Below are 144179 nucleotides of genomic sequence, written 5' to 3' on the forward strand. Positions count from 1 at the left end.
TGGAACTGTGTGAAGTTAATGCTGGCGTACGCGGCCTGTTGTTACACTGGAACTGTGTGATGTTCATGCTGGCGAACGCGGCCCTGTTGTTACACTGGAACTGTGTGATGTTAAGGCTGGCGTAAGCGGCCCTGTTGTTACACTGGAACTGTGTGATGTTAATACTGGCGTACGCGGCCTGCTGTTACACTGGAGCTGTGTAAGGTTAATGCTGGCGAACGCGACCTAATGTTACACTGGAGTTGTGTGATGTTAAGGCTGGCGTACGCGGCCCTGTTGTTACACTGGAACTGTGTGATGTTAAGGCTGGCGTAAGCGGCCCTGTTGTTACACTGGAACTGTGTGATGTTAAGGCTGGCGTAAGCGGCCCTGTTGTTACACTGGAACTGTGTGATGTTAAGGCTGGCGTACGCGGCCCTGTTCTTACACTGGAACTGTGTGATGTTAAGGCTGGCGTACGCATCCTGTTGTTACACTGGAACATGTGAAGTCAATGATATCGTATGATCTAACTCTAGCTCCATTATCTACAATACAGTTGATTTCTTTTTAAAAACGTTGAAAACTCTACATCTTAAGACAATAGGGAACTCAGATAGATACTGGATATATGTACTATTCTCAAAAAAATATGGAAACTTTTGCCTTGTAATAAGGTGAAAACGTTGATATACATATGTATTATTTCCTAGTACATTTTGTATCAACTGGTACAGTACACATTTTTCTGTTCTCTGAAGAAATTGGATGTAACTTGTTGATTAATATTATGCTTTCGTTTCGACCAAAAATTCTTTCAATGAAATCTGATATTTTGAAACGGAACTGCCTACGAGTAGAGTTGCTTTACATTGTTCCACTTGTATCCTGATGATGACAATAGAGAGATCAAACAACTTCGGGTGATCTTTAGATGTCTTATATCTCTTTCCTAGTATTAGCTGATCATTACTTTCATCTGATTTATGGCCCTTTATTGTATTTAGGTGAAATTTGTTTTTTCAGGAATAGCTGATTACCTGAAATAAATTACATGTATATTCAACAAGAAAAAAAACACACAATTAAGTTATGTAATCAATAGCCTATGATATTTTGGGAAACTTGTATAAACTTTTATATCAGTGTAAAGGGACAAGTCTATTATTTACAATACTGTATAAGAAAAGTCTGTGTGGCGTCACTCGTGTCGTCAGTAGTTACTCAAAGTGGGATACCCGCGAAAACAGAAAAACAAAATGACACTTCAGTACCTGGTGTAGGCACCTCTTGCACGAATCCCTGCACGGATTCTTCTATGCATTGAATTCATGAGAAAATTAATTTCCCTGAAGAAAATGTTGTTTCATTCTTGTGTTAATGCTGCGATCAACTGGGCTCATTTAGTTGGGGTCTTTTGACGTTTCCTAATACGCCTGTCCAGCTCATTCCACAGATGCTCAATGGGAGACATGTCGGGGCTATATGGGGGCCATTCCAGAGGCTGCGGTCAATAATTGTCTTTCTGGAAAATAAGGTTATGATGTTTGAGAAGGGGAAGAACACCAGGACCACTAGGGTGGATTTTAATCCATGGGAGATGCCTCCCCAAATCATTACAGAAGCCCCACTGAATCTATTCCGTTCAACCACGCATACGTCGGCGAAACGCTCACCGCGTCTGCGATACACCATTTTTCTTCCGTCTGAGCGATACAGACATAATCTAGACTCGTCGGTGAACATCACACGCCTCCACCGACGTATCCCAAATATATTCGGGCAATGTCTGCGCATTCAGTCAAGACGTACTTGCTGAACTTGGAGTATCCGTTGAAATTATTCGTTTGAAAAAAATCCGGCTTGGCTTGATCACGTAGCGTGATTTGGACTATTCCATTATTTCCTTACAGCTAAGGAGTACTGCAGGGGGGAATGTTGTGCGTTTCTGTTTTTGTTGATAATATCAATCATTTAAGAACGATTTCCCAGAATCAGCAAGTCAAATTGGTTGGTTGATTGAAAATTGCAGTTATTGATGACGTGTCAGAAATGTGACTTACTGTGTAAGGAGATGCAAAATGTATCCCGTATTCATAGGACTGTTGGAATACTTATTGCATTAATTATGGCCGCAAATCACAATGAGGGCTTTGTTATACTGCAAACGTACGAATTTCGGCGTAATAAACAATCAGCGCATTACCTATATTCAAAAATTAAGCACAATAATAAATTTTGTACTTTCGCAATCAATGTTATAAAAAAGGGCACAGAAACAGATATTAGCGTGAAAAGTGCTAAAATGAGAATTACCGCTGTAAAACATGTAGGTAAACTTACAGTATGTACATGTACTGATACCAAACTTTAACTTACAACAGTCCTGCAGTAAACATTTTTATCCTGACTTTCACAGCTTTTATTATAATTACTTAATATGTTGCTCTTTTAATGTTATGGACTAGTTTGAGATGAAAGAAACTGTTATTGACAATAATTTGATTTTCATTTTCATATTTACAGTAAAATAATAATTATGAGGTAATCAATATGATATGGTACAAAATGTATACTTACGTCTCATTTATTCTGGAAAATCATTACTTTCGACGGAATAAACTGTTGTGGCGTCTGTTTTATCCCTTCTTTTCACAGGGTATCAATTTGGATACACGCACCTTGTTTGATACCGAAAGTAATATCTCATATTTACCATAATTACCGTTCTAATGGTAAAGACACGCGCTCTTTAACTCCAACCGACCCACGGAGTGGAAGTTCCTGATCACTCTTTGTCAAAATCAAACAAATATTTGGTTAATTGATACGCGGCAAACGAAATGTAAACCAATGAAATTTGGTACCATTTTGGGTAGCTTAACGTCATTAGTAAGTACCATTGACTTGCTAATGATTATCAAAGTACTGAAAGTACCGAGAGGCTAAACGTATTGAAAAATGTTCACAAATAACCGCAAAGCTATATTACTTTCCCCATACTCCTACACTTTGGAATTCAAAAATTACTTAAATAAGAGAACCAGAGGCTATTTTTCTTAATTTTAAGCGATTTTATATCTTCTTTAATTCTTATTTCAAATTTGACGACAATAATGTGAACAAATCAAAATAGGTAAAAAAAAACAAAAAAACAAAAAAAAACACAACCATATATTTATCGCCAACAAGCCAAATAATAAAGAGCTCTATGATGAAGTTGACTAAATAAAACCTTTGAAATACCCAAGATGTTGCAATTACTCTCCTATCAATATGAGGATTTAAACAAATCGAAAGGACTTTATACCTTCTTCTTTATTTTGAATATATTGCAAATAGTCCTTACTTATCATGATTATATTTGTACTTGAGGAAAGTAGATAAGGTGTACACAGCATTTCAGATAGATTAAAGTGTACCGTAAATTTGCGGGTATAGTGCGCACTCGGGTATAGTGCGCAGATACTTTTTTGGGGTCAGATTAAAAAAAAGTTTTCAACGGAAAGATTAATTGATTACTAGTTACCGCGATGAAACCGTTGTGGTTTGATCCATTGATAATTAGGAAACCTCAATCATCGTGACCCTAACATATTTAATTACCTTACGTAAACAAATTCACTCAGGTACCTGACTTAACAAGCATGAAAGGCTTGGCTAATTGGATAATTAACGGTTCTTAACGAGTAACAAACACATTGAGTATGAGGTAAGTAATTACATTAAATGTATTTACATGGCTATCTTCCTTGAGATTTCATGGTTAGAGTTTTCTTCCAGTAATTATGTCTATAAAGTTCTTTGAGATTAAACCAGACTTCCATATATATATACAAAATTTACAATATTTACGCTATAGCTACTACTATTTTTGATCTCCAATGCATTAGATAATGTCACCATGACACGCTAAATGATTAAATATGTTATGGAAATATTTCGTTCTAGTTAAATGATAATTATAAACATGAATATTTTGGACTTTTTTATACGCGCTTTGTTTGAAGGAATATTTTCATTTCAAGGAACTTTGATACACATTAACAATCCTTGAGAAATCAGCACAATCAACCTTCATCAAATAAAACTAAAAGACAAAAAATATAAGTTATAACAAAGTCAACATCATGATCAGTACAGTATTAAACATATATTATTCATAAATCATGAGCACCAAATGTACCTTGCCTACGAAGTGCAAACTTTTTATCTTCAAAAACTTGAAAACGTGTCATGGCGGTGGGTGTGAAAAACCTGAAAAAATTGTCATATCGGCGGGTGTGCGCGTGGGACGAACAGTCCAATTCGGTGACGTCTACTGACGTAAAGTGATGTTATATATTAAGACGATTTTGCCACAACGACAAGGATTAAAACAAAATTGATGTTCTGTTTGTAAGTTTTGTTTGTTTATATGTGCTGTTAGTTGATAATTCAAACCAAGCCCCCAGACTAGCTTATCAACTCGCACGTACAGTGTTCTGTACGCTTACGTCATGTCGAGAATTCCGTAAAATATATTGTTCAAAATTTATCAATAGTTCAACCACACTGTGCTTCTTTTTTTTTTAAATATATAGTAATCGTATTGTTATTTAAAAAAGTAAACTAATTTTGGATGCTTTTAAACTAGCGATTTGAAAGATCGCGGCATTATTTACGCAGAAAATTGCCGCTAGAGGGCTCTAACTCTTTTCGATATTTCAGCCAATGAGAAGGCCAGGATCGGTAAATTTTGTCTGAAAGGCCGTCGCAATAGGCTACGCGTACTGAGTACGTTTAGCCTAATAAAATCATCCTCGATAAACAATTATAGCTACGAAACTATAGCAACATGCCTAGCTCTTAAAAGTTTTCTCCCTGTTTCTGCAATGTAAAGTTCAAGCTATTAAGATTGTCTGAAAGGAATGTCTTTCACGCTCACTTTTTACAATGTAAAGTTCTAGCTATAAAGATTCTCCGACAGGAATGCTGGTTGGTTACAGGTTTATCGTCTCCCCGACTCCTTCCGTGTCCGGTTTTCGTCTCCCCTGTTGTATATATGTGTATAATTCCATGTAGGTGCGTTCCGTTTCATTTATGCTGAATGGAAATTGTATTGACCTACATGCGGGACCGGAAGTCTCGTTGTGGATATCTGGTTATTGTAATAAACGTGGTTCCTGTTACACGGTGGTCTGGTTTTGATATACATGATATGGTGTCAGAATGGAGACGCTAAAGCCGCCCCCACCACTCAGTTTTGAAGGCAACGTAGCGGAAAACTGGAGGAGATGGAAACAAAGGTTCCAATTTTACCTTGAGGCTACCGAGTCGGACAAAAAGTCGGAGAAGCTGCAGTGTGCGCTGTTGCTCCACGTGGTCGGCGAGGAGGGTGTTGAGGTATTCAACACTTTCACATTTCAAGAATCAGATGTAGATAAAATAGCTCCACTTGTGGTGTTAGCCATTACATTTTATGATACAGACTATACTTATAGTTAGGTCAATATTGCAGTATAGTGTTCTGATATAGACTATAGGACAGCCTCGTTTTAAGGGAGAGCTCGACGGCTGCCATGATGTAAACACCAGTGCTGAATAAATGTCCAGTGTTCCTGCAAAATACATGTCCTCCTCGTTGTAATCAATAACAGAACATGGTGTCAGAAGATGTTGAAAGTATCAAGGAACACATCGGTAGCTGGTCAGACTGTTGTCATGAGCGCTTATCCCATTTATGAGCTAGTTTTGTGATTGACCCGGCAGTCCACGTGCGTTGTTGTGAAGCCCTAACCAGTAACCCCTTCAGCATAAGGCCAGTATAGACACTATATCCACAAACGATGGCCACGTATAGAGTCCCTCCCCAGAGAACTTTAACTATACTAAGCCCGACGAATGGCCGAAATGGTTCCAACGTTTCGAGCGATTCAGAATAGCGTCGGAGCTGAACTGGAAGGAGGAATCCATACAAGTAAACACATAGATTTATGCGATGGGGAACGATGCTGAAGACATATTCAAATCGTTTCAACTGTCTCTTGAAGATGGGAAAAAGTACAAAGATGTGACAGACAAATTCAGGAATCATTTCGTAAAACGCAGAAATACTATTTTCGAGCGGGCAAAATTCAATCACCGTAAACAGAATGAGGGTGAATCCGCCGATAGCTTCATCACGTCGCTCTATAATTTGGTCGAATACTGTGAGTATGGCACGTTGAGAGATCAAATGATTCGTGATCGTATTGTCGTGGGGATACGAGACAGTCGTCTTTCAGAAAAGATGCAGTTAGACTCAGAACTAACGCTGGAAAAGGCTGTGTTACAAGTCAGACAGAAAACAACAGACAATTGTTCGAGATGAGGCTACTAGTAGTTCGACGAGTAATGTAGACGCGGTTACTAAGAAAAGGAATAAAAGTCACAGAGGTACAGAAAAGATTACTACCAAGAGAAATCAGCGGCGAAACACATCTCAGTCAAGCTCCTGTCCTAGGTGCGGGTTCAAGCCTAATCATAGCAGGGAAAAGTGCCCAGCGCGTGACGCGACATGTCGGAAATGCAGTAAGAAAGGTCACTTTGCGAAAAGGTGTAGATCTCAATTAGATGAACTGACCCAGGAGTTCCTAGGTACTATTGATGATGTAGGTGGAAACAAGCCGCGGCTTATTAAGCTATGTGTTAAGGGCACATCGGTGGAATTCAAATTAGATACTGGAGCCGACGTAACTGCTATTCCGATAAGCGTTTACAGGGAGATAGGCAGCCCTGTGTTACAGTCTTCGAAAAAGATCCTCCATGGCCCTGGACAGAACAAACTCTATACATTGGGGAGATTTGAATGTGTAGTCAGCACAGAGACAGGCAAGCAAGCCACCGTAGAAATTTTTGTGTTGAAATCCCTGAAAATACCTTTGTTGGGCAGACCGGCTATAAATGAACTGAGTTTATTGAAATTGGTCGCCGCCATACAGGGAATGGGCAATCCCGACCTAGTATCCAAGTATTCATCATTATTCACAGGACTTGGAAAGATTGAAGGAGAGTACGGAATCAAACTCCGCGAAGATGCTAAACCATACGCACTCTCTACTCCGCGTCGCGTACCACTACCCCTACTCGATAGAGTTAAGGAAGAATTGTCAAGAATGACCAAGCTAGGAGTCATTTCACCAATTGATGAGCCTACCGATTGGTGCTCTGGACTTGTAGTAGTCCCAAAGAAAAACAAGGTAAGACTTGTGTAGATCTCACACAGCTGAACAAGTCGGTATGTCGCGAAACAATACAACTTCCGAGTGTAGAGGATACGCTTCATCGACTAACCGGAGCGCGAGTTTTTTTCGAAACTCGATGCCAACTCTGGGTTCTGGCAAGTTCCTCTGAAAGAGTCCTCCAGACTCTTAACTACATTCATGACGCCGTTTGGGAGGTTCTGCTTCAACAGACTACCTTTCGGAATATTTAGCGCACCGGAACACTTCCAGAAGCGCATGACTAAGCTCCTGGAAGGGATAGATGGAGTAGTGTGCCAGATGGATGATGTACTGGTATTCGGTTCAAGTCAGGAAGAACACAACAGACGTTTAGAGCAAGTGCTTAGCAGAGTAGCTAAGGCAGGCTTAACCCTTAATCGCGACAAGTGTTAGTTCAACCAGTCGAGTATAACATTCGTGGGACACGTGATCGATGAGAACGGTATTAGACCGGACCCTAAAAAGGTTCAGGCAATAGTTGACTTTGAGGCACCTGAGAACATAAGTGGCGTACGCAGATTTCTTGGAATGGTCAACCAACTTGGCCGTTTCACTCCAAATCTAGCGGAGCTCTCAAAGCCAATTCGCGACCTGTTGCACAAGGAAAACTCATGGATATGGGAAGAACCTCAAGTAAAGGCTTTCGAAACCATCAAGAAGGAACTGGGTTCGACCTCAGTCTTAGCTTTGTATGATCCTAAGGCTAAAGCTAAAGTTTCATCAGATGCATCAGCCTATGGATTAGGAGCGGTTCTCCTACAGTCTGAAGATAATGGGGAAAACGAATCTTGGAAGCCAGTCGCGTATGCATCACGTGCTATGAGTTCTACGGAACAGCGCTACGCACAGGTGGAGAAAGAGTCGCTTGCAGTAACTTGGGCTACAGAGAAATTCGCAGACTTCCTCATAGGAAAGCATTTTCTCATTGAGACTGATCACAAGCCTCTTGTCTCACTATTAGGTGTGAAGGCAATCTGCGACCTACCTCCTAGGATACAAAGGTTTAGGATGAGATTGATGAGATTTGAGTATGATATTACCTACGTACCAGGAAAGCTTCTGTACACTGCAGACACATTGTCGCGGTCTCCTTTGCCCCTGTCACAGCCCCAAGACACAGAACTTCAGGAGGCAACAGAAACTTATGTTCACCTAATCATGGAGAGCTTGCCAGCGTCAGAACCGCGTTTAGCCGAAATTCGAGCTAAGATCGCCGAGGACACCGTGTGTAGTGTCATCATGAAGTACTGTCAGGAAGGCTGGCCAGCTTATGAGAAACCCGCAATCACAGTCTCTACAAGACCCTACTGGCAAGTGCGGGAGGATCTATCGGTATGTCACGGACTCCTGTTCAGAGGTAATCGACTGGTGATACCTACCGAGTTACGTGCCGAAAGCCTTCAACGATTACACGAAGGTCACCAAGGCATAGTTAAATGCCGCAAACGAGCAAAATCTTCAGTGTGGTGGCCAGGTCTGAGTCGTGAAATAGAGGACCTCGTAAAGAACTGTACCTCATGTGTAAAACATCGGAATGACCAAGCTGAACCCCTAAGACCGAGTAAGCACCCAGATAGGCCATGGCAGAAGGTTGGGTCAGATCTCTGTCAGCTTCGAAACACTAACTACCTAGTGGTCGTAGACTACTTTTCTCGATTCATTGAAGTTGCAAAACTGACGTCGACGACATCGCAGGCTGTTGTCGGACATTTGCAGTCCATTTTTGCACGCCATGGGATTCCGGAAATCCTCATTACTGATAATGGCCCTCAGTATGTCAGTTCGGTGTTTCAGAACTTTGCCAACGAATACGGTTTTAGGCACACAACGAGTAGCCCCCACTACCGCCAAGGTAATGGAGAGGCAGAAAGAGCGGTTCAAACATTGAAAAGACTCATTCAGAACTCGCCAGATCCGTACTTGGCTCTGTTAGCCTATCGCGCGACTCCATTACAAAATGGATATAGCCCATCTGAGTTACTGATGGGACGGAAATTGCGGACCACTCTTCCCGTAAACCCTTCAAGTCTTAACCCCCAATGGCCTTATCTTGAGGAAGTCAAACTGAAGGAGGAAGTGAACAAGGAAAACCAAAAAGAGAACTTTGACATTTCTCATCGTGCGGTGAGTCTCCCAAAACTAAGGCCTGGTGAGACTGTGTGGGTCAAAGGTCACATCGCCAATTGACAACAACGACAGGTCTTACTGGATTGCGACATCCTCCGGTAACATTCGTCGCAATAGACGTCAGCTTGTAAGTGCACCCAAACTGGAACCATCAGCACGTGAGCCGGAATCAGATGTGGATTCTCACGTGGAACCAAAAACCGTTGTTGAAAGAACCATCTCACCAACACCTACAAAGTGTGAACTCCAACTGATACTAATATTTTTAGCCATAGAACTAGGTCAGGAAGGTTATCGAAACCTCCACAGAAAATGAACTTGTAGTTCTTTTGCATGGTGTAGTGTTAGTTATATTTAGTTATAGTGATATCTAGTCAAGTAGTCTAGTCATGGACTTTTTTTTACACTATTTGAAATTTCAGTGTTCAAGTTAAGTAAGTGTTTGAACTTTGTTTCCGATTTCCTAGAAAGGGAGATGTGGTGTTAGCCATTACATTTTATGATACAGACTATACTTATAGTTAGGTCAATATTGCAGTATAGTGTTCTGATATAGACTATAGGACAGCCTCGTTTTAAGGGAGAGCTCGACGGCTGCCATGATGTAAACACCAGTGCTGAATAAATGTCCAGTGTTCCTGCAAAATACATGTCCTCCTCGTTGTAATCAATAACAGAACACCACTAATTGATAAATTTGAATCTCATTGCTCACCCTTGAAGAATATTACGTATGAGAGACACAAATTTCTCACGAGGTCACAAGGGCAGTCTGAAAGTATAGACCAATTTGTCACGGAGTTAAAACATCAGGCAAAGAAATGTGAGTGCGCTGCACTTCACGAGAGCCTAATTAAGGACAGAATTGTGGGAGGAATAGTGTCAGATACAGTAAGAGTTGGGCTTTTAAGGGAACCTGAACTTTCACTAGCTAAAGCAGTTGAAATTTGTCGTATTGCCGAGTCTACAAAAGCTCAGATGAAAGACTTGAACGAGACCGAAGCCACGATGAAAACAAAGTTAGTGTGGTAAAACAGAACAAGCCTGTTCATCCGTCAGGTAATACGAAGTCTAAATTCAAGCCCAGTCAGAAAAAATTTGGACAAAGACCAAACTCAGGTACTTCCCAGAAGACTGGTAAAGCCTGTGGAAGGTGTGGAATTGAACATGCCCCGAGACAGTGTCCTGCATATGGGAAAACATGCTATAAATGCGGAAATAAAAATCATTACAAATCTATGTGTAGAAATGGAAACCAGACTGTAAACCAATTATTTATTGGTGTTGTAAATCGTCATAGAAATCATGGTTGGGAAACAACAATAAATGTTAACAACTACATGATCAATTTGAAGTTGGACACCGGTGCAGAGGCAAATGTGTTACCTGAGAAAACATTCCGGAAATTGAAAGGAAATGTGAAACTACAACAAACAGATGCTAGGTTGTCAACATACAGTGGACAAAGTATTCCAGTAGTAGGAAAGTGTTTTCTGATGTGCAAAAACAGACACAGAGAAGCGTATGTGGAGTTTTTAGTCGTGAAACTCAACTCCATGCCAGTGTTGGGTCAACAAACATGTGAGGAATGGAACTTGGTGAAACAGGTCAAGGTCGATGTAGTCAAGTCCAACAAGCAGTCGAGTGTACTGGACAAATTTGATGCCTTATTCAGTGATAAACTGGGTTGTTTACACGGTGAGCATCATATTGAGATTGATTCAACTGTGAAACCTGTTGTACATGCTCCACGTCGTTTACCTGTAGCCTTGAGAGATAGAGTGCAGAAGGAACTTACTCGCATAGAAGATCTTCAAGTAATAACTAAGGTTGATGAGCCTACAGAATGGGTTAGCTCTATAGTTGTCGCAGAAAAACCTAATGGCAAGCTACGCATTTGTTTAGATCCCAAAGATCTAAATGTTGCTATAAGACGGAAACATTATCAGTTACCTACATCTGAGGAAGTTAGTAGCAAAATATTTCAGCAAGCTGGACGCAAGTAGTGGTTTCTGGCAAGTCAAGTTAGATGCTGAAAGTTCCAGGTTAACAACCTTTAACACACCGTTTGGTCGGTAATGTTTTCAGAGGCTACCATTTGGGATCAAAAGTGCATCCGAAGTTTTTCACAAGCGGATATGTAACATTCTTCAAGGTCTCCGAGGTGTCAAATCCATAATTGACGACATTCTTGTATGGGGAGAAACACTTAAGGAACACGAACAGAGGCTTGAGCAAGTATTGAACAAATTACAAGAATCAAATGTGACCCTGAATAAGGACAAATGTAAAATTGGGCTGACAGAGGTGGTGTATTTTGGGCACAAATATTCAGGAAATGGAATACAGCCTGACGAAGCAAAAGTAAAGGCGATTGTGGAAATGCTTACACCTGAAAACAAGAAAGAGTTACAGCGTTTCCTGGGGATGATAAACTATTTGGCAAAGTTTGTCAAGGACCTGTCAACAATTTCTGCACCGCTTCGTGCTCTATTGAAAAATGATGTGTTGTGGGTTTGGGAAGCGTGTCATGAGGAGTCATTTAATGCTCTCAAAGCATTAGTAACAAACACACCTATATTACAATATTTTGATGAGAAGAAGTCTGTCAAGCTGTCTGTAGATGCATCAAAGTATGGTTTAGGAGCTGTGTTATTACAGGATGAAAGACCAGTCGAGTATGCGTCAAAAACACTTAATGAAACCCAAAAAGGCTATGCACAGATAGAGAAAGAACTGCTGGCCATAGTATATGGATGTGAACGGTTCCATCAATATGTCTACGGTAGAGAGGTCTTAGTAGAGACTGATCATAAACCTCTTGTAACAGTGGTGAAAAAGGCGATAGGGGAGACAACTCCCAGACTTTAACGACTTCTCATGAGGTTACAGCGATACCAGATAAGAGTCATTTATAAACCAGGAAAGGAAATGCACGTAGCAGACCAGTTGTCAAGGTCACCTTTATCACACCAGGAGAGTGAGGATGTTACTGCGGATGTAGAGGCTCAGATTCATCTAGTGATGAACAGTCTACCTGTAACCACAACCAAAATGGACGAGTTTCAAAGGGAAACACTCAAGGACCCAACCCTGCAAGAATTAAGTATTATTATACAAGAAGGATGGCCAGATGACAAGCATCAAGTACCAGAGAGTGTACAGCCTTATTTCAATGACTTAACTTTAAGTAATCACATCCTATTCAAAGGTGATCGTATTGTTGTTCCTACAACCGTGAGGAAGGCAATGCTGAAGGTCATACATGAAGGTCATTTTGGCATGACGTCGTGTAAAACCCGTGCACGTGAAGCATTATACTGGCCAGGGATAAGTGGTCAGATTGAGGATTTTGTATCCAAGTGTGACATTTGTTGTACTTTTCGAAATGCAAATACATGGGAACCACTGAAATCTCACGACATACCTACAGGGCCATGGGAAAAGGTAGGGACAGACTTGTTCCAATTCGAAGGACATAGTTATTTGCTGATAGTTGACTACCATTCTAAGTTTGTGGAGATGTCGATACTGAAGGACACTCGCTCAACAACGGTGATTAATCACATGAAGTCTTTATTTGCACGTTGCGGCATTCCAACCGAGGTCATTTCGGATAATGGTCCGCAATATAGTGGGAGAGAATTCAAGCAATTCAGCCAAGAATGGAAGTTCAAACATGTCACCAGTAGCCCATATCATCCACAAAGCAATGGTATGGCAGAGAGATTTGTACAAACAGTTAAAAACATGCTTCAAAAAGCTGTAAAGGATGGAAAGGATCCATATTTGGCATTGTTGGAGTTCAGAAATACACCAGGAGAAACAGGCTCATCACCAGCTCAACTGTAGATGGGACGTCGTTTAAGGTCTTTACTCCCGATGTCGTCAAAGCTGTTGAAGCCATCAACTCGCAATATCAAGGCACATAAAAGGGTGAAAAATCAACAAAGACAACAAAAGGTGTATTATGATAGAAAATCAAAAACACTTCAGCCATTTAAGAAAGGTGACAATGTGAAGTACAAAAACAAAGGAATGTATCAGTGGGAAACAGCCAGAGTAATTGGTATAAAGGGTGATCGTTCGTATGAGATACAGACACCCCGAGGAATTGTTCTAAGGCGCAACCGGGTCCATTTATCTCCATCAATGTCCTCTGAGGGTTTTACATTTGAGGAAATTGGAGATGACGAGTTCGTAAAGATTCCTGATGATTCACAATCAACCTCAGACAGCCATGATGAGGATTATGTTAAATCAGACACAGGATCCGAGGAGGATGATGATGAGTTTGTTGAGCCAGAGCTCGACTCCGAACCAACTAGTGCCAGAAAGATTCCGAAATTATGTGATGAACTTTCTCAAATCAAAAAAAAAAAAAAAAAATATGAACTTGGCTCTGATTATATATATTTATATGTTACAAAGCTTATGAACTTGGCAAAGTGAACATATAATTCCATCAATCATAGTGTATGAAATTGACTTGGATATTCACATATAGGATAAGGGTAATTGATTTGAGGAATGATATATAAAAGTATCAAATCAAGAGTGTTGAGCTTGGATGATAATCTTCTTTTATTAAAAGGGGAGATGTTGTATATATGTGTATAATTCCATGTAGGTGCGTTCCGTTTCATTTATGCTGAATGGAATTTGTATTGACCTACATGCGGGACCGGAAGTCTCGTTGTGGATATCAGGTTATTGTAATGAACGTGGTTCCTGTTACACGGTGGTCTGGTTTTTATATACATGATATATATGAAGGTCGTCAATGTTCTGGTGACGTGAGAGGACATCTGTATCCTCACCATAAGGATGGAACCTTACTTACTTTAGAAGACGGCTCTTGGGCCTAATAATGCCTTATACCAACTCTAGCAGCTGAAACATGTCTCGAAGCTGAATCGGGGGGTCTACCTAGATTTGATTTATGTTGGGGTAATTTTAAAGTCTGTCAAATACCTTAAATATAATTGTTTAGCCTAACACTATCCCCAAACCCCTGAACCGGCGTTATCACGTCTACTCTTTATCGTAAAGCCACAGATGGATCTTTAGCGAGCGGGTATGTTGTTGTTGTTGTTGGAAGTTTTTCGTCTCCGCGGGTATGTTTTTTTTTTTTTTTGAGCTTAACGTCCTTGTTCCGGTTATAACTGAGCCTAGGACACTCTCTGGCGGGTATGTCTTTCGCGCTCCCTTTTATACCTTTCTCCCCAGAACAAATTATCCCTCTCAGCCAATCAAATCTCTTCTGAAATCAATTCTCAAAAAAAGCTCTTTTTCCTCACACATTACAAAACCAGTATTTCAATACAGTTGTGGTAAAGCACAACGCACCAAAAACATTGTGCGTACAAATGCACCTCGACAAAGCCTCGGATTTAGATAATCAAGAATCTCCTCCTCAAGTAGAGATTTCTCAGTCCTACCCTCCAGCTAGGGAAAGATCCTAATAATCTTACCTTTACCGGAAGTGTGGATATTTCTCTCCGGTGTGATAGAAAAGTAATATCTATACTAAGCGTCTCGTAGAAATGACAAACGATATTCGTCATATTACTCATTAAATAGTCCGATATGGAAAGGGCAGTATAGTTCCTATGATAATTACTATCACAGTGAATTGGTAACATTTTTTGTATAAGTAGACTTACATATAATACTTAAATACTAACTATATTCCTATATATAATTGACATACAAATGCTTTTATAATGCTCACTTTACACTGCTTTCAAATCGACAACTTACTTCCGGTTTACAAGCAGTTTAACATCGCTGGATATATAAAGCAATTAAACACGTTCTTGGTGGCGGTCGAGTCCAAGTTAAAAATCTAGTTATCCCGCGCCAGTAGGTTTCTATTTAATTTCATTATTTACTTATTTAGCAGTTTCCCAGATAATTCAATGGCAATTACAATGAGAATTTGACACAGCACAAAGCAGACTCTCGTAGTCGACACAATTGTCAATTATATGACCTACTTGTATGTCCATTACAATTAGGTTTCCTGTCTCTATTCCTCATCCGACTACCCAGACCATAAATAAGAAAGTTTTAGTCTCCATTCGTGGTCCGACTGGGCTACCGAGACCATAAATAAGAAATGAAGAAAACAGGTTTTTGGATTTTGCTTTCAGAAACACTGTGATACAAGTAATTATGCCCGGGTTTCGGAATGTATCAAAAATTAACAGTTATGGCATGCTTGCAGTGTGCGTTTGGATTGACTAGCTAGCTTTCACAATGTAACTGAGTGTCGTCATCATTTAGGGATTGTCAGGTTAGTTCCCGATGACGTGAAATAATAATAATAATCTTCTGATCAGTTCATTCTATGGATAACAGTGTAAGAACAACTCCAACAAAGAAATTAAAAAAAATATTTGTTTAATAAAAGATAACAAAGCTCCTCTTTCCTCATTTTAGATACAATATCACTCTTACACTCTCAAATACTATTCAACCCATCCTCCGCACTTCATTCAAATACTTTTTAATTATTTCAATCATGAAAACCTCAATCTTAAGTCTCTATGATTTCATTTCCTGGCAGAGCTCACGACTGCGATCAGCTTCTTTCATAGACAGAATATCTTTTGTTTACTGTTTGTTTGGTTTTCTTTTTCATGGGATCTACATAATGTTTCCACAGATAATCTTTTAAGGGTTTAATTTTTTATAATTTATGCCTGTACCATCACATCTTATTGAGTGGACACCCATATCAATCAAAGTTATTCACAAAGTCAACCTCCATGTTTTCTTGGACTAGTTTCAGTTGGTCATGTTTTCCATACATTATCATTTTAAGTATTTTACATATTATCTGGTCAGGAATGTACATCTATATACATATGTATACATTTACAGAGAGACTTTTCAAGTGTTCAGGAAAGCATCTACTCCAACTTTCATTTATTTATGTCAAACTTACATTCTCCACGAGAAAAATAATAACTAATGCAGATAAAGCACAATATGTTTGAGCTCACCTATTGATGACATGTTTCATATGAATACAAAATTACCACTTTTTGTAAATTTAATTTTGTTATGAAAAAATATGGTTCAGCATATTGCTAACGATTCATTTTAATGCTTGAGCTATTTCATGATTTATGCCCATTGAAGATTGTGATTAGTACTGCTTGAAATAAGTTGACTTTATACGACTTGCTCCTAAAATTAACAAACAAATTTACTCCTTTTGGGAGTAAGAAATATTTAAGATATGGTTCAGCATACTGATAATTGATTTTAATTTTTTAACTTTTTAATTGTCAACTGCCAATTGAAATTAGTTATCTAGTTCTAAACGAACTGAAAAATACAAAAACCTAAAACATATGACTTGCTTCCAAAATTAACAAACAAAAATTTACCCTTTTGGACACCAGAAAATGGTTCGGCATAATGACAATAAGTCATACTTATTCATAAACTATTTCGTACTCAACAACCAACTGACATTTGTGATCCAGTAATGCTTGAACACATAGGCTAAAAAAATCAACATATTAAGGTGCAGTACAGCTTATACTTGGTTGACTTCTTTAGCACCCTTTTCTTCAAATAGTGGAGGTATAAAGTACAGGATTCATACATGTACAAAACCTAAAATCAAATCTCTCGGACACAAGCTAATAATCAATAAAACATTACAACACATGAACGCTTTTTGTTGTAATTCCACATGAAATGATTTAAATTGACAAGAAAGGAGAGTAAGACTAAGTCATACAAGTTAAAAAACAACAAATTGAATTGCATTGTGCAACCCCTGATGTAATAAAATCTATAAAAGGATTTTACATCAGAACCTTGCTGTAGCGATGAATGGTACAGATCCTACATGGAATTAAAATAAATTTACTTTAAAGTTTTCTGGTATCTTTTCATCCCGTTACATCTTTACAGAAATGCTTTAGGAAACAAAAGATACCACAAGAATCTTGATGACCATTGTTTAATCTTTATTTGTTCTTTAAATGTTGGAAATTTTCACTTCTTTCCACTTTTTTATCTTAATTATACCAAATTCCTCTACAGAAATAGGAATAATAATCTGCCAATGCCAAGCAAAAGATGGTTATATGTCAGTATTTTGTCTTTCTGATCAGTCCCAAAATCAAAAGTGCACAATGGACCAAGGGAACCTACAACCTTCATATAAAATTTGAGAAAGATCCATCCAGTACTTCTCAAGAAATTGCTATAACATAATTTCTTTGTCAAAATTCAAGCTAGCTGCATGTCAGCCATTCTGTTTTTACTAGCATCATCAAAATTGAAATTGCACAACTAGGGATCAAGGAAACCTGCATATGAAATTTGCAACAGATCCATTCAGTACCTATGGAGAAAATTCTATAATAACATCTCAATGTCAAAATCCAAGATTGCCAGCTATTTTATTTTTCTGATCAGTCCCAAAAGCAAATGGCACAACTAAGGACCAAGGGGTCCCTACATATGAAATTTAAAAAAAAATCCACCCAGTACTTCAGAATCGGACCAGATACAAGACCATTCTTTATAATATATCAACCAATCAACCACAAATTATACTAACATTCAATGTTTTAAAACTTGAAGTAAAGTCCAACAATGTTTTAAAATTAAATCCCAAATTAATTATCTAATAACTGCAGGCATTAATGAGTATATAACCACACCTTAACTGTCATTCTGTCATTTTCAGAAATTCTCACTAGTTACCTGTAACTCATCAAACTCATTTATGGGGCACAAGGACATCATGAGTTTAATTTGTGATGTCATTGCCAAATTAACATCATAATAACAAGTGAAGATATCACATTGATAAGTATATTCATTACATTGACTAGGACATACTTGTTCAGACACTTACTCCCTCACCCATCCTCCCCTGATGGGAGCTCAGCCATCTGTCTATCTGGCTGAGCTTTTTCATTTAATAGGAAGGTTAAAGGTAACAGTCCATATGATGGATGGAACAAAAGTGGTGATTAATGAAGTTGTTTTAAGGTTTTGGAGATATATTCTGGAAAAATTAGAATCAATGAATTTTACTATTTGTTTTCCTGATAACCAAAAGAAAGACCGAGACTGAAAATGCCTCTATAGCAGAAGGAACTTCCTGCACTAGACCACTGGACTCAGGTGTAGGAAATTTTGTTGAATTATTTGAAAAGGTCTTGCAGATTGAATACAGAGACGACAGAATCCAGTTTTATATCCCCATTAACCTTATAACTAAATCAATTTTATACTACTGTCATCAGAATAATGGTTGCCATGCTCCAGCTAATCTGTGAGAAAAGATGGCAGTTTTACAATTCTGGTAAATCATCATCCTCATCCACCTCCATCCTTTCATCACCTACTGATGCAGACATATTCCCATTTTTCTCATCAACTGTTACTGTTTTGATTTTTGTTTTGATTTTTTTATGTTTTTCCCCCTCTGATGGTGGATTCTCCTCCTCGGACTGAGTGTCTTCTTCCTCGGATTCAGAAGCCTGATCAGTCTGACTAGCATCCACAGTCTCAATCTTCACTTCAGATAGAGACTTCCTAAAATTACCAGGACACTCAAAGAGAGTTCTCTGTAAAATGAGAAGGTAAATGATGAAATATACCACACTTCTGATTATGATAAAGCAATATCTGATCTTATTTCCTGAGACTCCAAATCTACAGGTCTCACTTTATAAACAATAAGATAATGAAAGGATGTAGAATTATGCTTTAATATCAGAAATTCACCTGTTTGCTGCCAGTACTGAGGAGTACCAAAGTCCACTTGCTTGTTATTCTTATCATCATGTCTTTTATCTGAAACATGAAATAAACAAAACAGCTATATTTGGTAATAAAAGATATAAGTCTTCAACATGTATCAATGCCTTTATAATTTCTTAATATAAAAGTATTCTACATCAGTTTACTGTCTTTATGAATGTAGGTAATGTTGATATTGGAATGTACTTGCATGTCTTAACATGCCTTGATGTTTCTGAGATTCTGCAGCACACACGGAAACTAGTTCCCCCTTCTTGGTATTTGAGCTATACAACATAAATTGCCCCCAGAAAATGCATATTAAGGAAAGCTATTATCATTATGAATTTTTTTCTTTGGATATGTAAGTATATATAGAATATGATTTGCTATCACCACAATAACTAAGAATTTATATGTGACCTTTCAATGACCACAATGTCATTTTCAATTCTTCAGATGAATAACCAGTGTGAAGCTTATTGACAATGCAGTGCAGAGATGGTGGTGAATCAACAGGCCAAAACCAGTTGACAGAAAATGAAACATCTAACGAAAATTTCTTAATAGTTGTCATACAAGAACTTCTGTTAAAATTTTTTTTATGTTTTTTCATGAACATAGGAAATTCATAACTGTTAATGATAAGTCTGTTTGTTAATAATACTTACGCGAGTCTTGTCTAACATCCTCACATTGTCTCTCACTTCCCCAGTCAGTTTTTTCATCTGCTCTGTAATATACTCCAAATCTTCCTACAAAAAAACAAGAGTATCAGTGAAACTGATGTATATTTCCCAAAAACAACTTCAATTTAATGTTTTTGTATCATCAATTTATCCACAAATTTTTATTATTCTAATTTGCTTCACACATGAGACTTTAACAAAGGGGTATAAGTATGTAATAGAAGGGCTGAGTGCCCCAAAATTTGCACACTGCAAATCCCCCTAGCATGACCCATGTATACACCAAGTTTCAGGATCCTTGCTTTACAATGGGCAATTATGCTCCAGACACAAAATATAAACAAGGGCAGTAACTCTGTAATTTAGGGGGTTTGCGGGCCGAAACATTGGTACACTAAACATCGTCTTTGCATGATCAATGTATACACTATAATTTCATTATCCCAGTTTAAATGCAAGCAATCTAAATTTGTGCTCTAAACACAAAATTTAACAAAGGGCAATAACTCTGTAATTGAGGCCTTGAATTTGTTACATTGAACATCCTTTCAGTATGACCAATGTATTCACCAAGTTGCATTATCTTAGTTTAACACAAGCAAAGTTATGCTCCAGACACCAAATTGTAACAAAAGGCAATTACTCTGTAATTGAGCGGTCTTGGGCCGTTCCAATTTGGTACATTGTACATTGCCTTAATATGACCAATGCATTCGCAAAATTTCATGATCCTTGCTTAACTGTTTAAAATTTATGCTCCAGACATGAAAGGACAGAAGGGAAGATGGACAAAGTGGTAATTATATGCTCCTACAAATATTTTCCAGGAGCATAATAAAAACATTGCAGTTAAACTTTCTCCCCGATTCTCTGTTTTATGATTCATCCTGTATGTATATCATTTTAGTCATTTCATATCACTAGATGTATCTTTTGTGGTTTGCACTTAAGTGAATGCAGATATGCTCTTCATATTTTGTATTTCACCAAATTTTCAAGAAAGGAGAGAGCTGACTTTGACTTACTTGCATACAATGTGTGATGTACACATAGCAAACATTTTCAGCGATATACATTCTAAATTTGAAGAGGGAGCGACATAAGACAACAGCACATCATCAAACTAAATCATTTAAAGGGAGAGAACAAAAAATACTTAAATTACATACAGGATGACAGAACTGAAGGAAAACTAATTAAATGTTTCATTTCTTTTAGGAATTATTATTGCTCGGGACAGAATTTAAAACAAATAAAAATAAAATAACCTTCTCTGCAGACTTGATTAGTCCATTTCCAATGCACAGGTCCAACAGACTAACAGAGCTTGCCAACATATAGATGTCCTCATCAGCTAGCCCTTGTAATCGTGGCAGAACATTGTGAACTCGATTCAGCTACATCAACAAACAAGTGCAAATAAAGGTTAGATGACAAGTTCTTGTCTTTGATTTAAATGTTTGAAGCCTACCTTCTGTGATGATAATTTAAGTAAAGGGAGATCACTTGGAATAACAGTAGTCTTAGTCGAGTATTAGGAATAAAAAAAAATAAACCCTCACCTTTACTAATTAAGAGTTTTGTAACTCAATCTTAATAGTACAAATTCAAAAAGCTTTAATTTAGTATTAAAAACAAATGGGATTCCACTTTAGTAGGTTCATGACAAAACCAATTCATGTGTTCAAGAAACAGATTACAATACTGCTGCCTGAAAAAGAAGTAATTTCTGGATAACATCTGAAGGATTCACTCTTTTCAACTTAGGCTTTCACTAGTACAAGTTCACTGTATTTATGTTCATAATATTTTTTTTCTTTAATCAAAACCTCCAGAAAAGGCTCTCCATTATCCCCTGATTATTTCAGCAAAAATGTCCAAATCTCTCATTTTTTAATTTTGGGTGCTGCATCTCAGTGTTGTAAGAGATTAAACCCTTTCTTTAAAATAAATGTATTTCCTGGTTCCAAATTTTTTTTTCATATCCTGTAGGGTTTTAAAATGTTCAACTTGTACACTATATCTCCATTTTAGACATTGAGCTCCTGCCTCTCTGTCTTCTGAGGGATCATATTTCATACATGTGGTTATATGAACTCCCCTTCCAATAATTCTCTATATCAAATAAAAAATCTATTCATTTTCTGGAATAGCGTTCAAAGTGTTCGTAGATGGACAAATGCTGTAAACTTGTTAATTTTCACTGACAATTAACAAACCAGGTTGAGATAATGTACCCTAATCCTTGTTAGTTTGTATAAGATTTTGTAATGCATCTTTTATCAGTAACTCAATGACATACCTGGAAATGCAGGACAACATCATCAGAAATTTTCTGATCTGGATAGAAAAGTTGGTGTATCATCAAGAAACTGACACGCCTCTGAAGGAAATTTCCCTTTGTGGTAGGGGGAAGTAACTGAGCCAAGTAAACCTTGTTATGGTGATGTTCTGTCAAGGTAGACAACTCTCGACACAATATCAGCGACTGTAGTAAATGTAATAAGTTTAATACAGTGTATTTTATACAAAGTCAACAGAAAACATCTAAAACGTATATTTGAAGATTATGTTCCAAGAAATAATAATCACAAACATTTATTTATTACTAAAATTATCCTTCAACTAAGTATATAAACTTATAATTATATGAATGTTGACTTTACTTGAGTTACTATAAATGCTTGCAGCATATACTGATCATTGTTACCTGAGAGGTCCAGTCAGCTTCTGTGTACAACTTCATCAGTGAGGCCAGCACAACTTCAAACTCATGAGTCAACATGTAGCTTGAACACAAATTATACAATCATGTACAATATTCTGAAAAATGTAGCCCAAGGTCTTTACTAAATCTTCAATAATTAAGAAAAATCAGACCTTTACCTATGGCTTAATCTGACACAAAATAATGAAAACTTGGAAGTTTTATTTTGCTTTTATTGATAATTTGTGCTTTCTGATTAAGTGGGCTATCTGACAAAATGTTTCCAAAACTGTTAAAACTGCAGGCTACACAAAATCTTGTCAGATGTGAGAAAGGCAATGAAAAAGCTGATTTAACTAGCAAACACAGAATATTCAAAACTGTTCTGGAATGAAACAAGTTTATCATAACCAACCAAAAGTGCATCAAGCCTACACCCAGCCATCAAAATCAAACTTCAACTTGTCACTATCAAAGAGTCCTAGCTGTTCCCTATCGAGTCTTGCATCTCTGCTAAAGGTATGTCATCATCACTTTATTGATCATCGATCTCTCAATGATTAAGACTGTTCATGTGTCAAGGTAATAGTATCAACCAGAGCTGTCAATTTCAAGGTAAACAATGCACTGGGGGATTCCTCAGGTAGTAGTATTAAGAAAAATATTTAAATTGAGAGTTTCTTGAAATAACCATCACCCATAACTGTAAAAATGAGTTGGTTGCAATAGAATATGTTCTTCACCTCTTTTCTTTTAATACACTACATATCATATGCTCTCATAATTTGATAGTGAAACATTTGCATAATTAAGTACTTACTTGTTCAGAGATTTGTCAAGAGCTGCCTTACAAAGCATGACTATCATTTGTGTAACCTGCCTGTCAGTATACTTAGGCCTGAAAAATATTCAGAAGTCATGTGATAAATTGGAGGATGAACTTTATGCACCTGGTGAACTTTATCTAATTAATTCTCAACAGAAATAACATTAATACACAAGCCACAAAGAATGCATTAGCATTTTACTCAGCAAAAATATTGTGCCCTTCCACAGAATCTGAACTGGCTAGGTTTAAAAGGCACATCCAGAGAAGCAATTTGTAAGAAACTGACACAGGTTTGAAATGAATGTATAATCTCAATAAACCATTTTCACTATAATTCAAAATAATCTATCGTAAAGCTTATAGCTATGTACTGATTTCAATTAAACCATTTGACTACCTGATTTGGAATGCCATGGCAAGAGAGCTAAGGACAAGACGGAAATTTTCACGGTTGTATTTGCCAGCTGGTGGAATCTCATTATTCTGCTGAAAAAGGGATTTTCTGAAAAAGAAAATCCATAAATAAAAACTGTGACATTTGGTAATTATACTACAAAAGCTGGTTTTCTGAATGATAATGAGCAGATATCAACTTTTTCATGATTTGGCATGGAGGACCAAGACTTAAATCTATCAATATGAATATTATCTATCTGGTGTGGAGCCTAAAGAATTGAATTACTAGTATCTGTGTGATGATGAACCTTAAGAATATCTTATCTACCCAGCCTCAAGAATTTACTATTAATATCTATCTAATGAGTAGCTAGAAAATGCAGTCAACATTGTTGTCTACCAGGTGTGGAGCCTCAAAAAAGTTACTATCATTATCTGTCTTAAGTAGCAAGAGAATGCAGTCACCTTTGCTATCTACCAGGTGTGGAGCCTCAAGAATTTACTATCAATATCTGTCTGAATTGAAGCCTAGAGAATGTAGTCACAATCACTAGCTATCTGGTACCATAAGGAGCCTCAAGAATAAGTAATCATCAATATCTATCACTGATAGCTCTGATAATTTGAGTCCTGATATTTTCAGTGTCAATCCTACTTGAAGTCTAAGATCTGAATAGTCAGCATTAACATTTCTACCTCTTCAAAGGGTACATACTTCACATCATCATTAAGTTCTAACATCAAATTGGGCTGTGTTAAGTCTATCCTTGTGTTCATGTAAAAATGTTTCAAAATTATTTTTATGAATGTTTAAGAAATAAGTTTACTATCTAGCAGCAACTTCAAAATCAAATGTAAATTCTTACCGGAGAGATTCTGTATTTGGCACCAAGGACTTTGGAAGTAATTCATTTGGATCTGCACCTAATCAAAGAAAAAACAATTAAGAAATAAATAAAGGAGATTTATACCATTACTCCAGCATGTCTTTGATGGTAAGTAAATCAAACCTGATTTTATTCCATTGGTTTTTTGAGAGAAGTTCCCAAGTTTACAAATATTTGTATGATGAAGCATGGTAAGAGAAAAGACAAAGCAAATGTTTATGGAATTCTTCCCATACTTATAGTCTGATCCTGGGAGACAAGATTTATATATTTCTTACCATAGTTACAGAGTATAGATAATATGTCTGATCCTGGGAGACGAGATTGATGTATTCCTTACTGTAGTTACAGAGTATAGATAATATGTCTGATCCTGGGAGACGAGATTGATGTATTTCTTACCGTAGTTACAGAGTATAGATAATATGTCTGATCCTGGGAGACGAGATTGATGTATTCCTTACCATAGTTACAGAGAAAAGATAATATATCTGATCCTGGGAGACAACACTGATGTATTTCTTACCATAGTTACAGAGAACAGATAATATGTCTGATCCTGGGAGACAACACTGATGTATTTCTTACCGTAGTTACAGAGTATAGATAATATGTATGATCCTGGGAGACGAGATTGATTTATTTCTTACCTTAGTTACAGAGTATAGATAATATGTCTGATCCTGGGAGAAGAGATTGATGTATTTCTTACTGTAGTTACAGAGTATAGATAATATATCTGATCCTGGGAGACGAGATTGATGTATTCCTTACCATAGTTACAGAGAAAAGATAATATATCTGATCCTGGGAGACAACACTGATGTATTTCTTACCATAGTTACAGAGAACAGATAATATGTCTGATCCTGGGAGACAACACTGATGTATTTCTTACCGTAGTTACAGAGTATAGATAATATGTATGATCCTGGGAGACGAGATTGATGTATTTCTTACCGTAGTTACAGAGTATAGATAATATGTCTGATCCTGGGAGACGAGATTGATGTATTTCTTACCGTAGTTACAGAGTATAGATAATATGTCTGATCCTGGGAGACGAGATTGATGTATTTCTTACTGTAGTTACAGAGTATAGATAATATATCTGATCCTGGGAGACGAGATTGATGTATTCCTTACCATAGTTACAGAGAAAAGATAATATATCTGATCCTGGGAGACAACACTGATGTATTTCTTACCATAGTTACAGAGAACAGATAATATGTCTGATCCTGGGAGACAACACTGATGTATTTCTTACCGTAGTTACAGAGTATAGATAATATGTATGATCCTGGGAGACAGGATTTATAATAAATGACTTTATTTTATTTTTTTATTTAAGAGTCGATAACACTTTGAGTACAAGACTCTTCTAACAAGTGGTCCACAGTAAAATGTACAATATATACAACATTAAGATTACAGCATCACATATGATATAAAAATCACAAATATCACAGTAAACTAGCATAATCATGAAGGACTAAGATGTACATCAATAAAACAAATGTAATGATAAAGGCACATAGTGAAGAGGTATATAAAAAGGTTATAGAGTGACTAATAATATAATAAAAGGATTAAATTAGCGAGGTTTTGTAAGGGATACAGGACTGATAATTAAAACAATTAATTGGCAACATTCATAAAGGTACCATATTATCTTAGGGCTAAAATAAGACTGACATAAAAATGTGGATCTAGGTTGGTAAATTGGAGATGAATTTTTTACAATGAAATTTAAAAGTTGGTAAGGTTCCTCATTGTTTGATATTTTCTGGAAGCTGATTCCACAAAGTTGGTCCATAATATAGGAAGGAATTTCTAAACTTTTCAGTTTTGTGTTTAGGTATGATATAGTTAGTTACCAGCAGTAGATGCCCTAGTTTGTCTACTGTGTACACTGGACACAAACACATTACAGTCCAAGTAGTTTGGACAGTTTGTTAGCTAACTGGGGTACTTTATACATTAGTATACATTCATTGTAGTTCACTCTTTTGCTAAAAGGTAACCATTTGAGTTTGGTGAATAGTTCATTGCCTGATACAGAGTAGTCTGCATCCATAATTATACGTAAAACTCTTTTCTGTAATCTCTCTAGTTTTTTAATATATGTCTGAGAACAATGTCCCCAAATATTTGATTCTTGATGAAACAGGTAAAACTTTTTAATTCTGCATAACTGATATATTTTGAAACTGACCTTTTTGATGACATCCTGGACATGTTTGTTCCAAGTAAGGGTATCATCAATACACACACCTAGGAGTTTTTCATGTTTAACATTTTCCAACGTAAGATCACCAGAATCAGTACATTCAATACATAATTCCTTTGAATTTTTTTTTTTTTTCTGTTTACTGCCTACAAGCATAACTTTGGTTTTGTCTGTATTTATCACCATTTTGTTTGTTTTACACCAGTTTATATATTTCCAATTTATATATTTCTTACTGTAGTTACAGAGTACAGATAATATGTCTGATCCTGGGAGACAAGATTTATGTACTTCCTACCGCAGTTACAGAGAGTAGATAATATGTCTGATCCTGGGAGACAAGACTGATGTATTTCTTACCATAGTTACAGAGTATAGATAATATGTCTGTCACTGCAGGAGACCAGGTATGTTTAGCTTTACAGCTGAAATGCTGACAAGAGTAAAGGTGCTCCTGGATAGTTTTATAGCAGCAATTTATCAGTAGGTGACTTGGATGCACCGACACTATAAACAGAAATAAAATAACATAAAAGGTACATTTTTATTGAAAGTTGGGGCCATGTCACTTCATCATCATGCTTTCCAGATTTATGTACTTTAAACTGACCACCTCCCCATGGGCTTGACAATCATCTGATGACCTAACTTAAAAGACATATCAAATATCAATGTACTTTTATTTAACACTAAGTATTCAGTAGTGATATTTTTCTTCCTTTTTTCTTTGGACAATAAATAACACTGATACCATAAATTCCATGGATGAAATTTATGAAGTTCAAAATGTCAAAATCCTGTGGTCAGTGGGTCATCTCAAAGCAAAAGATCAAACTCAGGGAGTGTTGTATATCTCAGTATTGGGAACATTGGAAAGCTGGCTGTATATGATCACTTACTTATAAATAACAGCCACCGCAGCACAGCATCTTGGCAGGAGATGGCATCAAAACACATCAGCATGATGTCTGATGTCAGGAGAGTTACATAGTTAGCTGTAAACAGAAGAGATAGGAATGTTAACAAATTCTAAATATATCACTGCATTTCATTAGTCAATTAGTATTATAATAACTATATACTGTGCAAAATTCTCATTTGCATATAAGCCTTAGATCCACATGACATGAACTCAACTCGTGAGAGTATAATGATGAATCATAATTGACTGTCGCTAATTTCAACCTACAAAATGAAGAATGTATAATGTTTAAAACATTTCAAGAACTCTTGAGAGCTTTTAGCTTTTGTCAGAGTATGTTTTGTTGCTGAAATGTACATCATCTTAAAATTTAAAAAAAAAAAAAAAAGACAAAAAGTTTTGATTTGATTTAAAATATATGTCCCTCTTATGATAATATTTTCCAAGTCAGAACTCCTCCTATCATCATCACAGTACTTTGATTATATGTGAAATATTTTGTGTATGTAAACTGGTACCTGGTTGAACAGTTATGAGATGTTTATCAATGTAGGTAGTTCCTGGGACAAAGCCACATGCTTGTAGGGAGACGTCAGCATTGAACAGGCACTGGTACTTGTTACCAAGGAAGATATTCTCACCTGGGTGTACCTCACTCATTTTGCTCTTATAAATCTGGAACTGTCACAGAGTTGCTGGCATCAGCTGAATGATCTTTTACAACTAATTGTAGTTTAATCATCATTTTAACTTTGTTTTACTACTGCATGAAAGAAAAAGTTTGTCGCACCTGTTTCACATGTGAAAGGAAGAGAAAAATAAAAGGTAAGCTGCAGTTTAATGCTGAAGGTGAGAGCCATGTTTTGTGTATGTTTCTGGGAGAATTAAGACTATGAGTGCTTTTCAGCAATGACAAACAAAACAGTTGAATGTTTCCTCACAATACAATTTTTAACTAAATAAAACATATGTTTTTAAAATACTGCAATGCTCTTATAATGTTCATTTCAATATTTACTACTGAATTTTTTCTCAAAGTCATCAAACACCAGCTAATGCAAATGGGCATGTACATAACATTAATTACACATCATATGAAAATCAAACATTTTGTGTAACACATAGCCAGGTTTTCAAAGAGTAACATTCAAAAGTAACAGCTAAATTTGCTAGCTATAAAATTAATCAGTTCTTAGATATTAAATGAAAATATTGACAATACTTACTTCCTTAAGTTTGAGTTCATGTTCAGGTAACAGATCTTCTAAAAGGAAATAAATGCAAAATGAATATTCAAAACATGAAATCTTCAAAATAATTGACATATTTAAAGCATATCACAGGGAAACATAATTATAGAGATCTGACAATGTTGAAAATGGTTTCTTATCAATTAAAAGACTAGGAAAAGATCACCGGGGGGGGGGTTTTGTTTGTTTGTATTTTGCAATGAACAGTCGATGCATCAAAGTTTTTGTCCAGTCCTGAATTCTATTATATATTATCACTAACTTGACCCTTTATGAAATGGAGTTTTATAACTCAAACTTTGTGATGTATCAAAGTTTTTTCATGGACAGCAAGCTACAAGTTACAGTGCAACAAAGAGTGCTACCTGACGATGGATTACAATAGCCCGCTATCATCAGCTCTGTGTTACGAGGTTAATCAATGACTGGTCACTGATTAATATTTAATTGCTTACTTACAAGCCATGATATTTAATCAAACAAAATTGGACGCAATGCCATGTTCACTGCCGCCATTGGGGTAATTTACTTAGATCTAATTTACGGAATTTTGAAAACAATCAGAGGAAATTCTATCACTTGTATGATGATTTCACTCATTCCCGAAGTGTCACTTTTCAGTTATAAGCATAAAAGCATGAGAAACATGGTGATTTATCTGTCAATCAAGCATTCTCCGACTGATTCCAACTAGCTGTTGTCAGAACATTGGCAAACACTCTCGTTATTTCTACGATATATGGAAGATGTGTTATGTTAATGGTGTTGTTTCTGGACCGATTACATTATGGTATTAATTTGCTCTCTTTTAAATTCATTGGTGTCTATAACGTGTATGTATCGCTCTTGAAATCTTTAATGCTGCATGTCGTTTCATTTAAAATTGATCCATAAAATATATATACTGTGTGGCAGGAAGGCAGGAAAGTAAACGTAAGCATGCATTGTCTATTTCTCATTGATTTAAAGTTATGCATTTTTTTTCATGGATGAAAATGTTTTGTTTTGAGGTAAAAATATATCTTTTCCATTGGACTTGTGTTTTGGTATTTGTTGTGTTAGTTCAGATAGAAATATCAAATCAATTTTATAAAGCCATGAACATGAAATGTCAATATAACCCACCACGAATGATTTAAAGTCTCGATATAAATTTTTTTATAGTCCCTTAATTTTTGAAACAGCAAAGTATGACTGCATACCTTTTAATAGACTTACCATCAACAACTGCTTCTTCAGAAACCTCCAAAGTATCTTTCACAAAACCACCTTTCCTAAGTCCTTCCTAGTAAATATATAAGCAGACATATTCAATCTTCTCATTGTGAAATATCTAGAAATTCTGTCTTTGTACATCTTCCAACTGTTACACTATCTACTAGCGAAATATTACACATTTAAGGTATGCTACACCACACACAGCTATCCATTATAAGACATGTGATTATTGATGATTCTATCTCATTTTGATCAAAATCATGTGTGCATTGTACAAGTGAATGCTTGGTACATGTCATCTGAACAATATATAAAGACTAGTTTGTATCTATTTTAATCTCGACATTTTTTTCACAACATCTTTCCAGACATGTTTGTATCAACATCTATCCAAACCTGTTTCTATCAACATCTATTCACGCCTGTTTGTATCAACACTAGACCTATGGGTATCAACATTTATCTTTTTTTTCTCCATATTTTCCAAGTAAAATTCGAAATGCAATTGTCATATATAAACATCTTTACTAAGCATACCTCCAGTACTGCATGCATGTCTTCACACTGTCTTTCTTCTGATGTCTGAAATGTCAATATCACAAATCAAATAATTTCAGTAACTGAAATTTAACAGCAATGATCATATGATCTGTGATAGTTTATAGTTCTTCAGTTACCTCCCTTCACCTGTAAAACCCCAAATTGATCATAAACAACATCAAACTAATGGCTGGAGATCTTGAATAAGGTCTAAATGTTCTGTGTGAATTTTTTTTGTTTGCATTGGTGATGTGACTCTAACCTTACATATCATTGCCAGTTGAAAAATCCACATGTAAATAGAGTGGGTGTATCAGCAAGCCGGCACTCTGGTTTCTACTAGCGTTCCAGACCAATAAATGACACTTTTACCTTATCAATGGCTTCAGCTAATAGGACATCCAGTGAGAAGCCTGAGTTGAATGAAGACAAAGGAGCCAGCGAGATCTGTGGCCTGCAGGATGGTGTCGGTGATTCTGTCTTTGACTGACATAAAAACAACACAATAGCATTGAAAAATATATTCTTTTACAATATTGAAAAGTATTGTGATTTAACTGTGGGTACACTGGCATCAATAGTTAAGTGAATGGGAAAGTGGAACCTGACATGCCTCAGAACTTCTACTTGTCCATCGAAAATCATATGGTTTCTGTTGCAGTTTGCAAAAGAGAAAATTAGTGTCCAGTGAATCCCTATAATATTTCAAATATTGAGTTACATCCATTACATGGCCATACATTGTATCTATACATAATCAACATGAACCACCTATCAGTGGAAGTTCTGGTGTACATTCTGAAATGTTTACTGCAATTGTTATACAATATTCAGGAAGGTTACTTCCAATATCAGTTGCTCTAATAAGGTGTGATGGCTGCACTCAGTATAATTCCTGTTTACACATTTCCTATGAGACTTATGTTTAACTTTTAAATTAATAAAGGATTGAAATTTGAGTAAACCTAAATAATTTTTGTTGCAGAGCTGCAGTTAGGTATAGAACATATATATCACATTGAGATGTTACTGAAGTATCTGGTCAGTGAAGTCATGGTCTTATTCAGCAGCTGTAACATGCATTGAAGTGGAACAGACTTATTTAATTTACAATCTGTGTTCACTTACCTGAACACAAAAAAATTGATGATGAGGAAACTGGAAAAGCCAATGGGTCAATGTCACACCAAGATGTACAACCAAGGTTGCAATACTTATAACACAAGGATGCTATTTCAGATGTAACTTCTTTATTAACTATTAATACCTTTTAACTTCAAAACTCAAATCAAGCTGACCTTAACAACAGCCCACAATATGTTGATGGGGGACTGGTCAATAAATAAGCATTCTTAAGGTCTCTGTGGTGAATAGAATATCATTCATGAAACAAAATTAGTATTGTGGTAAAACTTACAGAATTAATACCCTTGGTTGGCGTGGAAGGAATTGGTCTGGAGCTGAAAACAAGCAAAAGAAAATTAACTAATCTTACAGAAATAACATTAATAAGGCATCTCAGATAACATTTAGACCGTTTTTATTGGAAATAATTACCAACTCCTAGTTTTCCACCAAAAATCAGCAACTACAAAAAAAATATCTTACTTACAACAAGTTGAGTTTTTACATTGAACATTTCTGAGGACAGAATCCAGTAACAACAGGTCACTGAATATAGTCACGTTAGACAGATTAATAGAATCTTTAACACCTTTGGAAGCGAGAAAGGTGGATCTCAACCCACAGGGGAAAGACGATTAAGTTAACAAACATGAGGCTTGCCGAGTGTTTTTCAACTTAATAATCTTTTCCCGAAAGTTCAGATCACCATATCTCATCAACAAGTGGGTGAATGATTATTTTTCTCTTACCCTGCTGGCTTCATCGTTAAGCTATTACTCTGAGGTCAAATCATTTTCTTAAATTTCCCAACCCCTTTCAACACTAGGGTGAGGCATGTGACAAAGTAATCTCACACCGATAAAGAGCATGTGCTTACCTGTCCAGGGTAAAATGAATAATACATCTTATCTCTCTTTTTACTTTCTTCATAAAACAATAATTCTTGTTGTACTAATACAACTAAAATGAGAAAATATTTCACCCTGCTTTTTTCAATCAGTAAAGATGATTTATATAAAATCAATCATTCCACCTCTCTGTGAAAAATATAATTTTTGAAGAGGTTAAAGCACAATTACAAATTTAATGTATATATATTATTTCTATTCAATTAAATGATTGAAAAAAATAAGACTGTGTTTTGATCTGATCAGTAAAAGTTTAAATTTGTTTGATATTTCAATGGAATAGCTATGTAAAGCATTTAATTGTACCTGTATGATTGTACTGTGAATATAACTAAGTTTAAAAAACATCCTGCAGACGGTCTCTCTTCAACATTAAGCATTCTCCATATACAAAATGTAACTCATTTTCGCTTCAGATATGTCTGACAATTCATGACTGATATTTGAATGAAATGTTGAAAGACATACCTTGTCCGACTGATATTTGAATGAAATGTTGAAATATGTACCTTGCCTCGACTGATATTTGAATTTAATGTTGAAATACATACCTTGCCTCTGTTAATGAGGTCAGGAAAAATGGAGTCTCCAATTCATCATCAGAGTCTTCTTCATCTATGTCAACATCACTACCTCCTTTGGGAAGATAGAGTGAGAATTCTTTAACAGTAAAACTATTTGATGTCCTATATGTCTCCTTGTCTACCATACTTTGTGACAGGCTAGTAAACTTATCAGTAACTGCATATGCTACCTTTCCCACAAATCCCCATGTGGTAGACAAACTGCATACAAAATCAGACTATAATTCATACATTTTTAAGGTAAACAATATGTTTTCAACAATGTGAATATCAGTTAGTTCTATATATTATTCAATATGACCTTCTTTCTACTTCCAAAGTTGACTATACATCTGATATCTGCTATAACAGGGCAAATATTTATGATAGAGAAAGATATCAGGTTTATATACATTTCAGGTACTATATGTATATGTAAGCAAAGGTGTCTAGATCAGTTTGATACTGTTTATATATGTACATCTGATTACCTTATAATTGGACCTGCTTATTTTAAATGATTTTAGACAGACCGAAGATTTATAATAACAAGGCAACACTGATCTCCGAAAGATCCTTGACAAAATATTTTGACTTGTTTGTATACGAGAACAATGATACACTTTAAAATGAATAAAAGAAAACTTGTATTTTTTCTTGAACATAATCCATTAAAATATGTCATGGGGAATTTAACAATATTTTCAAAAATATGTATGTATCATTAACTGAAAGGGATGATAATAAAATGCATGACTTTTTGCTTTTTTCTAATTTCTAACAAAAAAATTACCAGCAGTCAGTATATTTATACACACTACACATATACAAATGCCTTTAATTCCTAGAAGTTTCTGAAAAATCATAATATTGCAAAATGGTCATAACTGAGGATTTCTATCACCAAATAACCAATATATATACTATTAATGGAAAGCATGGTAATAATATTTACATAATGTATTTACAGATATCAAATATGAACTTTGAAATAATTTTTACTATATTTTTCCTTGAAAATCCAAGAGATTAATGGATAGTGGTTTATGTCCATGTGGTTTTTTTTTATCATTTTCAAATATTAAGTGGACTTTTCCAGTATAGCAAGCAAGATAATACATAATAACATGTTAACCAAGACACAATGAAATGTGAAATGGATTAAAGTTATGCATGCTAAATGTAACACAAGCATGTCAACTTGACACAGTTTATGAAATGAAATGTTAATTCTCTATATCATAAACAGACAAATTTACATTTATTGAAAGTAGGCTGGAATCCCCAGTATACCACTGACAGACAGCTGAATAACAATATATGTATGTATGATGAATATGGAAAATAACTGCTTAGTCTTACATTTTATGACCTTTGAGAAATATTTTTTTTCAGAACTCATCTCATCTCTTTGACCACAAACAGGATTAGGAGATGATCATCCCAGACAGACAACACATTTTGTAAGGCTGCTTTTATGTAAGCAGTTAAATGACTGGACTGACTGAACTTACAACACCATGCATAGATATGTATTTGAGGGGTCCAGTCCTACCTAAGGAAATGATATGATATTAAGTTCAGATTAAGATGAAACAGATTTTATCTTTAGTAACAGTGATTTTGACAATTGACCTTTCAACCCCAAAAGCTATCCCAAGCAAGCATTCCCAAAAGAGAGCAATAGCTTCATTTTAATTTGTTTTAAAAACTTGTACACATGTTAATGTCTGGAAATAATGATCTGCACCAACTTTCTTTTACCAGTAATAGTGATTTTAACATTTGACATTTTGACCCCCAAAACAATCCTGAACATGCTCATTCAATAAGAAAGCAGACTATTAAACCTTAATCAAAGCATACAAATGTTCCATTACAAAACAATCGAATTCATCTCATAGCTTTATGTATATGAGTATCTAATCAATTTAACAAATTACTTCATTATTCAAATAACTCATCAGCAGAAAGTTTTCAATTCAGAACACTGACAATAATAACTTTTAAGAATCTTCCACAATGACACGATTTTCATATCAAAGACAATTGCACTGTTCTCATAAAATTGGCCGATAACAGTTCACTTTTTACGTAAACTGACCATAACAACTGATTGTGATGTATAAATTTACAGGACCTAACAGGAGTTTCTATTCTACATAAGCTTTTCGAAGCAAGTGTGAAAGGTATTTTTCATTTCAACAAGACTCTGGTGAGCTTTATGGATAGTAATGTCAACCATCAAATAATTAGATCCTTATGGCTGTTTTTCCTTCTATCAGAGAAATTTGTTCATATGCTGTATTGACATCAAAATTACATTTTGTATTGATTAGTTACATTAAGAAACCTTAAACAATTGAAAACTAGAAGTGTTATCATGTGTAAAATATTGCTTTTTCCAAAATTCAAAGAGGGCACTGGTTGCCATTTTGATTATGAATCTCAAAATGAGTGCAGGTGGCTATCTTAAATGAAATGGTTTGAAGAGGATCCTTCTTGTAGCTCTCCAGGAATAGCAATAACAAACTTTGAATATAATAATCTTAACTGCACCTAGCAGTCACCTTAAATATTCATAGAAAACTCAAAAAATGTTAAGCACAACAAGAACCAATACCAAAGATGTCCATAACATTTTAAGTAGATCTATTAAAGTTCATCAGACAATGTGGTAACAGACTTTAAATGTCAAATTCAATATGAAATGCAGTAGTCATCTTGAAAAGCTTATGAAGCTCATAATGTGATATGGCAATTTCTTTAGTCAAATGAATCTTGCATGAAACTGAAATGATGAACAATTTTGTTCACATATGTTACTGAAAATATGCTTTACCATATAATTGTTAGAGTTTGCTCCAGATCTAAAACCTCTATTGACCTGCAATATATTGGACAAGTTTTAAACATAATTAAATTACCATCTCCTGATGTCTAAAATAGTAGTTTTACATGAATTTCTGTAACCTGATGCCCAAAGGGCCTGTATTACTCACCTGTTCTGCAGCTTTACAGAGATGATTTAGATTGGAAGAAAAGAATAATCTAATATGTAACTTTTAAGTTCATCTCAAACACCCTACCCCGTCTTTACAGTATATATGTTGTAGTTGGAAAAAAATTTGGAAGTCTTCAATATATTTGATCCCTATGACCTTAAAAATAGGTCAAGTTTTAAAAAACAAATTTAACTCATTCTCACCAATGTATGGCCTATTGATTATGAGAAGAAGAATGTTACTTGCCCATTATTGTGGCACTGGGTCTCTTGGTTAGCAGACAAATTGTTTAAAGGAGAAAAGGTAAAGGGCAGGCAAGCTTAAGATATCAACTACATGGATATATGTACTGAATGATACAGAGATCATTTGATGAAGTTTGATTTATGGAAAAAGATGTTCTTTTTTCTGAATCTTAAGTAAGTAGAGCAAAGCAGCAAATTGCACATGTCACTGTAAACCAGAAGTAAAAGTCATCAGTTTTATAACATATTCTCTAAATAAAAATTCAACACATGTATGGTGGTGCTGTTACAATTCCCAACACATTTGCTAGCTGCTTAAATACCATTCTGGTTAGTAATGCTATAAGCAGCACTGATTGGAGTGATAATGCAATTCAAATTGTTTTGAAAAATCTTTTCTAACAAAGAATATTTAGAGTGCAATTACTGTTTCAAATTTTATGTTATATAAATGAAAGAAATTTTAATTGTTTAATTCATTCTAAACATAATTGTATAAATAACACGTTTGTAAACACTAACAGCACTCTGTACCTACCAATATAAATGTCATCATCCTTCCACCTGCCTGTAGCACTATCCATCCTGCTGTACCTTGCCTTACTTCTGCCTCCATCTCGGTGCTCTTCATTTGATCGAAGAATTGAACTAGAGTCCATGTCCTTTGACCTTTGCTGACCTGCCTCTTTTCTCTCACCATGGTAAGAAGAATCATCTTTTGATCGTTGTCTGTGCCTATGACTATTAGATTTATCTCTCTTTGACCTATGTTGATGTCTGTGAATGTGTTGTATGTGATTACCAGAATCACTATCAAAATTACTTTCGTTATTCTTTTCTCCTGCCACTTTCCTATAATCATTCTTATGTGATGTATGGGATCTTTTGTCTTTATAATGACTGTCTGATTCCCTAGAATGTGATCTTGCCCTTCCTGTATCAGAAGAATGTGTGCTTCCCCCACTTGTACTCCTGTTTCGGTCCTTAACTTTATCATGGTCTCTACTGCTACCTCTCACCTGGCTGGAATCTGAGGAATGTCGACCCCGTCTAGGAGATTCCCTTTCACTTGAGTACTGTCTCTTTGGTGATTGATTATATTCCTCTTTGCTATAACTGCTCATTCGATATACATTAGATGGTTTCACAGATAAGGCTGATTTATGATTGTGTCCCTTCTGATCACAAACACTATGAAGACTTTCCTCCACGGGTTTTGTAGGCATGGGTGATTGGGTATCTTTGTCATTGTGAAGCATACAGCCTTGACCTTTATCTTTTGGTTTCATCGACAAAAAGCCTTTCTGAAGCTGTTGTGATGAATTCATTTTGTTGTGCTGCTTCTTATTTTCTGTGTGTGATTTAATCAGCAATTTGGATTGTGAAGAACATTCTTTATTTCCTTGAATATTTTTACTTGGAAAAACTTCATCTGCTTTGTTTATGTTGCCTTTAATCTCAGACACATCAGATGAAAATTGCTGTGGAGAAATATTGGTACATATGCTTTGAGTAATTTTTGCAGAAGAACTTTCTTCAAACATTGCTGACCTCGATTTGTTGTGAGAATGAGTATTGTCATGAGTATCTGTCGCACAACACACAGAGCTGAATTTTGATTTGTTCTCTTTTTGTTCCTTAGGGGCGTCCTCTAATGACCTATCATTACAATCTTCATCATTGCCACTTGGACATCCAGAAACTTTCATTTCTAATTCCACTCTATCAGTTTTTGTAGGATTCTCCACGATTTGAATCTTTTGTGCATTATCAGACTTTTGTTCTGTCGTAGTATATCCATGCATGCTCCTTTGATGTCTGCTCACATCTGTGTTTTGTTCAATTGTCTTGTAATATAACTCCTTTACATTTCTATTCCTTGTGGAGATGTCGGGATCTTGTTCCATCATGGGAGGCTTCACTTTTTGATCTATTCTCTGTAAACTTTCAGAATTTTGACTTGACTTAAGCTCATCAAAAGATTTTGATCTATCAACTTGAGCACATTTTTGGTCAGGATAGTTGTTAAGTGTACAGCTAGAATCCAAACTTCCTCTCTTTGCTCCTGACTTACCAAAATTAGATGAATCACAGCATGGAGAGCTATTCAGATTATGAATTTTAGAATACTGATCACCTCTGTAGGATCTACCACTACCATATGAGAATTGGTCTTGGTTCCTTCCCTGTGGTGAAACTGTACTCTCCGAGTCTCTTGACCTTCTGTATCCCTCTATCCTCTGTTTTGAACCTATTTGAAATTCCTCAATACTACTTCTGTGTTGCTTTGTTCTATCCCTATCCAAGCACTTATTCTGTGAGTAATAATTCTCCTGTCTACTCCGTGGTGAATTATACTGCGATGATCCATATTGTCTTCGTTTATCATGATCCCGAGGAAATCTGTTGGGACTATTATACTGTCTTCTTTCACCAGGTTGGTTCTTTTCCCTGTAGGTTAACCCAGTGTTTTGGGAACAAGTCACGCTCTCTGTCATTTTTTCACCTTTGTCAACTGATTGTTGTTCCTGTGTGAAGGACATTTTATTTTCTGTATATTTTTTACCAGTCTCCATTCCTCTTGAAGTCACTTGCTGTTCTCTACAGTACAGTGGCTGTTTGTCATCTCTTGCTATCCTTTCTCTTCTGCTAGAATCCTTGTCTGGTGTTTGCCATGCATCTCTATCACATATTTCCCTATTTCCTTCCATGCTATCAGACATATCTGAATGTCTTCCGTCTCTCCATTTTCCTTCTTGTCCCTCTCTAGCTGCTGGTGTTCTGATCTTACTTCCCTTTAAGCTGTCTCCTATGTCTGAAGTACTGTACTTATGAATAGTGTCTTGATCTCCATTTCCACCAACACATGTTTTATTATCTGCATTGGAATATTCTGATACCAGTTCACTTCCTACAGATGTGTTTATACTTGAATTTCCTGTATGAACCTTAACTGTACCTGATTGTATATCTTGGGATTCTCCACTACCTGTAAAATAATCACTAGATGACCAGGTTTTTCCTGTCCCTTGTGGTTTTGGGGTCTCTTTACCTCTTTTCTGCAGGGGTACCCCAAAAAACTGTTTTCTATCCTTCATTGCTGGAGACAGAGGCTTATTCTTCTCTGCAACTGATGGACGTATCAAGAGACATTGTGCATCTTTTGATTGCTGAGGTGAACCTTTAAAACAATTGTACATATAAGATAAAACAATGAAGAATAAAGCTTTTATTGTTTGACAGTCTATCAACAACTTTGATCATATCATTTAGAGATGGAGATGAATACCAAACTGCTACACAAACAAAATTTGTAGATATATTGAAAAGAAATATCTTAGGATTGAATGGAGTTAAAAACTTATATACACTTGTGAGTTACAATGAGACACTGACCAAACAACCTTTGGTTTTACTAATGATAGCATGATAACTGTACACCTAGTACAAGTTTGACCCAAACGAACAATGAAAGCCTTACATGCCTTTAAATGCAATTAAAATGTCTGGTATAAGTCCTGCATACATAAAACACTGAAATAGTTCACACATAAAAAGAAGAAGAAAACAATATGCCCCACATGGTAAACCATTCATGAAGATAACGCAAACAGGAGGGCTAGGAAATTCAATGGAAAGACACTTTTGCAATACATTGAAGATGCAAGTGAACAAATATGGTATCATCGAGTGAAGGGTCATTAAGAATGCATTTGCTGAATAGGAAAGCATGAAGACTATGGGACGTACTTGTCAAATAATGGAAAGTGACATGCAACTAAAGCAAGTCCACCAAATCAAATGGGGAACTTCAATTAAAAGTTCTATATACCATGTTTCTTTCTGTTATTTTCTTCATTAAAGTCTTGTAACTCTGGATCTGGCAAATATTGACAGATTTTGACAAACATTGAACTCCTTTGAGATCTCACTGATATAATGCAATCCCAAAATATGGTTCAAGTCTTACTGTCTAGCATTAAAAATTAGTTAACTGATGGAAACAAAGAAATCACCAATGTTTTAAAGCTCTGTAACTATGACAAATCTTTACAGATTTGACCAATATTGAACTAATCTGAGATCTAATTGAGGGAAAACAGTATACCAAATTTGGTTAAAATCTTGCTAAAAAACCTTAAACTTATTTGATGGAAACAAAAAAAAATGATCTTCAACTTTTAATTAGGCCAGTAAGTCTGGTAAATATTGATGGATTTTGACTAGTATCAAGCTCAACTCAGATCATATTCACATAAAGCAAAGTTCCAAATTTGGTTAAAATAGAACCAGTAAAAAATCTGACAGTTGATGGCAAGGAAGAAAATATCTACAGAGTATCAAACAGAGCACTGCAAGGCAGAACAATAAACACATGTCCCATGCTGAAAAAATAAGTGGACATGATGATAATAAGTCAAAACAAAGGGGAAAAAGTGCTACATGTTTTCATGATAAATTACACTTTACAAGAGACCGATAAACAGAAAAAATCTGACAAACTGAAGCAAGTGTGCAATCAATGATATCTGAAAGGTACATTATCAATTTCAATATACACTGTATTAGCTACTTGCTAGTTTAATTATGAAAGCCAGGATTTAATCCTCAAATTTGAGAAATGGTAATTCATATTTTGTTTTTTCTTATTTTTTTAAAAAATCAAATGATTTGGTGCTTTATGGGCTATGCAATGTAACTTTTTGGCCTATTCACAAGAAAATATGATGAGATGATTTGAATTACTTAATATTATCATAGGCCAAATCACTATAGATTTATTGTACAGACCCTAACAAGATACCTGTACATCAGAAATTTGTTTTTTCTGAGCCTACACATCAAATCTAAGAAATACTCTTCTTATAATAGCGATAACAAAATTCAAGATGGGCACAACTAGGAACTAAGGGGGACAACTGAATTTTGAGAAATATCCCTCAAGTACCTCCTCAGAAATAGTGACAACAAGTATTGTTTATGGAGGGATGCTGAAAACCACAGACATTTAAGGGTGATTTGAATAGTCTTTCATTTGATAACAGTGGGCTGAAATTGGACACCTGCAGAATCAATAGTTTTCTTCTGTCTTCTAATATGCCATTGGGCAACACAGGTTCAGGACATATTTGATTTTTTTTTGGACCATGTGATCCAAACAATCAGAATTGAAATGGCTGAAATTGTGTTTCAAATAAATTTGCAAGAAATTCCATATTTTAATGGGATGAATGTCAAAGAGCAACAGTAGTAACTCAGTCGGTAAAATCACCTTTCTCAGCACCAGATATTCTTCTGGGTGTGGCAGACATTATCTGATAACTCTAAATCAATTCAAAATTATAAAAAATAAGTAACATTAATTACCAACCGATTCAGACTGGAAGTCATTTTGGTTTACTGGTGACAGTGTTTTGTGTACATGTGTTATCATAAATGACGCAGAATTTTACATATCCATACTGTTGATCAAGAGATAAAGGTTTCCTTTCAGTAAGTTTTCATTAAACTTTTGTTGTGTATAGTTCAGCAAAAACCAATTGTCTCATTGTTCATAAGGTGATAGTTTTTAATATATATATAAAGGCAACAATAAACAAGAGTGCCATGGACACAATATACGCTGCCACAAAATATAAAGATCAAGAATAACCGTAAAATTGCCACTTCCAGCACATCCACCTATTGTAGTAGCGACGTTGAGCAAGTTTCGTGAAAATCTGATCATTAGTTTAGGAGGAGTTACATTCACAAGGCTCCACTATGAGCAAGTAGATACAAAGTTGAAAATGGCATAAATCTTACAAAAATCAACGAACCAATAAATCACCCCTTCATGCAGATCTACCTATTGTATTAGTGACATTGAGCAAGTTTCATGAAAATTTGATGATCATTTTAGGAGGAGTTGCGTTCACAAGAAATGGACGTACGGATGGACGTATGGACGGAGAAGATGACGCCAATATACGACCGCCTCCGGCAGCTTTAAAAAAATCAGTAAGTTTATACTTATATAAATTGATGGTGAAATAGAAATCCAATTTAGTTAATAAGAAAATTAGCAATGGACTCTTCTAACTTACAATAGCAAATGCATGGCCATGAATCAATTGTTCTTTCTAATCAAAACTAGATTGCTGGTACAATTTCATTTATCAGGATTAAACCAACAAAGGAAATACTTTTTCAAGAAATTTCCCAGACCATGTAGGTTTAGCCCCTCTTCTCTAGATTAAGGCCAAGTTAAAATTAGTAAGGTTTGGGACAAACTTTATTTTACAAGCAATGACAAGTCAGTAAGTGCACAGGCATGCATGTTAATGGTAGACTATGAAGCAGGAGAGAAAAAGAATATGAGGTACATGCATATTCAAATCTGAAAATAATTTTCAAAAATGCATTAAGCAGGCAATGAATAAGGATCTAGGTATAGGGCTCTATATTGTGCATCAAGTTCTACTGCATTTAGATCCACATCTTGCTTCTCTAATACTTTTGTTTGATTTTCTCTGGGTCATGAAAAAGTCAGGTGATGGCGAAAAGCATATGGAAGTGGCAAGCAAAGCAAAAAATTGACATCTATGTAAATTTTACCTGTGTTTCTTTCATTATCTTGCAACATGCATGTTTCACCATCCAGACTAACAAGTTCCATACAATGTTGTACATTTTCTACAGCTGACTGATCTGTTTTGGTTGTTCGACCAGTGATTCCACCCACCTGCTCAGTACTTGGAGACTGAATCTTACATTCTTGATTTTCATTGCTAGAGGGACTGTATTCAGTCTGTACGTTACATACTGGTGTTTTGCAGAAAACTTTCTGATTGACATTTGTGGGTCCAATTTCCTCCTTATCACAAACCATATGGCTAGAACTGCTCTTATTGTCACCCTCCATTTCGAGACATGACAGTTTGGATTTCATTTCCTGCGAACTTTTCTGAAGTGATTGATCATTTGGCAATAGCTTTTCAGAAGCTGTATTGACAAGAGTTGTAGTAAAATCTTTTATATTGTCCTGATCCAAGGTACTAGATTTTTCAGTTTCCTTGTTGTCATGTTCAGTTGAGTGATCACTGCAGTTTTCAAGTTTTGAATGGACTTGAGTCTTTTGATTGGAGGAATAGTGCATCATATTAGATCTCTGCACATTTTCTGGCACATATCTTTGATTCAAATAACTCATTTTTATCATTTTATTCTTCTTTCTATATCTCTGAGGTGATATGTGCTTCTGAAACAATGTGGTCTGGTCATTGTAAGGTGTAAAGTTTCTTCCACAGCTTTGATCATGGTTGAAATTTTGAGAAGATGAACAGTAGTACTTCTGTTTAAAGTGAGACAAATTTGGCTGCATTATTTCCCTTGTTACACCATCATTAGCGAAGTCTTGTCTTTCAAAATGTTGATGATGATCAGCTGAATTATGCCTTTCTCTTTGTAACTCCCACTCATTGGGGTACGGTCTTCCTCTTGGATAATTAAACTCAGGAGAGCATCGTTCTTCTTCGAAACAATAAGACTGACCACTGAAAGCTCTTCTTTGCCTGTCTATAAGCCAGTTTACTTGATTTGAAGCTGTAGTTCCTTGAAAATATGGATGCCCAAATTGGCAAGGATAGCTTCCACTTCTTTGGTACTCACTCTGCCTCATGTACTGTCTATCATTCTGTTGAGTTTGATTATCTGACAATTGCCTTTGACAATTGAAGTTATTATATTCCCCTTGAAAACCTTGCCTACCTTGATTAGCATTTCCATACATATCTGTATACTTGTTCGAGTCATTTCCATATCTTGGGTTATTTTGCTGAGAAAACCAACTGTCATTTCTGTATCGTCCCATATCTCTACCTACATGGCTGTTATTACCGAATCCTTGCTGCTGTGATTGCCTTGATCCTATATCCCTGATAAAGTTCTGGTTGAAAGGATACATTCCTGGATCATGGATGTACTGAGCATATATTGGGAAATTTGTATAAACTTTGAAAAGAAAATGTCAATACGTCTAAAACATATTCACAAAAATTGCTCTTTGTTCCAGTGAATAACGGAATAGAAAATTATAAAAAACAAATCACCAACAGTTAATCCAAAGTGACAATACACAGGGTACAACAGAATAAAGAAGTGATCATAAAAATGTGACCAAGTCAAATTGTCCAGCAAATAGGTATATAATATATAGTTACACAAAAAATGTATATGATGGCATCTACAACCAACTTAAGACAGTCCACGTACAACATCTCCACAATAGCAAAGCAGAAGCACAGATAACTACCATCTAGGCGACGAGCCAATGAGTGGACAGTTTACATACCATTGACATCTCCTTGAGGAACACGACCTGGTGGGTGTCTGTCTGCTGAAATATATACACATTATCTTTCACACATTTATTAACTACACATATATATCTACTTTTTACTGTCCTTAAATCATTAGTTAAGCATGACCCTATGTCTGCAACATCATCAAAACATCAAAATTAGTTATGATCAGCCATAGAATCCTGAGAGTCAAATCAAAATAAAAAGAATCCAAATAGAATAATTAGAAAAGTATTTACTTAAGAACATGCCAAGCAATTATCATATTCAAAATAGTATAACTCATAAGTGATTAAATTTTGGTACTTAAGACCAATCAGTAATGAAGTATGTAATATGAGTATTTTAGAATATATCTAGATGCATATTGCTTAGGACCAACAACGCTTAAACAATTTTGATCAAAATGTTGAACCTTCCTTTTATCTGTACCTTTTCTTTCAAACTGAAGCAGATATGCCACTTTTCAGTTGGAAAACTGGATGCAATGATCAATAAAATATAATTGACAAACTAATGTCACAAAAGTTTTGATAAAAAAAAAAAATCATATCATTTATCACTGAATGTTTTTCAACGTACTTTTTTTTTTTTGTTAATTTTACCAATCAAATGCTAATTTTATGAAAGACTGAAATGATTTTTGTAGTAAATTTTTGTGGGATTATTTTAGGCGAGTCAAAAACACCAATTCAGTGTAATTATAGAAGCTCTTTCTGAATTAAGACATAATGCAACACAAACAAAGCATGTTGTATTCCTAAGCCATACTGGTCAGTGGTGACTGATCAAGTTCCATAAATTCTTGCCTAAACCTATAACTTGTCAGTGACCAGTTACTCAATTTTCAGAAGTATTGTATTGTATTATTTATTCACTTTAAGCCTTACGGCTCATAAGTATACAGAGTACATATATAACATTCTTGTACAGCATATACGCATTTAGTTTAAATACAGTTAATTAATATTGATGTACAAGATATACAAATTAATGGAAGATGGGATGCTGAGAATACAACATATTAATATAATGGATCGACAGAAGACAAAGACAAAGTTGCATTATCTGAGCGTTACATAAGCTTGGGCATAAAGCTTATCATAACAGTTACAAAGTGGTGTAGTCAGGAGATAGACGCCAACAGTAAATATAACGAATATAAACCTAGAGATAGAAACAGTAGTAATTTAATGGTAGAATCTAGACCTAGCTAAAAAACTTAATTGCAAAAACTTCCCTAAATTACACAGCTCTTTTCTATTTTTTACAGAAAGCAATTGAATTAACTTATAAGACGATGGACGGTTCCAGTAATATTTCTTTATAAATTTTTTGCGATTATCTACATACTGTGGACAGACCAAAACAAAATGGAATTCGTCCTCTACCTGATTTTGATCACAATGACGGCAAAGCCGATTTGCCCTCGGAATATTATGATACCGTCCCTCTTCTACGGATAACTGGTGCAATGAGAGCCGTAATTTAGAGATGAGTTTAAGATACACATTGGAGATAGACTTTGTCAAATAAAATTGCAATGTAAAACTGTCGATCAGAAACTTATACAGGTAACATTTTGATGACTGGTCAACAAATTCATTCCTTGCCTGAATAAAATTATCAGTCAAGCGCTATCTTAAGACTCTGCAAAAATAACTTTTCATTATCAACATGATGTGTTAACCATGCATTTCCAAAACCGGAAGAGAATATCAGATTTTTAACTTGACAACGCCAATTACATTTTCTATGATTACATTCATTCATTTCTTCATAAATTGATTTAAGAACACAATTATCGCAATTAATAAGTTTTAGCCAGTATTTGATTATACAACATTTTCTGATAATATGTAAAGGCAAGCGACCTAACTCTGAATAAGCTATAAAAGATGGAGTACTCTTTTTTATATTCAAAATTCTTTTTAAAAAATCAATATGTATTTTTTCTACTACATCTGCAGAATTATAGCCCCATGTTTCACAACCATAATTAAGAACAGAGGAAACATATACATCAAAAACATTTAGTTTAGATACTACATTAAGGGACAAATTGTTGCAAATTCTTAGTACATTAAACATACATTTACGACCTTGTTCAGCAATTGTAATTTGAGTTTTAGTAAACTTACCATTAAAGTTGAGCAATACTCCAAGATAATTAAATTTATCAACAATTTCTATTTCAATGCCACTAAAATAAAACTTTTCACCAATACGTAACCTCCCACCATTTCGAAATATAACAATTTTTGTTTTCTCCAAATTAACTGTCAATTGACATTTGTTACTGTACTGTTCTAAAGAATCAAGTAAATTTTGTAAACCAGTAGCAGACTCTGAAAACAAAACAGTGTCATCTGCATACCGTATTTATTCCAATTGTAGGCCTAGTTTGCATAACAAAATAAAAAAACACAGCGGTATAAAAGCCAGTCTGTTTCTTAATAAATCCCACATACCTGATAACAATGTCTGGGACAAAACGAAATTACGACACTGCTTTCAAGCTTAAAGTAACCACCTTCGCAGTGGAGAAGGGTAAACATGCCGCCGCAAAAGTGTTTCGTGTTGACAGAAAACGAGTGCGGGACTGGTGTCAAAACAAAGAAAAATTAAAAAATCTTTCTAAAACATCTAAACGCTGTAAAGGAGGTGGGAGGCATGTCAGATATGAAGATATTGACAAAAATCTTATGAGATGGCTACAGGACAGACGGAAGGCCAGAATACGAGTGACTTGGAAAGCATTGCGTTTTGAGGCCCTGCGTATGCATAAGGCAAATGGTAGTCAATCGTTCAAAGCCTCATATGGATGGTTTTCTAAATTCAAAAACAGACATAACATTTCGTTCAGGCGATCTACGCATGTGGCACAACATGAAGTTTCATTAATTGATGATCGTATTGACAGTTTTTTTAATTTCGTGTTAAGAATGCGTCGGCTACGAGAATACCCCGATAGCCATATCGCTAACATGGACGAAACCCCGGTGTGGTTTGACATGCCAGGAAAATCGACATTGGCAATAAAGGGGGAAAAGGAGGTCAGAGTTTACAGTACTGGCCACGAAAAACAAAAAATAACGGTGACACTGGCATTCGTCCCCTTCCGAAAGATGACATACCAAGTGGTATTGTGGTATACATGTGCGGGGCCGGACAAAAATCCTGGGCAAACGAGGAAAGTATAAAATTTTGGTTAAAAAAACTCTGGGGTGTGAATAATACAGCTAGGCAGTTATTAGTATGGGATGCTTTCCGTGGTCATCTTACTGAAGATGTAAAAAACTGGTTCGTCAAAAATATAATTCAGACATCTGTGTTATACCCGGAGGATGTACATGTAAACTACAGCCAGCTGATGTGTAATGGAATAAACCCTTCAAACAGAAACTTGGAGAGTTGTATGACGAATGGTGTTTCAGTATCCCCATTGAGAAAACCAAAGCAGGGAATCGTAAAGCCCCATCTAAAGCTGTAATGTTGTCTTGGGTCAAGACAGCATGGGATAGCATTAGCCCGGACACAATCAGAAGATCGTTCAAAAAATGCGGTATCACAAATTCGCTGGACGGTAGTGAGGTTCATATTTTCCAGCATGATTCTGACGATGAGGAATTCCAGGGGTTTAGTGAAAAGGATGTCCAAGCTGCAGTTGACGTTTTGCAAAATTTAATGGGTGATGTGAACGCGCCTTCCACAAATAGAACTGAGTGAAAGCGAAACTGGCGAAAGTGAAAGTGAAAGTGAAGACAGTAGTTCGTACGGCAGTCCCGGCTGTTTGGCCTGCAGTATATTGAAATGAACCGTGGATTAAATTGATATTACTTGTGTACATGTCGTGACAGTGTAATTTTCTTGTGCTGAAATTCATTTGTTCATGTTCATGGATACCAGGAATTTAAAATTTATTAAAAGGTAAGCTTTGTAACCCGACTCCTGAGTTGTTGAAATTTACTGAGAAAACAGGTGGGGGGCGTTTATTAGAGACGGGGCGTTTAATAGAATAAATACGGTACATTAATAGAAATAAAGAAACGTCTCTTAAGAATAAAACCTCACACAAGGAATTAATAAGTTCATTTTCGAAATCATTCACATACATTGAGTACAAAAAGGGAGATAACCCCTCACCCTGCATTAAGCCTTGTGAGCATTAAAAAAAATCGGACAATTCAGACTTATACCTTACACAGGACTTAGGACCACTATATAATGATTGAATAATGTTCAATAGCTTACCTCTAATACCACTATTAAAAAGTTTCAAAAATAATTTGTTTCTGTTTACGCTATCAAAGGCCTTACGATAATCGAAAAAACAGCAATAAAGTTTCTGGTTATTAGACAACATTTTCTGAATTATACCATGTAAAGCAAAAATAGCATCGTTAGTACCAAAACCAGGTTTAAACCCGAACTGGGAGTCGGAGACGACGTTATACTCATTAGACCATTCTAGTAGCCTATTATTTAAAACACAAGTAAACAATTTAGATAGACAACTTACGAAAGTAATTCCTCGGTAATTGTTTGTGTCATTGGGGTCACCTTTTTTGAACAGAGGGAAAATGATACCCCTAGACCAGACAGAGGGAAAAATCCCCATATCAAAAATAACATTAAAAAGCTTTGAAAGAACAGGAGCAAATATATCCTGATGCTTGATGAAAAATTCATTAAGAATATCATCAATTCCAGGCGAAGTATTATCTTACCTATAATGTACACTTTTGTGTTCTGATCTTCCTGATTTTCTTTTCAGATTTAAAATGCAATATATATAGAAAGCTGTACAGAGAAAAAAATGCTACTTACATGTTGGTGATGGCATTGACTTCAAAAACTTTGTGATAGGCTGCAGCCTACAAAAGAAATCATTCTGAACTTTATAACCATTTAGTTCATCATAATGTGATTTTTAGTAGGCTTCTAAAGGTTGTTTTTTACTGTCAGATCTTCCAAATCTTACAGTTACAATATCTGATAAACAAATTAAATTCAATATCATCATGATTTATTCTTACAACTTTACTTTCTGCACATGTAATTAACAAAGTTTCAAAATATTAACATGACAATAGGTCTTCAATGAAAATATGAAGGTATATATCAGGAGTTTTCTTAAAACACACGTTGCCCAAGCCCTGTGTTTAATTTCATAATTGAATGGTATTATCAAGTTTAACAATAACAATGACCATATAGCTCATACCGTAATTTTGGAAATTGTAAAACTTGCACATAAATTACCTAAAGCTAGATTTAATCACTTAACACATTCAACGACAGCACCATATACCTATATAACAGTTGTGTAATATTAGCATACTGGGGCAACGGCAAATCTGACTACACAGGCTGTTTTTGCTATATACTGATGTACCAAGAGTCAAATCTGACTCCACATACAGTATATACTGTATATAGGACAAATGTAAACAAATCAGCTATACATGTACATATACCTGGGTGTGATGATTATGTCCACAGTGAAAAAAAAATGGACAACAAATATATGCATAGAGTGAGTTGGTGAAATGAAAGATTTTGTAAAACAACTTAATTCTCAGTGAGAGGATTGAAGTTCGTCATTGCAGTTTTTGGTACTTTTATCCCCATCTTCTGACGGTGCAATAGGATATTTCCTGCTTTCAATATTTCACTTGCTTCCTACATAATTCACATTCATTGCATGTTATTTTGCTGCACAGAGATATATTTGCATCAAGCTAAAAGTGCATCTGTAGCCCGAATCTCCATCAAAGGGATGCTTATCTACAGACAAAACAATGAGTGATAGACATCATATTGGATTCACCACTGAATCACCACTGTAGTTTGCGGCTATATAAGGAGATGTGAACACCAAATAAAAAAGCAATGATTCAATTTCTTCTAAAAATTGCCCTATTAAGTAGACAAACAATATTTATTTCCTTGACTTACCTGATACATCATCTATTTTTTCAATAAACATGCATGAAAAATGTGACCAGACCTCTCCTGTTTCGTCAGATTAAGGCAACATAAACAAGTCTACCTGTATATATGTAGCCTAGCTTGCCGGTGTTCCAATACCCGATATCTACATTAGCCATATTTTCACACGTGAATATCTTTGGTTTCATTTTTATATGATGACAAGTAATTTCAGGCAACCAATACTACTCAGTAGAGAGATGGACTCTTTTATTCAGAGTGTATGAAGTTTCAAAAGTCGACTGTTGTACAAAGTAGATTTTACTTTTCTAAATTAGAGAGTGTCAGACGTCGTCTTGTCAAAATGAGTTTTATTTATAAGACTCTGGTTATTTTCAATATCCATCTCATACATAACACTACAACCCGGAGTCATGAGGCTGTTCGGGTAGAAGGAAAATCTGGACAGACGATTTCCGGAATGTAATCACAAACCATACGTTAGACCAAAACATTATCTGGTAATGTGAAGATGAAAGGGGAAGCATTTCGGCATGGTAATTGTTTAGGTAACAAACCCTTTTCCTGCCTTTCTTTTGTTCATATTGTAGGCCAGTAGAACGGTAATTAGTCATTTCTAGTAAACTTGTAATATGACATTTTCACAGCAGGAAACAGACAATGCCGAGGCCAATTCATGATCAGTCGTCTGCTTTAATAAATCATTGTCACTTCAATGCTTAAATTAACTAGAGTTGCCTCCCTTGTACCACTTACTGAACGTGTTAATTTCAATGTAATTCCATTTACTCGCAAAGACCAATATTTTGATCGTCATTAATTAAAATGCTCTTACGGAAAAGCAAATTATACTAATTGTACTCAGAAAATATGTGTATATGCAAATGCTTTTAATGGTGATTAATACAGCGTAATTTAGTATATTGTGTTATTCGTCACCAGAAGTATACGTAGGAATCCATGTAAATAATTCTAAAGAAATTACTCAGTGTCTCCATTTCAATTCAATATTTTTTGTTTATGTGGTTGTGAATGAGTGAGTGTGTTTATGTGTTTTAACACAATTTCATAAACAGGAGAATGAATAGCTACCTCTTCTGGTTATGATATGTTATTTGAAATACTTCACTCGTATGCAGCTATTGAGGACATACCGAGTCGCGTGGCGCGGATTTCTCGCTCCAGGTGAACGATATTTTTACTATAGATTACATAGTGGCATTTCAGAAAAATATTAATATATCGTTTCGTAGATAAAAATTACAAATGTATGCCTCTGATTTGTAAAATTACTCTGATTTGTAAAATTAACATTTCTTCTTTACAAATATATACTTTTATAATGTTTAGATGAAAATTAATTGTGTCATTTTTTAGTTGAAAGATGTATACACATGAATCTCCTTCACAGTCTTACCAAATTTTTAACAAAATGATTATTTTGGCTATAAAGTATAGTAAATTTCCCATTAATTGATATAAATTTGACAAACTGTAATTAGAAATTAGTTGTGTCAATTTTAGGTCCCATCGCTATACAGGTAAACATGACATCAATGAACGTGTATCGCCGAGTCATTAAGACGGACTGTTGCTTATATATACTAAACAGTTATATTGTTTTCTGATCAAAGTACATTTTATATCTTCAAAGTAAACGATTTCATACGTAATAAAGGAAATGAATAATAAAATATAACGACATTTCCACATAACAGCAAATTTATAACCAAAACCGTACGTGATTATCAATGATCACTTGAGTTTATCTTAATGTCTCGGTTGTTTTTTTCTTCATTTATTTATCTATAAGTTTATCACTCGATAGATTCCGTTCGTACATAAATATACAATGCAATTTCAAAGGCACGTGTACAGTATATGGCTGACAAGTGTACGATGCAGACATGATTATAATAAAGACATTCGTTCTTGATTACGTTTTATCTGGGTTACGAATGTTTCATATACGTTCGGGATATTTAACGAGACGTCCATATCATACAATAATCGATATTAGACCTATTCGATTAGATTTTCAGGAAAAAACGTGTACGGAAGTGATTACGTACAAGTCACGGCTAATGTTTTGTTGTCGGTTTGTTTGTTTGTTTGTTTTTTTTCAATTATTTCTCAGTCAATAAAAATGTTTCTTTAATGAATTTGTATAAGCAGTTCAATTAATTCGATATTTTCTCTGTACCCTGTATTTGAAGTGGATAGAAGCATGGTCACAGTAGATTATTTGTTTAAAATGCTGTTGTTAACCAATTTCTTCAGTTGTTAATCTTCAAATTTTAATTGCTACAGTAATAATCAATTGTTCTGTTGAAATGTATCTGAATGTGTTTTATTTGTTTAACCAAATCCAAATCAGATGATATCTTCGTATATTGACTATCTAGACATATACAAACAGTATATTCACATTTCTACTGCTGAACATGCTCTGATGATATTTTTGTGAATGTTTTTTCCCCTATATATCGAAGTTATTGGTCAAATTGTAAACTTGTACAATATTGGCTTGTTTCCTTACACATATATGACTAAACGTAGCCGAATTGACTACAGTACGTTATTACCTTGTGTTACTTTTGGTCTATAATATGTTTGCAATCTCGCCACATTATTTTCGGAATGTGTTTTTGTGTACATTTCGTACACCACATACGCCAGTACTAGCACGCTCCACACCGGTCATCTGTCTGATGAAGGTGACGTGTAGTCATCGAGACGTCACTCTCAAATCTTCTAGCCTCCGTGTTGTAAGAACTTCTATTCTATTGATGTTACCGATCCGAAGAAAATGTTCCGAAATTGATTAACATTTAAGTGACTGCACAAAAGATTTTAGAATTTGAGGAAGTATAGTCGAATAATGGATCAAACTCTCGTCGTAAGGCTAAAGTGTTAGCTCGAAGAGGCGACTGAGAAAAATAAAAAACAAAATGGAGAATATATATGTCAAATATTCGCTGTTTTGCGTCCTCGCAACAGTCAGGTTCATCTGAAGACACGGTCTGAAAACAACTTCCCATCATCAGCAGGTAATACCACACTATTGAATTAGCAATACGTATCCTGTATATAAGTATTTAGTAGTTTAAAATTAGTTTTCGTGTTAGTCATTCGGTGCTACTTCACACAAGTTTCATTTGTGTAAAAAATGTCACAAAGATATTTTCTTTTTTGTTTTGTTTTATTAATATCATCAAACTTCATAAAATGCGGACGGACAAACTTATTTCTACATGACAGGATGATGATGTACAATAAGAATCATGGAACCACCCTAAAGTTCTGTTCTGTTTAGGTCCTTTCCAACAGTTTAAGAATGGTAGGCAGATGATGACCTCGTCACAGTGTACAAACATATAATCATCATATAAAATAAGAGACATAATGTATTTGTATGTAACCGTTGATCAGAACAGCACATAAAACGTGTACGACATGGAACTTTTTTCACATAAAAGGCGGTCCTAATTCTTTGAGAACATTGTCATTGATATATGTATTAAGAAGATTACATGTTTTTAAATATAGTCAAACTATCGGTATGACGTCACGTTCTGTCAAACACCCATTTAGCAATCTGTGCTTTTATTTGGTCCTTCAATTGTTTTGCAAAGCAGATTGCGATAACCTGGAAGCAACAAAACAAACATGAAAACATTATAACATAAAGTGTTTAGTCAGACGAATTAGGGGAAGGCGTAGGTGAATCACAAACAGCCAAATAACATCATAACTCGGACACGGGTGCGATCCCTGTTGATATCTGAAATAGTAATGCTTTGCTACTACACAGTCGAACTTTTTACCTTCTGCATCTATTCAACATCAAGATGAAATTTAATCTCTCAGTCAGGGATTCAAAATTTGTGAACAGGGACTACGCACAGAACGACAGCACTATAAGGTGCTTATGTATATTATACAAGGACGTGCAATGTCCCTATTCTTTCACCAAAGTAGAAAGAAAGCGAGCTGCTTGATAAAAAGAAAAACCCGGTAAAAATACACTGGACAATCTAATATATTTTCTGATAAAATAAGCTACCGAACTTATACTGTAGCATATACCAGACTATTCAGTATCAGCAACATTATCCCGTTCATTACCTACAACACAATTAACAAGGACACTTTCTAATCAGCTGTTTGGTAAACTGTTGATGATTACAAGTCTCTCCTACTGAGAAATACATTTTCTTGAGCAATGTAGAATCTCAAAGTTGTTACCTCGATTCTAAGTTGGGGAACGTGACATTACTAAGACTGACCTAGCTAGCGTGGTCAGTATCGTGGATGAAATATAAGATTCTTACACTTCTGGTATACTCAGTCTTATTTTCCTAGTAATTTGTCATATAAATATTTCGTAGATTCATATGTTGTTTTCCTTTTATTAACTTTGATGTTGAATTACGTATTTTGTTAACAAGTCTGTATTCCATGACTAGGTAGATCCATCTTTCCCATTGTTAGTTTTACCTGAGGTATGAATATGCCTAGTGTACTGCCCCCAACGATCAGAGAGTTCCGCTCTATCCATATTCCCAATTTGTATAGACAACCCTCTGGGTGGATCACCGTCTCGGCCTCCGCTGTCTATAACAAACGTAAAATCACGTAAAGACAAATATGGAAAAGCATATCATATCAGATATATATCTTAACATGTCATGATACTAATACATATAGATATATCAGATTTAAATATACTGTATGCAAGGGAGTTTAAACTGGGAATATTTGAGGTTTTTTTAAACGGCAAATTTTAAGAACATTAAGGATAGCATCCCGCGATGAACGTGTGAACTTACCGTCCTTTCTAGAGCACCATTACCACAAAGGATGTTGATCTTGTCCCCCTGGAGTAATAAATGTTTGTAACGTAATGACACTTGACAGGAAAACAAGCAACGAACACACCTGCTTACTATTAACGTGACACGCACGAGACACAATATACACTGATATTGTCCCAGATTTGCATTTTGTATCAAACATAGTCTGTACTGTATATAAGTGTTTTTACATAGAATTATAGTAACTAGGTACCTTTAGTAGGACCCAAAGAAATGAATGTATGTTACATTGTATATGTTTGGATGCCAGTTTTGCATCGATATTTTACACCATAATTTATCAATACATACATTTTAAATATGTAAACTTTATATTTGTCCTGCAAGTTAACTGACAATCCTTTATACGTCACCACTGCATTCCATACATACTGGGTTTAAGATACAGCATGAAAACGGCACTGAACACCTCTCGTGGCTAGGATTAACGACGGAACAGTTAAAGTAAATATTCTCATTCCAATCCTGGTACCCGGTTGGTGTATTACTCACACCACAGCAGTCCATCTGTAAATCACATGTTAACTGATAGGATTTGGATAGGTTTTCCATGTAATCAAGAACATATACATGTATTTTAGCATGGACTGAAGAGATATTCAAATCCGTGATTTCACCTTTGATACTTTACAACGGTAAACGATCTACACAGGATTTGCATTATTTGTATTGTACAACACTTTCATTTAGACTGTATTTCGAACTCGGAACCTTTTGGTTACAATTACCGAGTTTCAAATGAACACGTGTAAACAAGCTAAAGTTCCGAATGAAATACATTGAAATTACAGTTACGATGAACAGGCTAAGACAGCTATACACTTCTGTTGGAGTGTTAAAGTAACATTGTTGTGTTTTTTCCGATTTACGAGTATAATCATTACATAAAATTGGTCACACTACCAGTTCTTGTATTCCGTCAATGAGATCTTGCATATCCGGATCATCTCGGTATTTTACTATAGCATCCCGTAATGTGTCTTCCGGTACGATATTGAGTTTGTCGAGTGTTTCCGGTGAGAAATAGAAGACGAAGACGAAGACCACAAGAGCTACTTCCACCAACAACAGTAAGCTGACAAGGGTATGATACTGAAACATTGGATACATGGGTACATGTAGCTGTTAAAACATAACAAAACAGAAGAAAAGTCCTTATACCACAACCAATAGAAGATCGGAGTGTGATGTTTCCGTTTTATATCTCATTTCCTTCCTTTATATCACAAGTTGTACCATTCACGCTCAGTTTCTAATGAAAATATAAGTTAGGCGCGCGTAAGACTACACTCGAGTGGTCACCAGCACTTGACCCTTGATGACGACTGTATTTACAATTGATCTAAATGTGTGTGGTTTATATGGTGTAATATCGAAGTCTATCTAGACCATTTGATACTGAAAATGATTATAGTTTGAATATGTTTGTTTCGTTCCCTAGAGTTGTTAACGAGTATTTACTTAACGTGTCCTAGTGACCGGCCTACTGCAATGTGTAATCTCGCCACGGACTTTGGTATAAGTCCACGATCTCACTATTTTGAACGAAATTAAACAAGAAAATTGTTACATGATATGTTATAGAACTACATAACTTGTGGAATAAAATTGACTTGCTATTAATATATTTTTGAAATGCATTATAATATGATATGAATCCAGAAGAATAATTTTTTTCTGTACTTGCCAAAGCAAAATAAAACTATATACATGAGGAAAAACGTGTTATTAACATAGAGTGAATACCAATTCAACTGTCTTACTATGGTGAGAAGGATGACATTTTCCCTGAGTGAGCCAAAGCAGCCAAAAAAGGAGACCAAGCACGTGACGGCACCTCCCACACACATGACCATAATGGAAGGATCAAACAAGAAGTCCACTAAATGTACGACAACCTTGCCCTTCAGTATCTGTATCCATATCCCGATTCCCAGAGATACACCGGCTGTCAACTGAAACAAAGATTAGGCATGCATAAAATTTGATTAACCACGTCAACTACACAGTTACCTATATATAGATGTACGTTTCTTGGTTACCATGCCGACTACACAGTTACCTATATATAGGTGTACGTTTCTTGGTTACCATGTCGACTACACAGTTACCTATATATAGGTGTACGTTTCTAGGTCACCATGCCGACTACACAGTTACCTATATATAGATGTACGTTTCTTGGTTACCATGCCGACTACACAGTTACCTATATATAGGTGTACGTTTCTAGGTCACCATGCCGACTACACAGTTACCTATATATAGGTGTACGTTTCTAGGTCACCATGTCGACTACACAGTTACCTATATATAGATGTACGTTTCTGGGTCACCATGTCGACTACACAGTTACCTATATATAGATGTACGTTTCTAGGTCACCATGCCGACTACACAGTTACCTATATATAGATGTACGTTTCTAGGTCACCATGCCGACTACACAGTTACCTATATATAGATGTACGTTTCTAGGTCACCATGCCGACTACACAGTTACCTATATATAGATGTACGTTTCTTGGTTACCATGCCGACTACACAGTTACCTATATATAGGTGTAGGTTTCTTGGTTACCATGTCGACTACACAGTTACCTATATATAGGTGTACGTTTCTTGGTTACCATGCCGACTACACAGTTACCTATATATAGATGTACGTTTCTAGGTCACCATGCCGACTACACAGTTACCTATATATAGATGTACGTTTCTGGGTCACCATGCCCTTGGCCGCTGAAAGGCCGAAATTCTGTAATAGTTGACATACAAACTGTTAAATAAATAAATGAATAAATAAACCCAGTTTTGTATCCAGTATGGTCGCCATCTTGAAATAAAACACACATTAAACTTCTCTAGTTTCACTGGAGCAATTGTTGAAATGTGGAGAAATTGAAACGATGACTTTTCTTTACTCTTCCAGAATTCAGAGCTGCTTTATAGAGAATACATGATCAGTGTCAATGTCACTGTCGAATACAGCAAAACTATACGGAAGGCGTATTCCGACAATGGCAGTGCCAGTTGTAAGATGAAATGATTTAATAACTGTACGTACTAATACTCTTATATTCTATATAAGTGTATATAGTGAGATAACCTTTATGGTCCTGGCATCCCATGTTATTCCCGTAATGCTTGAAAGGATATTCTGTAAGTTAGAATACTAGTTCACTTCCTGTTATGCAGAAAATGTCATCAGCCAGCTGTCCAATGCTGATCGCGAGTTTGTAAATATTCGTTTGCCCCGAAACCTTGGGATAGATTGGTTAGAAACAAGAAAATTGATTAGCCATTCTTGATTAATGTTTTGTTACGGTTTCCAAGGGTTACCTAAGATTAATAGTACTTAGCTAAAGATTTTCCATTGAGAAATAGTATAGCAGTTAAAGGAAATCCGACTCATTTCCAAAAAATCGAGACACGACCACTGGAAGATGTATTTTTACAATGAATTCTCTGATGCCCGCTAGTTTGGTTTATATCTTGTTCTCATTTGATAACGTAACATTATCTACATGGATCGACAAATATTGTATGGCGAGTGCTGTCGGTGAAGCAGAAGACGCTTACTCTTCCGGAACATTTGGTTTTATTCAGGAAGCTCCGTTTAAATTTTTCTTTTGTCCATAATTTGTCATTGTTTTTAGACTTTAAGGTTGGAGTATGATTATATCCATATGTTTGGTATTTTGATGTTGGTTTTTTACACTAGCGTGGGCGTGGTTAAGAGGGAACATTTTTGTTCCAAATAAACAATGTATTACGTAAGTTTTACATTATATATACCTTTATTTGGATTTACATATAACTATCGTTTTAGCAGTGTTACGTAATTTTCGTGCACAAAAAAAGTATCTGATATTGATAATGTAGCTTTTGTTTAGCATATACAATTCCACAGGTAAGTTGTTACAGAATGTCTATATATAAATTGGAGAATATGAATTACAATATCTATTTTACAACCGGACATGTACCTATGATCCAGAATCTGTAAATCAAATATGTTTATGGCATCGGAAATTGAGAAAAACCAGAGCTGCAGCTATTTGTAATGAACAGGTATATCCCGTAAGATTATCATTCGTGGTTTACCTGTACGGTCTACATTTTTGTATACACGTAATACAAAACACAACCACAGCTAGGCAGATCTAAAAGTCCCCGTCCAACTTACGTCATTTTGTGCCGGAGTTTTATGTATTACGGTATCGGTATTGGTAGGACGCTGGTTCATGGACAGTTTCTCCTACTGGGAATTTTTCTCATCTTGATCCATATTTTGTTAATCCTTTATTTCACTGTCACTTTACTTTTCTTTGTAACAATCACCAGTCATCTAACTTGTTGGCCAATGGTTATTTTGTAAATAATTTGTTTTACGATAGTCGTGGTCTTTCTGTGTCCCCATTACCGGACATAACATCTGTTGGCGGATTTATACCTGTTGTTGACCTCTCTCCATTCCGCCAAGTGTCTATTAGATCAGAAAATCTGGCTAGTTTGTCTGTTGACGGTGTTTCTCAGAAACCAAAATAGGAAATATATAAATTTATTGGTTTCATCCGAACGAAACCATGTATTTGTCCTTTTATTTACATTACAATTGACCTTTTGACCTCGGAACCTGTGGATGATTTGCCTTTGTTCATGGTAACAACCGGATGACACCAATGCTGTCACTGTACAAATGTTTCTATAAGTGAGGTTTACAGAGAGAGAATAGGGGACCATACTTTGTTGAGAGTCCCCTTGGTGGAAGGTAGGGCTTGGTCGACGAGGTCTTATAGGATAACTTACCCTTCGTTTCAGCTTGACAACCGACAGAAGCCAAGAATTACGCGCGAATGGTGACTGGGAAGAGAAGGAGACGATAAGCTACAGGGCATCATGAAATATGTTCCGAAGGTTCATTCTCACTTAGCCAACATTCTGAAATTTACCTGTACTACATGGCCAACATGTCAAATTACACCTGAGTGATTTTCAGCTATAGTCTGTTCCTACTTTCCTTGACAGAAAATATAAAAAAGGACTAGTTGATTATGATTTATAAAATAAAGATTTAAATCAATTTATGTAGGAAATCGTATTTAAGTCTTAAATGTTTGCGGCAATTACTTAATATACACGTACTAAAATCTACATGCATTATGTAATATATTCTAAAATCTTTATCTCAAGAGTTTAAATTGTGATATCAATAAGAAATGTATTTACAAGTGTTTTAATCAATACTTTTTTTTTTCAAAATGACAGATTAAGAACTGAAAACGCAAAAAAATCTATTCCGTGCTACCAGTAATTCTAAAATATATAATATCCTATTAGATGTTGTTGTGTCTTCTGTTAATCACTTACATAATTGATAAAATTGTTACATACAATTAGATGCTGTTAACATTGATTGCTTAAATGTTGTTTTATCATTTGATAGTCCGTTCGTGAAATAATGGTAATTGTGTACCTAAATGTTTACCTAATATACCAGGGTTGTTGTACCTTATATTAATTAAAACATGGATGTGATGACAGAAGACATCAAAGCTTGGATGGGTTTTACCATTTCTTCTTGGCTTGGGTGGGTTGAAATTCAAATAAAACATATCAAAGGTCTTGCGCTAATTTTCATATTTTCAAATCGTTCATATTGAATGATGGCTAATGCACAGGTTAACATCAACTTCATAGAAAATGGAAAGGGTGGATACTGTCTTCTTCATGCAGGCTACAAGTTTTCCGTCAGGACCAGACGCAATGACAGAGTTTATTGGAGATGTGTACAGAGACCGTGCCCGGCCACTAGCTTCGTGGAACCACTATGACAACGATGGCCCACGGACAACAAATCATGTTGGGGGGTGGCACAGCAAAGTCAACAAGCTCTGTCAGCATGCCCACCCGAACATCTTTGCGGTTGTTCAGCTTCTGAAGAAAATTCAGACTATCGATGAAGCAAAGATGATCCAACTTTCGACCGGAGGTAAACCAAGACCAAAGAAGAGGAAATACCGCCACATAGACTCTCGTCTTAGTCAACTAAAGAACCAATACAGAAATGGACAAATTGATGTGCTTGGTTATGCTAATGCTGCTTCCCATCGACTGCATTAACAGTAAAATAGTGAAATAAACTGCATGTGTTTCATCAAAAAAGAAATATCAGTTATGAAAAATTCTGCTGTGAAAAAAAAACATTGTTGTACCGAATTGAATAAATTCATTTCCTTTTGTATGGGAACACCTTTTATAAGCTTTTACCATTGAATTACTAATAGGTGATTCTAATTCATGATATATTCAAAAGGACGTTTGAAATCAAGCTACTTTATGTGTCTATATATGTCTATATACATAAATAATTGAAATAGTTGAAAAATAGTAGCTATATGTGTTCATTCTGATATTCTTGTGTTTTTCTATGATTCCATAATTGAAAAATAGTAGATATGTTTCTTATATATAGGGTATATAAGTAAGTTAATACTGTAAATGCAATTAATGTGAAATAAATATACATGTAATTCTTAAATAGTAAGAAGTTTGATGAAACAGTCTATAGCCTTACCTGTAATTATCTCCTATTGTTCTACCTTTCACACCTACTCTCACCTGGCCAGCAAAATACCGGCTCATTCCCCGAACACCAACTCTGCCAACTTGAAAGGAGGGTGTTTATAAAGGGAATCCTTTGATGTTAAAGTTATAGCCTGTTTCAACTAAGAATGTCAACTTGTCCTTGTAAATAGGATACGTACATATCAATAAGGAAATAGGTTTTTTTTTTTGTTTTTTGTTTCACATATATAAATGTAACACATTTTTGTAGTTTATGAAGTATTACAAAATAGTTATTAATTATTAGTATTTAAAATTGTTATTTATTATTTTAATGATTATCATATAAGATTATATTTAATTGATAAATAAAATTTAGTATGTCACAATGATACACTGATGTCTGTTATTAAATTGTATTTGTATTACATATATATAATGTTGAAACATTATCCACATCTTAGCATTAAATAAATTTTTATCTAATATAAATAGTAAACCCCTAAATGAAGCTGAATTAGCACTATGTATGACAATACATTATCCATTTATCTAGATATTATGTCCTTTTACAACCTGTGATAATCAAGTAATCCATAAGTCCAGAAAACACAAAACACTCTATCCAAGATGCAGAAGCTCGGATGCTGAATCGGCATAGGTCATCAGGTCGATTGTCCCAGTCTGGTAACGGTCTTTCAAGGTGGCCAGGCGTCTGTCAATGTTGGCGTATTTCTTCTTCCGGGGTTGAATGGTGCCTCCTGCGTCTCTCTGAATCCGGCTGATGTCGTTCATGTTCTGTATGTCCTTAAACGTCTGGATGATGGTGTAGATGTTGGGGTGGGCATGCAGTACCTTCTTCAGTTTTCCGTGCCAAGCTTCCAGATGGTTGGTAGTCCGGGGTCCCTCGGTTGAGAAGTGGTTCCAGGTGGTACGATCTCCCTCTATCCATTGTGTGCAGCTACCTCAAAATCGACGAAGGCTGTAGTGGGTCGGAATGGAATGTCGAAGTGTGCCATGTGATCCTGGAGAAGGATGAAGAAACGGCTGTAGATTGCATGGCTCTTTCTGGGAAGTAATGCGTATACGACTGGTGTCATGGTGCCTTCATTCTGTACATGGACGCTGTAAATCTGATGAAACATTGTTGGACAGTTGTAGAAAGTTCCGTCACAGAAGAAGGTGTCAGATGCTGCAAGTTCGGCCAGGTTCTCCGACGAAGCGAATGCGATCATCCTGTTGTTCTGTTCACCGTCGTCAAAGAGGAGAAATGGTTCGCCTTTAGATGCTTCTGTCCATCTTCCATCCAAGGTGATGTCGGCCAAAGTCTTTGGTAGTGGAGGAGTCTGCTTGCGGTGAGCACGGTAAAGAGACGATTTCGCTGTGTAGAATGTTGGTAGTCGCTGGACCACGGCCTTGGAAGTGTCATCCCAGTCGAGTTGATTGAGCTCTTCCTCAAAGATGGACGGAATAGGCTGGACCGATTATACGCATTTGTTGGTGATCTGGTTCATGATCTGTTTGGCTACAACACTGGCTGGGTCTGAGGCGTGGGTGTGTGGATTTCTTCCGAAATTAGCTGGTATGTTGTCGATTGTCGAGAGTGATGCTGAGCAGCCTGAGGTCGAACATCTCCAGAATGTCCTGCTGCCGTTCTTTCGAATCTGTCTGAAGATGAATCCATTATGTGAAAGGTTCTGTCCGCCTCTTCTGTTGGTGATGAACTTAACGTTGATCTGAGCATTAGCCATACTGTCCTTGTATCAAACAACAAAGATAATAATATCACTCAAATTAAACACAATTTACATAAAAACTGAGAGAAAATACAAGATTAACTAATTTACACAAAAACTGAGAGAAAATACAAGATTAACTAATATTTGACAAAAGTTACAATTTACACAAAAACTGAGAGAAAATACTAGATTAACTAATGTTTGACAGAAATTACAATTTACACAAAAACTGAGAGAAAATACAAGATTAACTAATATATATATGACAAAAGTTATGATTTGACAATATATATCTGTGACAAAAGTACAGTAATAAATCAAGCAATGATTGAGATATTGATCTTTCAAAGTGCAGATTGAAATATGATAATTTCCCAAAATGAACTTGGCTTTTATACATTTCCCATTGAATAGCCTGGGATTTAAACAGATTTAACACAGATATTTGATTCCTTTATTTTACAGTTATTAACAGTTTTCAGTTTTCTGAACAGTTATCAGAATCAGAACTTAATCATCTGATTTACCTGTTTTCTGAACAGTTATCAGAATTTACCAGTGCAAGTTACCTGTACTACAATTCTAAAACAGCCTATGATCCACTATCATCACAGTTGACCTCCTATGTAAACATGTTGCCATATACAGAGTTGGTGTTCGGGGAAGACCCCAAAATACCTTACCTGTATACCCCAAAAATCAAAATGTTGGCTAAGTGAGAAGACACCATTCCGAACTTCCGAGGCTTGCTAGATTGGATGGGAAGGAAGTTATTCCTACAGATTTTATGTCCAGCTATTACAGTATTGCCCTCGATCGTCATTTATCCTCTGAGAGGGATATTGAATTAAAATCCAGTGTGTTGTTGCATAAGTTCGAAACCGTCAACTTATATTTCACAGAATTTTTCAGGAAATTAGTAGTTTCCGGTCATTTATTCAGAATTGGGTGCGAATATTGAGCTGAAATTTGCTACATATTTGAACTCACAGTTAGCATATTTCTAAACTTAAGCCGTTAGTCTCGTCAACTAACATCTTACACAATTCGGAAAGTCAGGAGGTAAAGGCCAGTAACACTAAAATGGAATTGGATTTTATATGAAATCTTTATAGACTGTTACGTTAACATGTGTCTTCTATGCCTTAATGCATAAGAACATATACATGTACGTTGATATTGGTAATTACATAGTAACACATCAGAGACACACTTACAATAAATCTATTGTCCTTACCATAGCGTATCACGTGTAATCACGTTTACCATGTCATATGGACAGTAACAATAATATGACACGGCCGTTATTTATGAAGGTTGTCCAATAACATCTGTCCTTACTTAGATGATTAACGTCCATGGTATGTTTTAACGGCGATATCATTCTGATCAGCCAGCTAAACGTGTATCTATAGATAATCGACGGATACGTCTAAACGTCAAGAATATATTTGAGAATTCTAGATTTTTTCACCTTTTTGAGCGCAGATTTTAATCATTTTCATAAATGATACTATTTAACACTACAACGTTATTTCTACTATGAAAGCTATACAACACATCGCGTATACTGCTACTCACCCACACAAAGTCTACAACACGTGGAATTAGTACCGGACAATGTACGTGACCAGTAGACTTTTAAACCGTGCATGTGTTTACTGCGATATTAGCATTTCCTTTTTACATATATGTTGTCACATTCACTGCGTGAGTTCCGGAACGACGACAATGTTATATATGGAAACAAGGGGAAACTGATTGGCACATGCCCAGGCAAACCAGTGTTCATTTGATTGGTAATAGAGAGAAAGTTTACTGGCTTAGAATAATGTATACTTACAAAAAGAATTAAGTTTGTGAAGAAGAGAATATACTTGACACAGTTGTTGACCTCTGACCTGTCTAGGTAGCTGTCCCTTCGTCTAGGTCTGGTTTCAGACTCCTGTCCTCCATCCTCCATGTTGTTTTTCTGTCACGGCTCCAGCCTCTAGGGACTTACCTGTGTGATGTACAGGTAAGATCCGCACAGGTGTAATTACTGGCATTGCTAAGTATACGAGTTAAGGACTACTATAAAGATATAATATATTTATGCTATAGCGTGTTAATTAATTCCGCGAACAAAGACGTATTCAGGTATCACGATGTATATAAAGCATCATTAATTCAATTTCATTGTTTTATCGAAATGTCAGGCCATGAGAGATCGGCGAACTGTACTGGTGAGATATTAATAAAAAATCGTGCACTAAATTGCCACGTGATCAAGATAAATGTCTTTCTTCATTTACACCGTACAAAAAATAATTTACACATCACATATCTTTATCATTTACACTGTATTCCATTTTTGCTGCAGACAAAGTCAAGGGGACCCCTCTTTCAACACGACACTAATTAGATAAGCTACGTGTAATTAGCAAGGTACTGACTCAGCTGTCGATGGTTCGGAGTGAGATTTTTTCGGGTTTGATTTTATTTCAAGTAATAGAAAAATGAAATTCGAATGAAAAAATCAAACAATTGGTTTTGTAAAATTCCGAATTATACTATTAAATTTAAATCACAAATCTGTGGGAGCTGGATACAAGCACATCCGTGTGTGTCTAACCATTCACCAGTTTCAACCATACTTACAGGTCGGATTGAATTTTACCTCTATTGAAATCGGATTATTTAATTCATTCTATGGTATGGCATGTTGTGATGAGGTTTGTCTACATGTGCTCTCCATATCAATACCTACTCGTCTGTAATCGATCTAATGATGAACGAAACTATCATGACATGTCACTCTCGGTCGGGCTGTAGTATATAGATAATAATGTAGCAGGTTCTTCTTGTGGGAAAAGTTGTCGTAAGTAGGTTTTCTTCTCACAATATACAGACTACGTAAAGCGGTACCTTATAACTATTTGATGTTCGTTGTAAAATTGTCTTTATTTAACAGTGATCTGAATTTCCAGAATCTTCAATTGTAGATCTACTTCCCCTCATTTTTTATTCTGATGTATGGATATTTGTTGACATGATACACGTGACTCGTCATCATGTTTACTTTCGTTTTTGGGGTATGACTCACGTTATCGTACAACGGTTCGCTTGGCCCACAACACAAGCGGGTCGGTGTGGCCAGTACTTAGGTCTTAAATGTATACAGTTTCTGTCACTCAGCTGACGGAACATACCTCTTTAGTTTAATCGGTTCACGAAAGTCTTGATGCTGTAGACAAAATTAAAATGTTTCTGACCCGGGGGGGGGGGGGGGGGGTTGGTTAAGATATGTATCATCACAAAAAGTTTAACCACATGTAGTGTAAATCTCATCAGAGACGTATATATGTGTTATATATGTCTCTGATCTCATAACATATAAAATAGGACTGGTAAAGATTACGTGTAACTATCTAATGAATGTAATTTATAAATAGCCAAGGAAATCTCCAGTTTTCAGTCATTTTTAGGGGAATCCCCTTTTTGTGTTGTCCGTGGTATCTTATCACAAAACACATACACATAGGTAAGTGAATTGATTACAGCATGTAAACGAACAGTCAGTACAGATCGGAAACTAGCTGCACTTGGTTATCAAGTGAGAAGGTATGTATGTGTACATATTTATATCGATGTACTCCAGTATATACCTAGCTAGGGCTATACATTTCTACCTATATGATTTGACATTTTTCCAAAAACCATTGCCATGATTATGATTTATTCGCACACATTTGTTGTTATATCGTTTTTGCATGTGAATTCAGCGTCCTTATACCAGCAGGATAATAAACATTAATTTGACGTTAGGGTCTGAGGTTCTACCCCTCATCTTCATCTGTTTAGTAATATACAGATGGAAATGAGGGGTAGAACCTCATACCCTAACGTCAAATTAAAGCCTCTACCTTCCTTCCTTTCTCTATTACCTTTTCGCCTCATCTTCTTACATCGACTCCCTACATGTACCTCCCTACTTTTACCTCTCCATCCCACTGCCCATCCTCATTTCCCATTCTCGGCTCATGAAATTACCTCCTTACCACCACTTTCCACCCTAACATTCCCACCTCTGTCCCTACATGTACCTCCCTACTCCTACTCCCCACCTCAGCTCCTTACATTGCCTCCCCAGCCCTTTTCCCATCCTCATCTCATAGCCACAGCTCCTAGCATTACCTCCTCATCCCACTTTCAATCCTCATTACTCATCTCTACATGATCCCCCATACTCTATTCCCCACCGTCATTTCCCCACCTGAGATCCTTACATAACCTCCTCACTACCACTTTCCATCCCCACCTTCTAACTTGTGCCCCTACACGTATCTTTCCACCCTCATTTCCCCACCTCAGCTCCATACATTACCTCACCACCCCACTTTCCACCCTCATTTCCCAACCCCAGCTCCATAATTACCTCCCCACTCCGTTTTCCACCATCATCTCCCCACCTCAGGTCCTCACATTACCTCCCCATCCCACTTTCCACCCTCATTTCCCAACCCCAGCTCCATACATTACCTCCCCACCCCGTTTTCCACCCTCATCTCCCCACCTCAGCTGCTCCATACATTACCTTACCACTCCACTTTTCAGCCTCATTTTCCCACCTCAGCTGCTCCATACATTACCTACCCATCCCACTTTCCACCCTTATTTCTCCATCTCAGCTCCATACATTACCTCCCAACCAAACTTTCAACCCTCATTTCCCCACCTCAGCTGCATCATACGTTACCTACCCATCCCACTTTCCACCCTCATTTCTCAATCGCAGCCCCATACATTACCTCCCAACCAAACTTTCCAGCCTCATTTCCCCACCTCAGCCCCATACATTACCTCACCACCCCACTTTCCACCCTCATTTCCCGATCTCAGCTCCATACATTACCTCCCCACCCCACTTTCAAACCTCCCCTCACCTCCACAGCTCTTTATATTACCAACCCACCCGACTTTCCACCCTCATCTCCCCACCTCAGCTGCTCCATACATTACTTCCCCATCCCACTTTCCATCCTCATTTCCCCACCACAGCTACTTAAATTACCTCACCACTAATATTTTCACTCTCATCTCCCCACCCTACTTTCCAACATCCCCTCACCTCCACAGCTCTTTACATTGCATACCCACCCAACTTTCAACCATTATCTTCCCATCACAGCTCTTTACATAACCTACCCACCCCACTTTCCATCCTCATTTCCCCAACTCAGCTCCATACATTACCTCACCACCCCACTTTCCAACCTCCCCTCACCTCCACAGCTCTTTACATTACCAACCCACCCCATTTTCCACCATTACTTTCCCACCACAGCCCTTTACATTACCTACCCACCCCATTTTCCACCCTCATTTCCCCACCTCAGCTCCATACATTACCTCACCACCCCACTTTCCACCCTCATTTCCCCACCTCAGCCCCATACATGACCTCCCAACCCAACTTTCCACCCTCATTTCCCGATCTCAGCTCCATACATTACCTTCTCTACCCCACTTTCCACCCTCATTTCCCCACCTCAGCTGCTCCATACATTACCTACCCATCCCATTTTCCACCCTTATTTCTCCTTCTCAGCTCCATACATTACTTCCCAACCCAACTTCCCACCCTCATTTCCCCACCTCAGCTGCATCATACATTACCTACCCATCCCACTTTCCACCCTCATTTCTCAATCGCAGCCCCATACATTACCTCCCAACCAAACTTTCCACCCTCATTTCCCCACCTCAGCTGCATCATATATTACCTACCCATCCCATTTTCCACCCTCATTTCTCAATCGCAGCCCCATACATTACCTCCCAACCAAACTTTCCACCCTCATTTCCCCTCCTCAGCTGCATTATACATTACCTTACCACCCCATTTTCCACCCTCATTTCCCCACCTCAGCTCCATACATTACCTTACCACCCCACTTTCCACCCTCATTTCCCGATCTCAGCTCCATACATTATCTTCTCTACCCTACTTTCCACCCTCATTTCTCAATCTCAGCCCCATACATTACCTCCCAACCAAACTTTCCACCCTCATTTCCCTACCTCAGCTGCATCATATATTACCTACCCATCCCATTTTCCACCCTCATTTCTCAATCGCAGCCCCATACATTACCTCCCAACCAAACTTTCCACCCTCATTTCCCCTCCTCAGCTGCATTATACATTACCTTACCACCCCATTTTCCACCCTCGTTTCCCCACCTCAGCTCCATACATTACCTTACCACCCCACTTTCCACCCTCATTTCCCGATCTCAGCTCCATACATTATCTTCTCTACCCTACTTTCCACCCTCATTTCTCAATCTCAGCCCCATACATTACCTCCCAACCCAACTTTCCACCCTCATTTTCCCACCTCAGCTGCATCATACATTACCTTACCACCCCATTTTCCACCCTCATTCCCCTACCTCAGCTGCTCCATACAATACCTTACCACCCCACTTTCCACCCTCATTTCCCAACCTAAGCTCCATACATTACCACCCCACTTTCAACCCTCATTTTTCCATCTCAGCTCCATACATTACCTCCCCACCCCACTTTCCAACCAGCATTTCTCCATCTCAGCTCCATACATTACCTCCCCACCCCACTTTCCAACCATCATTTTTCCATCTCAGCTCCATACATTACCTCCCCATCCCATTTTCCATCCTCATTTCCCCACCACAGCTACTTAAATTACCTCACCACCAATATTTTCACTTTCATCTCCCCACCCCACTTTCCAACCTCCCCTCACCTCCACAGCTCTTTGCATTACCTACCCACCCCACTTTCAACGATTATCTTCCCATCACAGCCCTTTACATAACCTACCCACCCCACTTTCCATCCTCATTTCCCCAACTCAGCTCCATACATTACCTCACCACCCCACTTTCCAACCTCCCCTCACCTCCACAGCTCTTTATATTACCAACCCACCCCATTTCCCACCATTACCTTCTCACCACAGCCCTTTACATTACCTACCCACCCCACTTTCCATAATTATCTTCCCATCACAGCTCTTTACATTACCTATCCACCCCACTTTCCACCCTCTTTTCCCCCATCACAACTCTTTGCATTACCTATCCACCCCACTTTCCACCCTCTTTTCCCCCATCACAACTCTTTACATTATCTCAAAACCCGTTGTCAACCTACCTTAATGTACCTCATTTCAATTTTATCTCCCGACCTCTTTTAACCATATAGATTGAGATAGTTTTCATGCAGCCAAGTAAAATTTGTATAACCTTCATGTTCTATGTTCTTATATTACCACAAGGCTGTCATTTTTTGGTAAATGTTATGAGTGATGATCGATATCGTCAAGCTTACGACAAATGTTAATGTTCGGGCGATAATTATTATATTCGCTTTATCGTCACATGGATTTATTTATTTATCTATTTATTTATTTATCTTTTTTTTTCATTTATTCATTTATCTTTTTATTCATTTATCTATATATCTGGACATTTCTTTATCCAGATCTTATTTATTACTTGATCGTAAACTTGTTTTGTAGTTAAGCGGAAGGAAGGGAGATAACTCCTATGAAATACTGTTATTTTATTGTATCATTGAAGTTATACGTATATCTTATATATTGTTACATATTCAGATTTTGTTTATTTCGCGTAACTCTCACCAACTGTTAAGTCTGGGAAATATTAAGAAGATGACTTATTTTCGAATAATCACATTTGTTCCCATTATATATGCTACAGCAATAGATCTCTTTAAACGTGGCCATTTCTATATTGCATCGTGTACCAATTTTTGGTCATTCCAACCGTCTAATTCTGCTTTCCGGGTGGTAAACGAATTTCATTTCTACAACCATTGAGGAATTTTGATAAGTATTTTACTGATATTGTGTAGTGAACATATATTTTGTTAATGCTTATATTTGGCAAATATGTGTGACAGATTACATTACATACTGTTATAAACTTACCATTTATTTCCTTTCTTAAAGATGGCGTTTTTAGACAACACGAGGATCCGAATGTTTGAAAAAAACCTACCAGAGTTTACCAAGAAAGTTGACCCCATCGAACTCTTGCCTTATCTTAATTGTCTGACTCAGTCAAGTAAGGTAAGATCACCTCACACGTTTTGTTACAAATTTCACCCGTCGTTTCACACGAGACATCCATGTACGATTACATTATTAAGCTCGCAAAACCATATTGGTCGCTTTGCACGATTACATAAGTAAGCTCGCAAGATCATGATAGTCGCCTTGTGCGATTACATAAGTAAGCTTGCAAGATCATAGTGGTCGCCTTGTACGATTGCATTAGTAGTCTTTTACGGTCACATTAGTCACTTTCGCGTTCATATTATTTATTTTGTATTTTCTAGTCACTTTTCAAATCGCATTAGGCACTTTACACAATCCGATTACTCACCTCAGACTCACATTTATCCTGCAACTGGTGCTGTCACCGTCGGAATGGACCTGTCACAAATATGTTGTTCGACAGTGACTGAGACACCGACTATGTAATCTCTATTTACCGATCATATTAGTTTGATCGCATCACTCACATCAGTTCATAAAATCAATCGCCTCTTGTGATCTCATTAGTCGCCTCGTGCGATCAGATCACGTGTATGATCTCATTAGTCGCCTCGTGCGATCAGATCACGTGTATGATCTCATTTGTCGCCTCGTGCAATCATATCACTTGTATGATCTCATTAGTCGCCTCGTGCAATCATATCACTTGTATGATCTCATTAGTCGCCGTGTACGATCATATTGGTCCTCGCGGACGGTCATGTTTTATAAAATAATGAACAATCATTCAGTTTGACCAATCAAATTTGTATATACATGTAAGATATTCTAGTGAGATGAGATAAACATTAAGGTGAGACATATGATGTGGTTTTACAGGAAGAAATAGAAAACAGACAGCGACAATACAACAAGAGTCAGGCCGCTATGAAAATGTATGATCATTTGATACGAATGGATAATTGGTGGCCACAGCTCTTGGACGCACTACGCCAAACCAACCAACACTACCTTGCGGACACACTGCAAGGTAGGTTGTTGTCAGTTTGCCACTGAGATAGGGCGTCAGATTGTATTTAGCGTCGATACGAATGTAATTTTTGTGATAAATAGCATGGAATCAGTATCTGTCACTCATGTTGTATTTGTCACGCATGTTGTATTTGTCACTTGATCTGTGTCCACATTGACAATAAACATAACCTGATAACTGTTCAGTAATTATATCTAATTTTCAGATATTGCCTTTGAATGTTTCCCTGATTTTTCCCCTATTTGTTTTTTAACTGGAACAGCTCGCTGTAAATCATTATAAGTGATTTAAGCAAAGCCATAATGTGTGTTATTTGAGGCGATGCACAAATCATTGACGTCACCAAGACCAACACGACTCCAAAATGACGTCAGATTATTGTCTTGTGATTTAAAATGATCAAGACACGCATACATCTAATGGGAGAAATATATACAATGTAAATGTAATTGAGTAAGATCCATATCACGTAATGGGTTTTTAACTGTTGACAGGACGTTATACAACATGAAACCAAATCAAACCCGAGTCCATATGTTTGATCTTGGTGGCCGTCATTAATCTTGCTGTGTGTTTGAAGTATTTTATGTTACTCGTACTCGTGTTCTACTTACCAATTAACCATTCGCTTTCACAAAATCCAGAAATGGACGAAGTCATCAGACCGCCAGTCACAGATATTCAGTCGAAGTTTTCGGCAGTTAGTAATCACAGGAAGTTACCCCCCGACAGTCCTCACCGAAAGTTGTCGGCTGCCCGGCTTAAGGTCTACAGCGGCGAAACTAGATATAAGGACCTACCGGCCCATGTGTCGTCCATATTGAAAATAATGGACAGCCAGGATGTTGACAATAACTGGGAGGCCATGGCTGCAAAATTTAGTAAGATTTGGCTCATGATATTTACTTTACGCCACAGACATCTTTATATTCGTTTCATTGATGTAACCTTCAAATTGAATAAATACCTTCAAACGCTTATAGAAACTCATATTTCATTTCTTCAAATTATTTGTTTCTGTTTGATGAAATAACCATGTAATCTGCACGTTTTGTGTTACAGATTATACTATTGAGGAGGTAACCCGCTTGAAATGTAATGGCAACGAAACATCATGCACAAAGAAACTGCTGGAGGACTGGAGTCAACGGGAGGACGCTACTCTCCACAATCTTCTTATCGCTTTACATGAACTCGAAAGGTTTGACCTTTTGGAACGAGTACAAAAAGTGACTGGCTACAGCTTGGCCCAGATGAAGGCAAGGCTCGAGTGTGATTTCCACGGACCTGTTGCGCTCTTGTCTACAGAAAGTATGTTCAACAAAAAGGATACAGTCATTCATGCGAAAGAATGCATGTTGCGAACTAATAGAAAACGTGACTGCTGCATAACTACAAGTCAGTCAAACACTTTGACCAATGGCCATGATAAACAGACTGGACAATCAAACGAGGTTGTTTTGCCGCCAATACGGCAAGGACCAGACAACGTCAAACTGCCCTCTGAATGTTCGATGTCTTATGACAGAGTGGGTAATGTAGACAACATACCGCAATCAGTACCACGGAGAAGACGACAAAGTGGGGACGGTCTTGATCCCACAGAGACATTTGGGGATTGTTGCGCAAGTGGAAACAACAAGAACAATAAATCCAACGGCGCACACGGGCTTAATATTAATTCCTTGTCACACCAGAAAACAGTGAAAGACAAAGTCATTGACAAATTGCCGTTCGTTGGAATATCTGTTTTGGGCCTAGGAGCTGCCATGGCCTTAGTAAAACTGAGATAAAATTTCATACATCAACTGAACGGTTTATGTTGTTGCAAATTCGTCCTTTCTTATTTTTGGTGTGATGAAGTGATTTGAGAGAACCGTAGGATACGTGGAAGTTATATCGACGAGTTAACTCATATGGTTCGATGTTTCAAACAAACATGTACAACATGCACATGTGGTTAACCTATAGATACCGCTGTTTCATCACTACGGCTACTGTTCGTCGCACATTATATACTTTTTTTATACCGTCATATATTTTCTCATTCCTGATTTCTGATATACACTGAGCGAATGTATCGATAGAAACGGCGGTGTATTAGCTTGCTCACTGCACAGTGATCACTGTTCACTGCCCTGTGTGGATAAGGAAACTATTTGTTTCCTTTTCAGTGAGTAGTTGATTTACCTGATTTCTTAGAACATCGATAAAGTAGTTTTTGGGTACGATGGAAGGGAGGAATGGGGGATGAGATCATGTGGTGCCGAATATTGCTAAAATAGACATCTTTGTATAAATATTTCAGCCAGAACATGTTGTTCTTAATTCGCCTAATTCAGCAACCTTTGATGTCGACAGTTAGCATATTGTGTTTGGACAAAACCAGCGTTGAAGTAGGGGGCGCTTTATCATTAAGTACCCAAGTTACCTTCTTAGGCTGCCATGGTTACGATTTTAAACAGACCGCTATTGGATGGGTCCAATTTGTGGCGGAATAGCCGTCTCGTCTCGTCTTATCCGCTGGCCCATGGCCTCAAAAGGAAACATTTACCAAACGCTTATTACATTAGCAATCGTGCCGATGAACATGTTTTAATGCGTCAGATGTCCACAATAAGTTAATCAATTTACATTAGACCATTTGGCTTTGAGAAGGGATGCGATTGGGTGGATAGAACTTTGGAGGAAGGAGTGGATGAGTGTCGGTATCCTGTCCTCTTTCCATGTATTGACCAATTCCGTTTACAGGCCAATACTTTGTTGTCAGTAAAGACATTTGGAAGTCAGGGAAACATGGTGGTCCTCTCGTGAAATTCTCTTCGTAGTTTGTGTGGACTTGGTGGTGTCGGCTAGGTATGATTGGCCTCGGGTAGAGATGGATGATCCTGAAGCTGTGCAGCAGCTGCTTATTGGGTGTAATGCCAGGATCCGAGCTAACGACAAGAAATTTTGCAATCCCTGCTGAAGCAATCATCTCCATAGCTTTTCGAATATGCGATGCTTCGCCGCGTAAAGTAGAAATATCACATGGTCTCCGATAATTTATTGAGGATTGCACAAAATACAACTGCAGGCAATCAGCACGATTGGGCGTGATTGAGATGGGACAACAATTATATTTGGAGATACAAGAGTTGTGACAGTCTGACATTTGTCATGCAGCATGTTTGTGAGAATATTCTGTACCATGATCGTTGTAGAATTGAAGGGAAAGTTTTGAAAAAAATCCCTTATGTTGGATAATCTGCAGACGTTCCTGTTAAGACATGACCTTTAAAGGTTAATGTGCTTGGTGACATTTCCGTTAAAAGTTATCTTTTCGTGTCTTTGGAGAAAGGATCGCTGCAGCTACACGTTGATGTGGCAATATCCGGTGAGACGTATGTACATGAGTTCCAAAGGGAGGTTTGGGCTGCGCTGTTCTGATAGGTAGTCCTCCTGTCATTGTGTTGTCTTTCCGTTAACTCATATCCTCTACTGACAGTGGTCCAGACACGCTAAACCGAAGTGACTGAAGGTTGCGTTTTTGAATAAGACATATTTTGCCTGGTTAAGACGATTAGGAATGTTGTGAATGTGTAATGTTAAGCTGGGTTTCGTACCCTGTGATATCAGGGAAAAGGTGTTGTTTACAAATAAAATGGTTGAAATAACTGTTTTTGCGTAACAGTAACCTTTAATATCTCAATCTATAAAATTGTAGTACTAATAGGTACAAATGATTCTGATTGGCAGTAACTATAAGGAACACATCGTGCAAGAAAACCGTCAATCGTCGACAAATTTGTTACAAAATGATTACAAAAAATGTATGAAAATGGACGTTTTAGTTTTTCTATTGATTCCGTTATTATATATATTGAAGCAGAAGACGCCTACTCTTTCGGAACACCTGGTCTTATTCCCAGTGTATTTTCAGGAGTCTCCGTGTAATCTTTCTTTCATTTATAATCATATTTGGATTATGATTATGTTGACAATTTTGTAAGTTCTTCTGTGGTCTACATTGTGCCGTTTTATTACCTAATCTGAACATGTGCGCTCACATGTTAAAAACGTAAAGAACTTGGCTGCAAGTGACAGCAACAGAATCTGAAAACACTTTTAACAAAGAGAAAAATCTTTAGAAAATAAAGATTCCATCGTAAGCAAATATCAATGTGTAATAAAATAATTAGACATCTGTGATGCTGATATTAGCATGATTTAAGCTAGGATTAAAACAAATGTTTGAATTTCAAGATACTATTTATATACAAACTGTTTTATATCAGATATATGAAATATATATTCTGTCATTCTTGTGAAATATATGTGATGGTAAACGGGAAACCATTTTGTGTCCTCTATTTATAAAAGAGACGTAGTTCTTTAATCGAAAGGTCATTTTACGAACTTGGAAAACTATGTGCCATCAATGTTTAAAGGGATTTCTGTGTATAGTAGTAAATGGATAAAAATATTTCAAATGAACAGTTATAAGTACAACTATAACAAAACATGTAATATGAAACACTCGTCCTTGAATTGCAGCACATGTGTGGATATGCACCCATTCTCATATACAAAACTTTTTAAAAATGAATACGTACTCATGAACATTCCATAATGATATAACATCGATAGCACAGAGCATGGTTACAAAAAGGTGAAGGCCGTGGCAACGTCACTGAAGCATAACTTTACACGTACAACACCGTAAGAGCGTATACCGTTTAATAGAATCAGATTAAACTTGCGCTTTTTATATGTGTATGTATATCAAGTAAAGGTATTTAAAATCATAAACTAATGTGTAACAATGACATACTTGTATTTTTATTCATTTGCACCAGCGCAATAGTTATCGCTTGTTTTTTTTCCTTTTGCGTTTCAGCAGCCATGCGCATAAAAAGTGAACAAAACACAAGAGATTTACGGTTAACAGTGAGAGGCTGGACTTGCGGTTTGTTCCTTTCTGAAAATATGACGAATCCAACTGCTTTCTGGCATTGACAAAGGCATTTATGAGCCCACAGAACCTTTGAAGTTTGGCTACCTGATTCTGGACGAAAATTCTTTCACCTGTGTAACCGCAGGGATTAATGTTCGATCGAAAATTACGAGTGGGCACGTTAACACAGACGCGTGTACGACTGACCAATCACACTCATTTGGACCGGAAGCCGAAAATTTTAACAGGATTCAAGGTGACGCCTGAATGTTCGGCACCAAAAAGGAAATTTTTTCCGTAGAAATTAGAAGAGAAAAAATCATGACAGAAAAAACATTCGACTCATCCAATGTATTCGATTCAAGCACGTTTGATACAAGTAGGTTGCACTTGGCGCGTGGTTTAAATGTGAACCAATCAACTGCTTAGCGCAGCAACAAAGTATCTATTTTACGATTAGTTTTATGTCTGTTATGATATTAACTTTTGTAAATTCCACGTCTCAACGTCTTCAGTTCTATTATTATATAATCGTAAATTGAGACTTGGACCTTGGGAAGGTGTAATTGATATGTCTGGTTCAGATTAATGTCTGTTAAAGATGGCTGCAACAAATGATACCTTATCACCTGTCTGACAATGATGCTTTAACGAAAGAAATAATTTGTCTTACGCGGACACCTCTTACTATGTAAATATCGTACATGTAGGAAGACTTTTGTAGATATCGATCTCAAGATAATGAACCGTCTTCAAATAAACAAGTAGACGCGCGGGGTAAACATAATTTAATGGCCCCTACACACTATCTACTATCGTATTGTTGATTCATTACATATATAAGCATATTAGTAGCGTCAAACTTTTCTTTGCCCGAAAATAAATTTATTTTCCTCATTATATATACTATATATTATCTAATACATTACATCTGAAATGAATATAACTTAATGTATTAGAAATCTGTATCCGCATTAATATACGAAATATTAATATATCTTTGTCATCATAATACCATATGTCTTCTCCAATCGATGAGAGTGAAATATATGTGCTGTCTTATTGGAATATGTTACATGTGATATAAATACTATAGATAAATAAATTATTATTACAGTATTTAAAATGAAGATATTCTTCAAAACATCCTTCAGTTCTAGTTATACTAAGGTAGACAACATTATCTCCACCTAGACGATTTCATTTCTTTGGAAATATGGAGTCGGAAACAAACACAGACACCGGTGATGGACGCTTCCCTATAACAGTGGATTCTGGAAACGTATATGTCAAAGTAAATGGCAAGGAAGAAAACTATGTCAATGGTAAATCGTTTGACATTGGTGAGAACGAGAAGTCTGTCATCATTGAAGCAGAGAAAAGGACTTTGATCTACAGAGTTAGCGAAAATCCACCCATTCATCTCAGTTTTTTATTTGCACTACAGGTAAATATATTGACAATGGCTATAAGATGCATTTAAATAGCGTGTATGGGAGATAGGACTTTCAACACTCAAATACTAGTCATTTACTTTGTTTTGTCTCATGTTTCATATTGCAATTCGTTTTACCATATATATTCTTTCATTTAATGCTCAATATCCAGTACACATTGTACATTACTTATATAAATGACCGACATTTAAAGCAACTATCATTTACAATATTACGAAACTATTATAAGATTATCAAAACATTTCATAAATAGTAACATCGTGAATGAATTTCTTTTTTCTTCCCATTTCGTAATAAAGAAAGGTATCAAAGTTATTGTTATGATGGGTTATTTTGATGTGACGATGAAAAGGTTGTAAGGTGAATACAACGAACAAGGTTAATTATATGTATCACCGACGCAATCATGCTGTTGATGTAACACGATGTTGATTATTCAGGCAGTCTACAACAAACACACAAGAGTAACTATGTTGTACTAATGACACCCTCTATTTCATTTTCTTTCAATAATGCTCGGAAACAAACTTCACATCTAACTGCAGAAAAGTTTTCTAAATGTGACAAACATGTAATGATCAAATCATATCTTTAGATTAAAAATTTCAATCATTATCAAAATCATATGTTTGTATTAAGATGTTTTACGAATTTCTACCAATACATTGTATTTATGACCTCAGCATAACTGACAAGTCATAGAAGGACGAAACAGTTCACTTCATTGTTTGGCATTTCTGTGTTGAACTCTAAATTTGTATTAAAGGTGTTATTCACTTGCCTGGTTTTGTACAGTCTTCATCATATTGCCACAATTTATGCACAGTGACCTATTTTTTTTACAGCAAAGTATGGTCTCCATTCCAGCATGTCTCTTCACTGTGGCACTAATAGCAGAGTTAACGTGTGCAAGGGATATAGAATACTTTAAAGCGCAGATGCTCTCAACAACAGTTTTCCTGGCTGGAATATGTACACTATTTCAGTGTACTTTAGGGGTTAGGTAACATCATTTAAATATTGCTTTTTCCTATCGTCAATACGAAAGGAATTATGGACCTATTTGGCTTTTTGACATGGATACACGAAAATCTTCATCAATAATAAAAAAAACCCACCAAAAATATTCGTTTACAAAGCAATTCCATTTAATGTTTCAAATTTCTGCTGCAGTTCTAAATTACATCTTTATATAAATATCCCTAATGTAGATATCATTAATGCGTCTACATTTTGCACTTACGTTATATGTTAAACGATGCAAAGAAAGACGTAGAGTACAGCAGATAATTTGAATAATTTTGTCTCTTCAGTTGCCTTTTACGACATAAATCGTTCATTGTCAAGTCTCCTCCTCTTCTACTTCTTTTTCTTCTTTTTCTTCTCTTTATTATTATTATGTCAAGTTAACCTATATTTAACATTAACATATCACTATACTTTCAATGCCACTATTTTTCAATACTGGATCCTGTGATACAGTACTGTGATATAGTATTGTGATGAAACAAGCAAAAACATCAAAACAAAGTGTTTAGAAAAAATATGTTATATGATTTGTTATAAACCAGTTTCATAATAAATATTAGAAACATAGAAAAAGGAAATTGAAAAATAAATGAAAAAATGACCCGACTGAGCTTTCAAGCTTCAGCCATAACCAAGAGGGTATTGCAGTTCCATTATTTAATACTGTACAGCTAGGGCACCTTTAGTTATCGACTATTTGCTGTATAGTACATTAATCAGATAACCTATAAATAATCCGATTGTGGCTTGCTACTCAAGGAAAATGTAGTAGATAAGGCTCTGTTATTAAAGTAGTGAACAATACAGATAAATGCCTCCGAATCTTTCAAACTATTTGTTAGCAAAATACCGGACATTGAGCAGACATCAAGGAATATTGGAATTCAAAGCGTGTATTTCGTCAAATAAATCGTGTACAATGTCCACGTGTGGTCACGATGTTTTTTGTGGAAATACATAGTTTGATTGATGTCAAAGATTTTAAAGATTCAATGTATTTATAGGAAAATCGCCTGGACTAATGGTTCGTTTTTTAAGTGACAATTCTCTTAACCGGTGAAACATGAAATTGGCACTCTCTTACCTATCCCGATAAATTAATGTATCTACCTTCTATTCCACTTATAATGTCTGTCAGGTTACTTATTGCTTAGCTATAATAAACAAGGATATCATTACAAATCATTGCTATGGTGTGATGACGTGAACTGGTTTATCTTTATTGAACTTCAGATTACCTGTCTACCAAGGACCAATGTCGCAGTATGTCCTACCACTCATGGCGCTCAAGTCACTTCCGGATTGGCAGTGTCCAAATTTTCATATATACAACCAGGGTATGATATGTGCGAAGCAAACACTTGTAACCGAGGAAACAACAGTCAAGAAAAATAGCACATAAGAAGTCAAATATATAACTAAGTCATTATTTGCCATTTGCCGTGGAAATTTTGTAAATTTGCATTTCTTTTTTCTTTGTTATAACACAGACCGAAAATAAAGTATTTAGAAAGTCATCACTGTTAACAATCAATTGATTTTTAAAAGGATGTTTTATTTTATTTTATTTTTTTTGTCCACAGAACAGTTAAATGTCTGTACAACGTTTGCATTTTAGGCAACATTTACAACGGCACTCTTGACAATACATCTGTGTTGAATACAACAACTGGAAGTTTCGACGTTTCTTACGAGGAGATGTACGTTATGCCAAAACTACGTTTAGTATGTACATTGAATTTCTTAATCAGTGTTTGAGAAGAATATCATATGATAAACAATGTCTGATCTGTCTAAGACTATTCTATGTGTGCATATCATTATTCTTTATCAAAATTTCTAAAACAATGCCCCAAAAGTCGTTGTCATGGCGGAATATTCTAGACTGTTTTAATTGCAGTTCAGGGATTTACTTGTTTTCATTGTATCTTTTTACAGTTGTAAATTGTAATTTTTTTAACTTCTTACGCACATCGTGCAGCATACATCTTGAGCACACTATTACAGTATCTATCGCACAACTGTGAGATAGGGTAGCACATTTTATGCGGTTTAGTAAAAATGGTTGGTTAATAATAATGATCTCCTCGAGAAATTTTCTATTTCTTTGTGCGACATCAAGCTAGACGTGTTTGATGCTTGTTAGTTTGCCTGTTTATTCTGTTGTTGCATACATTGTTCACAGAGCGCGACATTACTTACTTGGATTGACCAAGGTTTACATGGCGAGTGTCGTCGAATAAGCAGAAGACCCTTACTCTTCCATATTATGATACTTTACTTTCTAGCGGGATGCATCAAAATCTGATGCATCTTTATTTCCAGTGAGGTTTTTATTCTGGCGGAATGTAACAACATTTGAATGATTCTTTAGTTGGAGGGATGTGTCCACATGATGTTACTTCTTCACTTTCATGGAAAACTGTGTCCTAGCAGGATGTATCTACAAAGTAATAATTCATTCTTTAGTTCCATGAGATCCAAATCAGATATATCTAAATAACAAAATTTTCTGTAGAAGGTTGATCCAAAAAAGATGCATATACGTGATGAAGATTCTTTAGTTCCATTGAAGTTTTATTCTATCAGGATGTATATATATATATATGGGAAGTATCATCTTGGTTATATTTTTCAGATCCAGAGAAGTTTGATCCTAGCAGGCTATATCCAAATGATAACTCTTTATTTCTCGGGAAGTTTGATCCTCGCAGGGTGTATCCACATGATGACTCTTTAGTTCCAGGGAAGTTTGATCCTGGCAGAGTGTATCCACATGATGACTCTTTAGTTCCATGGAAGTTTGATTATGGCAGGGTGTTTCCACGTGATGACTCTTTAGTTCCAGGGAAGTTTGACCCTGGCGGGGTATATCATTATGATGACTCTTTAGTTCCAGGGAAGTTTGATCCTGGCAGGGTGTTTCCACATGATGACTCTTTAGTTGCAGGGAAGTTTGACCCTGGCGGGGTATATCATTATGATGACTCTTTAATTCCAGGGAAGTTTGATCCTGGCAGGGTGTTTCCACATGATGACTCTTTATTTACAGGGAAGTTTGACCCTGGCGGGGTATATCCTTATGATGACTCTTTAGTTGCAGGGAAGTTTGATCCTGGCAGAGTGTTTCCACATGATGACTCTTTAGTTCCATGGAAGTTTGATTATGGCAGGGTGTTTCCACGTGATGACTCTTTAGTTGCAGGGAAGTTTGACCCTGGCAGGGTGTATCCACATGATGATAGGACTGACAGGTGTGCTGGGGTACCTGATGCGTTTTGTTGGTCCGATAACTGTTGTACCTACTCTTCTCCTGATCAGTGTTGAGTACGCAGAGATACTAGTCAGCTTCTGCGAGTCATCCTGGCTGGTAACGATTATGTAAGTAGTTATTTTTAAACAGTTTTGTCATTGGTCATAGAAACAATCAATGAAATGACAGTTATAGATATCAGAAATTTTATTTTCTAGGACATTTTGTCCATGTTTAATGCTTTCGATGTACTTGAATGGCAAGAAAATGCCGATACCTATTTGGAGGTTTGGAAAAGGATTTGAAATCATTCGCTACCCCCTGCATCAAGTACTTTCGGTAAGTATTTACATAGATTATAGAGTTTGGTATCTGCTATTAAATCGGGTTTAGCCAAGCCTAACGTATTCAGTACCTGAAACCCCACTCCTAAATCAAGCAATTCGTCTTTTTTATTTTTATAATATTTTTTTTTTTTTTTTTTGTAATATATTTGTAATTTTTGGTGTCTCGATAAAGGGATTGATTGCCACCAATTTAGACAATTAATTTGTCCATATTGATTTATTGCAAATATGTGCGTCATTGATCATATTTCATATTTTGATAAAAATGTATCATATAAATATGTAATAAATAAGATATCCTATATTCTATACCAGATATCTAATTCAGTATATAAAATTTCATATTTCGAAAATGACAATAAGATATCGCATGTGTATTTATGTTATCTCAGTAATACAATGTCTTGACTTCTATATTGATTATCTGTACCATTAAAGATTCTGATTGGTATAACTATCGGCTGGACGGTAGCTGCTATACTGACCGTCACCAATTACCTAAGTGCTGATGTAAAAAGTGAGCAGTTCTTCTCTCGGACAGACACGCGCATGCACGTAATCTCCTCAGCACCATGGTTGTATGTTCCATATCCAGGTATATCGCAACAATGTCAATATCATCGATTGAGCTTTATAAAAAAAGGTTGTATACATTTTGTTTCACTTCGTGTAGAAAGAGCACAATAATCTAAATATTAAAGAAAAATCAATAAGCTTGTTCAAAAATATGGCATTGCAAAACTGAAAGTAAAACGTTGGAATGTTATTAAATGCAACATTCTTATATAGTGATGATTTAAAACAACAAAGTTCTATACCAATAAAGGTTCACAGCTTTTTAGCAAGCTTTTATGGATTTCATTTTAGGTCAGTTTGGTCCATCTTCCTTTAGTGGTGGAGTTTTCATATCATTTATGGTACCTACTATAGTGTCTATAATTGATTCAATTGCTGACTATTACGCATGCGCAAGAACTGTTAAGGCACCATCCCCTCCTGTGCACGCTATCAACAGAGGTGTGGCTATGGAAGGCATGTTTAGTGCTATTGCTGGGATGTTTGGGGCCGGACATGCCACTACCACATATGGTGGAAATATTGGTATCATAGGCATGACAAAGGCATGTAAAATTTAACATGCTACATCAATTCTTGTTGTTTCTGTTGTCTCCATAACGATTCCAAAATCCGTTTTCTTGCAAAATTTGATAACAATGAGCATACAGAGAGGTGTTTTACATTTCTGTTACTGAATATGTAATATCGTAGAAAAAAAAGAAAGCCTGCGGACTCTACAAGGTCAATAGACAGCCAAAAGTAATGTATTTTTAATTCATCATGATGTTATTTTTTCTTATAGTTTGGGATACAGGATACCTTATCACTTGTCAATGACACAACTTTTCCTTTTTGTAACTCTCTTAATCGCGAATGTTTGGTTTTAACATCTAGATATATTTTGATTGTCTAATGTTTATACATTGCACAAATGTATTCTCTTCATCTTAGTTTGGTTATTATTTTTATCTGAACAATAAATGTCGGACATGTTTTCATTACTTACTAAAATGGATTTTATCTGAGTTCACAAGAAATATAGTTTTGTTTTTACTAAATTCAGTGATATTTCACATAATAAACATATCAATGTAGGATAAGACCTGTGTAGAATACCAAGATACATGCTATCAAAAAATAACCCCTTGCATTATCTCACTAAATGTTAATTTCTGTGGAGGATTTTTACTGTCTACTTTTAAGAAATATTTCATTCGCCCCGATATTCAAACTGTCACAAATAATCAAATGTCGGTATTCTCTTTCTGTTGTCCAGCAAAAGGAGAAATTGCTGCGTAAATAACATAAATAACTACTATTAAATACTATTAAGATATAGGTTATTGTCTATATAGAACAAAACCTTTAGTGGACGTAACAAAGTATATCCTTATCTGAATGGACATTTTGAACGTGTTATCCCATAGTGTATGTGCTCACTTCAACGTTCAATTTTGGCTGTATTGATTTATATACATGGTAGGTTGCCAGCAGAAGAGTTTTTCAGTGTTTTGGAATTCAGATGGCTGTCGTGGCGATCATTGGCAAATTCACCGCCTTTTTTGTCACTGTGCCATATGCCGTGCTCGGAGCAACAAGCATCATATGCGGTGGTGCCTTCGTCGGTTTGGTTTTCTCTAACCTCTTTTACTTAGATGTCAAGTCTACACGAAACCTCACTATTGTCGGAATGTCTATAATGATCGGAATTATGGTTCCGCGCTGGTCAGAGAAAAATCTTGACGTATTTGAGACAGGTATGTTGTAGAAAGGATTAATAGAGCAAGTATTGATTAATATGTATCTTGATCTGAAAACATGATCCATATTCATAGCCATTTATCGGTTCATTGCTTTAAAATTATCGTTATCATTGTAATGAAGGACTTGGAGCAAATATTTAAAGATTGGCAGCTTGCTGTAATATTAGTAATCGCGTTATTGATTTTACTTGGTGACAAAATGATAGTCGGGATGATATTCGCGCATATAATATGTTACGCTACGTTATCAATTAAAAAATGAGCAATTAAATTGCAGCTTCCTTTTGATTTCGTCATGCACATTTTTACTATAAACCCTGTCAAAATGCGACTTTATGTCTTATGTGATAGGAGTATCAAAACATCGTCATTTTTTATGAGATTTTATGAAACTCGTCTCGGAATTTAAACGCTCAAAAAGGAAAGGAGAAATATCTACGACTTTTTAAATTCATTTAAGATCAGATATGTGTATTATCTATTGTAATTTTGATCTACAAAACACCAATGATAATTTAACATTAGTTTCGAAGAGTATAACAAGTTTTACTAACTGATCTTAAATGTTTTGGAACTTCAAATATAAACTAGTGTCGATGTTTAGGCTACACGGGTGAACGAAGTAATTTCATACTTTTCCTAGGTATACAGGAACTCACTAACATGTTACAAATATTAATGACAAGTCCGAACCTTGCTGGGGGAATCATAGCGTGCTTACTAGACAATACCATACCAGGTGAGTGGAAGACTTGACTATTTCTTTCAGTTAGTGTAAGCTGTTTACTGGTTTAAATGCGTCTGCTTTTGATCTAATAAAATGTTTTTTCATTCCTTTTATGTTAATGTCCACTTGTAAACTCGTTCCTATCCAGGCTAATAAGAGTGATTGATATATGCTAATATGGAATTTCTTCACTGTCGTAAAAATAAAGATGTCTTTAGAACACACTCGCTGAATCCCAAGCGAATACAATGCAACACATAAAATTTGGAATTAGATACAATATAGTTAATTGTTGAAGTAAACTGCCATATACAACTGTTCCGTCCTTCCAAGATTCGTCAGTGATGCTCTAACCCCAGAATGCATTAAACTGAATAATTTTCAATATAAATATATTTTTAAAGTGAAATACACTTGTATAGACTACATCGTGGCACTATTCGAATGAATCTAAACGTAATGTGCACGTAACAGCAAACAAGCAGTCAACCGCCTTCAATCTCGAAGATTGTACAAAAGACACACAAGGAAAGGCCACCTTTCAGTACAAATTTGGAATAACATACAATAGAGCTGAATAATTTATTAAAATACAGCTGTTCCCTCCTTCTGGGACTCGTCAATGACGTAGAGGGCTTAAAATTTGAAACCGAGAAGACGATTGAGGAAAATAAATTATTAGAACGACAATTACATGTATGTATCTGAATCGTGATAATAATCGAATCAATTAACATGTGACATGGAGGTTACTACAAACCACAGAACTAAAGAAACACCAACAGTGCCTGTCTATCTGCAATGTCGAAGATTGTACAAATGACACACAAGTGAATTGCACTCTTCAGTTCAAATTAAGAACATGATACTGAATTTATAATTTAACTCAAATATACCATATTATGTCTATTAGAAATCATTTATGGCTCCCAAATATGATCTCGCTCAATCAACGTTGTCACTGGGTTTTTTACAGACGGTCGTCCTACCGCAGTTAAGTAGCACTTTGCAACAATATTATCATACTTTTTAAATATCAGGTGCAAGTGTGTGGGTTTGTCCCCAGGTCACGAAAAGGTTGAAACAAATATGCTACATAATTTTCCTTATTTGATTATTATGCAATACATCTTGATGAATAATGCATGTCAAAGGTGTTATTCACCCGAGAGTTTTCTGAATTATGACAGGTACTAAGGAGGAAAGGGGAATGATAGCGTGGTTAGGAGGAGGAGATGAGGGAGATACCAAAGTAGACTATGAGGAGGGAACGGAACTGTACGAAATTCCTGCTCTCACAAAACAACTCCAAAAGTTTAGGATATGCAATTATATTCCAATTTTTCCGACGTTTAGAAAAATGGAGTAAAGAACATTCTCTCGCGCGCTCGTGTATATTTTACGGTGAAACATATAATCCATAATATACATGGATAAGATTGTTTATTCAAGAGCAAGAAGCTTCTCTTCGCGAAAACGTTTTATTTGACCTATCCATATATGCACTGGTTTTATTGAGGAGACTTCTTTCGTAGTTCGGATAAAGTTTACCTATAATTTCATTTACGAAATAATTATGGTGAAGGAAGCTGTGACAAATGTACACTATACAAGTTAATTACTGTCTATGAACATTATTTAGCGGTAATGTTATTCAGTGTCGATACTATGGTGCTTTAACATGATTGTGCTTATTGCAATGTCTGTATATTGCTTGTAAATCTATCATTGTGAATTCAAATGGATCAATTCATGTTTGCGTTAATTTGACAAATGTGGTATGTTCGGTTGATTTGGAGTAGTCAATAAATAAGTATACGTTTTTTTTTCTGTACGAAACATCATTGAATCTATGACGGAGTTGAACAATACATTAATCATAAGATTTCCTCGATGATATACAAATTGTTGAAATTCGAAAATGCAAACCACTATCACAGAATGTAAGTAAGTATTTACGACATTTTTTCGGGGAGCGAAATACACACATCTTACTAAAGTAATAAATTACTTAATATAATATATAGATTAAAAAACTAGTAGAAAACGCAAACATTCCAGACATTGATCAACCAACAGTTTGTGGAAATGCCGTATCTATTCGTATTTGGTCGTAACATACATCATTGTTTCGGGAACACGTGTCGTAATGAATTGACGTTCAATATATGGCTTGTTTAGATATAACCCTTATTTACATTTAGATTAACTGTACTTAACCATTCTGTTGTATTATCAATGGTGCATATATTCTTATTTAAACGTCTGACAGCTGCAATGTGAGATGTTTATTATGAAACTGATACAAGCCGACCGATATCAATAATCATACAGCCCTTTAATTCTTAATGAATAGGCACAGTGTATATATCAATAACTTATGATACTATCTATGATAACATACGTGTACAGGTAACATTCGGTCAATATTTATGCAGAAAAGTGCTGTCAAATCAAGCAAATTAACATTCAAACGTTGCATTTATTTGGATTTATACTAATATCGTTATTAAAATTAACCACAACGTAGTCGGAATGGTAACTGTTTGTAAAGACAAACATCAACTGGAGGAATGACTAAAGGAAAGTAGGTCAGGGAACGATTTACCACACAATAGTTTATTGTAAATCACAATGTAAATCACATGTAAACATATATAAATATTGATAATGTCATCCTTACTTTACAAATACACATGCACGGCTTTGTGGGTGATTTGACGTTTGTCTACACAAGGTTTTATATAGATTATTGCAGCTGTACATCAGGCATAATGCTAATAATACCAGCTGTTCCAACCAAGCTGGTCGAAAGAGTCGAATATTTCGTATTTTTGTCTCTTCACTTCCAAATAATTCGCTTTCTCTTCGATTTCTGCAGCAAGAGCAACAAACAGCTTGTGATTGTTTGTATAAAGATGCCATTCTGTTCCCGTCTGTAAACTTGAAAATTGGTCGAAAGGAATATGCTTAATAAACTGAATAATTAATGTCTACTTTGAAAATAAATCTTGTTTAGATATAACCGTTGTTTATCGAATGTACCAATTTCGTAAACCTCAAAATCAAATTTTGTTTATGTTAAAGACAGAACTAGAGGGCCATGGCTTTTACGGCCACCTGACAATCGATGAATGGATGGAATTTGCAGATGGTGGTCTGACAAATATGATTAATTCAAATTTTAGAAATTTCTTTAAGTAACAGAAACTCATAAATGGTAAATTCCCTACATGAAAACAGTTGCGCAATCATGTTACAAGTTTGGACCAGGCTGAAAAATAGATAACAACATATCATCTCTTTCTTTTCTAACAAAGTTAATTTCAAATATTTTTCTCAATGTTGTGAATGAAACGTGAGAGGTAGTTCAGACTAATTGTTCGAGATAAGTTATGTTGGATTTTGGACGAAAGCGAAAAAATGAGATTTGGTCATAGCAATCTCAGGATCACTCAATGCACTTTTGGTATCATTGCCACTCCCTAATAATTTCGAGCTGTTTTTGTTTAAATTGAATTAAAGAATGAAGTTCCCACATCTACTGATATTTCAGACAATTTGAATAAAACAATATTGATTAAACGTATTAGCGTGGGTAGCATTCTGGAAGGAAAAATATTGAGTAACCTCCCCATTTGGCCCCGCCCTCAAGTTCCTATGGGTAGAATCAATTTTCTGATTTAAGATTTTAATGGCCCCATACCGACAATAGTATTTCAGACCTCGTTTCGTTGAAATTCATTTAACTCTCAGAAGAGGAGCATTTTGAGGCAAAATATTACCTAACCTCATCATTTGTAGCCCAGCCCCTAAGTACCTAGGAGTCATATCAACTTACAATTGAAGTTTTTATAACACAGCCAGTAGTGGATTAGACGTTTCGATGACTACACGGTCACCTTCATCAGACAAATGACCAGTGTGAAGCGAACTAGCTCTGGTGTACGCAATGTACGAGACGGTACGGAAAGAAACGCCAGATGGCAACAATGTACTGTAGATAATTCGGCTATGCTTTGGGTAAGACATAGATGTGCGAGAGTCTATGGCCTGATGTTCATTGAGCCGGACCCCGAATCTCCTGCCTGTTATACGCACTTGCGGTATTTTCTTTGGGAGTTTTATCCTTAGGATGGACTAGGATATTTCGAAGTGTCTTGTGAAGTTTTATGGCCGAAAAAGTTGGTCGATATCGTACCACAAAGAGTCTGTCGTGTCTTTGATATCAAATTTTGATGAGTAAATCCGATAGACGTGGTCAATATATTTCTTGTTTTTCAAACACAAGACGTCATCAATATATCTAAAGGTGAAATACAACGACTTTGGGCGGTCTTAGTGACTGTTTTGATAAATTCAGTCTCGTATGAAAATGAAAATAAGAACAAAAAAGGCAAGGCAGCCAACCGAGAGGCGCACTTAGTTCCATAGTTATGCCAATAACCTGTTGGAAGATCTTACTAAACTTGACGAAGATGTTGTCCCATCAGAGGTTATACGATGCTATAAGCAAAGCCAGCAAGCCATACAAACCGGGAACTGAGGAATGGTTGCTATTGATTAAAGAATTTCAATAGGAAAGTATTTTTTCAGCGTCTGCCTGGTCAAATGTTTAAGGTATTTACATTTTAAAAAATTATGACGATGTGTATATACTTCCCAAGAGCATATGGGCATAGCAGCTGGGGAGCAGAAAAAACAGTGTTGTCAGTATTTTAAACGTCCAGTCTTCAAAAGACAACAGATGGAAAATATGAATGCAGCCGTTTGTATTAGATTTGTCAAAGTATGATAGTTTTGTAAGAGCCAGATATGAGTCAAGTATTGAAAATTGCAATGCTGTTTCTGCAATCAATTAAAAACCATGTTTTAATTCTCGCTCTGTTCCTCTCCGTATCAGAACTTAATCATGGAGACCAAAGACGCTGAATTAAATATGTGGAACGAAAGAATTAGATATCTTGAGCTAAAAGATCGAATAAAAAGGCTTGAATTTACCTGCAATTTTCTCAATGACGGCTAGAGAGTATGCTAGGCATGGACTGACTGAAAACCTGCTATTTAAGTCTTTCAACTTTTCTTGTCCAAATATCTTTATACTTGAATGTATATAAGCTAAACAACTGCCTGTCGTGTCAGATCCGAAATCGAACTTTTTCTCTAATTTCAGTCACGCAAGTCATCACTTGATCTTTCCATTTTGTTATCCTTAGGCGTCTCCTTTCTGCGGAATCGCTAGTTTAAAGGGTTTGAATTTCAAAGTTTCGATGCATTATTCTGCTGTGAATCAATATTGTGTTAATGGAAATTAAGGTAATAGATATTATCACAAAACGTAATTGCTTCTAATTCATACTCAGCAAATAATCTAAGGGCTAAAAAACCTCGACTCAGACCTTTGTTAGACTTACAATACGTAATGTCATCTCGAAGGGTCATCCAGTCAAGACTCCGTGGAAAACGTTATAGTATGCTTTCGATATATACATATATATATATATAATTATTTCAAGGTTGCTTGAAGCGTTGTTCGAGATGTAACATTACTATAATAATCGTGAATTAATTAATTAAGCACGCGTTAATGGACACCCAGAAGTAAGTAGTATATAATAAAATCGTTTTATAGTAAAATTGACTGCGTACCCGAGATCAATTGATAACTAAAGAGTTCAGGGTAGTTTCCCTAATTCCGTCCGTCTCCTTCATCAAACGTCATGGAATTATAAATATTAATACAACCTTTGACCACTAGGTGGCGCACTTGAGCAGACGTTACTGTTAAGGACTGGCCCATCCATTGGAGGACTCAATTGCATCAGATGGTATAACTAGAGAAAGTTATGGTATACTGCATCAACATCGTATATTATTATCATAATCATGTGTTTTAGTACCTGAAATGTTATGCATGTAGGAATATTTATATAAGACCATGACCGATATGATGACACTTATTCTATATATTACACTTTGGGGATGGTTGAACGTGACTTGGCGTGAATGATTACTGTTATACAACTTAACCTCTGAATAACATCTACCCACTTTATTTTCGTCCTCGCTCATAATTATCATGCAGCACAGTATTTCATTATCAATCTATTTGCATAGATGGGTTAGGCAACAAACACAACAACAAAATCCTTCAATCTCAAGTATAATTATTTAATGAAATTAAATAGAGTTTTGGTTTTGAATTACTTAATCCTACAGTTGTACTTTACGACGAGAGTGAGAACTTAAAAACCGTGATACTTTCATTTCTTAGCTAGTGACCTACTAGCTTCTATTGCAAATGCTAATTAGCTTTTAGATATTCTGTCATCAGTGTAATTATACCTAATTATAAGGATATTTCATTGGCTGATCACCTTTTTAACGTTCCTCGTCTTATACAATACGACATCATTAAAGGAATAGATGTTGATGAGAATATCGTTAATTTAGATTTTGTATAGAAACTATTTTTTTAAAAATATAACTTTAACTACATTGAACACATGATGCAAATATTAAATGTGCATAACATTAAGTGTTTTTCCATGTTAAGTTTTCTGACCAAGTTTTAATTGAAAGAAATTACACTCAAAAAATGACCTTTCCTATATAAAATCTTCCATCCATGAACAGGAACACCTTTTCCCCAGGGGTCATGAAATTTACAAGTTTTGTACACTTCCATACATGAAGAGTATTTGGCTCTGCATTATCTGAGTATTGAAAAGACGATTTTTGAAATTTAAGTTGTTTGACCCAATTTATATGTGCGTCTCATCAAACTGCCAACTCATACTAATAATTCTAATAAAGTCTTAATTATTTCCAATAAAAAGTAAGCTAATTATGTTCAAAAACATCATTTCCTGTATAAATTACAGTAAACTTCATCCCTTTCATTGAGGGAAATGCGAGACCCAGGGGTCATGAAATTTACAATTTTTGCAAAGCATCTGAATGCCTTTCTATACATGAAGAGTATTTTATTCTATCAAACATGGGATTTGAGAAGATTTTTAAAGTTTCAATCATCTGCCCCGTCCCTCAGGCCACTGAAGGTTGGGGATCATCTAACTTACAAATTTGTTGTATCTTTAGTCATGGAAGGTGTTTCTTAACTTTTATTGAAATCGTTTTAGGAGTTTTCCAGAAGTCACAAATATTAAAAATTTACGACGCACCGTACGACGCCGGACAAAAGGGGATCCCAAGGGATCCTAAGTTTTTATCTCATGTGACTTTTTTTTGTGACATTTCCTTCAGGTTGATAGTATCTATAAAATAGGAGTTCGTATAACACAACCAGTAAAGTGTGACGTTTCGATGACTACACGGTCATCTTCATCAGATAAATTACTGGTGTGGAGCGTACTACACTTAATGTATAATAAGACGGTAAGGAAGAGACCGATAAATTAGACCAAAGAAGACACGAGATGGTAACAATGTACTGCAGTCATTTCGGCAACGCTTTGTTGAACACTTGGTCATCGTACAGCGCATTGTTACCATCTTGTGTATTTTGTGGGTGTGAAATCTGTTTACCACCTCGTCACATTAATTTCGACCTTAGTGTACATAGGATTTTGTACAGCCGAAAAAGTTGGTCGATTCCTTACCTTCTCGTCACACTATTTTCGACCTTAGTGTACATAGGATTTTGTACAGCCGAAAAAGTTGGTCGGTTCCTTAACATCTCGTCACACTATTTTCGACCTTAGTGAACATAGGATTTTGTACAGCCTTACCATCTCGCACACTGCTCGTCAGTGCTAGTACGCTCATTACATAAAAGAGATGAAAAGGATTAACGCCCAACACAAATGCCTTGTATCCAGTATCATTCAAAATTCTACGTAAGCCGTGGAGAAAATAAAACATTGCAATACTAATTATCTCTGTCTCCTGTCCAGACACCAAGATAAGATTACGTTAGCCAATATTGTCATGGGATAACGATTTTTTTCAACGTTACTTTCTAAATACTTGCCTTCCGACCATCACTTCTTTTTACGGCAATATATTCTGTGTGCTCCTTATTTTTAAAATTTTAAATTGTCATTTTCGCAGGAAATGGTACAGAAAGGTAATAAGAAATAGTGTGTTACCGAGACAAATTTATTCACCATCACTTCATAGTGTTTGCCCAACTCCCTTAACCTATAGTTTTTACATGCCAAGGCACGATATACAATCACAACGCCGGTCTCGATATTGTGTGTCCTTATTGTCTAGGGGCTGTCATTGTACATGACATGATTACAAATCATTTTTACATCAGATTTTGTCATGTGCTCTAGTCATGGCGTCGTAGTGATATTTTCACATGTTGCATCAGGTCCTTCCATTAACATCTTGATAATACAGATTGTATTCACAGGAGTTAAAACACATTCTTGACCACAATACAATGACGTTTTGATCAACGTAAACGCTTTGTTTGTCGTCACAGTTAACTCACGGATCACACTTTTCCACACAACTGGTTTTGTTTCTGAAATTTGCACTTTTTAAAAACACTTTAAGACAGTCTTAAAAAGTGCTAGATGAACGGAAATATGTCATTCTATGCCAACACAGAAATGAGTAACACATTCATATATTTGTAGATTTCCTATCACTGACATTTAGCCGCATGTTGATGCGAATGTTTAATTATAAATGTACTGTAACTAAAGACTAATATTAATGTTATTTGTGGTTGTGATGATCTTTCTGATCAAATGTGATCTTAACATAAATGATATCTATCTGTTAATAGGAAAACAAGATAACACTATCATATCAACATAATCATAAACCAAACTCGGATTTAATTAAATTAGGGCAAAATATTAACAAATGAAAGATTTACGCGGATACTCATGAAAAATACGAAAATAATAAGACCAGGTGCTACCGAAGGAAAATCGTCTTCTGCTGCATGGACAAGACCCCCCCATGCAAATCTTGGTCAATCCAAAGTAAGTAATGTCACGTGCTCATATAAGAACAAGGTATACAACAACGAAGCCAACAGGCAAACGAACGAACATCAATACTTAGACGCAAGGACTATATTATTGAATTTCTGAATTCCCATGCCCACCCCTGCCTTGCTATGTTCCCATTGTTCTATCCATACTTCCCTTCAACCCGATTGACATATATATATATATATATATATATAATTGATTAATACTTCGCAGTAAAGACAACCATATATAAAAGTTTGTCCTTACTTGTTCATAATTTCTATCTGTGTACTACTGCAGCTCTAAATTTCGTCAAAGATAAACATTATTATTATTATAAAAATGTTTTATTGTCGCTATTTTTTATGGGTTAAAATTGGTAAACAGATTGTTTAATGACGCTTCAGTGTAAACAAAAAGCGTTACCTATTTCTATTACTTGTAACACAGCAATTAGAACTATGCAACTTAGTGATTACAGAACTACTTTTGGTATATCTAACTAAACGAAATATTTACACGAAGACTCCTAAAATAGAACAGAACGACCCCTCTTGCGCTTCCATCCGGGCCTACAAAAGTGATTCAATATATCAAGTTTATGCATTACCTATTATGAAAAGGCATAAAGATTTTTAGATAAATAAAGGCTTGATATCACGATAGGAATGTGATACTCTTTGTGATATGAAGGTTGACGTTTCAATGTCAAGGCCTTTGTATCGTTACAGTGTCACCAACAAGTCCTTGAAGACTTGCCTTGCATTAATTTTAGTTCTGATTTGAGTGGCGATTGCTGTTGATGGAGAAAGTCTTAGAACATTGGGTATATCTTCCTTGATTATGTAATATTACTTCATATGTAACAAAACGCGAACACGTTAGCATACAAAACAATCTGATATATATATATACACACTCACACCTTGTTGACGTCAATCGATTTGTTAAAGATGACAACTAATGCATCATGCAGTAGTAACGCTAATGTACTATAAAAGTACATACTTGCTGAACAATTCGCTCTCATCTAAACCAGTTAGCTACTTAACCAGTGTTTCTACATTAATCGGCTGACCGAGCAACTCCTAGGCCTATTAGCTTCATAGTCAGTGCATTTTTTAACCTGTATACCGATCGACCACATAGTTCGTGTGTTTTAACCTGATGACCAGTCATCTGGTTTTCCCCCATTGACCAATTCACTCCTAAGTCATTGTTCTTTACCTGTTGACTGATCACTTACTTTGCAAGGGTAGTAGTTGATTTGTCTACATTTAGAACACTTTACCCGAGTATTTGATTGGTATAAGGTTAGAACACACAGGCCGAACACTATGGCAAAGTAGTTGATTTGTCTACAGGTAGAACACTCTGGTCGAGTATTTGATTGGTATAAGGTTAGAACGCACTGGCAAGGTAGTTGATATGTCTGCAGGTAGAACACTCTGGTCGAGTATTTGATTGGTCTACAGGTAGAACACTCTGATTTATCCTATAACATGAGAAGAATCTACAGATATCTATCATATATATCTCCAGTTAGTAATCCGTATTCAAATTTCTTAAAAAAGTAGAAGTAAGGGGTTTACAAACGTTTAGAGACCCTACACACTATCCTTTATTATATTATCGGTTCTTGACACTTCAGTACACAGGTCGTGTTAAACTGTAAAATAGTATGTTACAACAGGAGTATGAAAACATGATATTTTAACCCAAAGTGAAGTAATTTAAGTCACCCAATGAGATATAGAAATTCACTATATCTGAAATATAAATGTAAATATATTTGAAGACTTAAATTAATGCTTAAGTAATATGTCTCCATATTTGATATACTAAACAATAGTATCTAAATTGATTGTTATCGGAAGTAAATACATTTTTGTTCTAGATTCTAAGACAGTGAACTGTAGAGACATTGTAATCAACAGTATTTAGTATTAGATAACTCGCAGTCACGTTAATAAGGATACATGTATGGTCACATCTTTCACCTACATATTGACCTGTTGCATTAGAATATGTTAATATAGGTTGTTTGTTTTAACACTATTTAGGGTGAAGACAGTTTATATAAAACCAGTAGTTAGTAACATCCTTCAGTTCTAGTTATACTAAGGTAGACAGCTTTATCTCCACCTAGACGATTTCATTTCTTTGGAAATATGGAGTCGGAAACAAACACTGACACCGGTGATGGACGCATCCCTATAACAGTGGATTCTGGAAACGTATATGTCAAAGTAAATGGCAAAGAAGAAAACTATGTCAATGGTAAATCGTTTGACATTGGTGACAACGAGAAGTCTGTCACCATTGAAGCAGAGAAAAGGACTTTGATCTACAGAGTTAGCGAAAATCCACCCATTCATCTCAGTTTTTTATTTGCACTACAGGTAAATATATTGACACTGTCTATAGGAAGTATTTAAATAGTGTTTATGAGATACAGGATTTAAATACATGTCCTTACCTTTGTGCGTTCTCGGGTTTCATATTAATTACTTTTAGTGCCCAATCTAACTTAATGCAAATTGTAGATTTCATATAATGAATACATACTTGTTAAAACAAATGTCATTTTCAATATCCTGAAATATTATCCTATCTCACTTTATGGAGATAAATACCTAAAGACATTTTGTCATGCAGTTTAAAGAATACATTCTTTTCATGAGTATTACTGCCAAAAACTTTCTTCAACAAATCTTTCTAGCTTCGTCTACGTCTACACGCTCTCCCATCTTACTACAATTCACCTGATGATTTATCCCGTTCCATCCAGACAATCCCTTTATTCCACTTCATCTGATGCCATCTTCACCCCTTTTTTCCCAATTGTTCCTACCGTCCTCTTCACTCCCTTCCGTCCTGACAGTCCCTTTCAATCCATCGTTCTGTGTCAACATCTATTAGTTCCTGTATCGTACTACTCTACATTTATCTTTTTATTGCATTCCATCCCAGACGATTCTTTCAACTTACTCCATTTTTTTCCGGCCTACATTTTACTCTAAACCTCCAAATTTCCATACTGTCTTCTCCATTGCCAAACGACCCTCCATTCTGCTCCCATTCGTACCTATGGTTCTTTTCCATTTCTAACTATCCATACAACTCCAGTTTCAGTCACCCTTTCATTCCACTGCAGTATCAACCATCTTTACAACTCACTCCAATCTGAAGCAACACTATACTCTCCTCTACTTCCATATGTCCCTTTAATCGACTCCACTCTCATTTATTCCTTCATTCGACTCCACGTCCAACAATCCCTACAGTGTAAGCCACTCTCAACTGCTCGTACATTCTACTCAATTTTCTAAAATCCGAACCAATTCAACATTCAATTTCGCTCCAATCTCCTTATTCATTCATTTTCACATCGATATATTTTTTTCATTTCATGCCCATCCGTTGCCTGTTTAGCTCCTCCTATCGATCCACAACATTGAAACCCTCAGGTACATGCCATATATTGAAACCTATTCAATTATTTTAAATTTTGCAATCGCGTATTGCATTCTAACATTCCATAAATAGTAACATGGTCAATACATTTCCAAAAATTCTTCTTTTTTAATAAAAAGCTTTCAAAGTTAGTGATAGTATATGTTGCTTTGACTACATAATATAATGACCTAGTCATTAGTACTATGATATTGCATCACGTCAATTTGACAAAGGTATCATTTATCATCAGAATCTATTTTCGAAATAACTGACGCATTCATGTCTTTGATGTAACGCCATATGTTTTAAAATATTTCAGGGAGCTTGGAATAAACACTCAAAATGTACATTTTTCACTATCTACAATTTTTAGACTAGTTTTCTTTCAATAATGTTGGAAAACATTTGATTATTTTCCAGATTTGTGATTTGTGATGTCATCATTCATTTCCTTATAATGGTCAAATATCAAAATTTTAACGAATCGGATTTTTTCTTCGGTGTGTTTTGTTCATGTACACCGACGCTATTAATGTGATAATTATAATGACTGTAAAACCTCAATTCATATCTACAATTTATTGTTTTTATAACTTGTCATTGGTATAATTCTTTTTTTTTTACATTTTTTAAACAGCAAAGTGTAGTCTCCATTCCAAAATGTCTCTTCATAGTGGCGCTAATAGCAGAATTAACGTGTGCAAGGGATATAGAATACTTCAAAGCCAAGATGTTCTCAACAACAGTATTCCTGGCTGGAATATGTACACTATTTCAATGTACATTTGGAGTTAGGTAACGTAATTCAAATATTGTATTATATTCATTGTTCATACAACGGGAATCTATGACAGATTAACACGAAAAATTGATAAAAACATTCACAAAATTACTCTATTAAAAGGTCAAATTAATGAAATGAATTAAATTTTATAAATTTCTCATACTTATTTCTCATCCCAAGCATTTGATGTTAGAAGGGACATAATATATAGCAAAATGTTTAGACATACTATCTCCTCAGTTGCCTTTTACAGTTTTACATAAATCTTACCCTTTAACAACAAAGAAATATAAACAAAAGACATCGAATGACTGATATACATAATGTGATGCGTTATCACACCTTTTTAAGTTAATAGTATCAAGGTTCGCTTGTCTAGTCATCTGAACTCTCTTAACAGAGACCGATGAAACACGTAGTAGTCCACTCTTATGTCCCTAGATGAGTCAATGTATCTGCCTTCTATTCTACGACTAATGTCCATTAGGTTACTTATTGTCTGGCTGTAATGACACTATAACAAAACATTGCTATGGTATGATGACGTGAACTGGTATATCTTTATTGAACTTCAGATTACCTGTCTACCAAGGACCAATGTCGCAGTATGTCCTACCACTCATGGCGCTCAAGTCACTTCCGGATTGGCAGTGTCCTAATTTTCATACATACAGCCAGGGTATGATAGATATGTCAGATACAAACACTTCTCATACCTAAGTTTATCAAGTCAGCCCTTTGAGTTGTATAATCAAAGACCGTCAATGTCTCTTCCTTACACACAGTAATCAGAAGAAACAAAAACTAAGCAAAATGATACATATAACACAATAACACAAAAAACAAATATAAAAACTTAGTGAGTATGTGTAATTGTCATTTGCTGTGTAGGTTTTGTACATATGCATACTAAGATACATATTTTAGGAAGATTTCAATTTCAAGGACATATATCAGAGACCAAAAATACTCATATATTATGGTCATCACAGGAAACAGGCATTCATCTTCGTAAGGTTTGTATGGGTATAGAATATTTTCGTCCATATTACATTTAAATGTATGTTCAATGTTTGTATTTTAAGGCAACGCCTACAATGGCACCCTTGCCAATACATCTATAATGAATGCAAACACTAGCGGTTTCGACGTGGGACAAGCATCTTACGAGGAGCTGTACGTTTTCCCAAAACTACGTTTAGTATGTATACTAGAATTTTCACTCGATCTCTAATAGAAAAAGTATAGTACCATTATCAATATAAATAATGTCTAGTGTATTTCAGGCATTGTTTTTGTTGGTATTGAATGTGTGTATACCATTATTCTCCGACACAATGCCCTGGAGATGAAAGTCGTTGGTATTGCGGAATATTCTAGACTGTTTTATTTGTAGTTGAAGGTTTAACTTGGATTCTTTGTATATTTTGACCACCATCCGTAACCTTCTTTTCTTTCTTTAACGTTTCCAAGATTTCACAAAACACACCAATGAATAGTTCACAACAAAAGGATACAAAACGATCTAAAATATTTCCGTTTCAAGTGTTTCATAAAAGCAATAAAGAAGTTTGATCCAAGCATTTTTATCCTAACAGAATGTTTCCATTTTCTGATAATTCTATTGTTCCATGGAACGAAAGTTCCTAGCAATGTGTATCCACAAGATAATTAGTTAGTTCCAGGGAAATTTGATCCTTGCATGATGTAATATGTAATAATATTCTTCAGTTCCAGGGAGGTTTGATTTCCCAGGGTGTATCCACATGATAATTTCTTAGTTCCAGGGAAATTTTATCATTACGGGCTGTATCAAAATGTGATGATTCGTTAGTTCCAGTGAAACATGCTGCTAGAAGGGTTTAATATTTGTCAGTTCCAGGGAAGTTTGGTCCTGGCGGGTGTATCCTTATGATGACTCTTTAGTTCCAGGGAAGTTTGATCCTGACAGGGTGTATCCACATGATGACTCTTTAGTTCCAGAGAAGTTTGATCCTGGCAGGGTATATCTTTATGATGACTCTTAAGTTCCAGAGAAGTTTGATCCTGGCAGGGTGTATCCACATGATGATTCTTTAGTTCCAGGGAAGTTTGACCCTGGCGGGGTATATCTTTATGATGACTCTTAAGTTCCAGGGAAGTTTGATGCTGGCAGGGTGTATCCACATGATGACTCTTTAGTTCCAGGGAAGTTTGATACTGGCGTGGTTTATCCTTATGCTGACTCTTTAGGTTCAGGGAAGTTTGACCCTGGCGGGGTATATCTTTATGATGACTCTTTAGTTCCAGATCCACATGATGACTCTTTAGTTCCAGGGAAGATTGACCCTGGAGGGGTATATCCTTATGATGACTCTTTAGCTCCAGGGAAGTTTGATCCTGGCAGGGTGTATCCTCATGATAACTCTTAAGTTCCAGGGAAGTTTGATTCTGGCAGGGTGTATCCACATGATGACTCTTAAGTTCCAGGGAAGTTTGATTCTGGCAGGGTGTATCCACATGATGTCTCTTTAGTTCCAGGGAAGTTTGATCCTGGCAGGGTGTATCCACATGATGACTTTTTAGTTCCAGGGAAGTTTGATCCTTGCGGGATTTATACACATGATGACTCTTTAGTTGCAGGGAAGTTTGACCCTGGCGGGGTGTATCCTTATGATGTCTCTTTAGTTCCAGGGAAGTTTGATTCTGGCAGGGTGTATCCACATGATGTCTCTTTAGTTCCAGGGAAGTTTGATCCTGGCAGGGTGTATCCACATGATGACTTTTTAGTTCCAGGGAAGTTTGATCCTTACGGGATTTATACACATGATGACTCTTTAGTTGCAGGGAAGTTTGACCCTGGCGGGGTGTATTCTTATGATGTCTCTTTAGTTCCAGGGAAGTTTGATGCTGGCAGGGTGTATCCACATGATGACTTTTTAGTTCCAGGGAAGTTTGATCCTGGCGGGCTGTATCCACATGATGATAGGACTGACAGGTGTGCTGGGGTACCTGATGCGTTTTGTTGGTCCGATAACTGTTGTACCTACTCTTCTTCTGGTCACTGTTAAGTTCGCAGGGATACTAGTCAGCTTCTGCGAGTCGTCCTGGATAGTAACTATCCTGTGAGTAGTTAAGGTTTTTAAACAGTTTTCTTTTCATATCTAACGTTAATCAGCTAAGTTATTCAGATATATATATATAGTTTACTTGCCTGCGTCCGTCTGTCCGCCAGTACGTCCGATGGGTCTATGCAGGCGACAAATTTGAAATCGTTCAACTGATGTCGACCCAACTGTGTTCTAGTCAGACGAGTACCCAAGCTGTGCGTTTTGTCATTGACGAGGTTTCGTTTTATAATTTCACCATTCTAACCATGGAAACAAATTTACAAAAATACACGACTAGGAAATTAACTGTTCAACACTGCTAACAAGGAATGACGTAGAACAATCTACATGAACATCTTAACGCATAATAAGATATACTTATTAATATAAACTGTATGTCGATATATACATAAACAACAAATGTTTCTGTGAACTGTTCAAAACATCCTGCAGAGTAAATGGCAAAATTCTGGCCAAGAAGATCTTTCGTCAAGAATACCAATGTATTGACAATGTTGACGTGATTTGATTTCGCGTTTTGATGAAGAAATATTATCTTATTTTCATTGACATCTGAAGATATATTTACACGTTACCATTAGCTTTCCCTCGGGCAAATGATGCATTTTGGTAAAGAAACCTAATTACTTGCAACCAGGGCCGTACCTACATAGTGTCCGACATAAATGATCAAAATCTTTCAACTAGTTTTAATTGTCTGTTATAGTTTGCATTATACGTAATGATATGCCCAAATATACTTAAAAATTGCTGTTTACAGATCTGTTTAACTATTCAGTATACATGTACAATTTTGAAATTTCTGCTATGATATCATTAGAATATTTCGCTTTTGAGTTTAAAATATGGTACGCCACAGTCTTATGAAGTTCTAATTAGTTCAGCTGGAAGTTTTGATAGCAGTTCTGATCATAGAAAAAAATCAATGGAATAATTGTTATGGACATCAGATATTTCATTTTCTAGGACATTTTGTCCATGCATAATACTATCGATGTATTTGGACGGCAAGAAAATGCCGATACCTATTTGGAGGTTTGGAAAAGGATTTGAAATAATTCGCTACCCCTTGCATCAAGTACTTTCGGTAAGTAATTTACTTAGTTTATATAGTTTAGCATCTGTTTTTAAATCTGTCTGGTGTAGTTAAAGTGTTAGCTGTTAATTGTGTTGTGTACATAAGTCGAGCACCGCTTGCCATTTTAAATTGTTCTATTATCAACTTTTGTCGAAGCCAAATTATCAAGCTCACTGGTTATTAATAATCGTGATTACTAAGTGTCGTTTGTTATTGTATAATGTTATACTAGTGCATTATTTGTTGCCTTCTCTTTATGTTATTTATCTGTATATCGTACAGATTCTGATTGGTATAACTATCGGCTGGACGGTAGCTGCTATACTGACTGTCACCAATTACCTAAGTGATGATAAGGACAGTGCGCAGTTCTTGTCTCGGACTGACACGCGTATGAACGTGATCTCCTCAGCACCATGGTTGTATGTTCCATATCCAGGTATATCGCGACAACGTCAATGATCGGACAATTATTACAAATTGTGCTTCACATATAGATAGTGAAATTTTATATCATTTTTGTTTTCACCACGCTTAAAAAGATACAAATGAATCTGAGTATTTATTAAAACAAGCAAAAACCAAAACCAAACAATCAACTAGTAAAACAACTATCGACTGCAATACTAAAGAAACACAATGGAAATAGTTAAACTATAATAATGTATCGTTCTTAGGTTAATCAAAGTCATTAACCCGAGAATGCGACATAATTTTATATTGATTATGTTTTAATATCATATCAAACATTATTTTAAGAAGAAGGCAATACTATAATGAATAAAGCAATGCCCAAACCGTTATGATAATTTTCATGTTAGTAAGTCAGTGCAGTGTATACAGTTAGAAACTAAAATATAAGGCTACACATTTAAATGTGATTGATTCTTTTTAGGTCAGTTTGGTCCATCTTCTTTTAGTGGTGGAGTTTTCATATCATTTATGGTACCTACTATAGTGTCTATCGTTGATTCAATTGCTGACTATTACGCATGCGCGAGAACTGTAAAGGTACCAGCCCCTCCTGCGCACGCTATCAACAGAGGTGTGGCTTTGGAAGGAATGTTTAGTGCTATTGCTGGGATTTTTGGGGCCGGACATGCCACTACCACATATGGTGGAAATATTGGTATCATAGGCATGACAAAGGCATGTATGAATTTAACATGCTATATCAATCCTTGGTGTCTCTTTATTATCATTTGTTCTAGCAAAATGTGCTTATCAATGAGTATACAGAGAGTATAATAAGTTTTTGATGAAATGTGTCAGTAAGTGAGTATATAGGAAGAGTTGTACGGATCATTAGTCAAAACAACAAAACGTAACAGACAAATAGACAGTCAAAACTCCATATGTTTATTACTTATACTGGTTAATCCACGGAGCGACATTAGGGTTAGAAAAAAATAAGCCTTATCATAATCTATCATTCAAATAATGACTAAAAAAGCTTAAAAGATTTAGGGATACGTCATACAATTTCAAACGTGTATGAAAACGATTCCACTCAGTGTTAGACCCAACCCAAAGAACGTTCCCCTGTAATATCTCACTTAATCGTGTATAGAGGAGTTTGACTGTCTACTATTAAGACCTAATGATTTATGTTTATATATTTGTCTTGGTATCGAAACTGTCACGGATCAGAAATCGTCTTTCTGTTGACCAGAAAATGGAAATTCAATGAGTAGATACCATAGATAATTTTACTATATAGATATATAGATCATTATCTAAGACAAAACCCTCAATGAATATTAACCCACGTTTCGTTGAAAGGTAATCGTTACAATATATATTCTTATCTGAACGGACATTTTGAACGTGTTACCACATAGTAATTGTGTCCTCTTGAACATTTAACATTCGTTTTTTTTATTTATGTACACGGTAGGTTGCCAGCAGAAGAGTTTTCCAGTGTTTTGGAATTCAGATGGCTGTCGTGGCGATCATTGGCAAATTCACCGCCTTTTTTGTGACAGTACCATATGCTGTGCTCGGAGCAACAAACATTATAGGTGGTGGTGCCTTCATCGGTCTGGTTTTCTCGAACCTTTGTTACATCGATATGAAGTCTACACGAAACCTTACTATTATCGGAATGTCGATGATGATCGGCCTTATGATTCCATACTGGTCCGAGAACAATCTGGATGTATTCGACACAGGTAAATTGCAGAACAAGTTCGTGGGTTCAACTAAGTTACATGTTTCCTGATCTGAAAACATAACTCAAATTATTGCCCTTTATTCGATACCAACTATACTGTATCTAAGCATTTATTTCTTTGGTAGGTAAAGATGAGTATTGTTCTATGTATACTTGGCCATAAGTTAGGGATCATCAATTTTAGTATGAAAATCTAAATCGAAACTTTTTTTTCTGATTCTTAGTAAAATTAAACCTTGTCGCGTCCCTTGCAGTGTCCCCTATTGTGTTTGGTACAGTTGAGCACCAAACGATACACCTTACTAATCATTAATCCAGATTAACCTTGGGTCAACATAATATTACGGAACAAAATTTAGCTTAATTTTTATGTTGGCGGAGATACTGTTTGGAGATGATTTTGTCAAAACTTAAGCTAAGCTTGCACGACATTTATGGAACTTTGAATTGGCAGAAGTACCCAGATTAGATAATGCGACTTTAGTTGTTCAATAATTCGATTTGCAACCATTGGCAGATCGGCCTTTAATAATAGATGACAATACCGAACCACACAAAGCCCGCCTATTGCAAGAAGTGATAGAAATTTCCTCAGAACGAGCTTCGGTGTCTGGTCAATGGTATGAGAGGACACAAGAAGTTACCAGAATCGTGGAAGCTGTACCCGATATTGAAATGTTCATAAAATTGATTGATTAATTAATCTTCTTGTTTAAGTAACATGTTTTGGTGATTTGTTTGTCCAATTGTTTTCTAAACTTTGAGAATGCCTTTTTGAGCACGTCTTTTTTTATAGGATAAGGTTCTACCAATTTCTTTTCCTAATAACTGTGTATGGTTTTATTAGATGCCTAGCATTCTTATATAACCTGTTGAATTGTCATTGAATATTTTTATCAAATACAGCGAACAAAATGAGAAAATTTATAATATAGGTTGCCCTTACTTATAGCTAAGTGTGTATATCATATCATCGTGATAGGTATCTACCATTCTCAGTTCTATTTAATCAAAAGTACAGTTTTAATGAGAATCTGTCTACACAAGAAATGGAATTGATAGTAGGTGGAATTTAAACAACGTTAAAAACCTTTTTGACTATTCTTCAATGGCATTTTAAAGAAAGCATTTCCTTAAATAGAACATTTTATCTTTCTCCTTTGTTTATAAACATATCCAATTCTAAACTGAAGAAACGCCTGCGTTCTCATTCATATGGGTGTGAAATACAATGGAGCGCATTTTCGTGAAAATAAAGTCCAAATCAAGATAAAAAGGATATGGAGGACGAAATCATTAAAAAAAATGATAATTCGAAATTTCTGGTTGACAATATCTGCAAAGCCTTCGATGGTAAGATCTTTCAGTAGACTATTGGCATATCTATGAGAACGATCTGTGTCACTCTGTTGACTGACTTGTGTTTTTTTTCATGCGACGCTTAAGTTACTGAAGAAGTTATCCAAAACAGGTCACGGAAAAGATTACCTGGCCATGTTAATGGTATATACCCACCAGAATTGGGGATCAATGACATTACTTTCTTTTCTAAGCTAGCTGCTGACCTCGTTTTTTTACAAGGGAAAAACATGGAAATATAATTCCACCAAGCTATATACTCAGCTTGATGAATTAAATTTTCTTACGGTGATTTTTTAAACTTCTGGATGACATTATCCCTGCATGCCAAAGCTTTGGTGTTTATATGTTGCAATTGATTTGATAGCCCAAGGCTTGTTCACTGTATTATAATTTTCATGCGAGATGTCGACAACTGCAAGACAAACAAGCAACACAGAGTTTCGAAAGACGCAGGTCGAGGAAGAGTAAGGGGAAGTTTTGCGGTTGTCGTAAATATCTCATTATTCTATTTCCTTGTGCGAGGTGAAACTGGAAGTGGTATAAGCTCGTTAGATATACAAACTGGTCTCGATGTTCAGACTACATGGTTGAATCAAATACTTTAATACTATTTCCAGGTATACAAGAACTCACCAATACGTTGCGAATATTGATGACAAGTCCGAACCTTTCTGGAGGAATTATTGCGTGTTTCCTAGATAATACCATACCAGGTGAGTGGAAAACTTGTCTGTTTCTTAAAGTCAGTGCAATCCGTTAACTGTCTAAATTACGTCACTGTTGGTATCATTCCATCTTATCAAAGAATTCATTCATTTCTGCGTTATTTCATTCCTTTTATATGAATGTCCTCAAGAGAAATAGCTTATATCCAGGTTAATAAGATATAAATAGTAAATGATATATGTTGATGTTTGATTTCTTCATTGTTGCAAAAATACAGATGTCTTTAGTACAAAATAACTTAACCTTTTACGATGTAGCACGTTTCAACACAAGTTTAGTTTAGTTGCGTCTTACAGCGGTTTCGTCCTTTTGTAGGACTCGTTGCTGATGCTTTAAAATGTGAGAAGCTGCTAAAAAAATAAAAAATGGACGACATAAATGAAGTTTGAAAATGTCCTAACCCTAAAAAATTAATAAATTCTTCAAGTTCCATTTTCACGTTCAAAACGACATGCGTAGGTATATTGTGAACCGTGTCATAATAAAAATGGATTTTAGCCTGAAATGCAGCATGCCTTATGTCCCTAGTATCATGAAACTACTGAAAAAGATATGCTTCATGGTCGTAAGTAGTATTCTATTATTATACAACTATCTTGCTGAACGACTCAAACTATTCACATGATTTTTTTTTCTGAATTATGACAGGTACTAAGAAGGAAAGGGGAATGATAGCGTGGTTAGGAGGAGGAGATGAAGGAGATACCATAGTAGACTATGAGGAGGGCGCGGAACTGTACGAAGTTCCTGCTCTCACAAAACAACTCCGGAAGTTTAGGATATCCAAGTATATTCCAATTTTCCCGACGTTTGGAGAAAAAGAGTAAACTTTTTTCTGTGTTACTAGAACGCATGCGTGCATTTATATGTTATGTACATTTAGCAACATAGGGATTGTTTCGATCCAGAAACGTATACATGGTTAAAACTGCTTATTCAAGAGAAATGAAGCTGTGATAAATGTATGACAAATAACCATATATCTTTAAACCTTACATCTAATTTCAAAAACTTTAAGAAAATAAATCACAACATGACTTAAAATTACTGCTTAAGGAACTCCGAAAATATCGTATTACATGTTGGCAAAGGATAATTAATGAACTTATGAAATTGAGAGTGTACCTATGAAGTATCGAAAAAACATCTTAGAGAGATTCATCTATGATAGATATATCTATTTCTTTATTGAAACAACATGAAGAATAGAGAATAGAACTGCTGTTCGATTAATGATGATAACTAGTAAGATATCTAGCGACATTCACCCTCAATACCATCAAGTTCTAACTTTTGCTATAAATAACGTTTTATATTTGGATATTTTGTGTCATGCTGGTAAAAAGGAAAAATTGTTATTGTACCTAAGTCTCTTTTCTGATGTGTTTACTGCCTTAAAACCCTCGTTCTAGCACAATATCATATATTGTAACAATGTATGTATGTAAGTTTGTTCAATTGTTAATGCTGGTCCGATGTTTATGCACATTACAGATTCCGTGAATTGCTGTGTGAATGTAATACAAGAAATCCAATCATATGCTATTTTATAAATAGTGCGCGATTTCGAGTTTATGTTTTTATCTACATTTGTATTGAATTAAATTCATTTTTGTTTGATTGAATGTGAAACACCGTCACATACGAGTACTGGTTGATAAGTTGACTTTTGACGGATATACTACATTATTTTTTTTTCGAAAAAATTCCTTTCAATATCTACACACTTTTGCTAGCGATGTTTAAGGGTTCAACGCCACTTTTAAAGAAGTCATTTACTTGACCGGTCAGAAAGTCCCATTTTGGATGTATGATGTCAGTATCTGACTAAAAGTGGGTACATGTACCAGAAACGGGTTTTTTTTAATTTTGGAAATACATGAAAAGTCAGTTGGAGCGAGATCAGACGAATAAGATCTTCCGTAAGTATGGAATGAGCTCTTTTCTGTGAAATCCAAACTCTACTGGCTATATGTCTCTCTGTAACTCGCCTGTCAGCCATAACCCTATCATGGAATTTATTGACCATTTCTGGGGTTGCAATAGTGACAGGCCTTCCATGATGGGCGTTATTACCAAGGCTCTGCCTGTCACGATTAATTTCCGCCATTATTCTTTTTTACTGTACCATATGAAGATGCATCATTCCCTTGTGTTGCTACCATATCAGTATGGATATCTTTAAATGCTAGATTTTTCTAATGCAAATATTTAATCACTGCTCTAGCGGCTATTTTGTCGATTTTGCAAATGTCACTTACCTTGTTTACTTTAGAGTGGTACCTCTTCGACATAAAGTGACGAAATTGCAACAGTCTTCGGGTACCCATTCTTAAATAGCCAAGGAATTGTTGAGCTGAAAAACGACATTCTTACTTAACTTTTTAATACAAGGGTCACAACTTATCAATCAGCCCTTGTAAGGCGAAACACAGTTAGAGTTAATATTGAAACCAATTTGTGGTGTTGTAATAGCAATTATTGTTCCATGATATCATAAATATAATAAATTCATCATAATTTGATAATAATCAGTAGTTATTTCCCAATGTGTTTTTCTTGGCCTGTGCTTCCCTCGATACTATTATCCAGTGAATTCGTTTATGTAATAATCTTTGCATATGTCACTAGCGTAGTGTACCCTGGACAGTTATTTCTTTAGCTGCGCTAATCAGAAATCGACGTTGACTTCAAAACGCAAACAATGACGTTTTATGCTAAATGAATTGATTTTGTTCTCCACATTTTGACTTTAAAACATTTTTTAATGTTTCATGTATGAGTTTTGTGATACATGTCAAAACCATATGAAGTCTCGCAACAATAGAAATAAAAACTGGAATGTCCAGTGTGTCGCATTGTAACTCAGTTTTCTCGGCTGTGTTGATCGCAATACAAATAAAATGTGATTTTTATAACAGATGTTGAAACAAAAATTATTTAACTTTTCCAGAATTTCTGACGCACTTTTGTAGGCAAAAACGTAAATAAGTTTGATATTTGCAAACAGTACATTATATAAATCACTGCGAAGAACCAGAAGATATTTAGAAATACTTTTTGTTTCATTAAATTTTTTTTTTTTATTTATTTATTTTGTAAATAAATTATCGTTTTTCCATTATAGAATGCTGTATTGATAAGATATGAATTGCAAAAGTTAAAAAATAATATTGAAATGTTACAGTTAATCAGATCAGCCAATTCTTCATTATACTATAGAATTTATAATGTATTTTGAAATATTTATACCAACCCGATGTTCTATTCATCTATGGTCATGATACTCATCACATCTTTCAGAGACACAAATCATGAGCAATGCTGATATCATTTCTTTTGTTTGTATGATATTTGTTAAGAAATTTGACTTTTTAGTTTGAATATGGGATGGCTGATATATACTCTTCATATGATTTCCACCAAGAAGTACATGCAGTGTTTGATTACATGCAGAAATGTGCAAATCAAAACCCGTCTGTTCAATATATAACTTTTCACTTAGTTTCAAAAACCGTTTTTATTCCCTTTTTGAATTCTTGATAAAGGCACCAAATTCGAAAATAATGACATCGAATTCTGACCAGTGGTAACGAACTTGCCTTTCACCTACCCGGAACGGACGTGAAAAGGTAAGGGGTCACCTGCCCGACCACGTAGGTTTTCCCGGGTACTCCGGTTTCCTCCCACAATAAGACCCCTCGCGCGCTTACATCCGGGCCAACAAGAGTGATTAGTATAAGTTGACATATCTTGCTTCGCAATTGTTGTAAAATAAATAAAGTTTATATTTATATTTACCGATGCATTTATTCGTTGTGCATTGTGCGTTAAAATTAGTTCCCTCACTCATATATTGGAGATTGTGCATTGAATATGTATATAATTCCCTTTTGTAGCCCATTTCTCCAGCATGAGAATACCTACCAGAAACATTGTGTTACGTTTCTTTGACAATAAGATCTGTTTCGAAGATTTATGTTTTGGTCTAAAATAACAATGTCACTGAATTTTGGTTAAGGTTGCTTCCCTTTAACTGTGGAAATGTCTGACATTGGGTCACTTTTCACATAATCTTTGGTTACATGATCTTGTTCTGACTAATTAATGCGAATTTCTATATCGGAATCCGTCAAAGGAATCACTTTTCCATTTAAATCATATTCAATTTTTTGTATAAAAGATGATTGCCAAAAATACTGTTCAAATGTTCCTAAATACTTTGTAAATGTGATCACAATAAATGTAAAAATATTTTTGAGGGATGAGTTTAAAGCTTGGGATGGATTTCGGAAAGAAATAGGTGTAAAAAATATCGAAATGATTCTGGGGAAACTCCTTTGTGGTTTAATAGAGATTTGTTGTTTAATGGAAAAATTATTCCACAAGGCATGATTTAATAAAAGGCAATAATAATGACAAGTTATGAGATTTTTTGATAGTACTTTTAACACAATACAAGAATTTAATTAAACCTATGGTGTAAATACAACACTCCCTCCACTATCATTTCCCTCCACTTATTGACAACCCTCGGGTTATCAATGATCCCTCCATATACTGACACACCCTCTAATATCAACACTACCTCCACCTATCACTCATATTATCAACACTCTCTCTACTTATTGACACCCTCCACTTATTGACGTCCTCTCTAATTATCAACACTCTCTCTACTTATTGACACCCTCCACTTATTGACGTCCTCTCCAATTATCAACACTCTCTCTACTTATTGACACCCTCCACTTATTGACGTCCTCTCCAATTATCAACACTCTCTCTACTTATTGACACCCACACTTATTGACGTCCTCTCCAATTATCAACACTCTCTCTACTTATTGACACCCTACACTTATTGACGTCCTCTCCAATTATCGACACTCTCTCTACTTATTGACACCCTCCACTTATTGACGTCCTCTCCAATTATCGACACCCATTCTAATAATCAACACTTTCTCTATTTATTGACAACTCCCTCATCTTATTACTTCTCCCTCTCTTATCGACTCTCCGTCAATTTATCAAACCTCCATACCAATTTTGCCACCATCGTCACTTATTGACACTCTCTCAATTTACTTACACTGCTTCCACTAAATGACTCCTCATCCACCTTTTGACACCAGATTCGTTTACATATTCTACGATTATCAACACCTTCTCCACTTATTGTCGCAACAATATATAATCTTCCTGACATTACATCTACCTTTAGACTGTCCCTTCAGTCCCTTCACGTATTGAAATCCCTCTACTTTTTGACTTTTCGATAAGTTCAAGGCGTGTCAATAAATGGAGGGAGTGTAAATAATTTGAAGTAATGACATAGAAGGAGAGAACGTCAATGGAAGGTGTATCAACAAGCGAGTAGATTTCAATAAGTGGAGCGAGTGTTGAGTAGTGGAGAAAGGGTCAACGAATGAACAAGTGTCAAATTTATTAGAATAGTTGGGGATTTGCCGATAACAGAAAGGAGTGTTAATAAGTGGATGGACTGCCAATAAGAGGTTTGAATGTCATTATGTGAATTTAAGACACTAAGGATACCTGATCAGTTATCGATAAACAGTGGCTAAAATAGTTCTAAACACTCAAGTATTTATCACAGATTACCAGACTTAGGTTAATACGAAAAAGTTAAACCTTATATTATAACGAGTCATTTATAAAGAATATGACACCAGCCAAAATACCAACGATGAAAAAAAAGCAGAAATAAATAATGAAAAAATTCACATTGTAGCGTTTAAGGGGCATAGTTATTGTATATTTCACTCTCTTACCACTTCTTTACACAACTCCACAACACTGCTTCCGAATCATGGAATATACACTAGTTTGTGTATAACGGCTTCTGTGCCGTTGTATTCGACCAATATGTAATGACAAATGCTTTCTCCGTGAGCTTTTGAAGCAGAAGGAAGCACCATAGTCCATGTTAGTCTCTTTTACTTCAATGAATGAAGCACATAAAGTCACTTGCCTAAAGTGAAACTGCGTATTTCTGCAATTTTTGGTGGTTAAACTCTTTACAACTCCTTCCGCTGGAGAATAAAACGTTATCGATTTCAATAAAAAGAATGCAATGGTTTTCATTGCATTTTCCACTAATTCCATATTTGACATTTAACAATGTTATTGACTATATCGCGCACGACAGATTGAAGTCCTGTATCTATAAGGGACCTTTGATGTGAGGTAAGTTATTACTCTACAAGACCAGTGAGAAAAATACAAAACCATTGAGCTACAGGAAGTTCGCCAATGGACAACATATTCGGAAGTTATCGAGAACAAATTCCTGATGGATCGGTAATTGATATAGCTGTTCATCACATATGTTTAAAACATTTCGAGGAATGTTTTTACCGGAAGTTAGTTACGCCATTGTACGTCACCACATCCCGCAATTAGTAGTGTCAAACTACTTCCTGTTCCTGTAGACAAAATCCTCCTCCCCGCCTGATTCTAATGGTATTTTCGAATCGGCTACCGTGAATTTCTATTTATATCCAGAATAGGGCACATCGTCACAATTAACTGCGACAAATGAAGGTAATTACTGTTTTCTGTGCACTGAAGCTGGTAGTTGGATAATGCTTCCTTAACACGCCTACAGCAGGAAGCCTAACGGGGTAGCAAAGAAATGTTTCTGTTCCTGATTTGGTTTAATGGATCTAAACACTTATCCAAATTGAACCAAAATGTAATGTTCTGGTAACGTGTAACATGTTGTTGGCGTTAATGGAGCCAAGAGATCTATAAATGTGTCACGTTCTCTTTATGGTCATCTGTAAAAATGGTGATGAAAAACAACATATCGTAGGCATGTTAATAAAAAAATTCACGGCACTTTTTAATTACACTTATTCTCTTTTGTCCATGAGCCTTATTTAAAAACTATATGACAAAGGGGTAAAAAACTATTCTTACATGATTGAGTTGTTAATGTTCTGTATCTCATACTAGAGTAAACTGCTAGTTAACGGTAGTTGTCTGCGTCCTATCTTTATTTTATTTCCGACAGATAGCGATCTTACTTTCTAGCTAATGCTTGTTCAACCTATTACTGTACTTCTTTTCAAAAATATTGATTCCTTTGACATGGGGTTAAATGCCACCACATCCAAAAGATATTCTGGTGCACATTAATGATAATTATACAAAACCTAATATCTCTTTTGTTACATATTTTAAAAGTTCACAAATATGATTATGGTGCTACTTTATTTTCAAAACCGTTTTTTATTCAATTCAAAAATTGCGTGTTCAAAAAATAATCAATGTTCCATTATCACACATTGTATTGTTTAAGCTGCTTTCTTCACATATCACAATTGCTTTAATACACTGTCAAATATGCACTTTCGGAAACGGAAAAGCTATTCAAAAGGAAACTGCATGTAGAAGCAAAATCTGGCTGAATCGAAACTATCGTCGGGCATTGACCTACATTTTCTAATAAAAAATCTCAGTTTTGAATGAATAATTACTGACGTATTGAACCGGCTGATACCGCTTTACCTTACCGCATCCTCAAGTATAATTGAGTTCATTTTTGTGGCACGTACAAATTTTAATATCACACAGCACTTAATTATTTTCAGCAAATGCAACTGGAGGCATTATACACTTCGCTGGCAATAATTCATCGTCCGTGATCAACCACACCCAGTGTTATGGCTGTCCTGACACCGAAGAAATGCACGTACTCCCTGAAGTTTTGTTTCATTCGAAGAGTGCGGCTGCGTGTGTACCTGGAAAGAATTAAGTCTTCATTAGCACATTAAGTCAGTAAAGACTTTGGTACCCACACTCAGACTCAGGCCCAGACATGCCTCTCTTAAAATAATACTAACGTAATGCATCAGCTCACAAATAATGTATATAAAAGAATTTTTGTAATCCTGCCAGTATTACCTTCCAGGAATACTATAACAGGGTCTATTAGAACACTGGATGATTGAAACTTCTTGAAGGACTGACAATAGCCGAGACTTTGTATCACCAATCTGTCAACACTTGTAAAACTGCAATCAGAATGAACAGATCTCCAAGTAATGGTTTTGTCCGGTTTCCGTCCCATAGTTTATCGATTTTCCAAGATTGGCTATAGTCCAACTTGAAGTAATTTTTTTTTTTTTTTTTTGTTTTTTGTTTTTTTGTTTTTTTTTTTTTTTTTTTTTTTTTGTTTTTTTTTTTTTTTTTTTTTTTTTTTTTTTTTTTTTTTTTTTTTTTTTTTTTTTTTTTTTTTTTTTTTTTTGTTTGTTTTGTTTTTACGTTTTTGAATACTGAATCATCAGTGCTTTCGCTGACTAATGCGTTAATGTCTGCGTATTTCACATCTTTCTGGACTATTGGACTATTAGAAGATCTTCATTGCCGTCAGGGAGTACCGTTTTCAAATCTTTCTGGACTATAAGACTATTAGAAGATCTTCATCGCCGTCAGGGAGTACCGCTTTCAGCCATTTTCTTGAAATTGGAAGCTCTGTTGATTTATAATCCGCTATCTATTTTCTGAAATGCTAAGGACTTTTGCATTATTCTTTCGACAAGTCATTTTTTCCGCTGGAGTCTACTTCTTTCTACCTCATTATTATACATTTTATGTGTTTAATAATTTTGGTGGATAATTCATTTTCATAATAATCAAACACTACAGCTACATTTCAAGCCCTCTCGGTCACAAACTCTACATATATGAATTCCATATGACAAAGAAAGAATAACCTCCACGGAATTCCCTGCAACAATGAACCCATATCGACAACAAAATTATTTTTGGAATCATTTGGAAATGTTTTAATGCCACATAATCCAGATACCACCCGACAAAAATACTTCTGTGCTGCCCTTACAAGCCCTGGTGCTTAGAAAGAAAAAGATGAATAGCTATGAGCTGAAATAAGATTGGGCTTGGATCTCAATGCTAGTCTGATAGTGTCACTAACTGCTTGGACGTCTTATAGATATAGTTCAGAATTGGTTTGCCTTCCTTTGATTTGGATATTGCGCTATCCTGTTTCCTCGACTTAGTCCTGAATGACAGTTTCAGCTGCCAGAGTGCTTGTCTATGTTGCTTCGAGATTCGCAAACCGAATATGGATTTCTGTCATTCAGAAAATAAACAAATGTATTAAATTGTTAACATACGAATCTCAATGTATAATAAATTCAAAACATACCGTTTCGATACATGTCAATTATTGACATGGATGCGAATAGAGACTTTCTGGGATATGATACTGGCGGAGTCATTTGCCCATTTTATAATTGCTGATTTCAAAGGTCACACGAGTCTTATCAGACTCTCTGATTTACAAGTGGGATCTATTTTCTTGTTCTAGAAGCAGGTCTTGGTGTATACATCACTGATGCCACCCACAGTGTGCACTTTGTTGTTGACGTTGTTGGATACAGTTTCAAGGTACTATTGGGATGTGGTTGTGCAATGTGTGGCCAATATGATATTGAAACTACCCGAAATCCAACTTGAATATGGATTGTTCCATTTTGGGAACATATTTCAAGATGTCATCTATGTCTGACGTCTTGGCTATGAACACATTCAAAGCATAATGATACATGTCTACTACAAGGACAAACGTCCAGTCAGGATACTAAGACACAAAGTATAATGATACATGTCCTCTACAGAGACACCTTCGAATACGTATCTACTACTACAGTAATCAAGATATAGCGCCTAATGATAAATGTACACTACCACGACCTATGTCCTTATTCTGACACATTTCAACATGAGGATACATCGTATTATCTTTATATACGGAGCATAACGTGACACATCACTTTGTGATTATACACTGGCCATGGCTGTTCACGGGACGTTAACCATGTCAAGCAACAAGCTTTACCTGTCCTTAACACATAACGTTAAATAGCTAAAATGCGTGTAGGTTTGTGTAGGTTTCTGCAATGGTGAACTTTTTGTGAGCTAAAGGGGACGCGGTGATTGAGTAGTTAAGGCACCTGACTGTCTTCATCGCCAACCATCTACCTCTGGGTCACGGGTTCGATGTCTATATGGGACAGTCCCCAGGTACCGGTCAAAAGTCGATAGTTTTATCTCCTGGAACGTCGGCTTTCCTCCACCATCCAAACCTAGCACGTCCTTATATGACCTTGGCTGTTAATGGGACGTAAAGCAACAATAAACAAACCAAATACTGTTCTATCCCTAGAAAGAAAGTTCTATTTTGAACCATTTTACAAATGAATACTAATGTTACAAGTAAAGCTTATGCTGAAACTGCAAAACATGTTACAGTGGAGACGGAAATACGTCGAAATCGATATAAAATACAGCTATTTGTGTTTTTAAATACTGGCACTACAATGATTGAATCGGCACGCAGTATAAAATTGACTCGATGTATGCATTATGAGTGTATAGGATATATTAGTGGAAAACAGAGTTACCCACGGAGTGGCGTCTAGAACATGTAACTTTGTCAAAAGCTCAAAGCAAAAATACAATGTATATACAGATTCATTTATAACATCCTTCCGACTTCACCAAGCAAACAGTTTTTTTTTTCGAATTGTAGAAACGACAGCTACAAAACCCGCAGAATAATTAATCAAATACAATTTACTGGTACTACTTCTAACGTTGTCTCCGGTGTTGGATGTTGTCGGTGTGGTTTTATAAGTGTTGATAAAACACAAGAACTGTTACGACTGTTGGAGAAAATCAATGTTTTGTGTCAACATTTCAAATGCTTTCATCATCTTTGATAAGCTACCATTGTTTTACTAACCATGCGTTACAAATAAGCAAGGACCTATTGACATTACAGAAATATTCAGGTACAGATTAATTCCCTGCTACCACAGCAGGCTAGTCTGGAAATTTTAAAAAGTCATTGATGATGTCAACTGCCTAGACTTTCATTGTCCAGACAAGAAGTCAGCATTTTCTTTTGACCTAAAAACAACTCCTACTTCTATGAGATTTTGTTCTGCTTTTCTGTTCTTCAATGTTGACGTTTGACAGATCTAGTTGTTCAGTCCGGAAGTTTTCAAGAAGGGTAAAAAAAATTAGAGAAACAGGTATGGAACAGTATGAATCAATCAGGCCTATCATTCGGAAAAAAGGGCTAAACGGTTAAAAAAAACATACAGAAGTGTGTATTTTCATCATGATAGCAAGGCCACATTTTAGAACTGATATTAAAGGTATGCAGTTTTGTATGGATATAAGGCATTTAATAATGATACATGCAGTATCTTCATACTCAGTTTTCATACTTGCCTTCACGCAATACCTTATTTCTTATTTACGAATGTAATATGACTCTCTTACATAGACGAAAAAATAGCCAATCGTATTAAATCATTTCAATCTGTCTGATAATTGTGTTAATGATAACGATACGGACCTTACTCGATTATATTGGATTATTTAATATAATATCATAAACAGTTATTGCTGGTTCCAGTATCTGCTCAAACAAAGATTTGTCCATGTGCCTCGCTACCATTCTAAGTAATTCTAAAGTCTTCATGTGATACTGTATACCCAAAACGTGAAATCAATGGAACGTTGATTTTTTCAGCCATAAAGAGTTTTTGTTCCGTCTGAATCAGAATCGGAAATTATCTTCCACGGAATACTTCCGTTACATACTTCATATTGCCGGAACGCCATCGACCTCCTGTTATGTAAGATTCCATTACACACCATGGTGTACAGTGATACCTGTATACAAGCACTCCAGTAAAACATGTCTACAGCCAACATGGACTATACTGAGGGTGAAATTATGAGAATTATCAACTTTCTAGTTGACAATAAGTTCGTCCTCTCTGATGACAAGATCTTCCAACCGAGCATACATTGCCCCTATTGACTGACGTTTATGTTTTGTTAAAGACATTTCTAGGTCATATGTCCATTAATACCTTGAAATCATTGACATGACAAATTCTTTCACATCTGCCGTTTTTATCTTTACTGACAATGTGTAAGGGGACTACTTTACACAAAGCCTTATGTTAAGCAAGTCGCGTTCTAATTTCATAGCAGAAATTTCATTTTTTGATTAAACATCCCTAGACGCGAGGTTTGTACAGACTTATATCCAAATTGAATCCTTTGATCATTTTCAGAGCTCATTACCAGAATTACAAGAAAGTCATTTTTCTTTTTCAATATTTCTTTTAAAATCATTTGATTGTATTTCTTCTCATTATATCAAAATGATAAACACAGAGATATTAGTCCTAATTCAATATTTATTACTTAGATGCTTTACATATATAATTTCAATTTTTATAAATAGAAAGGAAGTCCTTGTAGATTATCTATATTTAATAGTAAACGGGTCGTCCTATGTAGGTAATATTTCTAAGTACCACAATATTAATCGTGTATGAATAACGATTATGGGACATGGCGTTATGATTGGCCAATAGGCGATAACGCGTGACTCAATTGTCAAACCGTCGGTGATTATTGTAACAAGTGGCCGTTCCAAGCGATAGTGTGATACAAAATACTGCTAAAATTGGAAAAGACACTGATTGTATTCTACATTAATCAGAATTAAAATTAAAAAAATAAATACTAAAGCTGTGCACTTACAACATCATGCAACAAATCTTTTCTTGGTGAAAAATGTTTCGGACATGCAACGTTTGTAATAAAGTAAGGTATATGGTACTGGTTGTTATTTGCGATGTGTCCGAACATTCCTATCGAAGTCAGGAATACCTATATCTTCTCATTTTTTTCCTGATTATGAAAGTTAAGAAACACTTTATTCAATGAACATTTCCAAAACAGCTAAATCATGGGAAGAATAATAACAACAAGTTTTAATTTTGATGGAGATTATATGGAAATTTATCATAATCGATCAGTATCGAAATTATACCACGTTAGTTGCCTCATTAACGTGGCTATTTCGCTCAATCAGGTAATGGAAGGGTTCTCGTTGCTTTAATAAACTGAAATACCAAATTTGATCAAATTTCAGGAATATTGAAACTCACTCACATTAGACGCCTTCCGCGGACAGTCATTGTGATAAAGTTAAATTCGAAAACGGATCTCACTATTGTGTTCCTAATGTTGAACAGCAATGCCATGCAATTTCTCGAAAATCGGACTATATCAGGTTTTGATCTTGTACAAGCCCCCTCTTCACTCCAACCCAATCCAGTTACGTGCCATACATCTTTGTTTCAACTATTCTGTTCAATAGTACACTTAAAGTAACAACAATACGATTTGTCGTATTCGATTTTTTTTTACATCCAGACTTTACCAGTAAACCTCTGTCATTGTTGTCCATGTCTGGGAGCAGTTTATCATTCTCGCAGAAATATCGGGTAAAACATCCACAATTCATTTTCATATTTGGTCTAATAACAAAAAAATCCCGTAAATTTGTGCGCAATAATATGAGCACTCAGTCTTTAACCGATATTTCTGCAAAAGCAGAATGTGGCTCTGTAGAATAGAAACAATGTTTGAACTTGGTCATGACCTGAAAAAAAATCTTAATGATTGCGGTTAATAACACAGAAAAAAATGGTTGTTGATATTCAAGAAAATCATGTGAGCATATTTGACAAGTTTTTATCTGTAATTTGTCAAACACTTGATTTTGGAGGAGGTGTGAAGTAACAATGGCAGCATAGCTAGTGTAAATGACCACTTTGCATGTATTAGTGAGATTTTGTTCAAATCGGAAGAATAACATCTTCGTAATCTTCCCTGGGGTGTGTTTATTACCTCGTCAGCATACGAATTGACGTCATGTATAAATGATAAATCTGGTTGCTTTCTGTCAGGCGATACATGGAGTTTTTCTCATGTATTCATTGTTCTACTTCCAATGCATTAGCATTGTTGACAAAAGACTTCGCTTTCGCGAAAAAGCATTTTATTAATAGATATCCGAGAATATTAAGGAGGGTTGAGTGGTAACATTACAATACATTGACATAAACAAGTCACTAAATGTAAAATGCCTGTGATTTTCCACACTGTCATACGTTAGTTACCTCCACTAAATGTAAAATGCCTGTGATTTTCCACACTGTCATACGTTAGTTACCTCCACTAAATGTAAAACGCCTGTGATTTTCCACACTGTCATACGTTAGTTACCTCCACTAATAACTAACAATATGTCAACTACACAGAACATCAATCAATCTGTAAACTACACAGAATATCATCAATGTGTAAACACACAGAACACAAACAATGTGTAAACTACACAGAACACCGTCAATGTGTAAACACAGAGAACACAAACAATGTGTAAACTACACAGAATATCATCAATGTGTAAACTACACAGAATATCATCAATGTGTAAACACACAGAACACAAACAATGTGTAAACTACACAGAACACCGTCAATGTGTAAACACACAGAACACAAACAATGTGTAAACTACACAGAACACCGTCAATGTGTAAACACAGAGAACACAAACAATGTGTAAACTACACAGAATATCATCAATGTGTAAACTACACAGAATATCATCAATGTGTAAACACACAGAACACAAACAATGTGTAAACTACACAGAACACCGTCAATGTGTAAATTACACAGAACACCAACAATGTGTAAACTAAACAGAACACTGTCAATGTGTAAATTACACAGAACACAAACAATGTGTAAACTACACAGAACACCGTCAATGTGTAAATTACACAGAACACCACCAATGTGTAAACTACACAGAACACTGTCAATGTGTAAACTACACTGAACACCATCAATGTGTAAACTACACAGAACATCAATCAATGTGTAAACTACTCAGAATATCATCAATGTGTAAACTACACAGAACACCATAAATGTGTAAATCACTCAGAACACCACCAATGTGTAAACTAAAAAGAACAATACAAATGTGTAAACTACACAGAACATTGCAAATGTGTAAACTACAGAAAACACCATCAATGTGTAAACTACACAGAACACCATCAATGTGTAAACTACACAGAACACCGCAATGTGTAAACTACACAGAGCACCAACAATGTGTAAACTACACAGAGCAACGTCAATGTGTAAACTACACAGAATATCACCAATGTGTAAACACACAGAATACAAACAATGTGTAAATCACTCAGAACACCATCAATGTGTAAACTACTCAGAGCAACGTCAATGTGTAAACTACACAGAATATCATCAATGTGTAAACACACAGAATACAAACAATGTGTAAATCACTCAGAACACCATCAATGTGTAAACTACACAGAACACCATTAATGTGTTAACTACACAGAATACCATCAATGTGTAAACTACACAGAACACCAACAATGTGTAAACTACACAGAACACCAACAATGTGTAAACTACACAGAACACTGTCAATGTGTAAACTACACAGAACACCATAAATGTGTAAACTACACAGAAAACCATCAATGTGTAAACACACAGAACACAAACAATGTGTAAATCACTCAGAACACCATCAATGTGTCAACTACACATAACAACGTCAATGCGTAAACTACACAGAACACCATCAATGTATAAACTACACAGAACACCATCAATGTGTAAACTACACAGAACACCGTCAATGTGTAAACTACACAGAACACCATCGATGTGTAAACTACACAGAGCAAAGTCAATGCGTAAACTACACTGAATACTATCAATGTGTAAACTACACAGAACACCGTCAATGTGTAAACTACACAGAACACCATCGATGTGTAAACTACACAGAGCAAAGTCAATGCGTAAACTACACTGAATACTATCAATGTGTAAACTACACAGAGCAAAGTCAATGCGTAAACTACACTGAATACTATCAATGTGTAAACTACACAGAACATCAATCAATCTGTAAACTACACAGAATATCATCAATGTGTAAACACAGAGAACACAAACAATGTGTAAACGACTCAGAACACCATCAATGTGTAAACTACACAGAACAATGCAAATGTGTAAACTACACAGAACACTGCAAATGTGTAAACTACACAGAACACTGCAAATGTGTAAACTACACAGAACACCGTCAACGTGTAAACTACACAGAACACCAACAATGTGTTAAATACACAGAACACCGCAATGTGTAAACTACACAGAGCACCAACAATGTGTAAACTACACAGAGCACCGTCAATGTGTAAACTACACAGAATATCATCAATGTGTAAACACACAGAATACAAAGAATGTGTAAATCACTCAGAACACCATCAATGTGTAAACTACTCAGAGCAACGTCAATGTGTAAACTACACAGAATATCATCAATGTGTAAACACACAGAATACAAACAATGTGTAAATCACTCAGAACACCATCAATGTGTAAACTACACAGAACACCATTAATGTGTTAACTACACAGAATACCATCAATGTGTAAACTACACAGAACACCAACAATGTGTAAACTACACAGAACACCAACAATGTGTAAACTACACAGAACACTGTCAATGTGTAAACTACACAGAACACCATAAATGTGTAAACTACACAGAAAACCATCAATGTGTAAACACACAGAACACAAACAATGTGTAAATCACTCAGAACACCATCAATGTGTCAACTACACATAACAACGTCAATGCGTAAACTACACAGAACACCATCAATGTATAAACGACACAGAACACCATCAATGTGTAAACTACACAGAACACCGTCAATGTGTAAACTACACAGAACACCATCGATGTGTAAACTACACAGAGCAACGTCAATGCGTAAACTACACTGAATACTATCAATGTGTAAATCACTCAGAACACCATCAATGTGTAAACTACTCAGAGCAACGTCAATGTGTAAACTACACAGAATATCATCAATGTGTAAACACACAGAATACAAACAATGTGTAAATCACTCAGAACACCATCAATGTGTAAACTACACAGAACACCATTAATGTGTTAACTACACAGAATACCATCAATGTGTAAACTACACAGAACACCAACAATGTGTAAACTACACAGAACACCAACAATGTGTAAACTACACAGAACACTGTCAATGTGTAAACTACACAAAGGAACGTCAATGCGTAAACTACACAGAACACCATCAATGTGTAAACTACACCGAACACCTTCAATGTGTAAACTACAGAAAACACCATCAATGTGTAAACTACACAGAACACCACCAATGTGTAAACTACACAGAACACCGCAATGTGTAAACTACACAGAACACCAACAATGTGTAAACTACACAGAGCAACGTCAATGTGTAAACTACACAGAATATCATCAATGTGTAAACACACACAATACAAAGAATGTGTAAATCACTCAAAACACCATCAATGTGTAAACTACTCACAGCAACGTCAATGTGTAAACTACACAGAATATCATCAATGTGTAAACACACAGAATACAAACAATGTGTAAATCACTCAGAACACCATCAATGTGTAAACTACACAGAACACCAACAATGTGTAAACTACACAGAACACCAACAATGTGTAAACTACACAGAACACTGTCAATGTGTAAACTACACAGAACACCATAAATGTGTAAACTACACAGAGCACCAACAATGTATAAACTACACAGAACACCATCAATGTGTAAACTACACAGAACACCAACAATGTATAAACTACACAGAACACCATCAATGTGTAAACTACACAGAACACCATCAATGTGTAAACTACACAGAACACCCTAAATGTGTAAACTACACAGAACACCATCAATGTGTAAACCACACAGAACACTGCAAATGTGTCTAATTTGTACACTATAAATATAATCAAAACTTTACACCATGTAACCAAACCAACACACCATAATAAGTGCACAGTTAAGGTGACAAATCTGTACGCTGTCAATGTGACGAAACTATTATATTAACTGTTAAATCAACAGTCTGTTATAAATGTTCTAACCGAGTGAAAAATTATGAGTGAAGAGTTACCACGCTGGCTACATCATAGTAGAATGTGCTTAAACACGACATTGAAAGTCAAGACAAAAATTAAACCGTATGGTTTCTTATTGGGTTACACTTGTGGATTATGACTTGACCCCTAGGTACTTGGTCAGGATAACCGTTACGTCATATATCCTCCACCACAAGCGGCTTTGATCTGATGTCGACATGGTTTTGTGGTGAGTTGAGCTATTCACACTACCGCTATTTGATATATCTGCGGAAGGCCTGGCGAAGGGATCATTAAATGTTGACCACAAGTATGCAGCCCTACAAAGGGAAGGATGGGAAGTATGCCATCCCGCCAGGGGGTGTACGTGGTAAATACTATTTTTGGCTCGTCCCGTGGTTCACTGGCACTATAACAGCACGTTTTTATTTTCTTATCCGAGAACAATTTAAAGAACTTTACGTTTAACCGCACACGTTGTAAGACCAGTTTTATTCAGAAGTCACGTTTCCATTAAATTTAAAATACACTGTAAATCATAAAAGGTTTTAATTCCCGGATCGGAAACGTCCTACATTGACACCCGAAATGCTCTGCTACCTCCACAACTTGTATATAATGTTTCCTTTCCAAATAACAGTAAAACCTAGTAATAGTGAAACACCAACATTGTAAAAACAAAACTTCAATAATCATTAAGAAAAACATGTTGGAGACATAGACCTATTTACGGTAGGTAAGGTACAATTGTAAACGCATTTAAAAAAATACCTTAAATCACGATTATTAATATCTGTATCTACAAATATTCAAATCAAACCAGTCCATTTTATTAGGTCACTTAATGCGTCTTGAAATTTTCGAAAAATTCTTGGAACCTTTGCAAAAACCTTCCATGGCAAAATGAGAAGCAGAATTGGTAATTATATGTTCCTTATTCCTCAGAGGCCTACAGGAAGGGACCAAAAGCTTCAAATTGGCTCAAGTTTTAGTGACGTAACGTTTGCTGTTTCATTTGTATTGATTTGACGAAGTTATAATATCAATATGGAAATGAAGACTTACACCATTAAGTAGATAGTTCAGCAAAGTTATATGGCTCACCAATAAATGTGGAAAATCGGGGACAACCGATCCATGTATTTACGCAGTTTAGCCAAAATGTGTGTGTCCCAGCAAGGGATGTGAACTCATGTAGTTTAGACAATGTCTGGTCTCACCAATGGATTTAATCTAAGTAGTATATCTAATATGTGTGCCTCACCAAGGAACGTGAAAAATCGGGGACAACCGATCCATGTATTTACGCAGTTTAGCCAATGTATGTTACTCACCAATGAATGTAAACAATCTGACAGCTAATTAAGATAAGTACGCTTTATATTCAGATGGTCGATAAACAAAAATATAAAGAACGACCTTTTTTTTCGCGTAAATTCTCCATTATTTCTTCTGACACTCTTCACATCACAGAAAGTAAAAAATATCCAGAAATATATACGTTAACATGTCACACAATAGATTTTCTAATACATGTGTATCGTTATTTAAGTACAATTAGTAGGCCATAGGTATACATAGTTATACCAGAATATGTGATAAGGAAATTGTATATCACTACGCAAGCCACGTCAACAATGGGAAAATATTGAACGTATCATAAGTCTAGTGTATGTTATTTTCCATTACGTACACTGTACTGATCACGTCGGAGTTTATGATTTAGAGTCATACATTTATTTCTTACATTAAGAAGTAAGATTAAAAAAGAATTTCTAATTTTATATGTTGCTTTGCAGATAATTGGAAATTTTTAGTAAACTTTTTTAACATAAAGAGTTCTTAGCCGTAGTTGATGTAAATCATTTTAAGTAAATCTTTTCTGCATTTGAATCACAAAACACTGTGTTACAAGGAATGAAAACTATTTTTCAAACCAATACATTAGATATCTGGCCGAATGCTTTGGCACGTATAAATAACAAACATAAACCTTCATTCAAGAGAAAATTGTTGGCATCCATGTTAAAACTACAAAGTTACTTCAGTTTTTTAAGATGTAATAATTTAACCCTAACTCTGTATGGAGGGATCCGCTCCAATTTCAAAATTTGTTCATGCTTCTGTCCTTAGATACAGCCCCGCTGCAACTTCTAGATTTGTTCAGGCTACAGTCTGAAGTGAAGGCTCTTCAACAATTTCTGATGCTAGTCTAAAAAAATAGAATGCAAACCCGAATTCAATAAAACAAGGTGAAGCTATGAACAAAATAATGATTTAAATGTAGACTTCTGAAAATGTACATGGAGAAAAAGACGACGTGTTCCAGAAGAATAAGCGTCTCCCATTTCATCAAAAGCACCTACCATGCAAATATATGTCAATTCCAGTAATGTCACGTTTTCAAATGAGAACAGAGTATACAACAACGGAAACAAAACGCAAACTAACGAGCATCAAACACATTCAGTTTCATATCGCATAAGGAAAAAAGATATTTCCTTTTTATGAGATCATAATGACGACCGTAAAACTTCCCCATCACTTTAATCAACCCGCATCGCACTAAAATCGTGATATTGCAATCAAGTTGAATATTGAATATGGCGCAAAATGTCGACATAAAAGGTTTAGAATGCAAGAAGGTCGCTTTCCAGAAATGGAAAATTTACAATATAGAAATTGAAATTGTCACACTTAACCAACAACTTGATTAAAGCTGTCACTGAGGAGAGCGGCTGATGTGGAAGAGTTTGTCGTGTCATTGATTTCTTATTCAGGAGGGTTTTATACCATTGACATTTAAAGAAAAGATATCTCAGATTTTGAATTTGAAATTAAAGAACTTCACAGGGTCTACTTGATAAGTTTTTATAAGCTCTACGGATAATCCATCCTCGTATGAAAACGAAAGCAAGTACACCAAAAAAGGGGCACAGTTTATCCAAGTAAGTATTCCAATAGTTTGCTGGCGATCTTATCGCCAACCCTAACGAAGATAGTAAGAAATAGTAGTAGGTATAGTGAAAATATTGTAAATTTTGTATATATATGGAAGTCTGGTTTAATCTCAAAGAACTAGGTCTGTATAGACATAATTACTGGAGGAAAAGTCTAACCATGATACTTCAAGGAAGACAGGCATGTAAATACATTTAATGTAATTACTTACACTTTAATCTATCTTTCTTGTATGTTTTTACCTGTCTCCAATTCTTGTTGGCAATGTCACCATTGATAATCATTTGTTTTGAAACCTGTCCAAAATGTCTATTTTCATGTTTAATTTGGCAACAGGTCAAAGTATTCCACATAAACTTCTAAATCGAAAGGGAGATACAGTGTAAGAATTAACCGACTTCCGCTCAAACATCCTGACCTAGTCCTCTACCAATATCTTTTAATCAACTCTCCACAAAAATGTCAGCAAATGATTGTGTGCTCAATGTTATACTTGCGATTAAGATTGGTTATCGAAAAATCTGTAAGCTATGTATGGAACGAGAATCGTGGCCTAGGCGTCATACCAATGAACTCCCAACGAATGCATTCATCTAGATTATTTTAATAGGGATCAAACTTGAAATAAAATGTATAATGATTTCAATTAGCCGTGTGAATAGAGGAAACACTTAATTGTTTTTTGGTATTCCACTTTTACATCAGAATGATGCCTCTTTACTGATCCCTAACGTGAGTTGGTGAAGCTAACCATTTGTTGGAAAGCTATTCTCAGGGATCGGTCAAGGTATGTATAACCAATGTATAAATAATGACCGTGTTATTGTAGACATGTGGTTCTTTGTCATTTAAATGTACGTGTAAACAAGATACTTTAAACACTAAGTAAATAAAGGAACAACTTATTGTTACAATAACATGACATCATCTACACCTAGCTTTAAGATAAACTACCCAATAGGGAATTAAATCTCTGTTTACATTCACCACGGTCGTCTTTATCGCTAAGGCCTGGTAACCTAGAGAAGTCAGTCAATACGTGAAGAATGTACCCGTGGTGAACTTTACTGTTTATAAACATTGGGTAGCTGGCTACCTACTTAGCACGCCACCCAATGTAGTGTGTTATACCCTTACCACCCCACCACGCCACTCTGACTACTATATAGTACAATACTATAACCACGCCACCTACTCACCTCACATTAGCAAACTAGTAGACTGGGCCCTATCTCTATAATAATAAACAACATCATAACCACACTCAATTCCATTATTATTGAATGTAAGATTATTAAGATGATAAAAATGACATCTTTATTGCATGATTCAAATGAGTTTACGCGTTTTCATTATGGCAAACTAATTATTCAAAACGATAAAACATACAATACACAAACACAAAAGCGGTACCAAACTAGCGATACTTTTGTCATATTGTACATGAATATTGTAACACAAAATCTCACTGAAATTTTAATAAGTTTAGTGGAATAAGTGTTATTATCAGAACACAAGAGCCAAGATGAAATCAGCGAGAACCAAGCTACGAATCAATAGAGAACTCAGTATCAACGTGATGCTTGATTAGGAAAAAAAAAAGTAAGACATACCCTATATAAGATTTATTTGGAACGCCTTCTAAATCCCAAGGTTTTGTTCACGGTAAACAAAAGCTTAAAATCTATATTTGGAACAAAGCTCACTATGACACCATTAAATACCTTTATCTTAAGTTAAATCCTCAGCGAGAAACCCTTGTAATCTTTCAGGCTTTTCAACTTTTCACCATGTTTGTTTCACTATTTAAGTAAGTGAAACAAGTTCAAGGAGAATAGACACATTCAAATTGAAATGAATAGAGATTCCACTATGCAAAACTGCAACTGGCATAAGAATTATCAGAATAAGGATGTCAACATTGCTGCTGGTATCAAATGTCTTAGGAATAAGACGTCAATATTGCAGCTGGTATCAAACACTTAGGATAAAGTCGTCAACATTGTATCTGAAACGAAATTTATAAGGATAATTGAGATATTTACTAAGGTAGCCCTATAGCAAAAGTATAGCCTCGGGTGACTGTATCACTCTTATCATACTTTCGTTATTAGAATTTCTCTCGTTATCAATTTTACAGAAAATTATTTGCTGTATATATATCCCCCAGCATCTTACATTTTGTTATGGTGACCCTGAGTTCAATACATAGGGTTGACTTGTTTGTTTTGTGTGGCGATCACGAAATAATACCCGTTACGTTTCGTCAGACAAAGCATTGATCATTAGGAACCACTCCTTTGAAACTTATAAAGTCCAGCAAGTAATTATGATTACTCATGGGAGAAGTCGGGCGATGTACATGAAATTAATTTTACGTATTGCAACATTCATGATTGAAGTTTGAAATTAAGTAAACAAGTATTGGCATTGGTGTTTCTTAATTCTATTATACTTTTTTTAAATGAGATTTATCGGAAAACAGAAAATAAAAATACACTGAGCGTGATGCACGTATAGAATAAATACCTTGTTAAAAATGTGTTTTTATCTTCCAGATTAGGATATCCCTTTCTAACAAGAAACGAAACTGGTTATTATTTTCAAATAATGTTTTAAATCACCTGTAAATGGCACCCTGCTCCAGGAAGAAGATCCAAACAGGATCCACGTTCTCCCATTAACAAAGATAATTCAAAATAATTCATAATTGTATTGTATCACTCATATATCTATTGGTTCACAAATAAATATACATTAAAATGTGTTATTCAGTTTTGTGTCTTTTTGCAGGAAGTCAAATTGTGTTGCAACATACCGAATTACTTAGACGTGAATCTGCTTTAAAGAAAGTTAATTGAGCGACTCACTGTTTCATACCTTTGGAAAATAACTAGAAATCATATTGTTTTATCAAATTTCAGAAAAACAAGTAAATTTGCTTATTCTTGAATAAAAGACACCGGGGTAAAACAGTTCTATCAAAATAAGACGATATAAACATTGTCATAATACATTTCATCCTAGCTATAGAAATAAGACTGTTTTTTACACATTAAACCACACTTTATATATCTATCTATCCATAACCTAACGTTTATCTTATACATCAAGGAAAATAAAACTTTATTGTCGTAAATGCTTTCATTAATTCTCGTCAAATTATTTAACTCGATAAATCTACCTTTTAAGAACCAAACATTGCTGTCGGCTTATTCTTAGTGTTGTATATCTGATTCGTTTTATAGAAAGCCTTGAACTTATGCGCCATAAAATCAATAAGACAAAATGCATTCGTGTTAAATGTCGTTTACAGACAACGAAAACCATCTATGTGTGAGGAATTTTAAAGGATTCAGTGTCTGTTGTTATACAAATATCGAATCTATATAACTATTTAATATACAGTGACTGTATCAAGAAAGGTGTCTTGATCTTGACTCATGAAGTATTTCCATGACCTTGAATCTATTTCAAGAAAGGCCCCTGCTGACAGCAATTAACAGGTAAGTGAAAAGGTAAAGTCTACAAATACGTTAACACCTATATCACCTGTGTCACGTTGTTCTTTATTGGGCTGCTATTCAAATTTAAATGACATTCATTTTTGGTGACTACTGGATAACTTTTTGTCATGTTAATTTTTGTTTGTGACGAAATAGAGACTTTGTTGTCTCATTATTAGTAAACAATGTCTTTTCCTCTCTCCCGTTTCATTAAAGCCCCAGTATAACTATGGTAAATTTCCATTACCTAATGACTTTCTAAAAAACATCAACAAACAGGATAAAAATGTTAAATAGACACTTACTTCGAGTATTGTTGTTTACTCATTGAAAAACACGATTAATGAATACAAATAATATAAGTGGTTGTCACTTAGATAAATTTAGGATTAAGTACATCAGACCCAAGCTATGAATTGAACACCTTCATGACGCTGTTTCGTCGTTACACACCTGTACGTCTCGCCAGTGATATTATTCTAGGAGGCAGATAAAGAAAATCCAAGTTTGTCGAAATTTATCTTTAAAACACAGAGGGGGATTTGTATTCACAGAAATTAAACAAATTCCGTAAATTTGAATATTGCCTGACTTCATATGAACGCCAAGTATATCTAAAAAGTGTATCTTCCGAACTCGATTCCAATTATTTCAAACGCGACTTACGGTTTTTCCAGATAATAAACTGCTGATATATTACTATCTATATATATTTACATCATATATCAAACCCATCTGCTTTCAATTTCTCCATTGCGAATGATCCATTTCTGGAAAGTAACTCCCTGCATTCCTAACCTGTGGTGTTTATATGTTGCAGTTGATTTGATGTTCAAAGTGCTGTTTCCATTATCACGGTTTTCGTGTATGAAATCGTCAACTGAAAGATAAATTCGTAACACAAGTTTTCAAAAGATGCAAACTGATGAAAATTATGGGATGTTTTACGGTCGTCATATTGATCTTATTGAGAAATATTTCATACCTGTGAGCGATATGAAACTTGGTGTGTTTCATGTCTGTTAGTTTCTCTGTTAGTTCCGTTGTTGTATACTTCGTTCCCATTTGAGAACATGCCATTACTTGCTTGTACCGACCAAGGTTTACATTGAAAGAGAAGACACTTACTCTTCCGGAACACCTGGTCTTAATTTCCTTGTATTTTTGCAAGTGATTCCCTGTAAATCTTTCTTTTATTCATATTTTGCCTTAGTTTTATTGAATCTGTGTACAGATGATAATGTTGACATGTTGGTATTGTCTTGTGTGCGTATATATATATATATTTACCTCAGCTTCTTTTGAAGTTTCCTACACAAATAGGCCAATGAAATATATCTGCGCTGTTTATTGCTTACGGAATTCAGCTTTGAAAATAAAAAGTATTACTCTTTAAGCATTGATGAGGAGTGTACAAGATGTATTATACAAGGTAGGGGTGTTTAAGGAAAGAAATATATACAAGCCGTTCATAACTTATATCCATAGCGTTTCTCTAAATCCTAAATCATTTCATATGTACATCTTTCATGAAAATGAGTTTTTATAAAGATAAACTAAAGTTCAGGTTCAATGGAATTCTTCCAGGTCTGCCATTTGTCCGTTTCAAATACAGAACAGTATATCAATATAATTAGATACGTGACCCGTTCCTATAATGCCTTCAATACGTATTAATTTCACTTTTATTACATCACATAATATTTTTATACAACAAATACTACCCTACCCAAAAATATGCAGATATTGCGTATAGATAAGCGATAACTTTGCTCAAAACCTGTTTACGCCCATACGTCCATGTCTAAATTACGTCTCTATTTTCAATCTCATATGAAAACGTTTGATAAATCCAGAGGGGTTCGGCTTCAATCGTATATAGAGCGTTTACTTAGGTTAACATTTCAGCTTCACTTACATACAAAGTATATACACACGCATAATTCTGTCGTTTTTTATATACATGTACACTTTCATTGAAAGTATGCACCTTCACAAATAATTTACAAGTAATTCTTCATTTAATGAAACTTCCTAGTTTCCAAAATTTACATATACCCAGGCCGATCGATATAGACTTGTGTTAATATTACATGTACTCCAAATATTTGTATGCCTAAACGATACAATACAGAGCTATTATCAATAGGGAAGATTGTTCAAAAGGCACACGTGAATTGTTTCACACCTGTATCAGTCAGCTGTTGCTTTGGGCTTAAATTTTGAAACCAAGGTGGATGACTGAAAAATAAAAAAAATTGATCGAAAGAAATGCTGGGGATGTGCACTAGTCCCATAATCAATTACGTAATTTGCTTGCGTCTGAACGTCAAGTACTTTTGCATATTCTGAGCCGTGCCACTATTCAAATGAGTTGAAACGTAGCATTCAGCTTATGGCGAACTTCAACAGGGACTAATAGTCCACCAGCAGTGTCAATCACCCGCATTCTCCAAGACTGTATATAATTTGCACAAATTAACAGCATTTTTCGATACAAATCTTAAAATGTATACAGTAGTGAAATATAGTACTATGACAGATAAACATGTAAAATAGCGATTAATACAGAACATACATAAACATAGAACAAAGAAATGATATCAAGTAAATTCACTTCATTAAATCGACAGCAAACAAGTCAAGGTAACTGTGCTATTTCCAAGTTCCAATTATATATATATATATATATATATATATGTTGTATTGGGAATGGGGAATTGGAAGTTATACCAACAACTTTGCCGGCTGATGTTTGTACAAAGCTTATATTGCTTGATTTAGCAATGTAATATAATTGTAAGAACTACGACATAGTCACTTCAGTCCATACGGGTTACATCGTCTTACATAGTGGTTTATAGACAAGAACCACCGATACACATCTTGTACGAGATTTCGTTTCCAGAAGCGATATTTGAGTACAGATGCCCATCTGCTAGTTAAGATGTCGGTTAATGTAATGATCGACTTAATTGTATTTATATCTCAAATCTCGGTTAAAAGAGATTTTTTTCATGATTAAATTAAGTTTTTATATTCGATTTGTTACTTAATCTTAAGGCGTAGATTTATACATATGTGTATCTTTTGTTCCTTCAGTTTAGCCAAGTAAGATATCAGAATTGGTTGTGCATAAAGAAAAGGCAAACAACTTTTTCATAATTTACAAACTGACCGTTTTACATTTCCTAAATACTAAAAGGAATGCCTTCACAGCACAATCATAACTAAGTATATATATGATAAACGAATTACACTACTTAATTCGACAGTGCAATCTCAATATCTTTAACACACTTAACGCCCAACCATCAGTCATGGCACACCTTAGGGATTCCCATCCACACCTTTTAAGGTATTAGGACTGTTGAATATCCGATCGGACAAAGACACAGATAGCCATTCAAGTATCACTTGACTATCTAGAATGCCATTTAGGTATCTTATCGTTCTTTCCCAGACCACATATGTCGTTCGTTGGACATTTTCGCACTTCTGACCGCAGATGACCTATGGTCAGGGGGGCCGTGAGGTATGTCGACCGTGTGATTCTCTCTGTCATTCTTACAAAGGTCGGTCTATAAGCGATATTACAGGACGACGATTGGTTGATAAGAATCAGCTCCCGTGACGGAATACCGTGGTGTACTGAATGACTTTAATGTGCATTTCCAACAATGACGACACTTGATTCCAATAAATCAACCAGTTTGACGTTTGCGGTTTCCTGTCTTATGTCGATGAAAAAAATCTGAATAATTTTGCTGAGTTTTACGTTTTATAGTGTGTGTCAAGAGGCGTTCATCCTTCCAAACTTGCACTTTCTCTATCTCATGATAAACTCAGTTCTAGTTTTTTCTTATGTCTAGACATTTTCTGTTCATGCGAGGCGAGAGGACAGGTTTTGTGAATATTCAATATAACATGTTCACAATGTTAAACATGATGTGGTTTTGAAACCGTTCTAAAGATGATACCGTCCGACGGCAAATGTGTTAAAATGAAATATTAATAACGTGGACAATTTCCGTAGGCTTAATTACGGTTTCCTTTAGGATAAATGTGATCGATTTAGACGCGGGTTGTGAGATCCACTAAAGTATTCAGTGATATGGTTAATATCACAAAAAAGCTTAGTGGAGAAAATACTATCCTTATTTCAATTTGAATTGTAATTCTGTTGTTTGAATACTTTTACATACTTTATAACAGATAAGAAAATTAACTATAAATACAATGTACAACTGAAATTAAGCTCATAAGATATGTTATGAAACCAGGTGTAACTACATATACCTGATATATCGAATACAGAGATGACTTTTGTTTTATAATTATTTGTTACATATATCAATAGGGAAACCATTTTTCACAGTTTCGTTCACACATGTGTGATACCAGCACCTTTCTAAACACGTGTTAACAACACCGTTTATTCTGTATAATCGTGTTTATGTCTGGCATATACATAAATTCCTTTTGTATATGTACTTTAAACATCCCCTTTTCAATAATATGGTATTAGAATAACAAGTAAAGCCAAAATTAACTAACCGTGTGTTTTAATATGAATTTACTATTTCATATATATTACAGCAATTGATGGAGATATTTCCGTTTATTTGTTATATTAACACGGCACGTTTAAACCTGTATTAGATCAATACCCACTCTTTTATCTTGACCACTCCAGCTGAGAGAGAGTATCTAAGATGAATGGACATTCCAAATTGTTCTGGATGACCGGAAGTAGACAACCCCCACTTACACAGAGACCTTGTCTATGGCAACCATTCATATAGGGAATTCGGTCGACAACGAGTGGCTGTTGTTCAGTGAACTACCGGTTGTTGTGCGGAAGAGCAAATTAAAAAGTCATATAACTTCAGACAATCCAGATTGTTCTCGCAGTGATTTGTAAACTGTGGCCGACAATTTTGCCGATAGACATTGACCCACTGCCTCAGTTACACAGACACGACCAATTGAATCATGCGATAAAGCCTGTTTAGCATAAAACGCTCTCTAATTGATATGATCACGTAACATGAAATATACTCCTATGAATAAACATGATTGTCCATATGTATTAAGTTCACTTTATCCGCCGATGAAAAACAACGAAAAAGCGTTCATATTTAAGAAAAAAGAACAATGGCCTGCATTTTATCATTTTTTAGCATATATGTTAAGCTAACAGCGATTTCCTTGTGCCATTTCGTGAGAAAGAGAATATGATAACCCTGTCACTGTGCTACTCTGGTACGTGCTGAGGAGTGGGAATGCGCTTTGCCTATCGGTTTTGCACCCGATTAAACATCAGGGTAATTGACTTCTGTGCATGACCACGTGCGGAATTAATACACCCGTGATAAACGGACAGGTTAATACAATCAGAGCTGAATTTACCACACCATTACGTTTGGTGACAGGAAATCGAACACTCAACTGTAAATTTTTCATGTTCTTTTTCAGGTATGATAGGGAAATAGTGTCATTTCCAGTCAATGGCTATCAAATAATGCAAAAGAACACCATTACTTTTGATCCTTTTTAGTGTATTGGTTTAACAAGAGTATTGCAAATTCTTATTCCGAGCGGACATTCTTCAACTGCCTGTATAGTGTTATATATCGGCTGATGTAAAAAGGTGAATGAACATTATCATAACTATCCTAGGGAACTTCAACCACGTTTTGTTTTCGACAAAAATTTGATTTACGTCAAATAATTCTTAAAAGAAATTAATGTATATTGAAGAAAATATTACCAACCTAAGTTTTCTTACATCTGTCTCTATATTCTCAATTCAAAAGACTCGTTAAATTGTACTTATATATAGATACATGTAATGTAAAGGCCTTATGTATGAAATCAGCGTTTTTATTGAAGGAAAACTGCTATCCGAGATATCATACGTAGGATAGATATAGTTCCTGTACATACTGCCAAACACATAGCGGCTGTGAACTACATTCAGATTAATTGGCTTTGTGTTAGTGTTGCAGCTATAACTTGTACTTGGTTGTAGATTATATACTTTTTATCGTACCGTCAAGGTCGAGGGCTGTAGCACGAGTCCCTGCTTAAAATTATACAGCTTCGGCACCGTGTTTTATCGACTATTTCCTGCTCAGTACATAGGCCCCTATCACCTATGAATAATCAGTAATGTAGCTGCTTTCCACATAAGGAAAAAAGAAGAAAATAAATTTCTGATTGAGCTGATTGAACGTCCAAGTCGTTTGGAAGCTTTGCGATACTGAATCTTTGAAACACACATATGATCTATGCAAAATGGCGTTATTTGGAAACGGTCTTAGAGCAGACGACGTGAATTGGAGTTAAATAGCCCATATTTCGACAAGTAAACTTTGTACAGTGTCCCCATGTGGTGACATCACCTATTTTAGTCAAGGCGTGCTTAGATCAGTTGTTGTATCGTCGATAGGGTCATTAATATAAAAATTCGTATTGTCATTTGAATATTTATTCAATTAATTTGTTCCTCACTATCTTTTGTCAACATCAGACTATCTGAAATAAATAAAACAGTCATTGTTTAGTAAAATGCTTGTTTACTTTATCAAGTTTGTAAGGTTATTACAAGAAAAATTGTTAACTTATCTTCGTATAATAACGTTAGGCCCGTATATGTGATCTGGATTGGAAGAGAAACAGAGGCATCTTTATCATATATACATTGTTTGTACGTTAGTATTTCTAACAGGAGATTATATAATTACATACGTCTATAGTAAATAAGTACACCTCCGGTATCAGTGTGTTGATTAATGCCCTCTTTCGGATTTTCTTGTTACTTTTTTCCGTTGTTTAAACAGAGGGGATTGTCACGAATATGTATGTAATGCTTTATGTGCGATCTTTGTGGCTTTGCGATAATTTCAAGAGCATAGAACTGTAAAAAATAAGGATAACGTCTCTATCAATTCATATACAAGCAGCAAATTATTATTTAATATGGGGCATTTCAATCCTAGTTTTTCTCTTAAGACATAGAAAATGGTTCATGGTTCCTCATTAATATCAGATTAATTTCACGAAAATGACAAAATATCAAGAGTGACGCAACCAAAAATGGAACACTTCTCAATCATTTGATGCATAATTCTTATTTTGCAATGCAAGTGAATATCAACTATTCTAAACAATAAATGAAGTAAACAGAATTAATGTCATAAATTGTTAGGGCATTTTAGTCCCTGTCTTCGAAATTGCTCATCATCTCTATTAAGAATTTCAAAGATGAAATTATAAAAGAAAAGAAAAATCCCGGGAAAGATGTCATACAACAACACAAATATTCTATCATGATTTTAAACAAAACAAAGAAAGCATTGTTGAAATTTGTACTTTTGATCGATAAATGACAGATTAATGAGCAAGTTACGAACTTTTATAAAATAAAGATATATTCCTGGTTATGTCCTTTATTTATATAATCAAACCGTATATAAGAAGCGATCCATTTTGGGTACACCTAACTGTTGAACAGCATCGCTGAACCTGATATATCTTTTTTGTGTTCTAATATTAGACATGTGCACTGCTGACATGTAATCAAAGCATGAAGTAAAATTCGAAGAAATCTATTTTTGAAATATATATAAAAAAAAAAAAAAAAAAAAAAAAAAAGAAAGGAATAGTGTCAAACACTCGGTAGAAAGTTTGCAATTTTCTTCCGAAAGTGTTCCAATTTGGGTAGTGTCACGTGATATTTTACAAGAGTGGAAACAGATATGTTCGGTCATGCAATTAAGATATATATGTTAGCAGTGACCAACCATTGATTTTCCCAGTTATTACATATTTTAAGGAAGGCAACCAATATGAATTAAAGCATTGTTCAAACACAATCATAATTCAAACTCAAATTCCGTAAAACTATGGCAAAATATAGACAAAAGAAACATTTACATTGAGACTCATAAAAAAGTACAAGGAGAATAAGACCATGTGTTTCCGGAAGAGTAAGCGCCTTCTGCTTCATCGACGACACCCACCATGTAAACCTTAGTCAATCCAATTAAGTTTATGTCACGTTCTCAAAAGAGAACAAGGTATACAACAACGGAAACAACAGGCAAACTCACGAGCATCAAATTCGCCCAGCTTCATGTCCACCAAAGTAATAGAATATTTCTCAATGAGATCACTATGGCGACCATATACAGCCCTCTCCCCGCCATAATTTTCATTAGTCTGCATTTTTTAAAACCTTCTGGTAAGAGTTTACCAGTCAGTTAACGACTTATTGCACGAAAATCGTCGTGATAATGGTAAGAGACCCTTGAATATGGAATCAACTGTGACATGTAAACAATGAACTCGGCTATGTCTTGAGGTTCGAAGCTAAGATAGGACACTTTTTATTTATTTCATTTTCATTTACCTATATTTTGCTCGAGTCTAATATTTTGCTATGACATTAGTGAATACAATATCATTTACTGAAATCGATTCCCAGAACATAGGTTTTTGTTCACTACGACTGCTGAACTATGTGGCACCTGACCTATAGGCCAATATTTGGATACTTTATTTTTTTTTTTATTCCTTACATGCATCTGCATTTTAAATACACTAATATTTAAATACTTACTAACGGTTAGCTTGTAATAATGATAATTATAACGAAACTTACAATGCAATATGTGAGTTAGACAATAAAAATTAAAAATTCAACAACTACAAATTTGTAATTGCACAAAACGTAAAAAAATATCTAACATACATCGAACAACACGATGCGCCTATTTCATATTGATACATACGTTATATAATTGTCCTTAGTCACAGAAGTAACTAGAATGTTTGCCATGCTGCGTTGTCAGCAGGAATCATACATAGTAAGTAAGAAAGGATTATTTAAATGTTTGATATCAAAGCTACAAATGTAACGGACTAATTATTTCTGGACAAAACATGCATGCTTAATCATTTTCGTGAACTATGTGATGTTAACAAGATGGAAGTTGAATGGAATATTTCTGAAAACCTACAGTAATTTCTAAGAAACAGACTTAATTCATCGATAGGGATGATATTTTTACAAACAGTTCATAAAATCATACTTCTATGAGATGTGTATGTAAAGGTTAGGAACACAGTTTTCGTGTTCACGCAAGTTGTATGATTACTTTGCATCACGGGTAAGATTTCGGCTCATGACTCTATATCTCATGAGATAATATACACGTCTGTCAGAGATGGGTATTTCTTATTATTTATGTCTGAGTACGGAAAGGTCGTGATCAAATTTTCTCGGCGTTCGTGTAATTTGTATGACTATGCTGCTGCATGACGGGTAGGATATCGGCGCATGACTCAATATTTTGTATGATAATCCAGCCAGCTATACTTGCTGTATCCTACTTGGAGCGATGACATTAAATAAATACACGTGTTCATGATCTTTGGTCCACGTGAAGACTAGTAAATGGATATCCCCATTATATAATCAGATGGAAATGTGTAGAAGAAATACGTAATAGCTAGAATATGAGCCTGGTATACAGTAAAGTGGTAGCTTTGCTTCCCTTATAATCTCATTATACAAGAATTTACGTGATACCAGATTGAACAATACACCTATGACGTATTATATTCTCTCTCACGATGTAGTTGATGTGACCTAAACTCTTAGGTATCATACTTCAAAAAACAACTTCTATAAAACAAATAAATTCTTTTTTTACTTTTATTGTCTGATGTTCATCTATTTACACCTATCGCCATAGTGATCTCATTTTGAAATATTTTATTTCTTTGTTTGATATGAATCTTGACGTTTTGATGTTCGTTAGTTATTTATACCGTTGTTGTATACATTGTTATCATTTGAGAACGTGACATTACTTACTTAACCAATGTTTGCATGGAGGGTGTGATCGATGAAGCAGAAGATGCTTACTCTTCTGGAACACATGATCTTATTCTCCTTATAGTTATACATGTGCTTTCGTGTAAATCTTTCTTTTGTTCATGTTTTGCTCTGGTAGTTTTTTTTAATCAGAGCATAGATAATGATTGTGTTGCCATTGTGGTATTTTGTTGATTTTTATAATATAACTTTATGTCACATATTTCCGATAATGAGTACCACAGGCGGTGCGTGACAATGTTATCCTACTGAATCATCAGCTTTGTCCTTTAACTTTATCGTAACTTAGTCATTTTCTTTAGAAGGTCTAGAATAATGAGAAGATTTGTATCTTGTTAACTTGGAGTTATCTTTAGTTTTGTTTTTTCATTTTACTTTTAAACATTCAGGTAACATCTGCTCTTTGCGTCATTGCTGGTGTAATCGTTTATTTACTTAGAAAATTAAAGACAGCGTGTCGATATTACCATAAAGTTGAATTATTCATCTAGTATCCTGAACCACATCACGTTTTAACAGTATCTCACTTCCCAGTCAGAGCAACAGGATGAGGAAGGGATATATAAATTCTATGACGACAATGTTAACATTTGACACTGTCTTCAACGTAACACAGGATAATGTTGTATTGCAACAAACATCTGGAGGATCTATACCGAGACATTCAGGAAATGCATATCAAATGTAAACTGAACCGGCTGTCATGTATTCAATGTAACTATGTTACTTTTCCTCTGAAATGAAATGCTATATTGCGGGACTGCTTTACTTATACAAAATTCAAAGAGGCATTTTTTGCTAATTACATTTTGAATGAATATGAACCACAACAGATATCCGGTGATTGGATATTTCTCTGTTAAGTTTTCTCATGCATAATTACCGTGGGAAATATGCAATACATAA

At 35.6% G+C, this 144179-nt stretch overlaps 5 protein-coding genes across 5 annotated transcripts; 3 read left to right on the top strand and 2 right to left on the bottom strand.

Moving 5' to 3' along the window:
• The first annotated feature begins 12230 nt into the window (after positions 1 to 12230).
• LOC132555448 (uncharacterized protein K02A2.6-like) lies at positions 12231 to 13202 on the top strand. Its single transcript, XM_060219797.1, has one exon. It carries the CDS (start codon positions 12231 to 12233, stop codon positions 13200 to 13202), a length of 972 nt encoding a protein of 323 aa, XP_060075780.1.
• Positions 13203 to 15738: 2536 nt separating this feature from the next.
• On the bottom strand, positions 15739 to 44595 carry LOC132555449 (E3 ubiquitin-protein ligase RBBP6-like). Its single transcript, XM_060219798.1, has 20 exons — positions 43248 to 44595; positions 37189 to 39831; positions 33389 to 33473; positions 32222 to 32264; positions 31177 to 31290; positions 30802 to 30846; positions 30265 to 30331; positions 29023 to 29060; positions 28315 to 28477; positions 27774 to 27869; positions 27235 to 27381; positions 24621 to 24678; positions 23756 to 23860; positions 23350 to 23427; positions 22533 to 22611; positions 22125 to 22310; positions 21091 to 21219; positions 19805 to 19888; positions 19119 to 19187; positions 15739 to 18958 (listed from the first exon to the last, which is right to left on the bottom strand). Exons 1-20 carry the CDS (start codon positions 44593 to 44595, stop codon positions 18683 to 18685), a joined length of 5853 nt encoding a protein of 1950 aa, XP_060075781.1. The 3' UTR covers positions 15739 to 18682.
• A 9868-nt stretch (positions 44596 to 54463) lies between these two features.
• Positions 54464 to 66096, bottom strand: LOC132555453 (tetraspanin-33-like). The gene is made up of 7 exons (XM_060219803.1): positions 65977 to 66096; positions 57588 to 57779; positions 56728 to 56916; positions 56197 to 56331; positions 55780 to 55827; positions 55448 to 55564; positions 54464 to 54596 (listed from the first exon to the last, which is right to left on the bottom strand). Exons 1-7 carry the CDS (start codon positions 66094 to 66096, stop codon positions 54516 to 54518), a joined length of 882 nt encoding a protein of 293 aa, XP_060075786.1. The 3' UTR covers positions 54464 to 54515.
• A 1113-nt stretch (positions 66097 to 67209) lies between these two features.
• LOC132555450 (uncharacterized) lies at positions 67210 to 75009 on the top strand. Its single transcript, XM_060219800.1, has 6 exons — positions 67210 to 67271; positions 67691 to 67736; positions 72136 to 72255; positions 73063 to 73213; positions 73861 to 74097; positions 74279 to 75009. Exons 1-6 carry the CDS (start codon positions 67210 to 67212, stop codon positions 75007 to 75009), a joined length of 1347 nt encoding a protein of 448 aa, XP_060075783.1.
• Positions 75010 to 84158: 9149 nt separating this feature from the next.
• Positions 84159 to 88655, top strand: LOC132555451 (solute carrier family 23 member 2-like). Its single transcript, XM_060219801.1, has 6 exons — positions 84159 to 84230; positions 84677 to 84833; positions 85106 to 85359; positions 86319 to 86553; positions 87203 to 87298; positions 88477 to 88655. Exons 1-6 carry the CDS (start codon positions 84159 to 84161, stop codon positions 88653 to 88655), a joined length of 993 nt encoding a protein of 330 aa, XP_060075784.1.
• Positions 88656 to 144179: the final 55524 nt, after the last annotated feature.

The sequence above is a fragment of the Ylistrum balloti genome, unplaced genomic scaffold, assembly GCF_031769215.1.
Source record: "Ylistrum balloti isolate Yb309-2 unplaced genomic scaffold, AGI_CSIRO_Ybal_v1 Utg370490, whole genome shotgun sequence".
NCBI lineage: Eukaryota > Metazoa > Mollusca > Bivalvia > Pectinida > Pectinidae > Ylistrum > Ylistrum balloti.

What these genes read in the sequence shown, in the direction of transcription:
- LOC132555448 (XM_060219797.1), top strand. Translation starts at nt 12,231, where the DNA reads ATGAGGTTACAGCGATACCAGATAAGAGTCATTTATAAACCAGGAAAG.
- LOC132555453 (XM_060219803.1), bottom strand. Translation starts at nt 66,096, where the DNA reads ATGGAGGATGGAGGACAGGAGTCTGAAACCAGACCTAGACGAAGGGAC. An exon ending in TTGACGGAATACAAGAACTG is followed by an intron (nt 56,332 to 56,727) that starts GTAGTGTGACCA and finishes TGTGATTTACAG; the next exon opens with ATGGACTGCTGTGGTGTGAG. An exon ending in TAGGCATATTCATACCTCAG is followed by an intron (nt 54,597 to 55,447) that starts GTAAAACTAACA and finishes TGTTGCTTCCAG; the next exon opens with GTTATCGCAATCTGCTTTGC.
- LOC132555451 (XM_060219801.1), top strand. Translation starts at nt 84,159, where the DNA reads ATGCCGATACCTATTTGGAGGTTTGGAAAAGGATTTGAAATCATTCGC. An exon ending in GTTGTATGTTCCATATCCAG is followed by an intron (nt 84,834 to 85,105) that starts GTATATCGCAAC and finishes ATTTCATTTTAG; the next exon opens with GTCAGTTTGGTCCATCTTCC. An exon ending in GTATCATAGGCATGACAAAG is followed by an intron (nt 85,360 to 86,318) that starts GCATGTAAAATT and finishes TTTGGAATTCAG; the next exon opens with ATGGCTGTCGTGGCGATCAT.
- LOC132555449 (XM_060219798.1), bottom strand. Translation starts at nt 44,595, where the DNA reads ATGTATCCTTTCAACCAGAACTTTATCAGGGATATAGGATCAAGGCAA. An exon ending in ATCTATACTCTGTAACTATG is followed by an intron (nt 24,679 to 27,234) that starts GTAAGAAATACA and finishes TTCTTTGATTAG; the next exon opens with GTGCAGATCCAAATGAATTA. An exon ending in GCCATGGCATTCCAAATCAG is followed by an intron (nt 23,428 to 23,755) that starts GTAGTCAAATGG and finishes AATATTTTTCAG; the next exon opens with GCCTAAGTATACTGACAGGC.
- LOC132555450 (XM_060219800.1), top strand. Translation starts at nt 67,210, where the DNA reads ATGACTCACGTTATCGTACAACGGTTCGCTTGGCCCACAACACAAGCG. An exon ending in CAAGCGGGTCGGTGTGGCCA is followed by an intron (nt 67,272 to 67,690) that starts GTACTTAGGTCT and finishes GTAAACGAACAG; the next exon opens with TCAGTACAGATCGGAAACTA. An exon ending in CCTTGCGGACACACTGCAAG is followed by an intron (nt 73,214 to 73,860) that starts GTAGGTTGTTGT and finishes CACAAAATCCAG; the next exon opens with AAATGGACGAAGTCATCAGA.